Here is a 121,896-nt window from a genome sequence, read left to right on the forward strand (position 1 = left end):
ACGTACATTCTACTCAGACATCTTCGTTCTCCAGTAGGAAATCTAGAATACTGTAACCTACAGTTCAAACTTCGATTAGAAGTTTTCTCTTCCACTAAGTAGATTCCACGTAACATATGTTGGTAATCCTTTAACTCGTCTTCCTCAATGCGTTGCTCTAGGTGAATCTCGAAGTAACCAAAATGATGAACATTTCTTTCATTCACTAACTCACTAACAAGGTCTGACCACTGAAACAATTTCTGACGAATCAGTCCTCTTATACCATTCAGGTACCAGTGGTTAAAGATCTCGTGACGTAACGGATGCAATTGTTCTTTACGTTTGACTTGTATTTTCACCAGCTCTCGGTAAATCCTTTCTCTCAACTCCTCAGGCAAGCCCAAAATGTTCTCTTGTAAAGTATCCATAAGTATATACACTGTTTTTGGAATCCTTGGGTGGTAGCCAATAGCCTCGTTTACCTTTGTGCCTAATGTAATACCCACTCATAATTAGTCTTCTTGTACTTTGGAACAGAGCATAATTTAAAAACGGTTGAATAACTTTGCGTTTGCGTTTCACTCGTATTTTGATCAGTTCTCGGTAAATGCGTTCTCTCAACTCCACAGGCAAAGCACGAATGTTCTCTAGCAAAGTATCCATGAATAGGTCATACTAAATCCTCTTTGGTCTGACACAAGAAATGTACTCTTTGCACAAACATGGTTTTACTTCAGTGTCGAATTTAAATCGTTTAGTCACTAATTTACACATTACAATTCGTTCAGAAGTTTCCTCTTTCACTAAGTTGACATTGTGTTCAAGATGTTGGTAATTCGTTAACTCTTCCTCTGGAATTCGATGCAGTAAGTTTACAATGATGTAGTAGACAGAATCGTCCATAACAAACCAATCCTTTTTAAAACTAGGGGATCGTTGATCAATGTCTGTCCAATGGAACGCTTTCAATTGAATCAGTCCTTGTATAGCCTGAAGGTACCAGTGGTTCAAACACCGGTGACGTAACGGATGCAATTGTTCTTTACGTTTCACTTGTATTTTGACCAGCTCTCGGTAAATGCGTTCTCTCAACTCCACAGGCAAAGCACGAATGTTCTCTTGTAAAGTATCCATGAACAGATTATGGTAAGTTACTTCAATGTCTCGGTCCCACTAAGGGTAAGTAATGACAATTCGGTGACCATCGAGCATGTTCTACGTAGGGCGAATCTTGCGGTTCCCAGTGGTGAAGTGACACACCGCAACTGAAGCGCTTGACTTTATCTCCTTCGCCCAAGTAGAAAAATCAGGCTCTGGCTAATTCTTCGGGGGTCGGGCCTCCCAGATACTTAGGCCATTTTCCTTTGAACGATTGAAGACGATTTTCAAAGTCGCAGTGTTCCGACAAACGCACAGGAAACGAATATTCGTCTTTCACAGGTTCGTTTCGATGAGGGTTGGGTGACATGAACAGGAGTTTGCTCAGGGCTGGATGACATCCGTAGGGGGGTAGACGTGAAGGTGAACATTCCCCTTTAAAACGAAACCCAGTAAAATGTCCAAGAGGACGAGCGGCATCACTTTCGCATCCCTCAGGTTTGACACGCACAGCATCACTTTCCATGATAGGGGTAGTGACACTAAAGTTCCCATGATGCTTTACGGCATCGCTAAGGTCACAACGTACAGCATCGTACCCATCGCAAGGCTCACAATCGCATTCCACTTCCGAAGCCTCACACTTGAATTGTGCCTTTCTAAACAACTTGTTTTGTGTTTCTCTGAAAGTATTCATCTTGTTATCTCGGTCTTGGTAGTTACAATGAACTATCGATCTTGACCATAGCCCCCTTTTTATACTAGTCGCAATGCAGTCTCCAGCTTGTACATCTTTCCTTTTTTATGTTTTTTATGTCTTGTTCTGGAAGGTACCGTCTCTAAGGTACCGTCATAATTGTACCGTAGTGTGATGGGTGGAAAGGCCAGAGAAAGGTAAGGCAAGTGCGGAGACCATCGAGTATGTTCCAGAATAGCTGAATCTTTATAGATACATAGATCCATTCGTAACTTCAGTCCGCAAGCGAAACACTGTACCTCGTATCCCAATCCTGACTCAGGTCCCAAGTAGACAAATCCTGTTCTAGCTAAAACATGCGAAGAAGGTAATCCTTCCCTATCCGTAGGCCATTTCTGAAACGTGTCCAATCGACGGGCACAATCACAATAGTCAGGTAAGAAGACTGGAAAATGGCAGGGTTTGAACTTGGAGTTCTCATCGGGTTTCTCACTCGATTCTTGCTGTGGCGAAGTCATCCTTCTAGCGGGTGAATATCCTCTTACAACCAATGTTTTATACCAACGTGTCCATACGGTAAGGTGAAATGATTGGGAAGTCGAACTCGCTTCTGGTACACGATTTGATAGACTTTTTCCAAGGGTCGACTGACGATGTGGTGAGTGGGTAAACGTACAATCTTGTTCGGTTAATAGGTGGTCACTTTAAAGTGTTAATCCTCTCCCGATTGCAAGGCTTCTTTCAATACCCCAAAGTTCACCACACGACTGGTACGATAATTCAGAGTCAGTCCTTTCACTTTGCACGTCGTGTGAACTTCTCCTTGTTTGTCCCGGTATTCGTAGCCGTAATTTTTGGGACCGCCACTGACGAAACTTAGAATCTTGTCGTCGGGATGCTCGTCTGTCCAGGTTCCTAAACCGTCTCCTTCGATGTCAGGGTGCTGTTGACTCGGGTGATGGATGTAAATGCAACTGTCCGTGTCAAAGTACAGGACGCGTTCCCCTAACAGTTCTAAAGCTTCGTACAATTTTAAACGAGCATGAGCTGTAACGTAAGCCGCAATGATGACATTTCCAAAAGGGTCGTCTTGTACAAAGTCCAGATCTTCTTCGTAATTGACCAAGATCAAATCCTCGCGAACGACGTCCACGTGTTTCATGTATTTCGTTTTGTCGTGAATCATCTGGAAGTAGCGGGAAGGTTCTGTCAAATATTCCGTCTTGGGTAAACACGGTCGTTGTGCCATTTTACCCCACAAGCAATTTAACATCACTTTGGCAAACGATCGCCTGCCTTCGTTTTTCTCGATGTGGTCTAAAGAGATGCCTTCTTGTTCATAGTATTTCTCTTTGAATTGTATTTGGTCTTCGGGAGTGTGACACCAGGAAGGATAGCCGCTGGCTTCTTGTTTCAGTTTCAAAAAGGCATCCACGTAGTCAGCGAAAATGCCTTTCTGACTGGGATCACCCTTGTGGTATTGTTGTGTCTTGGGAAAGTGGCAAATTTCGTACACTTCTAACAGTTGGTATCCCATGACCAGAGCTTTGAACAATTCGACGCTGACCCACGTCCCCGTCAAGGCCCGTTCTTCCTGGGTGTGCTGGCAAGGTTGGTCATGGTTGCACGTTTCGGCACAAGTACGGCACAAGGGAAACATCAGTTTGCCTTGACAATGGTGAGGTAAGACGGGATGGTATAGGTTCGTGGGAGGCAAAACTTTACACTTGATCAAGCCTTCGTATTTTCGAATGTTTTTCAGGTCGATGTGTTCCGTTAACAATTGCGGGTGCCCTACAGGAAAGCGACAATATTTGCACACGTAAGGATACAGCGAACACACGTCCAAGTATTTGATTTCTTCTCCTTTCTCTTCGTCGGCTTGGTACAGCAAACAGGTGGCATTGGTCCTTCCTCCGTACAAACTATCCCTCGGGTTCAGCGGGTCCATGAACTGGTAACTTTCCACGAGGCGTTTAAACTCGAGATCGGTTTTCATACGGTGATCGTACTCGTGTTCCCACATTTCCACCACTTGGTATCCTTCCTGTTCCAACTTTAGCGCCGCTGACAAGTGTCCTGGTACAAGTCTTCCATGGTCCGTTGTAAAAACTGATTTTTAGTGCTACGATCAGGGTAACAGACGGGACATCCGTGAAATAAGCAACCGTTAAACTCGTACACGATCTTTGGGTTTTCTAAGTCCCAGCCATCGACCGAATACGTTCCGATGGTCTTTTCGCCTCCTCCGTTGCGGGCATGCTGAATCCATTTGTCTTCCTTGTCGCACAAGTAATGTAACCAGCGTAGGGCTTTGACCGAGTATTGACGTTTGACAAAGTTGGTCGTTTCAGGGCTGATGACAGCCACGGTGTTTTCAGGTATGAATCGTTGCCGGTACACTAAGGAACACGCTTTGGCAATGGTGCAAGCTTCTTTCAAAGGATTGACCCCTCCGTGTTCCATGAACAGTTCTCGAAATTTTCCACAGCAACGCTGTAAAATGTCCACGTCGGAACGACAATACTTTAGCATTTCTTCCTGAAAGTCGAAAGGGTCCGAGGCGTGAGCCTGGTACCAAGCGTAGAAAACTTCTCGTTGTTCGGTACGCATGTTGTCGGGGTCGTAATAGTGAGCCTCAGGTAAATAGGGTAGAACGGCATGTTGATTGGCTTCCGTATTGAAAAAGTGTGGAAAGTACCCTTTAGCCATTTCTGTCATTCCAAACGTTTTAGGCATTCGACTCAAAGGCATGGCCAAGTAATTCATCGAATCTTTAAACTGCACTTGTCCCACTTGCATGAAAATGATTTTGGCTCCGTTCAAAGTCACTTTAGGACGTTCGGTACCTTGTTCCGTATAGTATCTCAAAAGAAACTGTCCATCGTATCCGGAGAAATTGTGAGCCATCACCGTGGCATGACGATGACAATCTCCGTAACGTTCGATGTCCTCTTGGCTCCACGTCTTGTCGACGGGGTCTAAAACCCATTGGGCAAAATCGGCTAACGTGTTCGGTCCCCGAAAGATTTTTTCACGCCCTCCGGGAATCTTGCTGCAGTGAGGGCAATGACTGAAGATAGGTTCTTGAATGCACTTCTCGCACGCTCGATGAGCCACGCAGAAATTAGGAATGTGAATGCCGGTCTCTTGCATGCATTTGAAATCAAAAAAGATGAAATTGCCTTTCTTCTTGTGACCGTCCTCTTTCTCTGGTGGGGGTTGTATTTTTGCACGTAGCATTGGTGTTCCAAGTCCACGATGTGGTGACAAATGTGACATTTTTTCTTTCCTCGACATACGTGTGCCTTGGCAGCATTGGTACATATGCCTTGTCCACACGTAGGGCAAAATCTCAGGAGTTGACAAGCACATTTCTGCTGTGAACCTTGCGTCTTCAGATGTTGTTGGTAACAGGTAGGGCTGACAAACGTGCGCAGACAAGTTGAACAAGGCACTGGTCCTTCGCTCAGACAGGGTGAAGAGGCCAAACATCCTGAGCATTTCAATCCACAATGCTTGTGTTGCTCTCGATTATTATAACCATGGTCACATTTCTCACAGTAATAACTGTATCCCAGGAATCCGGTGATACTGGTAATGGTATCGAAATGTTCATCGTGATAACAGACATCAATGTATTTTCCGTCCTTAAAGTCTTGGCCTCGAAACAACAGAGGTCCGCGCACTTCTTGAGGGTGCACTTTCAAGGTGTATCGTGGAGCTAGGGCATCTTGCAATTTTTGCATCTCAGGAATGCCACAGGGTGTGTCGTTGGACAGTCCGGCTTGTTGTAACAGGAGTTCTGCTTCGTTTCGCTGTTTGGCTCGATCGGATCGTTGAATAGTTTTCCAGGCTCTTTTCCATTCTGCCGTGTCGTTCTTGTTGGCATAGGTTCGTCCCACCAAGATGGCTCGAGCTAAACACATCTGGTCTTGAGGATTGTGAATTTGGACAAGGCTACGCTTAATGCTGCGAAACTCGTTCACCAATAACATCTTTTTGCGTCCGGTCCCTTGAGGAGGAGAGACGTGGGTCATGTCCAATGTGGCTTTTCCATCGGTGATGTCAAACTGGTCATTAGATTGTTGCACGTGTTGAATCTTGTCCATGACTTTGGAAGCGGTCAATTCTGCAGGGGTGCTAAACTCGATCCAAACAGGGGATTTCAAACCGTCATGTTGTATGGAAAGTCTCAAGCGATCGTCTTCTTTGGGTTAACATTGTCGCTTGAGTGCGGTGAGCAAAGAATCCCACACCCCAGTGATGAGCACTTCTGCTTTCTCTAACGGCACTTCAGCCTTGAAATCTTTAAACTTCACTGTGTATTTGTAAGCCGTGGTTCTAAATTTTCTAGAGGAGCGCTTTTCCGTCTCTCGAATGGAATAGTATTTTTCAGGGTTGACTAAGGGTGACGAACTTGGTTTAGAGGGTTCGGATTCTGGTTCACTCATGTCCTCTTCAAAATCACTGGCATGAATTTGTGCCAAGATTTCAGCCCTGGTACGAGGCGATAGATCACGTTTCTGCCTCTTACTTTCTTCTTCTTTCTTCTCGAATGAATAGGATCGTTTCATCTTGAGTGCAAAACGTCAAATGACTCAAGTTTAAACACCATGGACTAATTTATAGTCATGGCAGACCAGCGTATATAAAAGGGTGTGTGTCTTGTCCTTTCACTATTCATTTCACTCTCAAACCGAGCACAACGATGGAAGAGACTAGCCAAATCGAACGTTTCGTCAGAGCTTTGCGAGGGGTCATTAGAAAATTCTCTTCAGACCAGCCCACGGACTACTCTCCTTCCTTTCGAGATAAAAGTCAAGATACTTGCTATATCTGTCAGAAGAAAGGGCATTGGTCTTCAGAGTGTCCAGACCGTCAAAAAAGAAAAAAAGGGGCTAAAAAAGACAGAAGTCAAGATACCTGTTATTATTGTCAAGAAAAAGGACATTGGTCTCCAGATTGCCCAAAAAAGAAACAAGAGGAGTCAGAAGAAAAGAGGGATTCTTCAGAAGAGAGGGATTCTTCAGAGGAAGAAGAGGAAGAAAGAAGACAATTCTGTTTACAAGAGGCAAAGAAAAAGAAACAGGAGAAGAAAAGAAGAAGGGAAAAAGTGAGGAGGAAGAAGAGGAAAAGACGGTGAAGAAATTTAAAAACAGAGAGAGTAAACAAGGAGACAGAAGAAGTCAATGAACTTTTTTTAAAAGTGTTATGATGTGAATTGTGAATTGGATTGTAACAATGGATAAAAGAATAAATTAATTATATAAGGTAAGTGTCTTTGAGTTTTGATTTTAAAATAAGAAGCTACACTCACGCACTCATATACACGTACTATAGGGGTAAAATGGGTTTTTTTTTGAGTTATTGGCAATTGAAATTGTATTTCTTTTCGAGAGACGTGGGTGGCCCTGAAAAGGGCCTTTTTGGTGTAGGGGGGTGAGTTTAAGCAATCAACTTTAACTGCCTTAAGCCTTTGCCACGGCCAAGGCCTACTTCTGGACTGCGTACTGTTGATGATGATGATTTGGTTGAAATCACTAATGGTGGTACGACAGGCTTAGTCACAGGGTTGACGTGTTTAGCTCGGGAAGGTCGTATTCTCTTCGGTCGTAATAAAGAAGTCTGATACATTTGTTTCAGACTTCTTAACTCCGCTAAAATGTCCAACAGTACCGTGACCGTTTGATTTTCACCCTCTTGTTTCTTTGCTGCTACTTCTTCTTCTTCTTCTTGTTTTTTCTTACCTCTTCTTCTTGCTGCTGTTGCTGTAGGAGAAAAGCTTGTTCCGCTTCCATTTGTCGTTGTATAAATTTCTCCAATTCTTCTTTCTGTCTCTGTCTAAAATTCTCCACTTGCGGTAATGAAGAAGGTAACGAAGGTTCCGGAACAAATTCTTGCGAGGTAAGAAAATCCACAAAATCCCAATTTACCTCTTCTGAAAGTAAGTCCGGGTTCCCTTGGGTGGTCTCCACTGCTGGTGCACCCCAATGAATCGTTTTCTGAGTTTCCGTCATGTTGAATTACTGTCACATAGATTGACTGCACACAGGCGCTAGCGAATCTATATAGACCACGTGACGTCACAAACTGCTCTCTTCGGATTGGATGCGGGCTGACTGAATTTTGTAACCAGTGTTCGGATTGGTGAATGAACTCAATCCGTTTCAATCCTTCCTCTACCTATAAATAAGCGCAGTTCACTGCATTGATTCACCTGTTCTCGTCGCTTCAAGATGTGGACCACAGTCGAATCATCCACCCTTGTGTCTTCAATGATGTTTAGGACGGACATGCTCATGTATGTCCGGTCCAAGTGGACCGTTGTCGACAAGTCAGACACCAGTCTGTGGATACGAAGAGTGTATGTAGAAAGACAAGGTTGCCTCAAGAGGACACTGATTTATGGCCCTCGAGTAAGACGCAGCTTGAGGAGAAGAAGATGCCGCAGATGCCCTTTATGTTAAGGGCATATTAACATAAACCCAAAGGCCCTTTTCAGGGTCACCCATATTTCTCGAAAAGAGAATGACTTTCCATTGCCTACCCATTTTTTTAATTTTTTTATTTTTATTTTTTATTTTATTCTTTTTTTAAAAAAATTAAAAAATCCCATGTTCAATTCCCCTTGTCCCTAGACAGACCCACACTTTATTCCCCCATGTTCAATTCCCCTTGTCGCTAGAGTAACCCACGATTTTTCTCCATGTTCAATTCCCCTTGTCGCTAGAGTTGCCCACGATTTTTCTCCATGTTAAATTTACATTGTCGCTAAAGTTGCCCAGGAGGGGTCTGTAATGCTAATTCCCATTGTCGCTAAAGTGCCCCTATTCACTACTTTGATTTGTCTCAGACTTTTTTCCATCATGTAGGTTAAAAAGTACTTTGGGTTGTTTAAGAAGCCAGCGAGTTTTTTTCAGAAATATAAGACTTTTGGATTTTTGAAAGGTCAATTTTTGTATTGTCAAGCCTGGAAATTATTATAATGCCAAAGTTACGTACTGCAATAGGCATGTTTTGTATTTGGGTTGGAATACAGTCACAAACTATGATTTGAAGGTTTGAGCCTAATTTTAGGGCATATTTTTTAGACAATATTTCTCTTTGATTTAATTTAGATAGCCCATTCACTTCAGCCGAAAGGCTTTCTCATGAGGATATCTTAAATGCTCCCAGAGCGAATCATATTGCTTGGTGGTGAATTGGGTCTAGCATCTTTAAGTACGACTTACTGGCTGAACCATAATCAACACAACCAGTTTAGATTGAATAAATGTTCTATATAGCTTAGAACGACTTTCTTGAGAGTACTACAATGTTGAGAGTGTAGCCTGAGTGAGCTACAATGTTGAGTATGTAGTTTGAGTGTGCTACAACTTTGAGTGCGTAGTCTGAGTGTGCAACAACGTTGAGTGTGTAGTCGCAGTGTGCTACGATGTTGAGTGTGTAGGTGTAGTCTAAGTATGCTACAGCATTGAGTGTTTAGCCTGAGTGTGCTACAACATTGAGTGTGTAGTCTGAGTGTGCTACAACGTTGGGTGTGTAGTCTTAGTGCTACAACGTTGAGTAAACATTGAGTAAACCAAAGAGCATTCAAGTTTATTATATGTGGAATGAAGGTGTGTTTTCTATCAAAGACAATGAATAAAATCTTTGTTTCTTCAACTGGTATAGGTGCAGCTTGAGTTTAGGATCATCACGATGTATTCTTAGCTGACAGAAATATATGCATACTGTTTTGCGTTTAGAGAATTTGAAACCATTGGTATTGGCCCAATTTTGAATCATGTTTATGTTTTGTTGCAGTTATTTTTTCAATTGTAGTATGTGTTTTGATCGATAATATATTAGGAAATCATCAATATTTAAGGAGCAATCCACACCAGGAGCCAAACATTTGCTAATCTATTAATTTTGATGTTAAAGAGCATTGCAGATTAAATACTGCCCTAGGACACATGCCTCTCTTTCTAGCACATATCCTGAGAGGGTGGAGTCCACTCTTACCTTGAATTCTTTGTTTTGAGAGAAAGTTAGATATAAAAGTTGATAGACGGCCTTTTCAACGCAGATCATACAGGTTATTCATTAGTGTGTACTTCAATGTTGTATCATAGGCATTTTCCAGATCGAAGAAAACAATCATTAAATGTTCTTTCTTGATGAAAGTATCATGACTAAACGTTTCAAGTTTAAACAGATGATCATTGGTTCTACAGCCAGATTAGAATCCACTTTGGAAAAGAGATATTAAATTATTAGTTTCCATGTACCAAACAAGAATTGCATTGATCATTCATTCCATTGTTTTACACACACAGTTCATTAGAGCAGTGGGATGGTAATTTGTCAGATTAGTGCTATCCTTACCTGGTTTGGGAACACGTGGCCTCTTTCCATCTTTTTGGTACATTAACAGTGGATCAAGTTAGAAATTTAAAGGTGCCCTTATGATCTTTTGAGGTCGGTGGTTCTTTCCGGGGTTTTCCCGGGTTCTTCTTCTACCATTAATACTGGCCGCCATGTATAGCCTATCGTGTGCTGAAAAATGGCGTTAAACCCAACAACAACAACAACAACGATCTTTTGAGGAATCTAACATCCACTCTTTATGTTTTATTGACAAGGAAGGTTTAACATAACAAGATTTTTATATAATTTGAAGAGAACAAGACTTTGACCTTAAAGTCCTCAAATAACATTCCATTGACTTAATTAGATTTTCACATCATTACATCATCTTTTTATAATTTATTTACATTTTAAAACTTTTTGGACCTTTTTGACAAAATGCATATTAAGTAATTAAGTTGACAATATAATGCAGATAAATGAAACTTAAATGACTTACCTGTATTAACATATAGATACACTAGTTATAATTTCGGGGGCTGTACAACAGTTTTTATTTATTATTTGACATTTGTGTATTTTCAGCATTTTAGCAAAACACCCGAGTTGTTAGCACAATTTATCAACACACACAAATTTTAAATTATATATATATATATATATATATATATATATATATATATATATATATATATATATATATATATATATATATATATATATATATATATATATATATATATATATATACTCATAAATGACCTGATTAGATTTCTATGACATGGCATCAACTTTCATAGTTGTCTACAGTGCTGAATTGGTTATGTCGTGTCATTTTAATTGGATATGTAGTATCATTTTAATTGGCTATGTAGTACCATTTTAACTGGCTGTGTAGTATACTTTTTAATTGGCTATGTAGTATCCTTTTAATTGGATATGTATTTTCATTTTAAGTGGCTATGTATTATCATTTTAAGAGGCTTTATATCACTTCTACAATGACTTTCTTTTGGGCAGTATTAAAGAGATGTGCCATCTCAATGGTGGCTGAACATTGTAGCATTAACATTTTATTTGCATGTTTATTATCATTTCAATAACAGTTTCAAAAATAAATTATCCTCAGCAGAGTCCCTTGATAAATTGGGTCATGTGGAAACTCAAATTTATTTTAGAAACTTATGGCCTTTGCTTGCCTTAGAATATATTTATTATTTTGAGACCTGAACAGCTCATCTCCACTTCTCTCACAATCACTGTCTCATATATTGTGCATGCAGAATTGTCACTTCAGAAAAACACTTGAAACCAACAGTCATGCCATGGAAGATGTGCCTTAAAGACTAAAACAAAAATATAAAAGAAAATTTTGAAAGTAAACATTTTGTGATCGACTTGAGTGAAGTTTTATTGCTAAGTAGTTTGGCAGGTATTACTTCACCCAAAAGTAGAATGCATGAATCAACTATTACTTCATGATTGAATATTTTATACCTTAAAGTATACAGTTTTCAATTCACATGAAATCAGTGAGTCCTTGTATAAACAAGAAGTTATTTATATATCTATTTTCAGTGTTCACACTCAGCTAAAAAGTATAGTACAGTAAATCATAGTAGGACTTCAAAGATAAATCAAGCACTAGATGCAAATATTGTGATAACCTCAAATGCTTGGAAATTCAAGCTTGTGCATGAATAAAAATGTACAGATGTTATCACTTCAGCAAATATTTTAGTTCTGATCTCTTTGGAGGAGGACATATTGTAATAAAATACAATATTTTTTTCCTGTCCCTAAAGTGTGTTGAGTATATGTACAAATATTGTCATGGTGATATTGTTATAGCACTTATTCTCTGCTCTCAAAACAGGAAAAACAAGTCTAGTTTTGTTGTAAAAAGTAGATTTATATTATCTTGTAAAAAATAACTAATGAAAATGTATTTTTCCTGCTTTGTTGTACCCTTATCATATGGGGTGAAGGTCACGGTCACAGTTTTCCTTAAAACAAAATCACCAGGCATTCTTCTTACTGCAATCCTTCACACGTCAGGAACAATCTTTTGGACTGACTGTTTATCACTAATATGCTGATCATGCTTTATTGTTTATAGAAACAAGTTGTACAGGTGTCCTTTAATAGAACAATTTAGCATGAAGAGTAATCAGGGTAGCCTTATTGCTAAGAGTCAAAAAAATTTAAACAGGTAATCATGGTTCAAGATTGTCTAATTGGCTAAATGTGTGCAAAGTGAGAACATCACAATAATTCCAACCTGGCTGTACATATTCTGAGGTTTCTTAGGAAACCTTGGACAAATGTCCCTAGGAAAAACCTCGGAATATTGGTTTCTGAGGTAATAGTCCAAGAACAATTTTTTTATATACCAATGTCCAAGGTTTTTATTTTCAAATGTCCGACGTTGACCTTGTATTTCCAAGGTTTTCTGCAACCATTATTCTGAGGTTTCCTAGGAATGAATCCTTGAACCTCTCCATGGTTTTCAAGCATTCTGGCAATTCCTTGGACATATCACCCGAGGATTCCTTGGATATATTGTCCGAGGATTCATATGACATACTGTCTTAGGATTCCTAGGATATATCATCTGAGGACCCCTCAGCACATCATCCAAGGATTCCACGGACAGCTTCCTGGCATAAAACATCAGACCAAGAATTGAAGCAAATATTATACAATACAAGAATACATTTTATTTTTAATTTGTTCAACAAGTACAAATTAAATTGTGAAAAGGTCCAAATATCAAGAATGCCCATAAGATTCATTCAGTGCCAAATTAATTTTGAAAATCCATCCATCTATATACTGGTTTCTTGCTGGTTTTAGCACCTAACTGATATTTTTGTTCATCATCACCTCTTTGATATTCTGCCTTTTCTTTTGGACCAGTTCTGTAAAACAAAATTATTGGTTGAAAATATAAAATGTGATGAATTAGTAAAACAAATAGTACACATATAACATAATTGTTGTTGGCAGCCTTAAATTTACAAATCATGTTTGGAATCCTTTAGATCTGAAAACCAGAAAATGCTACATTTCTATAATGGACTGTTCTTTGAATTTGGGACCACCATTCTAAATTGTTGATAACAAATAAAATCAAGATTATCTTCTGTTCCTGGTTCAATGACTTACAAGTTCAAACTAATGTATTGATTCAGTTATAAGATCCTGATGCATCCCTTAAAATTATTCAGGATTACTACCTTATTATTTCATTGTACTGTAATCAGCCCTTAAAGATATGACACAATGCTTGTTGCTTATCTTACCTTGGACTTTGTTGGTGTTACCGTCAATGTCTGTTTTGATTTTGCCATCTTGGTGGTCTATTTTGTTGCTCTTGTGTTAGCTGATATGGTGTTGCCATCTTGGTGGTCTATTTTGTTGCTATTTTTGGTGGTTTTGGTAATTGTGGATTCGCATCTTTACTTGTTTCAACTCTAAATTTAAAAAAGTGCAAACTTTTAAAATAATATGCAATATATTCCATGCCATTTACTAGCAATGGGATTTCACTACTTGTGAAAAAATACATATATCCGTGTTTATTGCTGAAAGAAAATGGTTTAGCATGTTGACCTTTAAAAATAAAAATAATAATTCATTTTAATTATGTAAAAGTTAAGAGATCACTGATGCTTGCGTTTTTGCAAATTCGTATGCAACAGGTAAAATAGAGCATGAGATTGGTATCATGGATGCCATAATTCCTTTTCAATTAGACAAACAAAAGAAATCCAATTGAAGTACTATTCAATATCACCAACATATGACATGCATGAGCATTAAGCATTTTAATATGGTGCACAAATTTACACCCAAAATCAAGGACATATGCTCTCTGGGTTTGCAAGGTCAATAAAGTTGTTAAACAGTGGCCATCATGTGATGTCATGAATCACTTGTAACCTCGTATCTCAAAGTAGAATGCAGCAGCAATTTCAGACATACACATGATAATATGTCAGGCTAGTATAGTTATTTAAATTATAAAATATTGCACTTAAAGAAAATGGATAAAGTAATATCGCTTTTCATCAGTATACTAAAGTAGTAATAAATCTGATTGATTGCTTTGTAGGTTTTAATGCTGCGTAGCAACCTAAACACATGGATGGTCTATTCTAGTCTTACATGTCTTTAACACTATTCATAAACCTATTCTTCTGATTTAATGCACTATAATAATTATGTACACAGTTATTCTAAGATCCATTTTTGATTCATTAAATATTTTTCAGATTTTATTGTTCTTTCAACGATTTTAAACATAAGATAATTAAAACCATTAATTATTTTCTTCTAAATTCAATTAATGGTAATGGGCTCGTTTGCTTTACTCTATTCAGAATGGGCATAGTTAAAAAAATGAATCATTAATATATACTTAAGTCTTGTAATTCACTTCCAAAGAAATTCAACTGAATCGTACAAGGGTAAAATTAGATAAACAACAACAATAATAAGAGATTATTATTATCATTTTTATTATTATTATGATTATTATCATAATTATTGTTATGATTATTATAGGATTATTATTAAGATTACTATCACGATTATTATTCTTATCATGTATCTATATTGATTAATCTGATTAAACAATGCATAGAAGCAACAACAGTCCAATTTCCATACCATTGTTTCACAACTAATATTTTTTAATTTTTTTTAAATCCCTATTCGATAACACACACAAACTGTCAGTGAGATAAAGATGAAAACAACAAAAGGTTTACTGAACGTTGTAGGCCTACATGTTTGTCTGAAAACAATACGGCTGATGGCGCAATGCCTAGTGGGTTAATGACTTCATACAGTATTTATAGCTTGCTAAACAACCATATTTGCACCGAAAACAGGTGCAATTGACTGAAAAACTGATGCAGTGTACAGCTGACCATTGAAACAAGAGCCAATAAATGTTCTAATCTGTTTCAAATTTAATGTAATATAATTAAAGAAAAGAAACAAACTTACCTCCAATCATTCCAATAATTTCATCTGTAAACCCAAAATTCAGCAACTTTTCAAACACCAAATCTCCTGACTCTGTAATCTACGATTGCCTTTCTCGGCTGAACAATATTTTTTTTAAAAAATGATCCTACATTTCCTGTAATATGATCATCATGTACTCATGCAAACAAGTTATGGTGATTGATGAGTCCACTCCTTCATAATCCAACTTTTCACGGACCAGTTTGCTTTCAACAAACCACTTTTGAATTTATTATTATGGCACATACAAGATTGATTGATAAATCAGCTGCTGTGATTGGATAATTCCATGCTCTGCAACCAATGTACGAATGCAAAAGAAATATTTCACAGAACTTTCCACAACTTCTCAGTATTTTTTAAATTTAAAAGAGGTAAGTAGATAAGCACCAGTTACCAGCATTATGTAGGAGCCTTCAATTATATAAATTTTGTTCAATAAGATAAAATTATCTCCCAGATTCCGATCATCGCAGGCTGGAAGTACCATACCAGACCAAAAAAATAAAAGTTCCCAATTGACCAACTGTCCCCGTTTAAGCTGCCAACCCTAGAACTTTTTCCTTGCGTTAAAAATAAAAAAGTGAAAATATTAAAGATAAAAATAAAAATTCCTGACAGAACTTGAATTACTTAGTACATTATATATATATATATATATATATATATATATATATATATATATATATATATATATATATATATATATATATATATATATATATATATATAAAAACAAATGCACTATCAACATACCCATTTTAAAACCAATGCAATAGGAAATACACATTGGGTGGGAGGGGGTCTCAAACATTCATACAAAGGAGGCTTTAACAAAACACAGACATAATGAGTGTTTTTAAGACAAGCAAGGTCAAGAAGCAGAATTCATTCACAATTGCATTTGAAGAAAAGAAAAGTCGAGAAGTATCTATTGATGTTCAGAGATACATCTTCCACAGATAAACTTGCCACGTATTTGCAGTTAGGAAATTATTTGTGTCCAGTGGAAATATAAAGGGAAGAGTTCATCTTCAGGTGTTAGAATTTAGGTGTATAAATTAAAATCGTTATCAACTACAAGTACACTAACATAAGCTTGTGTTTTAATTTGATCATTTACCACTCACAATTTAGCTACAATTGAGCTATTGACATACATTTTTGCTTAATCAGTGAAAGGATAGATGTGGCTTTGAAAACTGTTATTGTACATTTAATGAAGAATCAGCTGAACCATATGTTCTAACTAACATTTCTATCATTTCACATGGATAAATACAGTTGCTCCATAAAGAAACACAGTCCTTGTCACAAGAAATATCTCAGGAATGAAATACAGTACATTTATAACTTTACTATAATATATTGGATATATCAAATTACTCCAAAATGTCTAAATATTCTGTAGAATTCATAATGTTCAAAAGCCTGGCTAGAATAAGGCTTGGAGCATTGTCTTTTGTTTCTTGCATCGCTTTTTCAATAATGCAGCTTGTGTTAAAGACTCTATTTGTTGTGCCATGGGCAAACAACAGCCATCCTTTGCAATCATGACAGTTTTAATCTCTTTATAAACTCTGAAATTTCAGAGTATGTCATTCTTCACCCATGCGACAGAGAAATCAACTTGTTTTGCTAACCTTACTTTTCCTGTCTCATTCTAGTCATCTCAGACCAATCGTCTCAGTCAAGGTGTCCACGCGCTCAGAACTACTTTTAAAAAAGTAACCCTTGTTGTCTTCTGCTGTGCCTGACGTAGTTGTACTAAAGTCAAAGAACGACAACAACAGTAACAAATATATAACAAAAACATAGTAACTTAAGTTAAATCCATGTTTGAGAACACACCATACAAAAACATTTCGAGAGAGAGACAAATACAAACGCATATGATGCCGAGCTTTTTGGTATTATGCTTGTTCGTTCCACACTGCATGGTCAATTTTATCCTACATTCAGCCCTAGCTCAGTACAATTTTAAATCAGCATCATTAAATGTAACGAAAGCTACCTAACTAGTTTTAAATACTTCGTGTGAAACAAAGTATATACTGTTAGCTACATTTAATGACGCAGACCTGAACATGACTGTGCTACAGATAAGATAAAATCTCAATGCTGTGTGAAATTTATTATAGAAAACACTGCTCCATGCACACAGAATATAGACCTATACACTTCATAGCCTTCCAACTATTTTAACAACAACGGAAAAATTAGTAACAGCCAGAAAAGTGTTATATAAAACATGTTTTTTCTAATTTTGTTAAGCATCTATATTGTGCCCCAGTTGAATCAAACATATAGCTACAATATTTAAAGACAAATAATGCACTTACCAGCCAGAAGGAATCATTTATCCGCCAATACCTTAATCCATATACAAATTTCACTGTAGCAATTGCCATATTTTCAGGACAGAAAAATAAATGTTCAAAGAATCCGTGAACTTGAAAGTTTAGCACATGGTTATCCGCTAGAATCCGTTTTTGGAGGGTCTATTTATACGCGGTGGTAATTTTATAATCAGTATTAAGGACTACACAAGTATGTCACACGCAGTTTCACCTCCTCCAAAGAAAAGACTAGTTATATACGATAGTGACACAGATCTCTAATTACCCATGAATAATCTAAAGAAAGATGTTTCTCTTCGTTACAGCTTGTACTAAGTATAACTACAGTAGAGCTGAGTAGCCAATATCGGCACAGTTCAAAATTCGAACCGACGAAAATAAAACAGTTTTTTGTAATAAATATTAAATATTTATTGTCGATTTCATATAACATCCATATATTAAATGTGATAATACCTCATTATTATGCGACGTTTTATGCTGTTATTTTTCTTTGCTCACGCGTATAAACTGTGTACTTCGGACGCAACGGTCACACCACAGCCCTCATTAACATATTTATATTAATGCTCCGCGTATAAACATTGGACATGAACACTAGTGCAGAATTCTTTTTGATTTAAAGGAAAATATTGGTTGAAAAAAATAATCTACGTTGAGTTTTGGGCCGAGACAAGATAATCTCAGTCGCGGGTTTATATTATATGTCTCACCACTCGGGCAAGCCTCGTTGGGAGACAAATAATATAAACCCTTGACTGAGATTTCCTTGTCTCGGCCCAAACCCCAACATAGATTCTATATATCCCTGGCATATCGCACAGAACATACATTGTCATCATCTTATTCATTGCTTTCTTCACTGGCTTGATTCCTTTCACAAAACTGTGAAAAAAGTTCTCTTTAACAGTCATCAGAATCATGTTCAACAGGAAGAACATCGTCAAAATTATCTAAGCGCTCAGGGTCGATTTCCAGTCATAATTCATGAGCCAGTCGAGCCATTGGAATATCATCTGCATCATCATCCTCACTGACAGTATCATTGTCTGCATTAACAGGGAAGCTGTCAACTTCAAAACAGTTCTCGATTTTCGTCGCATATGTCAAGTGCTGTTTTAACCACACATGCTCTTGGAGCAGTTTCCAGGTCTTTGTCTCAATTCGATCAGACTACTAAAGCACCTGTTAACTATAATTAATCTGTGCCAGCGTGTCAGGGATTTAGCAGCTAACATATGTTGTCAAATTTCAACTGAGTTCGGTTTTATGGGGTATTTTTAAGTTTAAAATTGAAATTTGGGATCAAAAAATATTCCAGTGTTCATAATTGAGGGGTTCCAGTTTACTGGGGATAAAAATGCTGTTATTGAAGGAGGAAAATTTTGGGAATAAAAATAATAAAATTCAATCTTCAGGGGATTCCGGTATCCTAATGATTTAGGTTTGAGGAGTTTCCCTGTACTTTTATATAGAGAAATGTAGTGTATTAATTTATCCCAAAAACAGCATCCTCCACCACTACAGTGTCTGTAAACATAATTATTGCTTGTCAAACTGAGCAGATTTACAACCTTGAAAACACATAACATAGTGTGACAGTAAAGATCTAAATGAAAAGGTCCTTTAAAAAAAGACAATAGTGAGAAGATTTATATGTTGGTATTTTAATTTCATACTTTGCTTTAGTTTTAATTAGGATGTTAAATTTTTGTTAGAGCTGAGTGTCACTTTTCATGTTGCACATTAATTTGCATTGAAAAATATTTTTTGCAACTTGTTAATCACTATAGTCATCAATGTGTAAACATTAGTTTTGTATGGATGCATATCTGCTTTTACAAACTCCGGGTTGTGGTGTATCCTTAATGACTTAAATTTATTTTTCCTTCCAAAGGTGTCGGATTTGGGATTCTTGGCTGCAATAATAGGGGTTTTCATTTTGGCATATGAAATTTCTTCCTATGCCATCTTGTACCCTAATACAGAACTCACTATTAAAGCGACCATATTGGAATATTTATGGAGAGCTTATGTTGGAAGAAATTGAAGGTATATTTTGTTGCAGTGAGATGGCTTAACATTTTATTATATGTCTGTCTGTCTGTGTATGTATGTATGTATGTATGTATGTATGTATTTTTGTATGTATGTATGTATGTATATGTGTGTGTGTGTGTATGCATGTATGTACTATGAAATATTGCTCCCACAATTATTAGAGGGATGTTGTGACACACACCATCTGTCAGTCCATGAACCTGTCCATAAATCTTCATCAAATTGAACAGATAAATTTCATAACACATACAAATATGGGAATGTAGTTAACTTCCTGCCAGAAGTACATGGATAAAAATGATATTTAACATTGATTACCAAACTTTATGCAGTAAATACTTTGGTTTTCTAAGGTATAGATACGGCAAACCACTTGTAACACTAGTTTTTTATGCAGTTTAATAATTTTCTTTGATACAGATAACTTTGACCCACACATTTGCAGCCACAACAGAGATTGGGTACGAAGAGACAGGCATAGAAAAATAAAGAGAAGATAGCTACTGTATTTTGGAAGATGTTCACTTGGCTGGTACAATTATTTAAGTAATAGAATGGGAGTATGTGCATATGCATGTCTCTATGCACGGGGTTGACAGTACATCAGTACAATAGTACTGATTTTAAGTTCTACAAGTATAAGGGAAAAACAAAAATAAAACATTTAAGGAAGATTAACCACTCCAAATTAAGGTATATTAGTAAGAGGACTGGTTAATTGAATTTGGCTGGCATTATCTAGAGGATGACCTCCATCGATTTTATAGCCCAGCAGGAGTGAAAGAAGAATGGAATTTCAAAAGAGAACTGAGCGAGAATTATGGGAAGATATAAAACAATACAAGCCCCCTTTCGACAAGAAAATACCAAATTAAATCAAAACAAGTTAATGACGGTAATTCCAGTTCAAGTTAGATTATATCAATAGAAATTAACAGGTGTGTCTAATCTGGATCTTTTCATATCATAACGAGAGATGAAAAGAGTGTAATGTCCACTACCGATTTGCATCACCTTCCTGTCTGACCATATATCAACATACCCTAGTTCATCCTTCCTAAGCTGTATGCTTTGCCCCTTCGTGGACTTCCTGGTCCTTTTATTCTGACCTCATCCTTCTTTCCTTCCTCGGACTCCAGTCTCCAGACTGTATTGTCTTTCTCTAAGAAAGCTGTTCCTTAAATGACAAAATTATCCCATAATTATGTATACCCCACTCTCTGGAGGTACATACAATTCACTTACGTTATTCAGAGCATGTTGCTATCCACACACTGCATAAATTTCTGACTTATACGGTAGGACATTGACTTCACTTTCAGCAGCATGTCTTAAAAAACTGTATTATTTTACATATGCTACTACATGATCTCTGTATCATCCTAACAAATAAAGGAAGTTATTTCATATAACCATATGAAATCCTACACATATGAACATTTGGATTGCATGCAGTCAATTCTACCAATGAACTAATAACTGTATAACTAAAAGTAAATTGCATAACAATTCTAGCATCAACACTTTACATGAACTTGAATAAAATAAATTGCATAACAACTCTAGCATGAACACATTTCCATGAATTGAATAAATGATACATAATATGGAAACCTAGTCATAGCAAAGACATTTGCATAAAACAAACAATCAAATAATAGATATTACATGAAACTAAAATTGCGTACCTTATTGCTGTTCACTTTCAGAACTTGTGCATCCTAGCACTAAACATGTCTTTCTTATACAAGACGAACACCAGGTCCCTTTCTTGTTTCACAAGGAAAGCACTAATCTCTTTCTGCTTCCCCGGAGTCGAGACTACGTTTCCTCTTCAGACTAAAGAATTCTGACTAAGGTTGTCACTTGAAAGTCTGATTACTCTAAAGCGTACACCCTAATTTATTCTGCCTATTTGTAGGTAGTGGTCTCTAATTTTTCCCAAAAGAATTAATTCCTTTCATCAGGTTTAGACTGCTCATAATCTGTGAATGACAGTTCGTGACAATTTCCCTTTGAAAAAATGATAAGTGAACATAGGTTCCTACCAAGCGGTTAGGGCTGGTAGTTCAAATGTTTACTTTCTAAGGAATGTTTTAAGATACCCTGGTCAATTTCACTGAGTTGAAATGCTGTCCGTTTGAAGTTTACACTGACATGAGGGAGATGAACGAAGAAAGGTCGAAGTGACCCTTTACAAAGACTTTTCTTGCTTAAATGTGATAAGATCTTAATTCTCAATGCATTAAACTTTAAAGTTTGCTGCAATAAAAAATTTGACACTTCAAATAGGCCCCTCTTTAAGAGTAAATTCAGGGATTTTGCTCTCCGAATTTTGAAGCTGTATTTCCCAGTTATTGTTTACATGTCCTGAAGTGACCCCTTCACCTCAGAATCACTTAGTCTACTCAGACAATCTGCTCCTACATTCGCGCTTCCCTTAATGTAATGCAATTGAACTTCATATTGCTGGAGAAATAATCACCATCTCATTAAATGTCCGTTTGTCAGTTTAGCTTGGGCCAAATAAGCAAGGTTGATGGTCAGTTTCCAGAATAAACTTTCGCCCATACAGATAGTGCTGGAATTTAGAGACTCTAAAGATAATCGCTGGGCATTCCCTTTCGGTAATAGAATAATTATGCTCTGCTGGCAACAACTTCCTCCTACCATGAGCTACCAGAAATAAGTTCCCATCATGTTCCTGCAGTAAAACTGCACCAAGACCCCTGTCAAAAGCGTCAGTGTGTAAGACAAAGTCCATTGTCATGTCCAGTAGTCTCACAACTGCATCTGATGTCTGCCTCGCTTGGCGTTCAGCATTAAGAGGTTAGTGTTAGGACTGGTCGGCCTGGTGTCAGGATAATGTGACTGGGTGGGACATCATGCTACATGTCTGCAGCATGATGCCCCAGTGCTAGACATCACTATAAACTGCCACATTGCAGACATCGTAGCAATATGACTGAAAAATTGTTAAAGCTACGTTAAAAATCAAAATCACATCACATCACATCGCATCTGATGTCAACCTATCCTTCAACATCTGAAATGCTCTCTGTCCAAATAACCTTCATCGGAGCCTTCTTCCATGTCAAATCAGTCAGCGGACTAGCAATAGCGCTGAAGTTTGTGACATACTTACGATAATAACCTGCAAGTCCTAAAAAAGATTGCACTTCTGTCTTCGTAGTCAGACATGTGGCGTTCCGAAGTTGATCTATTTTAGTACTGTCTGATGTTAACGTATCTTCACTGAGTGTGTATCCTAGATACGTCAGTCTCCGAAATCCTAAGTGACATTTTGATAGTCGGGCAGTGAGCCCTGTCTAAGTCGTTCCAGAACTTGTCTCAGTAAGACCACGGGTTCTTCCCAAGTAGGTGTCGCCAATAACAAATTGTCTATGAAATTTGAAACTCCGGTCCCTCTTAAAGGTCTTGCAGTTTCCTCTTTATCCGTGTGTAAAATGCTGGGTGCATTCTGGACCCCAAACGGCATGACTACCCAATGGTGTCCCATCTGGTGTTGCAAAAGCAAGTTTTGGACAGTTTCCCTACAAACTGGAATTTGCCAATATCCCTTGGAAAAGTCTATTTTAGAGAAACATTTGACGTTGGTTACTCCGGCAAATATGGACTCAGGATCCGGTAACATTTCAACCTGAAATTCTGTGATCCTGTTTAATTTCCGATAGTTGACACAAAAGCGGTGATTACCATCCTTCTTCTGGACCAAAACAACCGGTGAACTGTATGCAGATTCGGCTGGTTCAATGACTCCTAAGTCAAGCATATTTCTAATTTTGTCCCTTACAGTTTCTAAGTTCGTATGAGGTGGTGGCTAGGGTTACAGTTTCACAGGCCTTTTGTCCAGCAGCTTCAAACTGAGCTCAGTCCCATCAAGCCTGGTCTTTCTGTCAAGACACTCGAGTAGACGTGGAGTATCTCCTCCACCTCTTCATGTTGTTCTGACATTAATGTTATGTCGAGGACGATGTCGATATAGGTTTCAACCCTCGTCAAAGGACAACTAGGAAGGACTTCTGCCACTCCTCCATTGTCGTCGGGTTCTTCAGTCACAACTCTAACAACCATGAACTCAGTGGGTGTCTCCCTCTCATGATAGCGTTTAAGATGGTTAACGTGGTACAAGTTCTCTTTATCTCCTACCCAGACACGGTAGTTCTGTCCACCCTTCTTTTCCATTACAATGAACGGTCACCTCCAGAATACTTGGAGTTTGTTGTGTTCCAATGGTAGCAACAACAACACCTTGTCACCCACTTCAAACTTTTGTTCCTTTGTCTTCTTTTTGTAGTACTTGGCTTGACATCCCCTTGCATCACAGATATTCTTCTGGGCCAAGTTGCAAACTTCCTCCAGCTTGTTACAGAGATCAACAATATACTGATATGTTGTTCATACTTCCTTGAATGCCTTTTCATCCGTCCACAGCTGTTTCAATACAGCCATGGGTTCTCTCACTGTCCTCCCGTAAACTAGTTCGAAAGGTGAAAATCCTAGACTAGCTTGAGGTACTGAACGGTACGCGAAAAGTATCGCTGGAATTATTGATCCCAGTCTTTGGGTTGACCTTCGCACAACTTCTTCAGAGTTTGTTTAAACGTCCCATTGAAACGCTTTACTAGACCATTGCACTGTGTGTGATACAGGGTAGTAGTCAGGTGCCTAATGGAAAGTAACCGGTTCACTTCTTCCATCACCTGGTTGACAAACTGCGTCCCTTGGTCAGTTAATATCTCTTCAGGTCACACCAACTCTGGACCAAACTCCTAACAAAGCCTCAGCCACCGTAACTGAATCAATGTTCTTTAATGCAACGGCCTCCGGTTATCGGGTAGCGTAACCGATAATCGTTAACACATAACAATTACCACTTTCCGATGCAGGCTTTATCAGACCTATCAAGTCCATCGCCACCCTCAAAAAAGGTTCTTCAATCAGAGGGGTGGTTTCTAGTGGCACTGGGCAATGTGAGGTCATAGGTGCCACCCGCTGACACTTGTCACACGACAGACAAAACCTCCTTACATTCCCCTACACACCTGGTACCTATACACACCTGGTCCCTTTCTTGTTTCACAAGGAAGGCACTAATCTCTTTATGCTTCCCTGGAGTTGAGACTAAGTTTTCTCTTCTAGGAAATTATCAGACTAATGAATTTCGACTAAGGTTGTCACTTTAAAGTCTGATTGCTCTAAAGTGTTTGCCCTAATTTATTCTGCCCAGTTGTAGGCAGCGATCCCTAATTTTTCCCAAACAAATAATTCCTTTCATCAGGTTTAGACAGCTCAGAACCTGTGAACAACAGTGTGTTACAATTTCCCTTTGAAAAAACGATAAGTGGACATAGGTTCCTACCAAGTGGTTAGGGTTGGTAGTTCAAATGTTTACTTTCTAAGGACTGTGTTAAGATACCCAGGTTAATTTCACTAAATCGGAATTATGTCCCTTTGAAGTGTACACCGACATGGGGAAGATTAATGAAGAAAGGACGAAGTGACCCTTCACAAAGACTTTTCTGGCTCAAATGCGACAAAATTTTAATTCTCAATGCATTCAACTTAAAAGTTTGCTGCAATATAAAATTCGACACTTCACAATATATATATATTTATAGTCCTAGAAGGGCAAAAACTTAAAACTGTTAATGCAGATATAAAAGTTGGCAGTTGTTAGAAGGAGATGAACAATTGCCAACTAAAAGCCCATATTTTTTTCAAGATAAGAATGGTAAAAGATGACAAAAATTTGAGAAAGGTTATATGAACTAAAACAAATATGACGAAATGGAAAATTTTTAATGTATACAGGAGCCACAGTAGTTTGGTTGTGTGTTTTATACCCTCCCAGGTCAGTGCAGAAGACTACCATTGTGACTTTTATGTGTAATGGCAACATGCTTTTAAACCAATCAGCCTAGCAAGAATCATAAATGTTCTGTGGGAATTGGAATATTTGCTCAGAGCCAAAGATTAGCACATATTTTATGTTTTAAATGAAACGAGCTATCCCTTTACCATATGCAAGCGTCTTTGGATGCCTCTAATCCATTCGCATGGAAGCACTATTTGACGCCTCTATTCCATTCGCATGGAAGCGCCTTTTGACGCCTGCTGTAAACATCAGCCATTTTAAGCTGGTTTTTGTAGTGCCACCTTCAGGGAAAAACCCCTATTAGATAATACATTCATTTCTGCGAATGACTATTACGTCAGATCACGTGGTCACTGTTTATGCTCTGGTCGATATCTGCTATTTAAAGTAACTAAGTCGTAACCTCCACTCTCCAAAATGGAGGTCGCGGATTTCATTTAGTACTTGCAAAGTTTTCATGATTAGAATCACAGCTATGAAAGATTCAATAACGTAGGTAAAGGCTCTGATATTGATGTAGGCTGCAATTCGTTTTTATAAATTATCAAATTCTGATGACTTAGTGATGTAAACTTGTAAATTTCGAGTATGAGAAATGGCAGCTATGGTTGGTCATGCGGCCTCACTGACATGACAGTGAACGAGTTCTCTCAAGATTTTAAAGCACATAAAAAATTCTTCCTTGAAAAAAAAGTTCCACAGCTATAACAATCGGACTTTACTCTTAAATTTTTCCACATATAATAATGTGTAACGAAAATGTAAAATGGTTAATTGCTGTTAAACATAACATACACTACATTGCTTAACAACTAACAGGCAGGCCTATGCATATGGGGTCGAATAGGTAACAGATGTTCTATTTATAGTGCGCTGCACTTTGTAACTATGCTTTATGAGGTAAAAGGCTATGCATCACATGATAAATAATCACAATAGGTTGACCAAAAACACTGCTCAAGTTAAAGTGATGATTGCCTCCCCCCATTACATCACTTTAGTCAGGTAAGCTTAAGATAAGTTTTGCATAAGAAAGAATCATAAGCAACAATTCAATAGTAGCAGGAAAAGTTAAACTTAAACTCTTGCCAGTTTCATAGATTGGGAGATACTCAGTCCATCTTAAAAAAAGCTTAATACATTTTCAAATTCATGTCTAAATTGGAAGGTTATTAGAAACACATTTGTATTCTTATGATGAAGTGTTTTAAAATTGAAACTTTGTCCTTTTAAACAAGGTGCTGACAACTGTTCAAACAATGAAGCTCTATATGGAAACGGGAAGGCTGGGCAATATGTTGTGCCAGTGATGATGGGCATATACATGTTGATGACTAACATATTGCTTCTTAGCTTGCTGATTGCTACATGCAGGTATTATAAATCAGTTTGCAACACTTACAGTGGATTTGATGAGAATACAAGTTTTTAGAATGTTGTTATGTTGCAAATTTATTTTAACATTGCCTTACTGGCATGCACCAACCCCCATACCATTTCAACCATGCACACATCACCAGACATGCATCATCTTGTGTTATATCCTGTGGACCAGGGTTCGAATCTCTAACCTTTATGATCAATATGATTTATTCAAATTTAAAAATTATGTTAATATTATCAAGTATTCTCTTGTGAGATCTAGGGATATTATTTTCCTTTTGTTTGTTTATATATATATATATATATATATATATATATATATATATATATATATATATATATATATATATATATATACACAAACAAAAGGAAAATAATACCCTTATATATATACAGGGCATTACAAAGAGGACAAATAATAGTGCAGTGTGCTAAACTAAGTAGAGATACTCTAATGAGTTGACACGAAGATTATTTTTTCTTGTTTTAAAAATGATAGGACTTTAGCTTGGCTTCAAAAGCTAATATAGTGCACATGATGGAACCATATTTTGAAAGATATTTGCTTCAAGTAAAATTGTAGTATCAGCTAGTATGGCCACAGGTAGATGCAAAATTTGTGCATCAGTATTTATCTTGATTAGGCACTATTCACATGTAGAATACATCCTTAACATATTGAGTGCATCATATCAAAATATGCAACATATAAAAATTAATATTGGCTGGTTTTATTTGTTGATAAATGTATGTTTTCTTGCTTCTAGCTGCACTGGTCAGAGTGTACCGTTGTTGGGTAGGATGTATATAGCTTGTGAATAGCTGTATATAGCTTGGGAATAGCTGTAACTGAATACTTAACCCAATTAGTAATGCATTAAAAGTCAGTAAAATGTGAAATGTAGGTCATAGTTACTCTCTTTTGTAATGAAAGTCAGTAAAATGTGAAATGTAGGTCATAGTTACTCTCTTTTGTAATGAAAGGCATAGTGCTAATATGTGTAAAATCATCCAGCTTGATTATTCTAGCATGATCTATGCTTGAGAAAAAAATAACCAACATCAATAAGGCATAAAATGTGGGTTGATGTGACCTATTTTGGTGATACGAATTCAGTACCCATCAAAGTGCATGTCCTCATCAAGTTTCTTAAGTCCAAGTGTAGCAATAATTATACATGGTACCAAAAATCTTGAACTAAATGTAAAATCTTAACCAAGAATATACAAAAAATTTACCTGTCTGTACACCGCTACATGTAGATTCATTAGGCCAATTCTATGGAGCATGCTATGAAACATGAAATTTATATGTGCCTGCCTGCTTGCAACATGAAAATAAGAATTCTTAAGATATTGTAATTCTACACATATATGTATGAGTTATATCTTTATAGCGTGCACACCAGCATCAATGTTAATAGGAGCCCCAAGTGGTCTAAAGCGCTCACCGTTATGGATCACTGCCATCTTTCCTCTGTCTGCGTGGGTTTGAGTCTTGGGTTCAGCCTATGTGGGTATGTGAGAAAGCTTGCCAGTAGCTTGTCGTGGGTCGGCAGTTCTTTCCGGAGTTTTCCTGGGCTCTTCCTCCACCATAATACTGGCTGCCATGTATAGCCTATATTGTGCTGAAAAATGGCATTAAACTCCACAACAACAAAAAATAAATCCACATTAATGCTAGAAGGACTGGGTTTATTGCAATAGCTGCTGTCTGCTTTGTAGAAGTGAGATGAAAAGTAATATAAGACATGATTTTATTATGTTTATATGTAATATTTGATCAGTTACAAATCTCCTGTAATTAAAAAGTTTGTTCAATACTTGTGGTCACATCATGTGGAAAAGACTGACACAGTTTCCTAAGATGTCATTTTCACCTTTTTACTGATTTCCAAATGTTGGTACTTTGTGTAAAATATAATTAGCCACAGCTTTATATGTTAAAGTAAAAATAATTTTGACCAAATTTTTAATTCTCGAAGACCCCACTGATGACTTTCCTTCCTAGAAGGTCTGACAGTTCATACAATATGAATGCATAATGAAATAACATTCACGGTTCTTTAGCAATTTTGAAATTATATTTTCTTGTTTTGCAGTTATTCAATCGAGAAGGTAAAACAAGATTTTTATTGTAGCGTTCATCGATACAACCTGATCTGCGAGTACTGCACTAAGCCATGGTTGGCACACTCCTTTGCTTTATGGTTGATCTACTTGAGATTATGCTTTTAATATGTGAAACATGTTACAGCAAATGTGAGAAAAGTAACAGCAAATCTGAAAAATGTCAGAACAAATCTGGGGAATGTCAGAACAAAACGCAATGTGGAAAATGTCAGAGCAAATCTGGGGAATGTCAGAACAAAATACAATGTGGAAAATGTCAGAGCAAATCTGGGGAATGTCAGAGCAAAATGCAATGTTTCAAACACTGTCTTCTAGCAGTTCTCACTCGAAGAGGAAACGCTTTCAGTAAGCAAATGTTATATTGTATGCTTTTATTAAAAAGATATAACTTTAAAAATATTTAATTGTTAGATACATACAGACATGCATGCATGCATACATACATACATACATACATACATACATGTGTTGTGATGTGATGTGATGTGATTTGGATTTTTAACGTAGCTTTAACAATTTTTCAGTTATATCGCTACGATGTCTGCAAAGTGGCAGTTTATAGTGATGTCTAGTACTGGGGCATCATGCCGCAGACATGTAGCATGATGTCCCACCCAGTCACATTATCCTGACACCGGGCCGACCAGTCCTAACACTAACCTCGTAATGCTGAGCGCCAAGCGAGGCAGCTGTTAGTACCATTTTTGTAAGTCTTTGGTATGACTCGGCCGGGGATCGAACCCACGACCGCCCGCATCCGAGGCGGACGCTCTAACCACTAGGCCACCGGAGCGGTTACATACATACATACAGACAGACAGACATACATACACACATACATACATAAATCACTTGTCTGTTTCCTCAAGACCAAAACTTAAGTCACTCCTTCTACAACTAATAATGGCCTCGTGTCTTCTTTTACTAAGATCCGCATCTCATATTATACCATAATGATAATTAACTTAAAGCGTTACTTTTCTGGCATTACAGAGTGGCTGAAGCTGATCATTTTATCACTCACCAATTATAAAAGAACTGCTTTGTTATTGTGCTGGATTTAGCCAGAAAAGTGAGTGAAATTTTCAATAAATTAGTTTTAATTATTTACATTGACAGTGAATGACCTTTTATGTCAGTAGTTTGGACTGAGGGGTCCAGTTAATAACTTTCTCCACATAAAAGTAAAACTGCAGAATATAAATTAAGCCTTGTGGGTTACAAATAGTGCATAATCATATTTACATTTTCCTTTTGAAATATAATAAGCAATGCATTTAAAGAAGAAATGTTTTTAAGTTTAATATTCTTTTGAGAATATTTACTAAAATGATCTTCATAACACATTACAAAAACCAGTCTGCTAAATACATTAAGCCTCACCAGACACTTTTTCTTCAGTTCATACGTATCTGTGTGCGAGGTGTATATAAAAAATGTAAAAGAAAGTTATTAGTGAATCCTCCCAAAGTAACCCATGCACCTCCACACACTTTATTAGTATAATTTTTTAATTATTAAATACCAATTTAGATTAATGTTTTGCTTCACTATTCACACACTTCTACAGAATGGGAGCTTCAAAAATCGTCTGGCTATCAGCAAATCTGTGATAATATAGTGGTGACATTTCTTCATTTTAAAGTGGATTTATACTTTTCTCCTGGTATGAATATGATTTTCCTCAATGCGGTCCATTTTTTATCTATCATCATGTAAAACAAATAGTAGTATGCATTATCAATAGAGACACAAACACAAAAATTTGAATTTAGGTTTACAAAATTGTTAGAAATGGAATGGCTTTCTCACAAAGTCTGTGGGAATGTAGTTGGTAAATGTTTAAGAAAACTGAATGCCAGAGGACTAGTACTAAGTGATCTTTGCCAGAAATATTAATTACTATTGACAGCTGTACAGCACAGTAGGGTCTGATGTGTTAAATAAAAAAGAATTGGACCAGTATGATATCAAAGTTAGGTTATTCCATTCAAACGTTTAAGGAGGGACAACTTATAGATCACTGGTGGGCAAGTGCTGATAATGTTCCCAGAGACCCATGTGTATCAAAGATGAGCATCCCTTCTCTGAATTGTTTTCTTGGTCCACACATAGAATCATTCTTCAGTGTCAAGAATGATATAGTTATTGATTCCAAAGCAGAGAAGATAAACATAGAAATCTACAGTTCGGTACAGAACATCAATTACGGTCTGAACGCATGGGGAAAAAAGTGCAATGCAATGTTTTTAAGAAAGATTTTTATATGGGTGGAAAGAATCAGCCTTGTGTTAGAAATGTGATGGCATGTAGACAAAACAATGTGGAACTCAAAAGAAAAGAAAATAGCTGTTGTTGAGAATGAACTGAAAAGGTTGAATATTAAGCCCACAAAATCAATGGATACAACAGGAAAGCAAAAAAAAATATTTGACAAAGCTGCAAAATAAGAGGGGGTAGCAAATCAGTATCAACAATTTGTGTCCAGTAAAAAACAAGTTAATTTATGTGAATATTTCATATAGTTGATGTATGTAATTAAAACATTCACTGTGAAAGAATGGGGAAAAAAATTTATGAGAAGAGAAAAGTGTGATATACATGTAATATGTGCTGCAGAAATTATCATATCTTTGTGAATAAATTGTTTTGTGATCAATGTCAAACTTATACGTGCAACTGGCTTTGACACTGGGGCCCATGCTTCCTTGTAGAACTTAGTTCCTGGTCATTAATTAGAAACTTGTTATTTCCATCATTATAACTACATATACAGTTACCTGACAGGAAAAGATAAGTCTATAAATGTCATTAACAGGCTTGAGAGAACCCCAACCTTTAACCATACCTTTACTATATGGGCATGAATAGACAAATGTATATATCCAAGCAACATTTGCTGCTGTGGCAGTTCTTAATTCATAGGGCTACAAAAAACTTACCAGACATTAGCATGTAAGTCAAAAAAGGGAGCGGTAAAGGCAATATGTTTTGTGGACATAACAGTCTCGATTACTGTAGTCATCTGCCATCAATCTGTCCAGACATCACTGTCTTAGCTATCAAGCTTGTTATATAGGCTGCTGATGTATGTGTTTCTTTCATTAGTATAGACCTTACCTGGTTGTTCACATGCCAGTGCACCTTAGAATATGATTTATGCTACTAAAATAGAGAAACCTCTAATCTTCTCAAAAACTGCATAGCAGACATTGAATAAATGTTTGGCACATTTGCTTCTCAAACAGTGAAATTTGAAATTCTGGCAAATGGTTGTCTTATAAGTTGTCATGTGATTCAAGTATGCCATCCAATATCATGGGAGTTGTCACTAAAAACAAAAATATAAAGTATTACAGACTTCTTAAAACCACCCATCAGAATTTTATCAAATTTGACAAAACACAGTATAGCATGAAGGCTTTTTAAATTACTAGAAGTTATGTTGGTTTTAATATGGGCATGGTTACCTTTGTGAAAAATAAATAAGGTCTTCTTAAAAATTAATATGCAGACCTTGAAAACATTTGTCAGAAAGAATCTCTGCACAAAGTTCATTCATTTATTTGACAGATAATACTAATCAGTGATCACTGTATATCTGCTAATTTGGGGTAGTGAAGGTTGATTCTATTCTAAAATCACTTTAAAATGGCCTCTACTGAAACAATACTCAGCAAAAATATAAATCATACTGAATGCTTCCTAATACAAATGTATCTCAAGTATACACATACAATACCAATCAACTATAGCATGTAGTAGAGGTTGCTAAAGATAAAATAAGCTTAAAATGGCATTAAAACTGCAGACAGTATACATGTAGTAACTGACATGAAAGCCTTTTCAGAGGCTTTTGGAATGAATTATGCTGTCAGATAAGACAGCTGCTACAAAAAGTAAAGACTGTAAAAGACTAATTCCCAAATACTGCTGGCAGACTTAGACGAAAATTGCAAAGCTGTTACTACATAATAAACAAAAGTATGGTCTGTGATTCAATACAGTATTTTGATGGGCAAAGTAAATTTTGTCTGCAGAGATGAGTCATGCCAGAATTATACATTTTTTTTTACTTTTCAGCTCAAGTATTGTATCACTCAATAATGCGCCATTGTACTATGTTCTGGTAACTGTATGATAATGAGTAAGGTAAAGACTGATGTTTTTAATGAACAGTTAAGAAGTAGAATATATTGTTTGGACCTATGATTATTCTTAGTAACAAATGAAATGTCTTATTATGTATGCATAAACGCTTATAAACTTTAAGGATCCAGTTATACAAACTCACAGGATGGTACAGAAGATACCAATTGCTCAGCTTATAGAAAGCACCATATTTACCGGCCTATAAGATGATACTTTTTGACCAGAAAATCTTAGCTTCGTCTTATACTCCGAATCGACTTATATATGGATTTTGTCGTCCAAATCACTTTATCAGATGTCAAATAATTTTTAGTATGGAAAAAATTATCCAATAAGTATGAAACAAAATTTCATTTTGGGGAAGAGAACATGTATGAAAAAGTATAGGACCCCACATTAATAAGGATTTTAAACAATTACATGAATGTCAGCATTAAAAATTAATGTACATCAGATGTAATTGCACTAAAGCAGCATGCATTAGTAATATAAGTTTGAATTTGATTATACATATGTGTGTGTGTGTGTGTGTGTGTGTGTGTGCGTGTGCATGAATTGACATGTTAAAAGATGAATAACTATGACAAAGACAGATATTTCCTGACATTTTTCTTCTTGCACGTCGTGATCAAATAAAAATCATTCCCTTTATGAGAGAGAGAGACATAGAGAAATGTCTTGTCTTTCACTTACTTGATGACTGATCTTATTGGATGGTATTGGTCCACAAATTCTTAAAATTGCTGCACCAGTAATAACAAAATCATTAAGGATAATGAGTGGTACTTTTCCAGAAACCTTGAAATGTGCAAAGGTTACACCTATCTTTAAGAAAGGAGAAAAGGAGGATCCAGGGAACTGCAGACCATTATCGATTCTACCTGCATTGTCAACATAATTTGAAAAGCAAGTAGCCATTCAGGTCTATACATTTGTGTATTTAACTATTAAAGCTGGTTACCATTACTCCAAAAATTTAAAGAACTTTCCTCTAAGCTTCTCAGCATAATATATCTGAATTGTACTGAAAACATCTCATTAGCCCATATTAGGTGGTCATTAATATGGCAGATATGAGTTATTATAGGTAGGTATTGGGTTGAACCTAAATAGGGTTGTTCAAATTGCATAAGAGGCCTAAATTTCTTCATGATTTCACTCAAAAATATATTTTGTTCTTCTGGAAATGGGGTGAACTGATCTTCTAAGTTTGCCCCTGAATTTCCCTCACAATCGACATTTTGGCTCATGACATTCATGTCATAAACGTTGACCCCATGTTGGCATTACAATAATTGTTGTTTTAAAGTCATGCGTGTGTCTTAACAGTATTTACAGAGAAAACATTTTCCGAAAAGTATTTAGAAAATTTACGCAAGTTTGAAAATGAAATTGTTGACAAATTTCAACGAAGGAGGGAGCAAGATCATACAGAAAGTAAAGCAAACACCTCAGACATGCCGTAGGTCTGCATATTTTTGGCTTTTCTCTCAATCATAATTTGTGTTGTTCAACCTACCATCTTGGTCCTATCCCACACCAAAACTGTCTACCCTTCTGCACATGAGATTTTTACAGGAGCTTTAACTCGGGTTAGTCTCATATGCATTTTAACATGCAAATTACGTAGAACTCATGTGAGCAAATAGATTCTAATAAGAAATCACATATTTATGAATTGTTAACATGTGCAAGATCTTACTAACATGACCTAGTCTGCTCATGTGTGCAAATAAATTCTAATAAGAAATCACATGTGCAGGAATTGTTAACATGAGCAAATTTTTGCCCACGTGAGCAACATCCTGCTCACAAGAACAAAAACAAAAAAACAACAATAGTATTTAGTTTTTATTGAATACATCTGTCTTTTACAAGAATTAAACAGAAGAAAATCATATTTAAATCTATAGTCTGATAATACAAACCCGTTTGTTTTTACCCCCTACCGATTTAAATAAGGAAATCTTTAATGTGATCAATAATGTAGGGAACTTAGTCAATTCATTCATTGATTTATAGCTTCTAACCTGACTCTGAGTAGAGTGGCCCTAACACCGTCATCTTATGCACGTTCAATGCTTAACGGAAGTTTTTAGTGTAATAGACGGACATGCTCGGATCCATTTCCAGTTTCTGGACAAGTCCATTTTCAGCAAAGGGGTGTATCACGACTACAGATGTACATACATAAGTCGTCTGCTTCCAATATTTACAATGTCGAATCAAGCAAAGGAAAATAATGACAACTACAAATTTGCTTTTCATGTGGATTTAACAAGCGGTTTAATTTCTATGTTCATGTGTGCAAAGAGATATAATTCCAAATTCTCAACGTTATGTAATTTACGCAATTATTCAGCAGTTGCCGAACAGGATGAACTTCGTCATTATGTTGTCTGATGGAAATAAATTAGCCGATAGTGTACGCAATATGGCGCCGTGTTAGTATGGAAAGTCCGTTAAGCATGAAATAGTGCAGGGGATGCCAGCATTAGTGCCATTCTGGTCATTGTTAGAAATTATAAATCAATGATTCAATTGACTTAGTTCTGTGCACTTTTTATCACACTAAACGTTCTCGTTTTTGAAATCGTTAGGGGGTTACAAACAAACGGGGATGTGGAGTCCGACTATAGTAAGCATCAGTATATTTTAGTGCAATTATTGATCTTTTAATAAGGTTTCTCACACGAGAAAAATGAAAACTAGTGTATGTATGTATGTATGTATGTATGAATGTATGTATGCATGTATGTATGTATGTATCTGTTATATTTAATACATTACATTCATTCTACAGACTTTAAGGTCATAATGAAAGATACTGCAGGGAATTTGCTTCACATGAAAACTATTCTTCACTGTTCCAGAAATTTCAAAGCAAACAAAATGTGTAATTTAAACAATGACTGCTTCTGAATTTCATATTGTATACACATTATTATGCCAGTCTGCAACAATTTGTTTATTTGGAGATTGTTCTCTTTGAACCGATGCACTTCCTGTTGACCACTGAATTTAAGTTAGCAGGCTCAGCTTTGAACTGCTGAAAAATGAAACCTGAAATGGAAATGAAAAACCTGGTACAAGTTTTGTTCTCATCACAGCGTTTGAGACATTCTATAAGGAGGATTTTTGTGGATTCATTTGACAAGGTAAAGGCAAAATGCATAATTGTTGTTGGATTAGATGGCACTTTTAACACAGTCTATATCTCACACTGTGAAAGTAGGAACCAGCTGTCTTACCAAGGACACACTTAGGCAGCTGACCCAGTCTGAAAATGAATCCTTTGGACTATGAGTCTAATTGATCTTCCAATAGAGCTACCAAAGTTCAATAGCAAACATAAACTGCACTATTGATGAGATACCTGCACGTCACATCACATATTCCAAATTTGACTACTTCTGGATAAAGATGCCAATGGGTATCTGGGTACTCTCCAATTGATAATAACATGGGTAATAAATCGAGCTGGGTACCCATTAAAAAAAAAAAGTTTTTCAAGTTCAGATTGAAACAGAGTAATGATTACAGTTCAAGGATTGTGTCAGATATGCAGTTATTCATCATCACAGTGACTTGTAAGGCTGCTTACAATTTACTTGCCATACATGTACTATATAATAATACAGTAGTACAATCCTTTATCATGCGACCTAATTAAGAATCAACACTATCTTTCACGCTCGACCGTCCTAACCTCGTGCCTGTCCATGGTTCATGTGTCCATTTTCTCATGACTTAAACACTCTTGTTTTGAGATCCTGATGACATTAACTGAGTCAATACCTTTCATCAACAGTGACAGTAAGTACTGATTAAACAATATTTGACAAAATAAAATTTAAATATGTACTACAATTCAAATAAGAAGCACAATATAAATGTACGGTTTAACTAATGACATTTTTGCCTCCAGTTTGTGGCCCAGGAGTGAGTATTAGCTGTTCAAGTCAGGGCCACTGCTCACATGTTTGTTTGCTGGACCCATTTTATTAGTGGGAAACCCAACACATATCTTTTGTCATGGCTAAGGCAACACAAAAACTTTGCTACAATAACATGCACTTCTTATACTATGATAGGAAAAAATGAATGAAATGGACAACTATACAGACTGAAAATTGTCACAGAAATATTTAAATATAAAGAAAAAATACCTTTGTTATTTAATAACATTGAGTAGAAAAAAATGGAATAAAAATGTACATGTGTAAATGTGGTAACTTCTGCGTGAGTTTTAGTTCCAAGAAAACAGGTCTTGAATGTAAAACCACTTGCCCTAGATTCATTCTATTATGATGTTACACACATAGAGATCCAGCCTAAATTGAAAATAAATGGTGCCAGATATCATAAAAAGGAACAAAAGTACAAAAACAAATAAGACAATATGGAATGTATCGATGTAACTGATGGAGATAGATATTATATGACTGAAAAATGTTAGAGAAGAGGGATTTAGTTAACTTAAAAACATTTTGCTCTGGAGCATTGTTATGGGATGAAGCATGGCAAGCCGAGGATAATACAACAATCCTCATTTGTGGACTTTAAGATTATTTGCGAAAGTTACTGTAGTCATGTAGATTAGTCAAAGTGAGTGTTGTGCATAAATAATTTCTCAAATTCTTTTGTCGTCCTTACTACTAGTCCACATGAATTTAGACGATTTGTGACAACAATTTTAACTGCAAATCCAGGTAAGACTCAAAATTATATGAATGTCTTTCATACAGTTTTCTGCAATTATGGCATGTAATATATACTCTTTTTATGCTCAGATTATGCTTTTTTGCCACTTATATTAGTAATAATTATGCTTACACATCTTTTCCAGTCTGACACGTGTGAACCTGCAACAAAGCTGGTCAGGTTCATATTTAATACAATTTCCTTTTGATCATGTACTCTGGCAACTGATCATTGGGACTGAGGGGTGCTAAGCAGAAATTTCCCAAAATTTAAAATCTCTATTTCTGGAACAGTCCAGTCTGGGTCTACTGTCTCTGCGTATCCTTGAGGCAGGCGTTTAGTTCCCATTTACTCGGAATCATTTCGACAAAGTGCCGGAAGAATTTTGTTCTTGTGCATTTATGTAAGAGTTCGTAAGAGTCATTGAGAAGAAAATATAAAGCTAGTATACGTTCGTTGGATATAGCTGAATGGATAATCATTAACCGCAGTCATGTTCGTAACGAAAACATCTTACAATATCCGATTAACATTAGTATATCTACAAAACAATTATTCTCTAGTTTGTGTGGCAAAGGCAAGACATTTGTATCATTTTCTTAAAGCGTTGTCGGCACAGTTCTCAACTTACTTTCCTTACTTTAATGCAAACCAAACAAAACTAAATTTAAGCCACGCACCACCATTAAACAGAGAGAAAAAAAGAATCTAAAAATAGACTGAGACTACACTAATGGGTACTGATACGATAGTAATAACTGTGATCACGGTAAGATATATCTGCGCAGACCTGAAATACTTTCTTGCCAAAATGCATCTTGTCAAAGTTGGTTGCATTCTGTTCCTTATTTTGTGATAAATAATTATTTAATGTTGTTCTGTTGTTTACAGCATCACTTATATTTGATAGTGGATCGGCATCATGTATACAGTTTTTAAACGACTTCATATCCGAACGCCATCTGTTACATTTCATCAAAGTCTGTTGCGTGGGCAATGAGAATAAGTCTTATAAAGGCTTAACGGTGTATCTCGTTTTAGTGACGGCGGACACCTCCGACGGTCGGACTGCATCATGGGAACAAATTTAAGAGCATTCATACCTAAGTTCTTTATGACAAAATGTCGTTAAATATTGTTCACTGGTATTCGAGAAGTAGTTTAAAAGATATATTTTTTCTAATTTATGAACAATATTTTATGGAAGAACTGCATCATTTATACAACTTTAAACACTTTTTAGTCCCATACTATATTGATGATTTCCTAATATGTTGTCAGTGGTTGAGTTCAGACCCACTTGGGCCTCTTCTTTTATCATAGCTTTACCTCAAAAAACGTTATACCAACCAAAGTGGTTTTTTTCTTTCTTATCTTACGTTTAATTGCTCTCTGAACCGTATCAAATGTTTTGATCAAACACGAAATCCAAGGAGCTTTGTGCCCTTGTAGGACTAAAAATAAAACAGAATTCACTAACATTATTATATCGGCTAGAACGTCTACCTCGGATGCAGGAGGCCGCGGTTTTGAACTCCGGCCGAGTTATGCCAAAGACTTATAAAAATAGTACTAAAATCTGCCTCGCCAGGCGCTCAGCATTAGGAGTTTAGTGACAAGATTGGTCGGCCTGGTGTCAGAATAATGAGACATCATTCTACATATCTGCGACACGATGCCCCAGTGCTAGACGTCGCTATAAAACAACTTATTACATGCTCATTCTTTTCTCCGTTAACTTTATATTATCAGAATCGTTCAATATTTTACGATATTGCACACCTTCATATTGCACACACGCGCAGGACACGTGTGCCCAATAGTGTATTAGAAACTACTTTGTAAACAAATCATGTGCTATCGTGTAGCAGACGCTTTACGTTTTGGTTGATTCAATTTGTTTCTGAATGAACTAAAGCAGATGTTTCGTGGACTGCCACATACAAGGTGTTTTGCTACATTCCGCGTGAACTTTTCTGATACAGTGTTCCGGACTTTGGCGATAGACGCCATATTTCATAAAATTGCTTGGTACCTACAAATAACATGCCAGTTATAAAGGCATAACTGTCTCCTTTAGCTGGTAATAGAATGGCAAAAATATACTTACAGTTTTCCATACCATTTGGAGAGACTCTCCTGCCCTATTGTGATAGTGCGTGTCTGCTATGGTTTCTTTTTCAAAATGAAGATATAGTATTTATGTTTTTGTTTGATTCTGTTTGTTTTGTTTTTTTTTGGCTATGTTTTTTTAATAGTATTTTTTATATAATTTTGTTTAAACAATTTCAAATTTTTTATATACAAAAAATTTGTTCACTTTTCCATTCATCAGTTTGCTCTCCTAGACATTCGTCATCTTGCATATAATAGCTTTCCATCATCAGTGCTTTTTCTTCTTCTCTTTGTTTCCTTTTTTCCTTCCTTGTTTTCTTCCTTCTCTCTCTTTCTCTGTCCCTGTCTCTTGCTAGTTTTGTTTCTATACTTTGGTTTCCTGTCATTTGTGATTATACTGTTATGGAAGTTTCCTCTTATTGTTGTTCTGGGTTTTTAGTGTCTAGCCTCATTTTTTCTTGTTGATCCTGAGTTCTTGGCGGTAGTTTGGGACTTTTATTTCCCTGTTTACCTGAGCCATGTCATGAGTTCTCAAGCTGGATACTACATTTCGAAATTGTACTGTAATTTCCACTATATAAGTATATTCCAAGTGCAATTACATCCTCCATACTGTACTGAAAATAATAAAAAAGACATTAAATTCAATAGTGCCTTTTTGATAATTGCAATTGAAACACTTCATATTTTTCCCACATTATGATTTCAAAAAGTCAATGACAGAATAAACACACTTGCAGATGTAAACACGCCTCTCCCGCACTGCTTCCATCGGATTTATTTCATGTACAATTTGCACAGCTGAATCCAGTCCATGATCACGAAATATCGTAGAATCGACACAAATACCAAAATCTATTCATTCCAGATCAAATGGAAAACTTGTTGCAATGCGCAATCATACACAATATTACTACAAAATTCAATTTTAAGTAGACAAAAACGCCATTTTCCTTCGAAACTTATGTCTAGCGCGCGACAAGTTCAAATTTATCTGGGCGGAGTTATGTGTGCAGTAATAATGTTGTTGTTGTGTAATGATGAGTCTGCTCTTGTGTATTTAGTTTGGAATACGGCATACGTTCATTTACTTTGTTTCTTGTAGTGTATTTTGTTTATATAATTAAGCCTTAGGTAGAATAAGAAAATTAGCATATAATAAAAAGGTTACCGCATTTGTATGGGAAGATATGAACTCGTTTTGTCGGATGAATATACCGCACTCCCAAGGTCGTGCAGTATTCCATCCCAAAAAAAAAAAATTCATATTTTCCCGTACAAATGCAGTAACCTATAAACATTGCAGATATCTTAGCGATATGACTGAAAATATGTTAAACCTACGTTAAAAATCCAAAATCACACACGCACACACACACAGTATTACATCTACAAAACAATTATTCTCTATTCTGTGTGGCAAAGGCAAGACATGGGTATCATTTTCTGAAAGCGTTGTCGACGCAGTTCTCAACGTTACACTTTTTCATTTAGCTCAATTATCTGACACTAGTGTGCGTTATATCATGAAACTATATGCATGTCTTATTCTTGGAGGGTGCTTAGTATACATATCATAGTGACCTACATTTTATACTTCAGCGAATACGTTAAATTCTTGCATTTTACCAAGTTTCCTTGACACTGTCGTATTTACACGTGCAAAACTTCAAGGATTTAACCCGTCTTGGAAGACGACACTTATTATATGACAAAGTAGCCAACAGCTTCCAGCATTTCAGATTCCAGTGATTACATTAGGATTGTGCATACAGCTCTCATTCTCTGAATCTATATTTACGTACAATCAAGAAACTTAATGATACATTCACATCTTAGAATATTACTATCGACGAATGTAGGTTGCAGTCTGTGCTCTTTTCCCACTATACAATACAGTACTGAGCTATTTTTTCTTTAAAAAAAAACACAAAAAATAGTTCCCAGCCTAAATACGTTTCAGGTGTTTTTTTCTCTCCTTGGATTAACACTATTCTCACTCTTTTACGTTATATATAGTCTATTGCAATTCAACAGAATTAAGATTTTGTCAATTTGCCACATAATACACACTCCACCTATTATTGCTGTCTTTCTAGCAACTACTTGCATTCCCACTGAGAACCTGACATAATTAGACCTCTCAGATAAACCATCACAACCTATATATTACTATCTGAAGTAGGCCTGTAAACACACGCTCATAATGTTACCCTCCTCGATTCTCGATTGAAATAATTCATAACTTTATTACTTAATGAAATTCACTCCTGGTCCTAACTACGTTACTTTGATTACAAGCGATTCCTTGACATACATTTCCAGACATAGGAAAATCAATTCTCAGTATACATGATGGAATTCATTTAAGACATATAATTTGCATCTCACCAATGATGCACGAATAATTTATCTACATGAGGTTTTTTTGCATGCAAAACAACTAAATCCAAACATAGTCATGTAATATTCGAGATAGATACGTTCAAATCATTACTTTCGAACTTATAGAAGAAAATAATGTAGAACGATAAAATGAATAAATTTAACAAATAATTACAAATTGACATCAAAGAACAATACTATATGCATCTGAGACTAACCTAATGCTTTATTTGAGATTCGCACCTTTCTGTGAAGTCGAATCTATCTCCTTTCCTGGCCCTCGCTTTCCGACTCGCGCCCTCCTTTGACAATCTAACGAAAACTACTTCTTATTCCCCGGAATTAAAATTGTGGCTTGCCATATAACTCAGACTGATTAATTGCGCCAGGGGAACTTTTTAAAGCTTGAATTCCTTACAGGAACACACACCTCAGGGTTCAGCTTAGACAGTCAGGATTATTTTCTGCACCTGCTAAAAATTGTATCATCTCCATAGAATTCAGAATATTTATGTCTAGCCCGCCTTTCTTAATAAATATTCAGGAAAATATCATTTTATGATACCTGTTTCCATTGGTCCAAGTCTTCCCAATAGTTGCCATGGTTTGTTTCAACTGTTGTCATTTTCCGCTACTGACCATTCGTTGCATTGGCATCTTCCATGTCTCTAACCGTTATCCAACAGACCCTAATTAAAATTCAGTTCATGCCACAAACGAAGCAGATTTCAGCCCACACAGTCAGCAATGATGGCGAGTCGAACCTTAAACTTAATATGTCACGCCGACTACGACAGGCGTTACTGTGGAATTATCTCAAAACATGTTTACACCACTACACTCGGCATCGTTGAATAACTTTGAAAGGTTTTTATGCCACAGTTTCTTTCTTTCAAATTTGATCAAATTCTTTGAAAGAAATAATATTTTTGTTTCGTATTTTTGTGTAACAGTAGTCTAATACTACTATTTACTGGTAAAAGTTTGTAAGGGTGGCCCAGTTCAAGTGATCGGACACACAGCTTCGCATGTGGGTATTATGCAGCATGACACTATGTCAATGGTCGGAATTACCTCACTGAGTTTTACCAGCATATCATATAGTAACTATCAACAAAACTAAAATCTGATATTTTAATACATACAAACTTGACGGTGTGTTGGCACATGCAGAAGGTACGTGTACGTAAAAGAGACACACACGTACTTTTTATCCTCTATTTAATATTTTCGTTTGTTTATTTTGCTTGCTTTATCTCTTTCCTTGCATTTATATGTAGCTTAGTTTCAATGTGGCATGTCTAGTTATAAAAAATGGCATGTGCATTTAGCTTTATTAATTACGTATGCTACGTATGCACACATGACAAGAAAATTGTGGCTGTAATTATTTCATTACCTTGTTTCAAGCGATACAGCATGCTACATAATTTATGATTGATACGTTCTTATAGTAGTGCTTGACATTTTTATAAACGATCTACGCAAAATATGAGAAAATCTTTAACTTTAACCGATTTTATGGCTGTAGAAACATAGTTACACCTGTGGCATGCAATTTTACTCTCATTTCCTCTTGTAACTTTTCTAACTTCTCTAAAGTACCACTGTTATTCTGGAGCTTAAACTGCAGTAAGTAACAAACTACTGTTCCGTACACTTTCAGTAAGTTCTAATTGTTTAAATATTTAATCTTAGCCATTATTTATGCAAAGGAAATATTCAAAAGAATCTTTTCTACTTAACTGAGTGATCTTGAAATATGACTTCATCTTCGAATTGTCATTTCCGGCAGATGTCCCGGTTCACACTAAAGTGGACTGGCTTGGTTGATTTGGTTTTGAGACACAACATCACATAAATGTGTTTAAGACCGAGAAGATGTTAGTAACGTTCCATGCCTCTACCCCCACCCCACCCCAAACAAAATCATTACCTGATCCAGGTTGACTCCATGGCTTATAGTTGCGAATCCAGCACACCACCCACTGAGCAAGTGAGGCTACATGAGCTTGAGCTATTCAGTTCAGCCCATGGTCTGCATTTCCAAAACTTGCACACAGACTCTCCGATAGCTGCCCAATGGCAACACTAAATTACATAGCGGCAGCACTCAAAACACGGTTTACAAACTACAAGTGTTCATTTTTGTTGTTGTGGGGGACTCTTGTATCAGACGGGAACATTTTACCTTCCTTTTACGAGCAAGATTATGAACATTAAGCAGTCCAATAGTTTATACGCCCCACTAAAATCTTCCAAAGAAATTTTTGTTTCGAAATATATATTTAGATAGCCAGTAATTTTTCTAATTTCATTAAGACTTTATTGCATTTGGCTTTAAGCCTGATAAATCATTTTGGGCCATTTTTAGCTCATGTTTATATTGGTTGTTTTAGCTCTCTTTAAGGTTTTACGATATAGCCTACAGTGATTCGTAAGACGCAATAACTACGAGTACAGGCTATACACACTATTCCTCCCTACCCCTCGAAAAAGAGAAAAAGAGAAATTTATATCTGATGTGGTTGTATATCAAAAGGTTGTCATTCATACATTTTTGTTCTATATGCTATTGTTTTGTCTTTGTAGCCAGGAAAATAAACAGGAAAACTATACCGAAAAACGTTGGATAATGAATTTTCTTCTTAATGACACCAAATCTTATCTGGTATCGTTTTCTTGCTTTCTTGAAGAAATGTGTTATGAAATGTTTTGCCAGATATAATTATTTTATATTATGGTGCCATCCAGATAATTAAGTTACTGGCCTTTTCTGCATCACAATTAGGTATTTGAAGACCCTTTATTTAAATAGTGGAAATAATGCGTGTCAGTTCGAACAAGAAGATTGACAAATTTATTTTCTTTTTTAGGCTTGAACACAGTGGTCATGGCAACTAATTACAGACCACCTTTCGAAAGAAATATGTGTAATAATAGATTATTAATGGGTTGAGATAACATACGTCTTGGGGGCCGAGTCCGAAGATATTCCACTCACCCAGCCGTAACCCCCCAGAAACACAACAAAAATACAGTCTTCTGTTACCTACTTATCAACTCTTTAATGCATTTATGTCGTGCATATATAGTGTAAAATTTGTATCGTGTTCCCAAACAAATTAAAAAGAAGATATATGTACGGTTTCGTCTGAGGATAACATTCCTATAGAGAAAGTTGAGAAAAACGACCCACGGATTCTGCCCTCAGGATGATCATACTGTATTCTAGCCCATACATTATCTCCTGCATTCAAGTGTATAATTACGTTACATGAAGAGCCAGTGTATATGTCCGGTGTAACGACAGCACGACACAGAACAGATCCATCAAGTACAACTTCGACATCTGGAGATCTGGCACCTTCAGAAGCAACTGTTAACAAGACGAGATACAGCCCAGCAACTGGAGCGCGAAATATTCCGTTGTGTGGATTGTATGCGTTTCCAAGATTTGAATACAAATTGTCAAAAATAACTGTTTGACCGTGAGCAAAAGGAAACTCGGTGTTTGTTTGCCTTACCAGAAATGCGATCTGTGTAGGCACTATCTCACGCACCACACCTGAAAAGAATCAAGGTTAGTAAGTTAAAAATAGTTTCAAATATAAAATGATATAGAACATTTTATCAAGTGAAAGACGTGATCTTATTTTTAATTTGTAATGTCTTGATTTCGATTTACGTATATTCAAATTGCTTACGATGCTTACACAAAGAAATGAGATTAAAGTAGTGCTCACCGAAGAAACAGCACAATATATAGCATATATTACTGAGGCCATGATAATTTCTGCAGACGATAATAACTTTTAACAAGGACTGTCTCCAGAATATTAAAACGGTACATATGTATGTGATGTGTCAATCTTACTTCATGACATAAGTTCCGTTTATTACACGTACGGTTACTGGAAGAATTCTATGATAACGTTACAGCTCATCTTTGAACTTAAGAATTACTTACAGTTTTGTTAGAACATACTTGGAATCTTTATTTTATGTTTTATATTCAAAGGTTTATTTGACGTTGCAATACGTTACTTTTTTAGTTACGCTTTGTGTTCAATTAAAGACATTACATCCTCAGCTATATAACGTGTGTCGATATCATTGGGGCGGCGGGGGAGCGGGTTGCGATGACGGGGAGCAATCTGTATGAAGGAACTTTCTGCCAGCTTAGGAGCACTGTTTTCAAAATGTACTTTACATCAATAGGTGTTTTTTTTCTTCAATTCTAAGTGCACGACTTGGTTATTTTATTGGATAAATAGGTCCATCCTTGGTTGGTCGCATGTAATCTGTAAATCAAGAAAGGGGCAATATTGGAAAAGTTCATATCATCCTTAAAATTGACATGTTTGCAGTTTCCAACCTGTCCTGTTTGTAAAATACTGCAAGCGGAAGGAAGCAATCCACTTGTACATGTGCAGGAATTGAAATTTACCGTATTTCATGATTTGGTAACTTTTGAGACCCTGGGAGAACACTAACCCTTTCTATGACGTTTCCCCCCGCTATCACAAATCCCTCCAGTCACCCACCCATCCGAAACAAGTATTTAGGGCGTTAAATCCATCATTGCAACTTTCCAGTGCATCGGTAAGCCATCTCTGTAGATGCACAAGAACCATTAGGACAACCATTAACGACGTGATAAAGTGCAGTGGTACAGTATAACTTTAGTCTCATACAAATCATTATTAGGGCAGTAATAAATACCAAATACCAATGCAGGTCAACGCAAGCTGACCCAGGTCGCATCTTAACACGGTTAACCATGATTATGTTTCCACCATATTAGATCCAAGGCTAGCATGAGATGACACATCTTGCTTTTGAGACAGCTATTATTTGTACAAGCAAGTAAAATTGATAAAATTACCACCATCCTTGAATGTCGCAACTTTGTTGTTTAATGCAAGCGTTAGAATAATAATATTTCATGTATGATGTTCTTATGACGCTACTTAAAATAACGTATCCTTTCGTGTCTTTTCCAGAAAGAGTGTATTTAACTTCACCATGTGCCTGAAATATATTTTGAATGTATTTTAAAGGTTACATATGTGTACTTTCTATGTATCATATTATCATATTCCATAGATATATCTTGTGTGAATTTCTTTTCTATCCACGTGAGAGACGTAACCTTTTGCGTGAATCAAACATGTTACCATGAATGTTTGCAAGAGGCTTAATATATACATACATAATCCCTGATGTCTGCAACGAAACACCTGTCCCAACTATTCACCAAAGAGACCATTTATTCACTTACGAATTACTGTCAGGCTATTTTTGTCTGGGATATTTTGATAAGTATTTCCTTCCATTGCCACGTTCAAAAGCGTGAAATTACATGTGCAAATAGACAGAGAGACAATCAACTAATGTTTGGACAACCCTTCGCAAACACGACAGTCACGCTGTCAAAGAAAAGCAGAGGTGAAAAGGTTAAAAATAGATCCAAGAGCAAGAACATTTCCTCAGTTCAAATTAACGTCAGTTTGAAAGTCGTCCTAAGAGAGGAAAATAACTATAATTATAATCTAGAAACAAGGGAATCTACATGTTGAACGTTGAAAGTGCGTCATTACCAAGGGCTAATGATAAGGAAACTAAGGAATGGACTACTCATTGTAAATTTTCATAACTAGATATAGGAAGATGAAATAACTATTAAAGTAGACTATTAAAGTAGTTGCTACAGTCTGTTTTTGAAAATTTTAAGCGGCAGCAGAGACCGACAAAACGATTTAAAAAAAGGTCGGGCGAGAAACAGAGAAGCTGAAAATATTTATGACCAAAACTGATTGAGACCCTTTCAGGGTGAAAAAGACAACCACAGAAATATAAAATTCTGGAAATAAATTTCAGCCGCAAGTTATGATTTGGGTTCTCTGATGGGTCTTTGATAGTGTGGTAAGGTGCAGGATTGAACTGGAATATGTTGATGCAAACATAACGTTCTCCAGGATGTTAAAGAAAAGGCGCTGATTAAATTTGAAATGGAAACCATGCTGAATAAGACCAGTACTGACTAAATTCCATAATTTTACAATTAGTATATTTTGATAAGAAATTCACATCAAAAGAAGACGGGTTGAAAGAGAAACATCATGAATCTTAAATGATTCGATGGGTATCTGTATAGTTTTAATTTGAATAAGACCACTAACTAGTAAGCGACATATTACATTTATTTGTGGAAAAATCACATCAAACGAAGAAAGATCGAGAGAGATTCTAATCTAGATAGTACCATTAGGTGTATGGTCGTTCCTAATTTTAAAATGGGTACTTTAGAGTCAGAAATTAAATTCAGAATGTTCCTTTGGATTAGTAGTCTTGAAAAGTGTGTACTTTGTGCCCCTGTAAGAAAGTTTCTTCATGAGAACATTAGATTCATATAAGTTGGAACATTGTATCAAGTCACTTGCTGAACGATTGCATTATCTAGTGCAACAAGGACCTTTGCAAAATTGATAAAAAGTTTTTATTCTCGTACTCATAATCAAAGTGCTATGTTACATGATATGAGATCATTCAGATCTTCAAGGAGATAGTTTTCAAGAATGTGCTAGTAATATGGTTTTCACAGTGCAAACAATGAGCACATGTAGTATAAAACATATGTTTTTCCTTTTTTTGTCCCCTTTGGTGTAATTTCACTCGTCCTCGCCTCAACCCCATAAACATATTGAACCCTTAAATTACCGTTGCACGTTAACTTCATCTGCGGCGCTGCAAGCACCCCACTCCCTCCGCGTGAAGTAAATGATCCACTCATAAGTTTTAGAATCTATTCCTAATGGTGTGAAAAAATGGGGAAAACTAAAATTTCAATCTACTCTGTGACTGTAGAAACAAAATCCTGCAGAGATGCCTATGGTAGAGATCAATATACACACTGCGAGCAAATGTTTTTTTCATCGATCGATAAGCAATCGTCTGTGTGAAAATTATTTACTGATTGTTGTGTTTTCATCAATAGTGTCTACATTCAGACTTGTGTTAACTATATTTATCAAACTTTTCTGTATTCATGTTTTTTAACAACTATAAAGCACGACTTCTGTACTGGCAAAGAGTGAAAATATATTGAGTTGTGAGTATTGTATAAAAGAAATACTTGTGGTATTTTATTCTACGAATGTAAAGCAGTCATGCTATTGATTCCTAATGAATACTAAAGCAATTTATAGAAGTTTGTTGTAATGGCGTAAACTTGGTAAAAGAGTGCAACGTCAACAATATGACGGATAAACTGAGATCGTTGTCTCGTTTGAATGCATCAAACAGATTAATCGAATAGGCACAACAGATGTTGTACACATTCTCCAAAATAAACCTCGAAGACATTGATAAACTGGTAAATCGGGCAGTCACCTTAGAAACAGAACGACCTAAACAGAAACTAAAGAATTATCATGCATGAAATAGTGCACCCTCAAAAGAAACATAACTCGCCCCTGAAGTGACTGATTTTATTGATGAGGTCAGGAACGAATATGTTCAAGAGCAGACAAATTAATGAAGTGCTTCTGGGCCATAAGTATACATAATGGGATCTGAATTAATTTCTCTTCCGTGGATATACGAAAGGTATTGTAAGAATAGCCGCGCAAGCATCGATTACAATTTGTAAAAGCTATTGGTTTAAAGAAATTAAGCAAAAACGACTGAGGAAATTTATTAGCATTCTATAAAGTATGATGTCACTGGATTCCATCGCACAAAGTCTGATTGTATTCGACTTGGCGTAGTACTCACTGACGTGTACCTTGAGCTCCGTGATGAGTCATTTGGGTTCATCTGGGACTGCAACGTAACTCATTTGCGTTTGCAAAGGAGTTTCATGATGACTTTGATAGAAATGGGCTTTTGTGTGTCACCTGATGTGGAGGAAAAACTAATAAAGCGGCGAGGAGCACACCTAAAATGTATCAGTGCTTTCTCCAATTAGATAAGCGCTTGTGGAAAACCTTCTTCGTGTTTATATTAACAAAATCGCATGTGCTATCGCTACTGAAGCGGCTATGTAAGTTCATGCAAAAAGTAAAATTTCGAAAGCGTAGTAGCGAGTCGGTCGGAAAATCACGTGGTGATTATCCCACTCACATAAACGCCAGGCAAAGACACTGGACAACTTATGACAAATATGATTACAGGAATTGAAGTGGTGTTAAAAACCTTTGGCCATGCTGAGTTTAAAGCAACCATTGTTGGTAGTGCGCATCTGGTTTTGCCACATAGTCATAACAATTCAAAACTACCACTCCGTTCATTCACAAAGGTACCCGAGTAATCCTGAACCGCAAAGATAGCAGCACCATCGATGATGAAATTGGCATAGGCATTGAAAAGATTCTCGAAATACACCAATATAGGATCGGGATGGACTATCGAAAAATGTGCGAAAGTCTAGGTCCATCCCTCAGCATATCACCCGTTTCGTAGTTCCACTTACATAACAACACTAAGCTGGATACTACCAAGGTCAGTTATAACTAAAACATTTTGGCCAAAAATGTTTTGCACGGACAATTTTGTTGGTGCTATATCCGGTCAATGAAAATCTAGACATGCCCCGAAAATATCGGCGAATCCAGCATAAACTCAACTTAGGTAGATAACGAGTTTCACGTGCAGATAACCAAAGCCACACTGAAGAAATCTGAAACACTTAACCCAGTTATCTCTGTTACTGTATTCACTCCGGACAAAGGCTTTTATCTGCTTACCTTATCTCCCCATGGCACACACAAACGAATTATGACTGATGTGTTTTTTAATGAATAGAATGAATGAAAGGAAACTGGTATCACACTACATATGGCTAAAAGACCTTGGTCGATTGCTTAACCGACACACCAAGCACATAAGCAAAATATATCCATGCAAACGTTGCATGTATTTACTGTTCGTTTTTGTTTATTTTCCAAATGGTGCATTTTATCCAAATTTATCATGTAATATTTTAATCATTTTTTGTGCCCTTGTCCTCGGTCTCGGAAACGAGATCAAAATCACTTAACATTTCTTCTAGCAAAGGAAAGAAGAGAAAGCACAAAGTGTGGCACGATTTAACAATGCATAGTTGCAACTCTGCCGTCAAAGCCTTTAATACTTCTCATTCGGAGAGGAGGCAGATTAAGAATGATGTTTATAAACCACCGTCAAGAAAGAAAGTTGCTGTTACTGCCCTTTTTGCCAAAGATATAGAATATGCAGACATTTCTCATTAAACATTCAAAGATACATACAAATAAGTCGAAACACTACTACTGTCACTGATGTGTTAATACAGAATTAATTTAAATAGAGACCACATAAACAGTTGTATCAAGATGCACTGTATAAACACCAGGAGTAACACCAAAAATATGGAAACAAGCTGCAATCTTTGGAAGAACTTAGAGCACCATCGAAAATATACAAGTACCATAAGAATCGAGACGCTATGTTAGAAGCTGACTACAACAGAACACTATCTATCTATCTATCTATCTATCTATCTATGTTCAAACAAGAAATATGGGATATGATTGGTATCTATAATGCAGCAAGCAGAGACAGAAAAGAGAATTGTCAATTGCACAAACATCATTTTATCTCATGATATTTCGAATAAATTCTACAAATATACAAACTATGTAGTTCAGAACTATGCGAACACCCGATTAATGGATGTCAAATTTCTGCATTCATTTCAATAGTCTTTTGCGTAAGAAATTGATTGTTCACATCTTTTCAAATTTGTACCTGTTTTTGTTTTCCCTGTTTTTTGTCCGTCGTGTTGGTCATAGTACGTTCTGTAACATTGCCGTGGCTTTGCAGTTTAAAATCTGCCTTCAAATTACTTTCAGAATTTTTCTCCGTTCCGCAAGAGTTCAACAAATTTTCCAACTGCCTTTGTAGACGTATATTTTTCATCTCAAGCTCGTTCACACGGTCAGTAACTTATTTTTGGACCCTTATCATCGTCTTCTGTTCCTCTTTTATTATTTTCAACTCTGAATAAAGCATTCGCACTAACTCCCGATATTCAAGTTCCTGACAGCTCATCTTGTTCAGCCACAGTGATTCCCGTGTTACTCAATCAATTGTTGCCGCGCAAATCGACCAGTACGAGATCACTACCCCGAGTGCAATAATTATTAACACTGCAATTCAGAAGTCTACAGTACAAATTAAGACTGTTCTTCAAAACAGGCTTGCATCCTTTATGTATACTTCTTATCGACAGATTGATTTGTGTCAGCCAAGGGCAATGAGACGTCAGCGGAGAGATAAAGGTTACATGTTTACTTGAAGTTAAAAATATCTCGAATATAAGGCAATACTAGAATATTGTCAAAACGACTGTGATAGTAATGTGTCACTAAACTGCGTTCATTCAAATATTCAGATGCAGATTATATTATATTCTATAGACAGATTAACATTAACAAAACATACATACATATATATATATATATATATATATATATATATATATATATATATATATATATATATATATATATATATATATAGAGAGAGAGAGAGAGAGAGAGAGAGAGAGAGAGAGAGAGAGAGAGAATGGGTGGGGGTGTATGCGGTGTGCATGCATGCATGAACGTATTATCGACCCTGCACACATTTTCGTCACAGTCTATCTTCACTTGATAAGCAAATCTGTGTAGACGTCCTCTTGTAAGCAAACAAGGTCACACTTTTATCGTAGTCTTAGAATAAACTTGGTCAGTGCATCTCATTGACACTAAGTTGAGGATTAGCATGTTCAGTAAGTTCGATTTCGGCAAGCAATTTAAATGGAAAAACACGAAATAGTGGAAACTCTTCACTGTGATCTCCGTAACAAATGGAATATTTTAATTTCTTCCCTTTCACATGGCGAATATCCTGACTTATTCAGCTATTCGTAGATCTCTGGAAAATAAAATGCTGCTTCGAATACTTTAATGTCACACTGATTATTAATTTTTAATGATAAAACTAATACAATAAGTCAAAATAATAAGACAAGGGCAAATAATCTACCGTAAAGGTAGCCATTTTCTAACACGGTTACTCTCAGTTTTGTAAAAGTACAAAGTCTATATACTTGGTTCTTGGCAATAGTTTAGCCACACTTGTCGTATGTTTAACAAGAACTGTTTTTTAACTCAAGCGCATAAATTTAAATTAACATTGCCTGAAAGTCTAATGACGTTATTAGTCCTTTGTTGATTTTAACGGCACTTTAAGCCCATTATTGGTTATATCATGCCAAGGGAGATAATGCCTTTACCAAAGACACAAGGGCAATCAAAAAGGGCTGTCCTGGCCGCTCTACTTTTGACGTTCATTTTCAAGGTAAAGTTCTTCTATTATAAGTATGTTTCAAGGAAATGTTGATGCTATATCATTTTATCACATAGTTGGTACACTTTACATATAGTGTGTGCACTTTAACAACTTTTTCCAAAAAGTCTATTCTTTGTATGAGGTCGTTTGATTTTGTGGATTTTACAGCAAAAGTAATTGCGGGTGAATGACCTAAGATGTTTGCATTGCGGTAAACAGACATCTATAACATTATGATCAAAAAAATTTCAACTCCAGTAGTATCACCTTCTTGATCTAGTGGTAAACATGTCCGTATGTTACTCACGAGCAGCATGTATAGATCCCACAATGTGCGTTTTTTCAACCTTTTAATGTCGTGTTTTTTACCTTAACATAGGAAAAGGATTTCTGTAACTACTGATATTTTCTGTGCGAATACATACGCAATAAACAAGAACAGAAACTGTAAATAACTGACATTATCGCGCGGAATATTATATAAAATATGCTAAACACTTCAATAAAAATGAATATTCGTTTGTTCCGAGTGAATAACGGATATATTTCATCTCGAATATGAAAAAGTAGAGTACAGTACATATTAGTTATGATATATGGGAGGCAACTCTAATAAGGCTATAGGAACTAAGTGAAAAGCATAATAGGTTTAGCATTCATCTGATGCACTAAAATGCCATAGACAACTGGCATCCTGCATCGAAAATAATCCAAATAGAAATTTTAAACCATGAGTAGTTACATAGTTAAAGAATAATCTAAATATTTTAGAAATATTTATCTTTATTTTGATGAACGTATGAATATAATACAAAATATATGTAGCAAATATGTTCATATATGACTGTCATATTCTGTTTAAGTAGGGCATGCCGATAGTTTTTATTCTTACAGAGAAAGAACTTGAATAAAAAGTTTTCATAAAATCAAGAGATATAACCTGTGTTACTTTTGGTGTGTGGACATTAAATGAGGTAGATGTTTGTGTTAGAAATAACTTTAGGGTTAAGAGAGTGCGAACCAAGTAAATGAATTGAAGTATTACCTACTTTGGGGCAACATTTTGCAACCCACGTGCAGATCTATGTCACTAAAAACTAAATTTAAAACATTTAGGTCATTATTACTAATACCACCACCACCACCGTCAACTTCCCCATCATATTTGTTGGACTTGTATATGGAAATAGTTATTTCATTGCGAAACTTATGATGGATGGGGGAAGATTAACATGTTATATTTGGTAACAATATTATCTATTCATTGATCGTGTCATCGTGTTTTGGCAGACATCGTAATCTATACACCATCCCCATCACATACATTTGTCATTCAAATATTTATTTACAGTTTCTTCCACAAACTTGCAAAAAATATATGCATTTTGTTGATTTCATTACGAATCGTTGGGTAGATTTCATCTTAAGACAGTGCTTGCAGATACATAAACCTTGTCCAATACTGTATTGGTAACTAATACACGGTCGGTGGTTTGTCCGGATAGTCTATTTTTTCCAAATCAGGGATCTCGTACAATCACCAAACGTTATGTCCAGGATATACAACTCTGATTGCTAGAACTTAGAGGACAACCGATGTAAAACAAATGTGGACAGGTCGGCCTTTCTGAAAATGCTACATGTTTGTTTACAGAACAAACTAACTTGGGACATTTTCTAATAGTTTCTTTTTTTCAGTAACCAAATGTTACATTGTATGCCTTTAATAAAAAGATATAACTTTTGAAATATTTAACAGACAGACAGACACAGAGAGACAGAGACAGACAGACAGACAGAGACAGACAGACAGAGACAGAGACAGACAGACAGAGACAGACAGAGATAGACAGACAGACAGAGACAGACAGAGACAGAGACAGACAGAGACATACATACATACATACATACACATACACATATTGTATACATACATATACATACATTGTATACATACATATACATACATTCTATACATACATACATATACATTGTATGCATACATACATGCATACACATTGTATACATACATACATACACATTGTATACATACATGCATACATACATACACATTGTATACATACATACATACATACACATTGTATACATACACATTGTATACATACATACATACATACATACACATTGTATACATACATACATACATACATACATACATACATATACATTGTATACATACATACATACACATTGTATACATATATACATACATATACATTGTATACATACATACGTACGTACGTACATACGTACATACATACATATACATTGTATACATACATACATACACACTGTATTCATACATACATACATACATACATACACACTGTATTCATACATACATAGATACATACATACATACATACACACTGTATTCATACATACATACAAACATACGTTCCAACCTACCTACCTACATACCTACATACGTTCCTACCTACATACCTACCTACATACATACATACGTTCCTACCTACATACATACATACCTACCTACCTACCTACATACGTTCCTACCTACCTACATACGTTCCTACCTACCTACCTACATACATACGTTCCTACCTACATAACGTTCCTACCTACATACGTTCCTACCTACCTACCTACATACATACATACCTACATACATACCTACATACATACATACATACATACCTACATACTTACGTTCCTACCTACATACGTTCCTACCTACAAGTTGTTGTTGTTGTTGTATGGTTTAACGCCATTTTTCAGCACAAGATAGGCTATACATGGCGGCCAGTATAATTGGTGGAGGAAGAACCCTGGAAAACCCCGGGACGAACCACGGACTCACGAGAAGCTACTGGCAGGCTTTCTCACATACCCACGTTAGCCGAGCCTGAGACTCTACCTACAAGTAAGGACATACATACATACCCATACACACACACATACACACACACACATACATACATACATACATACATACATACCTACATTCATACCTGCATACCTACGTTCCTACCTACCTACCTACGTTCCTACCTACCTACCTACGTATATATATATATACATATATACATACATATATACATACATACATATATACATACATATACATACATATATACATACATATATACATACATACATATATACATACATACATACATACATACAGACAGACAGACAGGCAGGCAGGCAGGCAGACAGACAGACAGACAGACATACATACATACATACATACATTTTCCATAAATTAGTTATAATTATTTACATTGACAGTGAATGACCTTTTCTGTCAGTAGTTTGGACTGAGGGGTCCAGTTAATAACTTTCTCCACATAAAAGTAAAACTGCAGAATATAAATTAAGCCTTGTGGGTTACAAATAGTGCATAATCATATTTATATTTTCCTTTTGAAATATAATAAGTAATGCATTTAAAGAAGAAATGTTTTTAAGTTTAATATTCTTTTGAAAATATTTACTAAAATGATCTTCATAACACATTACAACAACCAGTCTGCTAAATACATTAAGCCTGACCAGACACTTTATCTTCAGTTCATACTTATCTGTGTGCGAGGTGTATATAAAAAATGTGTGCACTGTAAAAGAAAGTTATTAGTGAATCCTCCCAAGTAACCCATGCATCTCCACACACTTTATTAGTATAATTTTTTAATTATTAAATACCAATTTAGATTAATGTTTTGCTTCACTATTCATACACTTCTACAGAATGGGAGCTTCAGAAATCGTCTGGCTATCAGCAAATCTGTGATAATGTAGTGGTGACATTTCTTCATTTTAAAGTGGATTTATACTTTTCTCCTGGTATGAATATGATTTTCCTCAATGCGGTCCATTTTTATCTATCATCATGCAAAACAAATAGTAGTATGCATTATCAATAGAGACACAAACACAAAAATTTGAATTTAGGTTTACAAAAGTGTTAGAAATGGAATGGCTTTCTCACAAAGTCTGTGGGAATGCAGTTGGTAAATGTTTAAGAAAACTGAGGCCCATGCTTCCTTGTAGAACTTAGTATCTGGCCATTAATTAGAAACTTGTTATTTCCATCATTATAACTACATATACAGTTACCTGACAGGAAAAGATAAGTCTATAAATGTCATTAACAGGCTTGAGAGAACCCCACCCTTTAACCATACCTTTGCTGTCTGGGCATGAATAGACAAATGTATATATCCAAGCAACATTTGCTGCTGTGGAAGTTCTTAATTCATAGGGCTACAAAAAACTTACCAGACATCAGCATGTAAGTCAAAATAGGGAGCGGTAAAGGCAATATGTTTTGTAAACATAACAGTCTCGATTAAAAAACCTAATTTTAAATCAGGGAATTCATCATCTCCAAGACAAAGAGGTGATAATCTCCATCTGCCATCAATCTGTCCAGACATCTCTGTCTTAGCTATCAAGCTTGTTATATAGGCTGCTGATGTATGTGTTTCTTTCATTAGTATAGACCTTACCTGGTTGTTCACATGCCAGTGCACCTTAGAATATGATTTATGCTACTAAAATAGAGAAACCTCTAATCTTCTCAAAAACTGCATAGCAGACATTGAATAAATGTTTGGCACATTTGCTTCTCAAACAGTGAAATTTGAAATTCTGGCAAATGGTTGTCTTATAAGTTGTCATGTGATTCAAGTATGCCATCCAATATCATGGGAGTCGTCACTAAAAACAAAAATATAAAGTATTACAGACTTCTTAAAACCACCCATCAGAATTTTATCAAATTTGACAAAACACAGTATAGCATGAAGGCTTTTTAAATTACTAGAAGTTATGTTGGTTTTAATATGGGCATGGTTACCTTTGTGAAAAATAAATAAGGTCTTCTTAAAAATTAATATGCAGACCTTGAAAACATTTGTCAGAAAGAATCTCTGCACAAAGTTCATTCATTTATTTGACAGATAATACTAATCAGTGATCACTGTATATCTGCTAATTTGGGGTAGTGAAGGTTGATTCTATTCTAAAATCACTTTAAAATGGCCTCTACTGAAACAATACTCAGCAAAAATATAAATCATACTGAATGCTTCCTAATACAAATGTATCTCAAGTATACACATACAATACCAATCAACTATAGCATGTAGTAGAGGTTGCTAAAGATAAAATAAGCTTAAAATGGCATTAAAACTGCAGACAGTATACATGTAGTAACTGACATGAAAGCCTTTTCAGAGGCTTTTGGAATGAATTATGCTGTCAGATAAGACAGCTGCTACAAAAATTAAAGACTGTAAAAGACTAATTCCCAAATACTGCTGGCAGACTTAGACGAAAATTGCAAAGCTGTTACTACATAATAAACAAAAGTATGGTCTGTGATTCAATACAGTATTTTGATGGGCAAAGTAAATTTTGTCTGCAGAGATGAGTCATGCCAGAATTATACATTTTTTTTTTTTACTTTTCAGCTCAAGTATTGCAGCACTCAATAATGCGCCATTGTACTATGTTCTGGTAACTGTATGATAATGAGTAAGGTAAAGACTGATGTTTTTAATGAACAGTTAAGAAGTAGAATATATTGTTTGGACCTATGATTATTCTTAGTAACAAATGAAATGCCTTATTATGTATCCATAAACGCTTATAAACTTTTAAGGATCCAGTTATACAAACTCACAGGATGGTACAGAAGATACCAATTGCTCAGCTTACAGAAAGCACCATATTTGCCGGCCTATAAGATGATACTTTTTGACCAGAAAATCTTAGCTTCGTCTTATACTCCGAATCGACTTATAAATGGATTTTGTCGTCCAAATCACTTTATCAGATGTCAAATAATTTTTAGTATGGAAAAAATTATCCAATAAGTATGAAACAAAATTTCATTTCGGGGAAGAGAACATGTATAAAAAAGTATAGGACCCCACATTAATAAGGATTTTAAACAATTACATGATTGTCAGCATTAAAAATTAATGTACATCAGATGTAATTGCACTAAAGCAGCATGCACTAGTAATATAAGTTTGAATTTGATTGTGTGTGTGTGTGTGTGTGTGTGTGTGTGTGTGTGTGTGCATGAATTGACATGTTAGAAGATGAATAACTATGACAAAGACAGATATTTACTGACATTTTTCTTCTTGACCTCGTGATCAAATAAAAATCATTCCCTTTATGAGAGAGAAAGAGAGAGACATAGAGAAATGTCTTGTCTTTCACTTACTTGATGACTGATCTTATTGGATGGTATTGGTCCACAAATTCTTAAAATTGCTGCACCAGTAATAACAAAATCATTAAGGATAATGAGTGGTACTTTTCCAGAAACCTTGAAATGTGCAAAGGTTACACCTATCTTTAAGAAAGGAGAAAAGGAGGATCCAGGGAATTGCAGACCATTATCGATTCTACCTGCATTGTCAACATAATTTGAAAAGCAAGTAGCCATTCAGGTCTATACATTTGTGTATTTAACTATTAAAGCTGGTTACCATTACTCCAAAAATTTAAAGAACTTTCCTCTAAGCTTCTCAGCATAATATATCTGAATTGTACTGAAAACATCTCATTAGCCCATATTAGGTGGTCATTAATATGGCAGATATGAGTTATTATAGGTAGGTATTGGGTTGAACCTAAATAGGGTTGTTCAAATTGCATAAGAGGCCTAAATTTCTTCATAATTTCACTCAAAAATATATTTTGTTCTTCTGGAAATGGGGTGAACTGATCTTCTAAGTTTGCCCCTGAATTTCCCTCACAATAGACATTTTGGCTCACGACATTCATGTCATAAACGTTGACCCCATATTGGCATTACAATAATTGTTGTTTTAAAGTCATGCGTGTTTCTTAACAGTATTTACAGAGAAAACATTTTCCGAAAAGTATTTAGAAAATTTACGCAAGTTTGAAAATGAAATTGTTGACAAACTTCAACGAAGGAGGGAGCAAGATCATACAGAAAGTAAAGCAAACACCTCAGACATGCCGTAGGTCTGCATATTTTTGGCTTTTCTCTCAATCATAATTTGTGTTGTTCAACCTACCATCTTGGTCCTATCCCACACCAAAACTGTCTACCCTTCTGCACATGAGATTTTTACATGAGCTCTAACTCAGGTTAGTCTCATGTGCATTTTAACATGCAAATTACGTAGAACTCATGTGAGCAAATAGATTCTAATAAGAAATCACATATTTATGAATTGTTAACATGTGCAAGATCTTACTAACATGACCAAGTCTGCTCATGTGAGCAAATAAATTCTAATAAGAAATCACATGTGCAGAAATTGTTAACATGAGCAATTTTTTGCCCACGTGCGCAACATCCTGCTCACAAGAGCAAAAACAAAAAACAACAATAGTATTTAGTTTTTATTGAATACATCTGTCTTTTACAAGAATTAAACAGAAGAAAATCATATTTAAATCTATAGTCTGATAATACAAACCCGTTTGTTTGTACCCCCTACCGATTTAAATAATGGAAATCTTTAATGTGATAAAAAATGTAAGGAACTTAGTCAATTCATTCATTGATTTATAGCTTCTAACCTGACTCTGAGTAGAGTGACCCTAACACCGTCATCTTATGCACGTTTCATGCTTAACGGAAGTTTTCAGTGTAATAGACGGACATGTTCGGATCCATTTCCAGTTTCTGGACAAGTCCATTTTCAGCAAAGGGGTGTATCACAACTACAGATGTACATACATAAGTCGTCTGCTTCCAATATTTACAATGTCGAATCAAGCAAAGGAAAATAATGACAACTACAAATTTGCTTTTCATGTGGATTTAACAAGCGGTTTAATTTCTATGTTATTTTTGTGTGCAAAGGGATATAATTCCAAATTCTCAACGTTATGTAATTTACGCAATTATTCAGCAGTTGACGAACAGGATGAACTTCGTCATTATGTTGTCTGATGGAAATAAATTAGCCGATAGTGTACGCAACATGGCGCCGTGTTAGTATGGAAAGTCCGTTAAGCATGAAATAGTGCAGGGGATGCCAGCATTAGTGCCATTCTGGTCATTGTTAGAAATTATAAATCAATGATTCAATTGACTTAGTTCTGTGCACTTTTTATCACACTAAACGTTCTCGTTTTTGAAATCGTTAGGGGGTTACAAACAAACGAGGATGTAGAGTCCGACTAGAGTAAGCATCAGTATATTTTAGTGCAATTATTGATCTTTTAATAAGGTTTCTCACACGAGAAAAATGAAAACTAGTGTATGTATGTATGTATGAATGTATGTATGTATGTATGTATCTGTTACATTTAATACATCACATTCATTCTACAGACTTTAAGGTCATAATAAAAGATACTGCAGGGAATTTGCTTCACATGAAAACCATTCTTCACTGTTCCAGAAAATTCAAAGCAAACAAAATGTGTATTTTAAACAATTACTGCTTGTGAATTTCATATTGTATGCACATTCATATGCCAGTCTGCAACAATTTGTTTATTTGGAGATTGTTCTCTTTGAACCGATGCACTTCCTGTTGACCAATGAATTTAAGTTAGCAGGCTCAGCTTTGAACTGCTGAAAAATTAAACCTGAAATGGAAATAAAAAACCTGGTACAAGTTTTGTTCTGATCACAGCATTTGAGACATTCTATAAGGAGGATTTTTGTGGATTCATTTGACAAGGTAAAGGCAAAATGCATAATTGTTGTTGGATTAGATGGCACTTTTAACACAGACTATATCTCACACTGTGAAGTAGGAACCAGCTGTCTTACCAAGGACACACTTAGGCAGCTGACCCAGTCTGAAAATGAATCCTTTGGACTATGAGTCTAATTGATCTTCCAATAGAGTTACCAAAGTTCAGTAGCAAACATAAACTGCACTATTGATGAGATACCTGCACGTCACATCACATATTCCAAATTTGACTACTTCTGGATAAAGATGCCAATGGGTATCTTGGTACTCTCCAATTGATAATAACATGGGTAATAAAACGAACTGGGTACCCATTAAAAAAAAAGTTTTTCAAGTTCAGATTGAAACAGAGTAATGATTACAGTTCAAGGATTGTGTCAGATATGCAGTTATCCATCATCACAGTGGCTTGTAAGGCTGCTTACAATTTACTTGCCATACATGTACTATATAATAATACAGTAGTACAATCCTTTATCATGCGACCTAATTAAGAATCAACACTAATCTTTCACGCTCGACCGTCCTAACCTCGTGCCTGTCCATGGTTCATGTGTCCATTTTCTCATGACTTAAACACTCTTGTTTTGAGATCCTGATGACATTAACTGAGTCAATACCTTTCATCAACAGTGACAGTAAGTACTGATTAAACAATATTTGACAAAATAAAATTTAAATATGTACTACTATTCAAATAAGAAGCACAATATAAATGTACGGTTTAAATGACATTTTTGCCTCCAGTTTGTGGCCCAGGAGTGAGTATTAGCTGTTCAAGTCAGGGCCACTGCTCACATGCTTGTTTGCTGGAGCCATTTTATTAGTGGGAAACCCAACACATATCTTTTGTCATGGCTAAGGCAACACAACAACTTTGCTACCGTAACATGCACTTCTTATACTATGATAGGAAACAATGAATGAAATGGACAACTATACAGACTGAAAATTTTCACGGAAATATTTAAATATAAAGGAAAAATACCTTTGTTATGTAATAACATTGAGAAGAAAACAATGGAATAAAAATGTACATGTGTAAATGTGGTAACTTCTGCATGAATTTTACATTAAACAGTTCCAAGAAAACAGGTCCTGAATGTAAAACCACTTGCCCTAGATTCATTCTATTATGATATTACACACATAGCGATCCAGCCTAAATTGAAAATAAATGGTGCCATATATCATAAAAAAAGAACAAAAGTACAAAAACAAATAAGACAATATGGGATGTATCGATGTGACTGATGGATATAGATATTATATGACTGAAAAATGTTAGAGAAGAGGGATTTAGTTAACTTAAAAACATGTTGCACTGGAGCATTGTTATGGGATGAAGCATGGCAGCCGAGGATAATAAAACAATCCTCATTTGTGGATTTTAAGATTATTTGCGAAAGTTACTGTAGACATGTAGACTAGTCAAAGTGAGTGTTGTGCATAAATAATTTCTCAAATTCTTTTGTCGTCCTTACTACTAGTCCACATGAATTTAGACGATTTGTGACAAAAAATTTAACTGCAGATCCAGGTAAGACTCAAAATTATATGAATGTCTTTCATACAGTTTTCTGCAATTATGGCATGTAATATACGTTCGTTGGATATAGCTGAGTGGATAATCATTAACCGCAGTCATGTTCTTAACGATAACATCTTACAATATCCCGATTAACATTAGTATATCTACAAAACAAGTATTCTCTAGTTTGTGTGGCAAAGGCAAGACATTGGTATCATTTTCTTAAAGCGTTGTCGGCACAGTTCTCAACTTACTTTCCTTACTTTAATTACTTTATAATGGCAGTTTTAAAAAATGATGGGAATTCCCCTGATGAGAGAGAGGTATTAATAACATCAGTGAGTGAAGGCAATACTGGATCTAAGCACTCAAGCAACAGTGTTGTTGGAACTGGATCAAGTTCACATGGCTTTGGTGCACTCTTCATCACCAGTGTACGTACTAAATCCTTAGAGACAGGTTCAAATGCTGCTAATGGTTGCCGCTGAAATTCTGTATGCCAGCTGTATGGTGACGACGAGTCAAGTGAAATTGTATTGTCAAGCTTATCTTTAATGGTTTCTACTTTGTCACGGAAGAAGGTTGCAAACAGGTCCGGAAGGTCGACTGGAAAGAAGGTAGTTGGAAGTTGTGTACATTTGTTCCTTGACATCAGCTTGTTAGTAATATCTAAGAGCTCTTTGCAGCTGGAACTTTCCATAATCTTAGTACTGTAGTGGGCTGATTTCGCTGCATGGACTATGTTTGTGAAGTTCATTTTGGCGGCTTCATATATTTGCTTATGTATAGTGAGTCTGGTGGAAAGCCAAAGCCTCTCAGATTTACGGCGGTCTCTTTTAGCAGTACAAAGCTGTTTCCTAACACTGCAATACCATGGAGAACACTTTTGAATTGATAATCTGCACTTGGTGGCTGGGGCATGTTTGTCGAGCACTGAACGCAGGCAGTTATCACGTTGTTCTGCTGTAGGAGGTAAGTAAGTTGTTAGGTTTGCTTGGATGGCACGCATTAGTTTGGTTCTAGTAGCAAATAAATGTGGAGGGTAATGGACTGATACGTCAAGATTACATATAATTCAGAGGTGGTTTGTTGCAAGTTCGTTGGGTACCAGGCAGGACCGTAGAATATTATCATCAGGTCTATGGGTACCACAGGTTACCGTACCAAAGGCCGACAGTGTTCTGATTGTCTCCTTCCGCCGCCAGATTAATTCACGTGAAAGAAAGTAGTTAACAATATAGTTCAAATGGCGACGAAATACATCTGATGTTTCTTTCTCGACTTGACGGAAACGACTGAAGACATTCCAGTTGATAGCATACATTTCTATTCTATAGTTACGGACACAGCAGATAAAGCATATCCACACATTAAGATAGTCTATTCTAACAACAGCGGCTAGCGGGAGGCGAATATTTATAATTAAAGCAGATTATTTATAGACTAAATTTTGATTTTGATAAAAAATATGAATTTTTCTATGAACATTTCAAAGAACTTCTTCAGTGATATAGAAATTAGATTTTGGGCCATTGTCCTCATCTCGCACAGGGCCCGCACAGCCCGAAAACCGCCGCTGAGAATAATAATAATAATAATAATAATCGTTGGTTTCCTAGTCACGTATAAACCATTTTAGAGAAGCTTCCGAATGCATTAAATATTCCATAAATTTACCAGATGATATGTATGATTGACGATACTTTATCTATTTTGCACTGCATGTGTATTTGTACAGATGCATTGGCCGTAAAAACAAGCGCATATTTTTTGCAGCTTCATTTATTTTGTTGAAAAATGAATGGCATTATGATGCTTTTATAACGTGCAAAAGAAATATTAATCCTCGTGTTCCAAGGAATAGTCACGTTGATTCGCAATGCTTTCGATAACAATTACGGTGACTCTAACTCATGTACTTTAATCACAAGTTGCCTAACAACTAATGAATTATATATATCACCGGCTATTGAGGCTGTGAAACAAAATAACAGTCTTGTTTCTTGCACGTGTTGCAGATTTTCAAGCAGTGCAATAATTGTCACTTTGTAACGTAATTACTCATCTTGATGTGGGAGAGGCCATTTTGGTTTGGGAAAAACATGTACGAAGTTACCGGCACAATAAAAAATGGCTTGTTTTCCACTTTATACATTGCACTTTTTCAGAAAGCTGTTATTGACTTTGTTTATCAATAAATGTGTGTGTGTGTGTGTGTGTGGTTTTAATAATACTGATAATAATAATAATAATGGTTTGTAAAGATATACCAGTATATTGCGTATTGCTGTTCTGGCAACACATACCGCAATTCGGTTTTCTGTACCGCGATTTTTCTCTGACTTGCCTTCATCCAACAAGTCTCTGTATAATGCAAAATTTTCCCAGTTTAGTTCTAGAACCATATTTTCTCTTTTTCCCTAGATGCACGCTTAGCGCTAGATTGCACGTGAATTTAAAACGTGATGCACAGTACCATCATTCGGGCAAGGTTTAACGGGGGGATGGGGTGGCAAGTCAAGACAATGAGATATTTTCCAGTTATAAAAAAATAAAACATAAACTTCACTTTGCCTTAGATGTTTATATCACATTTGTAATGACAAAAAAAATGAAAAAGTACTTAACATTCCATACTATTAAATAGATCATTTCCTCTAAAATAGTTTTTATTTTTATCCAGTGCCTGGAATGTGTATGCAACAAAGCATGCAACATATGATGTTATGATTGATAGTTTCGCTTCGAAGAATAAAAAGATAGCAAATTATTGAAACAAATAGCGGCCGCATCTGATGTTTTCTTTGTCTAATACATGGTCTTTCAGATTAAAGAGCTTACGTCACGTTAGTTTCCTTTTCTTGTCTGCAAAGATCAATTAACATGGATTCATTTATAAAGTTAGTCGAAAGTCGTGAAGACCTGGATTTTAATTATAAGAAATCCGGTTATATTTAGCCAATTATTCTCAATGTAATAGAGATTATAATTTCCTACCCACCCTCCATAATTTGTTGCTGAAATTCATTTTCTAAAATGGCTTCTCGTAGAATACCAATAAAGGGAAAGTTAAGAGACAAAAGGTTTAATAGAGTGAATGAAAAACGTTCTGGCGACATCATTGCCAGGTTCACCATTTCTTCCCTTTGGCATCAACGTCTTGGAATGATCGTTTTCGTTTTATCTTCATTTCCCGTGCTCATTATCTTGAGCAGATTTCACAAAATGCATTTGAAAAGGTGTGTGTTTTTCAAGTATTTGTTCTGTCAAGTCAGTCATATTGTTGTGCAGACGAACTTTGTATTTTCTAAGACACTTTTACTTTTTAAACGGCACTAAAAAAGATGAACAATATAGTTTGCAAAATATAATTTACACCTAAATGTGTTATAAAGTAACATAGCACACCTCTTTCAACCTTCGATCTTTTTTTTAAGTCATTGTAATTTCCGATTCACCTAAATTTTTCTTCTAAAATCAAAATTGTTCTTCAAATATAATCTTAATGACCAAATAGCAGATATTACCAGAGTACGATAAATGCAATATTGCTCAATTTGGTAATTTGGTCATAGGTATTACTTGTTTCTGGTTTGGAGGTTATGCCAGAGTCTGCATCGTATCCATTAGCGAGCGTTGCTTGCAGCCACCGACCAGCATCAAAGAACGTTATTCCAAATAAGTTTCTTCATTGAAGACACATGTAGCTTTTTTACAAAGGCAAATTTGTCCACATTTATTTCACGTCCGATGTCCTCAAAGTTAGAGCCAACAATGTTGTATATCCTGGACGTAACGCGTGGTGGTTGTACAGAAAAAAAGATCACATGGACAAAACCAACCGACCTTTTACTCATGACCACTAACAAAGTAATATATAGTATTGGACAAGGTCAATGTGTCTATAAGCACTGTCTCGGGTGAAAATTCACCCACTGTATTATACTGAAATCATCCACATTCATTATTTTATTCTCGTTTATGGGAAGAAACTGTAAATAAAACATTTTGAATGACCAATGTATCTTCTTGTCAGTGAGTAAAAAACAGAAGAAAAAAACGTGAGGGTTCGATTACGGACATGGCAGTTTCATAAAGCATACAATTGGAATGGTGGAGAGATCATGACGTCATTCGAAAAAGCAGTGATCACACGATGGCATGATCAATAAATACATAACATTGCTACCAATGATAACATGCCTGTCTTCCCACATCCATCATAATTTTCACAATGAAATAATTATTCCCATATACAAATCCAAAACACATGATGGGAAAGTGTACGGTGGTAATGCTCGAATTAGAAACCATGACCTAAATTATTTTAGATTAATTCGTACTTTTTGGTGATATAGATGTGAGATGTGCGTGGGTTACAAAACGTTGCCAGAAATTATGCATCAGGTTAGTTCATTTGGATTTTTATATGCATGATGCCAGTTGTCTATGACGCCTTTGTGCATCGGATGAATGCTAAACCTATTCTGATTTCTGGCTTAGATCCATACCTAAAGCCCTATTAGAGTTGCCTCCCATGACAGCATACATATTGACATGTATTATAGACACGGCAGAGAATGCATATACTTAAGTTTTCCGTCCTCGATATTAAATACATCCGTTAATCGGAACAAACGGCCTGATTTTATGCTCAAACGTATTTGCTAACAATATGTATAACAAACTGAAGCGCTTAACAGATTTTATACAATATCCCGTGCGATAATGTCAGCCGTTTGCCATTTTTGTTTTACTGCTTTGTGTATATTTTCTCACAGAAAATATCAATAACAGCACAATTGACTTTCGAGGTAAAAAAACAAATTAAAAGACATCGAAAAAAGTAAATTGTGGTATTTGAACCGGACACTCCTGAATGACAGATGACAATACATACCACTAGGCCAAACAAAGGAAAACATCAGAGATCAAATTTGTTGGCCGTAATCTTATGGATGTCTAATGACCGCAAGGGACAAATATTTTTGATAATCACTCATAATTATTCTTGTTGAAAAGTCCATGAATTCAAACGATCTCGTGGTAATGACAACAGGCGAGACCCAACTATGTAAATAATCGATAAAAACATGGTGGATCATGAACGGACTGTGTTTTTTTCTGCAAATTTACTGACTTTGATGATTGTCAGTGCAGAGCTATTTCTAATCTGACAGCCACTCAAAACTGTTACATTAACTCCAATCCATCTAGCACACATATTTCTGCACAAAACTGACGTTCCACAAGGTTTAGCACAGACGGACATACCGCTCATAAACACCCCCGTCACTATAAACACAAAATAAAAATGTGATGAATTTGCGCAGCAAGAGTTAAACCTGTACAATAAGATAATAAAATTGCTTGAAATTTCAAGATGGCGGATGATATCCCTATCACATGGTACCCATTAACTTTACCCTATTTAAAATATGTCTTTTTCCCCTACACCGAGAACTGGAAATACGACAGATGAAGGTTAAGGAAAATGCCTATTCCAAAGTAGTGTATGGGAACGATTTAGCGACAATAGGACTTTAATTTTAAAATAGTGAGTTTGCCCTTTGGTGACAATGGGAATTTAACATGGGGAAAACTGGCCCGGCCCTTTGGCGACAAGGGAAATTTAACATGGGAGATGGATATAACACAGACAACAGACAACAAACATTTTTTTTATAAAAAGAAATTAGGCAAGAAAGTCAATTTCTTTTCGTGACCTATGAATGGCCCTGAAAAGGGCCTTTGGGTTTATGTTAACCTTATTCCATGTTAACATAGAGGGTAATACTTAGGTCTTCTTCTTTTCCTTAAACTTTGTCTCACTTCTGAGCCGTAAATTAAAACCCTCTTTAAACAACCTTGCCTCTCCACGTAGATTCTTCTTTTCCACACACTTGTATCTGTCATCCTGACAATAGTCCACGATGATTGGACATATATCGGTAAGTCCCACCGGAACAGCATTGAAGAGACTAGAGTAGAAGATTCCACGTTGGTCCACATCTTGTTGACGAGAACAGGTAAAGGAATGCAGTGAACTGCGGTTATTTATAGGGGAAGGGAAGATCGAAACGGATTGAGCTGGTTAACCAATCCAAACACGTGTTACAAAATTCAGTCACCCCACGCACAATCCGAAGAGAGCAGTCTGTGACGTCACATTCCATATATAGAGGCGCTAGCGTCTGTGTGCAGTCAATCTATGCGACAGTTTTCAAACATGGCACAAACTCTGAAGACAATGAATTGGGGTGCACCGGCTATGGAAACGAAAAGCAATGGAATAGCATCGACTACAAAAGTGAACCCAGACTTACTTCCAGAAGAGGTGAATTTAAATTGGGATTTTGTGGATTTTCTTACCTCGTAAGAATTTGTTCCGGAACCAGTACCATCGCCACCTTCTCCTTCTTCACCACACTTGGAGAATTTTAAACAGAGACAGAAAGAAGAATTGGAGAAATTTATACAGCAGCAAATGGAAGCAGAACAAGCTTTTCTCCTACAGCAGCAAGAAGAAGCGGTAAGAAAGAAACAACAAGAAGAAGCAGCAAAGAAACAAGAGGGTGAAAGTCAAACGGTTACGATACTGTTGGACACTTTAGCGGAGTTAAGAAGTCTGAAACAAATGTATCAGACTTCTTTATTACGACCGAAGAGAAAACAACCTTCCCGAGCTAAACAACCCAACCCTGTGACTACACCTACCATTCCACCCTTAGTGATTTCTACCAAATCATCATCGACAGTACGCAGTCCAGAAGTAGGCCTTGGCCATGGCAAAGGCTTAAGGCAGTCAAAGTTGATTGTTTGAACCAACAAATACCCCAAAGGTCCTTTTAAGGGCCACCCATTTCTCTCGAAAAGAGATAGTATTTCAATTGCCAACATCAATTAAAACTCAAAAAGCCCTTTTTTATCCTTATGGAACGTCTGAATGTATGAGTGCGTGAGTGTAGATTTGTATTCTAAAAATCAAAACCAAGAGACATTTACGTTTTATGTCTGGTCTATTCTGCTACTAATTTTTTACAATTCAGTTCACAACATAGCACTTTAAAAAATTAATTAGCTTCCTCTTTGTCTGTCTTCACTCTCTCTGTTTTTTAAATTTCTTCACTTTCACAGCTTTTTCCTCCTCTTCATCTTTAAATTCTTCCCTTCTTTTTTTCTCAGGTTTCTGTTTCTTCACCTGTCTGCTTTCTTCCTCTTCTTCCTCTCCATAATCCCTCTCTTCTTCTTCTTGCTCCTGTTGTTTCTTAGGGCAGTCTGGAGACCAATGTCCTTTTTCTTGACAATGATAATAGGTATCTTGACTTTTGTCTCTTCTAACCCTCTTCTTGCTTTCTTGACGGTCTGGACACTCTGAAGACCAATGTCCTTTCTTCTTACAGATATAGCAAGTATCTTGACTTTTATCTCGAAAGGAGGGTGAGTAGTCCGTCGGCTTGTCTGAAGAAAATTTTCGGATGACCCCTCGCAAAGCTCTGATGAAAAGTTCGATCTGCGTAGTCTCTTCCATTGTTCTGCTCAGTTTGAGAGTTAAATGAATAGTGGAAGGACAAGACACACACCCTTTATATATACGTTGGTCTGTCATGGATATAAAGTGACCTATGGCGTTTCACATGTAGTCATTTCACTTTTTGCAGTCAAGATGAAATGATCGAATCCATTTGAGAAGAAAGAAGAAGAAGGTAAGAGGCAGAAACGTGATCTATCGCCTCGTACCATCGCTGAAGTCTTGGCACAAATTCATGCCAGTGATTTTGAAGATGACATGAGTGAACCAGAATCCAGACCCAGAGAGTCTGCGCCTAGTCAAAGTTCACTAGTCAACCACATTCTAGAGACGGAAAAGCGCTCCTCTAGAAAATTTAGAACCACGGCTTACACTTACAGGGTGAAGTTTAAAGATTTCAAGTCCGACGTACCGTTGGAGAAAGCAGAGGGTTTCGTCACCGGGATTTGGGATTCTTTGCTCACCACACTGAAACGTCAATGTCAAGCCAAAGAAGACGATCGCTTGAGACTATCCATACAACGCGATAGCTTGAAATCCCCTGTTTGGATCGAGTTTAGCAGCGCTGCAGAATTGACCCCATTCAAAGTCATGGACAAGATCCAACACGTGAAACAATCCAATGACACGTTTCACATCACCGATGGAAAAGCCACACTGTTCATGGTCTCTCCTCCCCAAGGGACCGGACAACGCATAAAGGGATTATTGGTGGACGACCTTCGCAGCACCAAAAAGAGTCTCGTCCAAATTAACAACCCTCAAAACCAGATGCGTTTAGCCCGTGCCATTATTGTGGGACGAACCTATGCCAACAAGAACGACACGGTAGAATGGAAAAGAGTCTGGAAAACTATTCAAAACTCGGACCGAGACAAGCAACGAAATGAAGCAGAACTCCTGTTACAAAAGGCCGGCCTGTCACAAGACACACCTTGTGGCATTCCTGAGATGCAAACTGTGCAAGATGCCCTAGCTCCACGATACACCTTGAAAGTGCACCCTCAAGAAGTGCGCGGACCTCTGTTGTTTCGAGGCCAAGACTTTAAGAATGGAGAATACATTCAGGTCTATCATCACAATGAACATTTCGATACCATTACCAGTATCACCGCATTCTTGGGATACGGTTATTACTGTGAGAAATGTGACTATGGCTATAACAATCGAGAGCAACACAAACATTGTGGATCGAAATGCTCAGGATGTTTGGCCTCTCAACCCTGTCTGGAAAAAGGACAAGAACAAGTGCATTGTCCTGCTTGTCTGCGCACGTTTGTCAGCCCTGTCTGTTACCAACAACATCTGAAGACGCAAGGTTCACAGCAGAAAAGTGCTTGTCAACTCCTGAGATTGTTCCCTACCTGTGGACAAGGCATACGTAACAATAGTGCCAAGTTTTACGTATGTCGAGGAAAGAAAAAATGTCACATTTGTCACCAAATCGTGGACTTGGAACACGAATGCTACATGCAAAAATACCAACCCCAACAAGAAGAATATGATGACCACAAGAAGACGAAAGGGAATTTCATCTTTTTCGATTTTGAATGCATGCAAGAGACCGGCATTCACATTCCTAATTTCGGCGTAGCTCATCCAGCGTGCGAGAAGTGCATTCAAGAACCTATCTTCAGTCATTGCCCTCACTGCAGCAAGATTCCTGGAGGACGTGAAAAAATCTTTCGGGGACCGAACACGTTAGCCGATTTCGCTCAATGGATCTTAGACCCCATCGACGAAACGTGAAGCCAAGAGGACATCGAACGTTATGGAGATTGTCATCACCATGTCACGGTGATGGCTCACAATTTCTCCGAAAGAGAAATACTGGGCACAAGAAGGCATAACTTTAGACCACATCGAGAAAAACGAAGGCAGGCGATCGTTTGCCAAAGTGAAGTTAAATTGCTTGTGGGGCAAAATGGCACAACGACCGTGGTTACCCAAGACGGAATATTTGACAGAACATTCTGGCTACTTCCAGATGATTCACGACAAAACCAAATACATGAATCACGTGGACGTCGTTCGCGAGGATTTGATTTTAGTCAATTACGAAGAAGATCTGGACTCTGTAGAAGCCGACGAATTTGGAAATGTTATCATTGCAGCTTACGTAAAGCTCATGCTCGCTTAAAATTGTACGAAGCTTTAGAACTGTTAGGGGAACGCGTCCTGTACTTTAACACGGACAGTTGTATTTACATCGAGCGCCCGGTTCAACGTCACCCTGACATCGAAGGAGACCGTATAGGTGCCTGGACAGACGAGCACCCCAACGAGAAGATTCTAGGTTTCGCGAGTGGCGGTCCCAAAAATTACTTCTACGAATACCGGGACAAACAAGGAGAAGTGCACACGGGGTTAAAGTGAAAGGTTTGACTCTGAATTATCGCACCAGTCGACTTTGGGGTATTGAAAGAAGCCTTGCAGTGTGGAGAAGATGAAAACTTTAAAGTGACCACCTGTGAACCGCATAAGATTGTACGTTTATCCACTCACCAAACCGTCAGTCGACCCTTGGAAAAAGTCTATCAAATTGTGTACCAGAAGCGAGTGCGACTTCCCAATCACTTCACTTTGCCGTATGGACATGTCGGTATTGGTCTGTATATAAAAAGGGACAACGTCAAAGATCAAAAGTTCACTGTGACTACCAAGACCAAGCGAACAAGATGAATCCTTTGAAAGAGACATCATTCAAGTTCGGGGATTATAAAAAAAAAAACTTTACCTTCCCATAGTTTGACTAATATTGGATGGATAAGACCCATGCATTGCAACGGAAAATATCCGGAAGGAAACTGCAAGTGTCCATGCGGTTACCATTGTAATTGCTTAGCGGACTACGATCCTGTGTCTTGTGATGAGAGCGATGCTGTACGCTGTGATCTCAGTGATGCAGTAAAGCATCATGGGAACTTTAGTATCACTAGCCCTACCATAGAAAGTGATGATGTGCGTGTCAAACCTGAGGGATGCGAAAGTGATGCTGCTCCTTATCGTGGACACTTTACTGGGTTTCATGGAAAATGTGGATGTCAACCTTCACGTCTACCACCCTATGGATGTCATTCATCCCTGTGCAAACTCCAATCGATGTCACCTTACCCTTATCGAGAACCTGTGAAAGACGAATATTCGTCCCCTATGCGTTTGCCTGAATACTGTAACTTTGAAAATCGTCTTCAATCGTTCAAAGGAAAATGGCCTAAGTATATGGGAGGACCAACCCCCAAGGAATTAGCCAGATCCGAATTTTTCTACTTGGGCGAATGGGATAAAGTGAAGTGCTTCAGTTGCGGTGTGTCACTACATCACTGGGAACCACAAGATGTGGCCTACCTGGAACATGCTCGATGGTCCCTGAATTGTCATTACTTGCCCTTAGTGGGACCGAGTCAATGAAGTAATCTACCACCATGTCGTTGAAGAAACCAGATTGGCTAGGAGTCAAACGTTGGACATCACCGAGACCAGTATTTAAACCCCATTTCAAAAATGATATTGAATCATTACCTAAAGAACTGCAAGAGAAGATCTACAAGGAAGTTTGGCAGGGACTTGCCAGAGTGAAACTCAATGAGTAACTGTAGAACTTTCGTGTCGAGAAATTCACAAGAGGAAAGTGAAAAAAGTTAACCAATGTGTTAGATGTTTTGGATCAAGGTTGCATTCATCCTATTATACCGCTTTAGCCTGTTCACATCAAAAGATTACAGTGACATTCTTGGACGTTACCTTGAATGGCAGTGGCCAGAAATTACTCTCTATGTGGATTACGTTTGCTCTAGGAGAAGATTGTAGATACAATCATACTGACTGACTTAATCATGGATACTTTACAAGAGAACATTCGTGGCTTGCCTGTGTAATTGAGATAACGCATTTACCGAGAACTGGTCAAAATACAAGTAAAACGTAAAGAACGATTGCATCCATTACGTCACCGCTGTTTGAACCACTGGTACCTGAATGGTATAAGAGTACTGATTCGTAAGAAAGTGTTCCAGTGGTCAGACCTTTTGAAATACTTCCAGGTCGCGAATGATTGATATGTTCATGATTTTGGTTACTTCGAGATTCACCTATGGCAAGGAATTGAGGAAGAAGAGTTGAAGGATTACCAACATCTTTTACGCAACATCTGCTTAGTGGAAAAGGAAACGTCTGAACGAACTCTGAACTGTAATTTACAGTTTGGAACATTTAGATTCCCAACTGGAGAACTCTAAGTACAAAGTACATTTATTGCTTCCGAAAACAAGAGAGTATAAAAACAGGCTGCCATGCCAAGGCTTTTATCCACAGTGATTCAACAGATTCTGTGGAAGGAACTCAATGACCATATTCAAACCGTAGATGATTACCATCACTTAGTACGACCACTGTATCCACTGAATTTGGGTCGACGCGTGGTGTGTGTCTTAGTGACTTGTTTTCTGGGATTTCGTTTACCAGCCAATTCCTTGTGGACTCTTTACGAACAGTACTTACTACCCAATTAAACATGAAAGTGGTGCCTTTAAATGGTCACGAGAGGCTCATTTTGCTCAAAGCCTTGCGTTTTCATTTGGATACTTCTCAACCTCTACGGGGAAAAAAGATTCGTCAACCTTTAGCTACCCAAGACGTGTATGACGATGTGTGTGTAGCTTATGACTTACACCCCCATTGGACAGGTGTACGTGACTGAAAAAAAATGGGGTTTTGAGGCTTGGACCCAAGAAGTGGCCCAGTATGCTTGAGAGTTCTGATCCTTACTTTCAACGTCCAAAGAAAAAAGTCACTTTTCAACCATTATTAGTGACCGTACCAGAAGAATCCGTCACCAAGGACAGGACTGTCATGAACATGCGTGAAAGACCCTTTCGGGAGGACACTTGTGTGACATTACCCCCTGTAGAACTTGTCAGAACATTACCCAAAACATGTTGTACAGAAACTTGTTTCTATTCCACTTTGATCGTTTTCACGTGCATTTTATCGTTGTACTTAAGCCTTTGGCTTTTATGTATTTTGTCTTGTCTTTCATGTTCATTTTTAATGCATCAATAAACGTGTCCTGAACAAGTATAAAAACTCTTGTCTTGTCTGTTTTCGTGTCACTAGTGACATTCCTGACACTATGGCTACCTCTGCTGTATCTACTCCCTCTTTCTCCACTTTCAAGGTCATCAACGAACACTTAAGATCGTGCCAGTTGGGAGGCTTTGTATCTTCGTCATCCCCTTAACATGCTCATTGCTGGACCTAGCGGTTCAGGAAAAACCGAATTTGTCAAACGTTTGATCGAACGTAAACATCATTTGATCGATCGTCCACCTCAACGAATCGTGTGGTGTTACAAAGAGTGGCAATAGGCGTACAGCCTCTTGCGAGAAAGTCAAGGCGATTCCATCGTGTTTGTGGAAGGCATTCCTAACGAAGACGACGGAATCGTGTCTGACTCCCGTCAAACCCATTTGGTCATTTTCGACGACATGTTAGGAGAAGACGAAGAAGAAATTAAACTGTGGTTTTCGCGCAAAGGGCATCATCGTCATGCCAGTGTCATTTACATCACTCAAAAATTGTTTCAACAAAGTAAAACCCATCGCACCATCAGTCTCAATGCTCATTACGTGGTCTTGTTTAAAAGCCCTAGAGATAAAGCAAGTGCAAGTCTTAGCCAAACAGTTAGGAACGCCTTGGCTCACTCAGGTGTACGACGATGCCACTCAAACTCCACACGCCTATTTACTCGTCGATTTGAAACCTACCATCTCCGATTATTTGCGATTTCGTACCCATTTGTTTCACCACTAGTGTCAAGACGAAGGACCTGTCCTGTACACGTCTCCGTCCTCGACTTAAGCCCATAAAAATACATCTATAAAAACCTCGGACACCTTTCGTCTGTCTCACACAGTGTCAACATGACGTCCCTTCAGTCTCATCTTCCCGTCAAATTGATTCGTGCCTTGTATGGCATCAGTCGCGAAGAAAATCCACAAATCCGTGCTAGTGTCTTAGAAGTCAGTCTCAAAGAAGTCATACGATGATTTATGGTGACAGCACGTCAATTACTGCAAGGCATCATTCAGATTCCTCATCAAATCAAACACTTTTTTCATAGGAACAAAGTAACTTTGACCCAACTGGCCGATCCCCGTATTGACACTCAGACCAAAAAACAAATCATTTTGAAACCTGGAGGGAGCGGTACTCAGTAAGGTGTCATCATTCGCTCCCTCTTAAGATGGGATCCTAATGCTCCCAAAGTCCTCCTCAACAAAAAAGCCAAACGAAGCCATAAGAAGAAAAAGAGTAACGGTGTCAACACCAGGTCACCAACCCGGAAAAACAAAACTCTCCAGAAAAAGAAATACCCACAGAAAACTAGTCGCAAGAGAGGCACTTCAGCCAGGATGCAACCTTACACTCGCAAACCACGACCTGCAACGACGGTGACCGCGTCTCCGGTAGCCCCAGGTTCATCCACTTCTCCGTTGAGGCCTGTGTCTCTAAGATCTTCTCCAGTGGTGGGACCCTCCTCCTTAGTGGAAGTAGCAGCTGCTCACAAAGTACCTGCTCACAAAATCAAAGTTCACGAGAGATCGGGCATGTTACAGAGTTTACTGGATTTGTCCAAGCAAGAACTGGCTAAATTTACTCCGTTGCGTACCCCTGCACGACGGGTGTTGACTGTCCTCAAGTTGATACGACGTAAAGACAATCAGTGGCGACGCGTTCCAGTATAAAAAGGACCTGCGACAAAGTAGGGGTATCAGTGAACTCCCAAAAGATGTCACCTCAAAGAAGTGCACCGCGTCACTATCGTCATTCTCCTGTCCAAAAAAGAAAGAGGCAAAGGCAGTCTCGTCATCCAACAAAGCCCTTAGCCAAGAATCAACGTTACCCTAAGAAAAGACACAGTCATTCAAAGAAAAAGAGGAGTCAACAAAGGGGAGGATTCCTTGGCGATTTTGGAAAACACATTGTCACCTTTATGACGAAGCGATAGTGCAAAAAATGATAAAACGGCGTGTGCAAAGTCGTCGACTTTGGTGTATTTTTGGTGAATGTCGCGGAACCACAAGCAAAGATGTCACCCTTCAAAAAACATTCGTCTTCAAGACCCCAAGGAAAGAAAAGGAAAGGACTGCCTCCGCATTTAGTCAAACATGGGGACATGTTATCTGTCCTGTCCAAAGCTTCTCCACCCTTGCGAAAAAAAACTGATTCAAACAGCCTCCAAAGATGTCATTGATACCGTGTGCGAATGTTGTTTGAACGTTTTGAAAGGCACGATCCCTTTGTCCAAACACCAGAAACAATGCTTAGGCAAACATCGTCACGTTTTTCGACAAATGGTTCAAAAGAAAATAACCATTCGTGAAAAGAAGAAGATGTTGGTCCAACGTGGAGGAATATTGCAACTCTTGTTAGGCCCATTGCTGAAAGGAGTCTTGGAAACCATGTTGGGAGGACTTGTGGGAGCAAGATAAAAAGGACCTCTGAAGTCCCAAGATCTCAGAATTGACCCTTGACATCCAACGGAACGACGGGAACTAGCTATAGTGTCTAACAAACGATGGATGGAATAACATCGTTGGCAAGAACAAAAAAAAAAAACGCCTTTGCCTCCCAATCCCAATTTGAGAGAGATGTCTCAGTTACAACACGAATTGCAGTCATTGATAGTTCGCCACGAGTTGTCCGAAACAGAAAAATCGCACAAAAGTACGGTCAACTCTTGCAACGACTGCAACTCTTTCACCAGAAAGCTTTAGACGAAACAGCTCTACCCTCTCTGAAAGATTTTAATACCTTGATGAAACGTCCATCCTCCACACCTCCACCACCACCACCACTACCATCCCCATAGATCACGAGAGACGCTACCCCACGAAAGCCTGAGGAAGAAGAGATACGAGACGTTTTTCCAACACCGTCAGCAGCTCCCATTTCTAGTAAGATTGCAACATCCTTGTTGACCCCCTCCCTAACACCCCAACGAGAAGAAATGAAACCTTGGGTTAAAAAGATGATGTCCACTCCTCCTTCGACAGAAGTGAAAAAGAAACAAAGGAAATTATAAGTGAATAAAGAAAAGAAGACCAAACCATTCCATTGCCATCTACACCACTAGGTTTGACTTCTACTCCCGTGGTCCATCGGACACGTAAATCCGTTTCGAAACCATGCTTTCGCCCCATCCAAAGTAACATCAGCGAAGAGTGGGTCACCTATTAACAAACAAACAAAATGGAAAAAGTGTTAGCTAGCATTTACTACGACCCATGCCATCCTGCAGGCTACGGAGGAGTTCAAAAATTGTATCGTGCTGCCAAAACTCTACTGAAAAGTCTCCGTTTAACTCAAGTGCAACGATGGTTACAAGAACAAGCTACCTACACTTTACACAAACCCATTCGACGAACGTTTTCCAGAAGTCTCACCCAAGTGGAAGGCACGATCATCAATGGCAAGCCGATTTAGCCGATGTCTCTCATTTGGCAAGCTACAATCGTGGCTACAAATATTTGTTTTCTGTCATCGGCGTCTTTTCCAAATTTGTCTGGGTCGTGCCATTGACTTCCAAATCGAGCAACGAGTTAGTGCGAGCCCTGCAACTGGTGTTGAAACAATGTGGTCGTCACCCTATTCGATGGCAAACGGACAAAGGTACCGAATTTCTGAACCAAGCTTTCCAAAAAGAATTAAAGAAACGTGACATTCATTCTTTTACCAACGAGAATCCTGAAACCAAAGCCAGCATAGTCGAACGTTTTCAACGCACTTTGAAAAAAAGCATGTGGACATATTTTACGCATCACCACACTCTGAAGTACATCGACATCTTACCGCACCTGGTGCAAGTGTACAACCAATCTTACCATCGAAGCATTGGACGTGCCCCGCAAGAGGTGACTCCCGACAACGAAGTGCTGGTTTCTGATCGCCTGTTTGGTAAGTCCCCGACGGTGGCTGTCCCCAAGAAAGGTGGAGTGTTGGCCGTAGGAGATTGGGTGCGCAATGGTAAAACCAAACTCATTTTCGACAAAGGTTATTAATCCTAACTGGACCACCGAATTGTTTCGTGTCACTGGACGAGTGCATGGTCGTCATCCTACCGTCTATAAATTGGAAGACATGAAAGGAGAAGTGTTAAAAGGGACGTTTTACTTGCCTAAGTTACAACGTGTCACCAAAAAAGAAGACGACGTGTACGACATCGAAAGCATTCTCGAATGCAGAACCCGTAAAGTGGGCAAACGACGTGTCAAAGACGTAAAAAGTATGTTGGAAAGGATATCCACTTAGTTTTGATTCTTGGATCGACGCTTCGCAAGTCATCGACTATAAAAAGAAGTGACCATCATGCGCTTTCACACACACGCAGCTACTGCTACCACTTCTTCACCCAGTTCTTCTCTGCAAGATTTACAGAAACAACCCTTGTGGGTGTGGTGTGGAGAACGTGTGCCTAAAACGCAAATCGTCTTTTTCTGCCAAATATTTGTGGTGTATTGTGTCACTGGTGCAGCCATTGCCAATTTAAGTTCGCAATAAGGAGACAAACAATTGTGGACCATTTTATTGAACAGTTGCATCGGTTACCTGCTTCCCAATCCCTCCCTGAAATTCACCTCGAACGGGAACAACGGGAACCTTGTGTCCAGTGCCAATGCAAATCACCACTCCAACAACAACAACCCCATTTTGGGCGTAGACACTCCTTTGAATACCAGTAACCCCTCGGACAGCCACAGAACTCTGGAATTATGACCCACCATAACCAATTTTACTTAACCTTACCCAGTGACAGTTCCATGGAAGTGATTCCCAACAACACTTTGTGCTGTTACACGGCCAAATTACCGCAGACCATCCAATTAGATTACGAAGCCCATTGGGAAGTGGCTTTAGTGGAAATCATTCACCCGACCCAAGTCATCAATGTCCTTCCCAATCAAAATTCTTTTACGGTGGAAGTTCATGACGAACAATTGCAACAGTACTTGGAGACCCATGTAAAATATGATAAGAAAACACCTAGCACAAAAACTCAAAAGTCGACCACCTATCACTTATTCTTTCCTCCAGGCTATTCTCTTAGTGGTCAAAATTTAGTGAGCACCATTGCATCCAGGTTTAATGTCGTGTTTCTTAAACCTTTGAGAGTGTCAAAACAAGTGTTACCCTGGAGTACCACAAAATAGCTCGTCGCATCCTGGTGAAATTTCCTGAGGGGAGCAAAGTCTTGTCCTTTTTATTTTGTCCTGAATTGTTTGATATGTTGGGGGGGACATGGAGATGAGGATGACTATGATCAAGAAAAAAGAATTACCAGTCATTTCCGACAACGTTTCTTTTGTCAAGTTATTTCGTTGTTCCAGAGAACTGAACCAAGGACTGAATTTGATTTTTGTGTACTCCGATGTGGTGGAGTATAACGTGGTGGGACACACCTCCGTACCGTTACTGCGTGTCATTCCTTTCAAAGTAGACTCTGCCACGAACGCTGACGAGGAAGGTGGAAACACTTATCAAGTTCACTGCGAATTTGTACATCCTCACTATTTGCCTGTCAGCAAGTCGTATTTTGACACTCTCAACATTGCAAAATAAGGAGATCTGGGACAAAATATTTCATTCACCAAAGGGAAAGTCAAGGTGAAACTCCATTTTCGAAAACGGTTCTCTAACGACTCGTAAGTCATGTATCCAGTGTACTGAAGCGTTGCTCGACAGCGAGGACACGGTTTAGTAGATATGTTAAAGTCAGCCTTTCAATCAGTGGTCCCCGTGTTGAAACAGATGGTGACACGAGGATTGCACGCCTTGAAAGATGCGGCATTGACACAAGGCAAAGAATTTCTCCAAAATGTCATCATCGACAAACAAAACCCTAAAGAAGCATTCTTGAGAGCAGCAAAAATGTCTTGATGCAAACGGGCAAAGACATTTTAGGCCGACGAGAAACACCTATAAATGTCCTGCACGCTGCTGAGTCAGTCATTCCTACTTCCCTGAAACCACAGCAAGGACAAGGCAGAAAAAGACGACGAAGAAAACACCCCGTCACAAGACTTAACACTTCTAAAGCTAGAAAGACAAAGAAAAGAAGAACCGTTCGAGACTTAGACGTTTTTGATTATTAAATTATTGAGAAACAGGAAAATGATGCACCGAGAGTCATGCGCCTGTTCCAAGTTGGAAATGGATCTGTTTGCCATGCCCCCACCATGATGACGATGCAAGAATCCCAATGGGTGGAATTTCACCCCGTCTCGTCATTGACGGATTCAGCTCCCATTGAGTTTGATATCAAAGGTCAGCCCAAAGATTACATTGATCTGAATAGCAGTTACCTGTACCTGAAAGTCAAAGTGATCAAAACGGACAACACTAATCCAGGAGCCGATGAAAGAATATCTCCTGTCAACAATTTCATGCATTCCTTGTTCAGCGAAGTGGATTTGTACTTGAATAACAAACTGGTCAGCAGTAGCATGGATACTTACCCTTACCGAGCGTACCTGGAAAATCTCTCGACGTACGGAAAAGAAGCCAAGAATACTCATATGGATGCTTGCGTGGTATGGAAACCTGACACAGCGGGTGAGAACACGTTTAACGACACAATCCTGACAGAAGAAAGTTGTTAGGTTTGCTTGAATGTCATGCATTAGTTTGGTTCTATTTATCATACGGAGGTTTCTCTTAGTAGCAGATAAAGGTGGTTTTGAATTGATAGGTCAATATGGCATATAATGCAGAGTTGATCTGATGAAAGTTCGTGGGATACCAGGGAGAAACGTAGAATATCATCATCAGGTCTTTGAAGAATCCAGTCTAAAATGTGACCATGTTTATGAGTGGGTTGGTTAACTGACTGTTTGAGATTGAAAACATCAATGGAATCTATAAGTTTTGTTGTGTTTGGGTTTCCGGGACAGTCAAAGTGAAGGTTGAAATCTCCAAGAATAATCAGGTTGTCACCTATCGAATTTCCATACTCCAGGAGATTCTGAAACTGATTCAAAAAGAAAGATTATGCAATAAAACACTCGTAAATAAATGTGTGTGCAAGACCTATTTTCATTTTTTCACTGCCGGAGATTATGATACCGATCATCATGTAACCCATGTTACTGACAAATCCAATTGGATTTTTGCGACCACTGTCTCTGATGACACCGCCTCTATTGGCTTCGTAACTAATATATATTGAATGATATCTAAATTCATCAAGATCAATTTCTTTTTCACCTTGATCTATTTATATGTAAAACAAATTCTCTAACAGAACATTATTTTTCAGCAGGGAAATATCTCTCTATATAAGTTTTTGCGTCTTTTATTCTGATGTCATCAAACGCGTTTTGCATCTCGTAATATCGTTTAAGCGCACGATATTTTCGTCAGCCGCAGGATACACATACTTGTGTTTTCCCCTTGACCCCAATTCCGCATTTCAAACATGGTTTCGGTCCAGCTCTGCCATAGCTAACACTGGCCAAGTGATAGATGCATTACTCACCATAACAGCTGTTTTTTCACAATGTGTGACTGATTCGATCTTGAGCCAGCGACAACTATTTTTTGTTTGATGCATATTATATTATCTGGATAAAGTTTAATTGAAGAAATTACTTTTCTTATATACAAGAATGACTAATTCTACTTTGCAAAGCAGCTGCGATAACAGTATTTTAGTATAGCAGGGATAAAACCACATTTTCCAAGGTCCAAAATTGCACAAAAGTTACGAAATGAAATAAATGAATAAGAGAACTACAAGACTGAGCCACAGCACACCCCACTAAATCTGACTTTGACAGATTTACTAAACAAATACGTCTACCATTTGAGCTGCAAATACACTAATTTATCAAAATGGCCAAAAAATGACTTTGCGCAAGATGTCACTGTCCATGTCTGGTCAACGTTCAAGGTAGACGTCGATGTTACTTTCGTTGATTCCACCATGAACGACAAACGATCAGCGACTATTATTAATAACCATGGGGATGATAGCATCTACGTATTTAGAATAAAATGTATTGTGTAACATGTCATCCAAGATGGTCCAACCTGGATTATTCGTGATAAACTCGACCCTGTTAATGAATCACGGCGACATAACAATGTCGTCACAATAAATAACAACTCCAAACCAGGCATTTTTACCGAAAGAGACAAACCATACTACAATAACGCGTATCCAGTGTCTGCAGTTGTTTATGCACAATACCGTTTAAATGATCCTGATATTATTGCTTTTGCTCCGATGTGTGGTGCAAACATCAATTCCACGGCCACAGGATCATTAACGTATGGCTCAACGTATCATTGAACATTTGGCAAACTCAAGTCGTAGAAACAGATTGACTGAATCGAGAATAAAAAATATAAATAATTGGGAAAATGATATACATGACACCACCGAGTTAGAATTTTTTTAAATTTTTCCCATAGTTGTCAATACAATAACGAATGATGTTTTATATAACTCAAACAAATATAGAACGGGGGAGAGGGACCAATCACGATAATAGCTCATAACGCTCATGCGTGGACTGATGGTCTGAGTCAGTAATAAAATTTCCATGAGTAAAAACAGTAAGATTTTACAACAGTGATAAGTTTGAAGAAATCTACAACATCAGTAAAAACGATGCCGTGTTTAGTTGTTTCAGAGTGGCCTAGATTCACAGTTTGATAAGTTTTTGTTACAGTCTGGCGTTCTCTAATGAAAAGAATCGCTCCAGCACCAAATGAAACAAACTGCGCTAAAATATAACACCAACATAGATGAATTACTCATTGTTATACGGTGTCATCGGTTGTTGCTCACATTGAACAACAAAACGTCGATGGTGTCCAACACCAAAAGAGTTTCTTGACGATATATCACGGTCCTGTATCGAGTTTGGACATGTTGGTCTCTGGAACACAAAATACAATTCCGCCGATATAATGTCGGTTGATAATGTCGCTACTTATCCGGCTGCTTTTCTTGGCCTTGGTGAGTTTATAACCCGTATTTTGAACGACTCGACCGTCCGACACATGAAACGACAAGAGTTGCAATAAATGGACCACTGTACAAAACTGATCTTACTGGATTTGCGGAGATTGAGTCGTTTGATTTTGCTTCAAATGCTCATCCGGTTATACCAATTTGTTTGGTCGACACTTTGAGAAGCCTGATACAAAAATTAATCTAAGTAATTGTTGTGCAAAAAATTAACGTGGTTGGGCTCCGATAGTGTTATTAGGATATTTGTTAGATATATTTTTAACATCGCTGACTGTAACATCACCGATAATTTTTGTACAACCCGTACAACTCTATCTGAGGACCTCGTGAAGTACATGGACTACGTGCATGATAACTGAATCACTACCAGCGTTTGGGACGTGACATCGTTGAGTGTTTACGGTCGAAGTATCCGAACCACCAATGATGTTGAGGGGTGGCGCCTCCATATTCACAGGCGCGCCAAGAAAGGCAACTTGCCTTTCTACTTGCTGGTACTGCTTTTGTACAAGGAAGCCACCCTTCTTCTATGCAAGTTAAGATGGTATATGAGGGTAAACAAAGGAGATACCAACGTAAGCAGACTATCAAATGCCTGGGACGGTTGATGGTACTGTGGAAGTCCTATGCAGAGAAATGTATCTCCACCAGTCAGCTACTGAAACAATGTACCATCATTTATGTACCATATTAGTTCTCCATGGCCATATTATGTAAATAAAAATAATTTAAAAAATAATACGATTCTTCGTATCTTTGCGCATGTACAGTATATGGTATACACTTTCAATAGTAATGTTCATACAGTTAAGTGATTCATAATAAATGCAGCTAATGAAAATCACTTATTGTGCTCGTTGTGTTAGTAAATATGATTTCTTTAGGATACAGAAATATTCCACGCATATTTGAACTGCTCAACGTACCTGGGAAATAACGAAAAATATCGTGTCTTAAACAAATGTAAGTGTCACATTTAAATCTCAGACGAAACTTATTGATATTTCACATGGTCCGAATCAGCCAAAAATCTGGTCCGAATCAGCCCGTAATTTGGACTGAATAAGCCTGGTCATTATCAGCCTGTTGCAATTACAAAGAACTCCGTGATCAAACTTCTTAACCACACCACACCATTCAATTTCGACCACACATAACTTGAACCAGTCAAAACCACATTCACACTGGAGCAAAGGTCAGTCCATTTCTTCTGCCTATACCGCCCTCCTCCTAGTACAAGCTGACTGACTCTTTCTTTCTGGAGCAGTTTCCGAATCTCCTGGTGTATGGAAATTCAATAGGTGGCAACCTGATTATTTTTGGAGATTTCAGCTTTCACTGTCCCGGAAACCCCAAACACATCAAAACTCCGACGGGCGCCGACTGTACTCGTCAGTTGTCTGACCAACAATAAGAGCGCTCCCCTATTTATAACCTTCCCCCAGACACCACATGACACAATTCAACCAATCGATGCATGCACGGCAACCCATGCAACCAATCAGTGTCTTGTATGGTGTGCCGTGTATGGCACTGTAAACAATACAGTTTTGCATGGTATACGATATCAACAGTACAAGTACATAAATTACATAACAAAAAGTATTTCAATACTGTATGACTTCTCTATGAAATGAATAAGAACATTTTATGAGATCAAGTTTATGTGAAATTAAACTTTATGATAATAACTTAAGTCTTGAATAATTGAATCGATTCATGAAGACGCGGGTTCTGCACTTGATGCAGACGACCGGTACTGTCACATCAAAACATGAAATGCATACATCAGTACAACTGTATTGCAATGAGGTTATCACTAAAACATACAAATTACCTTCTTACAGTACCCTACTATCATTAGAGAGAATAATTGCTAATGCGAAAGTATAGAATCTCTAAATACGAAACACTCTTGCTAATCCAAAATGGCGGACATCGTGATACAAGGATATACATGGACTTTTCTAGTCATGATTTTGCAGATATTTTACATAGATTACAAATAGTAATAGCATAAGAGCATACTATTTGTAGCAGATAAGCTAAACAGTACACTCTGAAAACTTTATGACAGACCTTCAAAGACGTTTTACCAAAAGAACCTCTACCTCGAAAATAGGTTACACATGTTAAGATTGGTTGCCAGGATTGGCTGCTAGTTTGACAGTGGATAGACATTAGAGATAAATATAATTGCTATGCTTTGTAAGTGAACATTCTAATTCATATTCATATTCACCATATTTATAGAAACAAACTTTATAGAAGCAAAGACTGAAAATATTATCCAAGTCATTGTGACTCTAGCCATGGTCATTACAATATACACTCAGCCGCTCTCAGGTGTCATAGATCATCATCCAGTGTCTCACCAATTGTACGCTGATGACACCCAAATATACAAATCTAGCCACCCAACTGAAATTGCTGCTACCATCCAAGGTGTAGAGAGGTGCATCTCTGATGTGAAATCATGGATGACATGTAACAAGCTGCAGATGAATGATGATAAAATTGAGGCCATTCTGATCACAAAACAAAGACTTTCTCAGTCACATCCTTTACCTCAAAGAATAAATATCAGTAACACCAACATTAAATTCACACAATCAGTATGAAACCTAGGTGCCACTCTGGACAGTATTCTCACATTGCACCTACATGTCATGAACATATGCAAGGCTGCATATCTTGAGCTGAGATGCATCAGCTCCATTCACAAATATCTTTCAGTTGATGCCACTAAAACACTTGTGTGTTCATTAGTACTCTCAAAACTGGACTAGTGTAACTCAATTCTGTCTGGTTCATCTCAATATCTACTCCAAAATCTTCAAAAAGTACCAAAAAAAAGCAGCTGCTCGTATCATACTTAGAGTACCACGATCAGAGCACACCTCCCCGCTCCTCTGTACCCTACACTGGCTATCCATTCGATCCAGAATCAAACACAAAATTTGTTCTCTGTGCTACGCGTCACTGACGGACTCTAGTCCAACATTTCTATCTGACCTCACCCATGTTTATACACCAGCAAGAAACTTATGCTCCTCTCCTGACAATCGAATACTCATTATTCCCACTATGAAAATAAAGTCATATGGACATCGTTCTTTTGCATACCATGACCCAGCAACGTGCAATGAATTGCCCACTTAATGTAGACACAAAGACACAGTGATCACATTCAATAGTGCTCTCAAAAACTATTTCGACTGCAAGAACAAACTTAAAGACATAATAATGTTTCCTACCTTAAATATTCTCAGCATGTTTTTTTATGTTTTCTAATTTCATGGTGTTCGTGTTTGTAATCATTATATATGTTTTTTATGTTATAGGTGTTGTCTAATGTTGTAAAGCGCTATGAGCTTCTAAAGATTAGGCGCTATACAAAGTCCTCATTATTATTATTATTATACAACTTGCAAGCAGATGAGTTTTGATGCTAAAATGGCATGAAATATTTCAAGTGTATGTTGTATATTGTACATGATTCTGCCAAAAATTACTGTATATTGTGGCTTATACTGCCAGAAATTACTGTATAATGTGGATTATTCTGCCAGAAATTACAGTATATTGTGGATGATTCTGCCAGAAATTACTGTATATTGTGGATGATTCTGCTAGAAATTACTGTATATTGTGGTTTATACTGCCAGAAATTACCATATATTGTGGATTATTCTGCCAGAAATTACTGTATATTGTGGATGATTCTGCTAGAAATTACTGTATGTGGATTATTTTCTGCCAGAAATTACTGTATATTGTGGATTATACTGCCAGAAATTACCGTATATTGTTGTTGATTCTGCCAGAAATTATTGTATATTGTGGATGATTAAGCCAGAAATCACTGTATATTGTGGATTATTCTACCAGAAATTACTGTATATTGTGGATTATTCTGCCAGAAATTACTGTTTATTGTGGATTATTCTGCCAGAAATTTACTACTCCTGCTAAATCTTCACCAGACCTTCCTACAAAACATTGTCCGACACATATCTACAATTATTTCTTAAATATCACAGTCATAATTCAGAAGAATAAATCTTGCTTTATAAAACCACCAAGGTCACTTTGAACAAAATCTGTGTCTCCATGATTCTGATATTTAAAGATGGAATAGTTAATCATAATAGGGATTTTGATGACCATGGCATTATAGTGGTGGTTTGACAAGCTTATATGTCTAGTTTAGTCCGAGTTACTTCTGACTTTCCCCACCTCAGTTTAGCTATTCCTACACTGAGTTGTGGTCAGAGTTGATTGCCTATCAAAAAGTTGGTATTTGCCAAAACCGCATAGTGTCACCATAGGATAGATGCAACTGCACAGTGTCACCACATGGTAAATGCTTATTACCAGTCCTAGCAAACTTTCACAACTCTACATTGAACCATACCCTAAGAAATTGATAGGAAGATGATTTATCTTCTCAGAAATTGCAAGAGTAACATTTGTTGTTTCTTTAATTTGCTTTCAAATTCATCTGGCAGAGAGCATATGCCAATGGTGGTTTTTGTTTCTTAGGTAACTACTGCATTGACCTGCACTCACTACATGAGGAATCTGTTTTTTCCAGGTAACTACTGCATTGACCTGCATTCACTACATGAGGAATCTGTTTTTTTCCAGGTAACTACTGCATTGACCTGCACTCACTACACGAGGAATCTGTTTTTTTCCAGGTAACTACTGCATTGAACTGCACTCACTACACGAGGAATCTGTTTTTTTCCAGGTAACTACTGCATTGACCTGCACTCACTACATGAGGAATCTGTGTTTTTTTTTCAGGTAACTGCTGCATTGACCTGCACCCACTACATGAGGAATCTGTTTTTTCCAGGTAACTACTGCATTGACCTGCATTCACTACATGAGGAATCTGGGTTTTTTTCCAGGTTGCTGCAACAGTGATGGGTTTCTGTTGGTTGTTTTCAGAATAAATATGTTGGAAGTTATTTATGTTTTTGCTTTTCTGAAAAACATTACATGACTTTCATTTAATATTTTCAAACTTTTTGTACAAAAGCACTGAAGTGAGGTTCGTTGGTACGGCATAACTATGGAACCTCTTATGTCATGGATATGTGACTAGCAATTAAAATAAGATAATATAAGATTAAATAAGATTTATTTAATGTGGCATGGTTTATAACAACAATTCAACATAAGCTGTAATGAGCTTTTCACCGACCTTATCTAAAACAAAGAAGTCATTATAACAAGCATGATTAGCAAGACATCCAACACATGATTAAACATAAGTATGGAGTTGGACAAAACACAACACTTGATTTAAGACATGAGTAAACAATGAATTTTAAAGTATGTGAATAAATGTGAGCTTAATATCTAGGATAAATTGAAGATCAAAATTATTAGAATATAGATTTAAAATAAATGCAGAAGTACCAGATTAGGACTAAAAAAGCATGTTTCAATACAGCTTATGCTTTTCTTAAAAAGAAAGTAACAAACAGAAGGGCACTTGATTTGTATATAAGACAAGGGCAGATAAAGAAACAAAATGTTAACACAAACATTAGCTGTCATCATGGGAGGGGTGAGTATTATTTACAGATATTACATTTACAGTCTTTACCATTCCAGAATAGAATTCAAGATCTAAATAAAATAAAGCTTGATTGCTCTCTAAAGTGGTTTGGTAGCTCTGACATTCCGTAGAGTGGAAACTTCATATCTAAACAATTTTTTGCCAAATGTTGAGATTTTAATTCTTGCAACATCTAAAATATTTGAATATCTAAAATGATATTTATTACATTTAAAACATTAAATCAGCCAAATAACTGGGAGCATGCTTATTCAGTATTTTGAAAGTCTCTACAGCCATAACTCTTGCACCTTGAGAGTTGTCATTTTTGCCATAAGTAAATTTTGATGATAGCTGCTTGTAAAATCATCATACACAAAAAGTAGTGTTCATGTCACTGCAGAAATGCCAGGCTAAGGGACAGAAATTGAAATTGAAGAGGATAAATGTATACACCATTGTTAGTTTGTTGAGTCTAGTTAGCTTATGACCAATACGTTTCAAGACAGTTGTCTGGAAGCTTTCCTACAGAAGTTTATTTACATGTAAATCGAATTGCAGTTGATAATGTCAATTCCAAGTAGTTTATCAATTTCTTCACAATTATGACATCAGTGCGTCATACTGAATGTCTTTATACCCACAGCAATTACTTGAAACTTTTCTGTGTTGGCTTGCATTTGTTAACAGTGAACCAGTCAATCAGAATATTTTACTATGCTTCAAGTGTGTTAATCAGAGTGTTAAAATCCAGTGAGGAAAATGACAAAGCGCTATCGTCAGAATAGTCATATATAAAGAGCCATATCTAATGAAAAAGAAGATATCATTGTTAAAAACTTTAAAAGGTAATGGAAAGAACCAGGTCATATTTTTTCAGTGCAGTAGTTACGTTCCATCTGTCAATGAATTACAGACATAACAAATGTTATATTTGCAATTTCTGAGAAAAATCATCTCCCTATTAATTTCATGAAGGTAGGATTTTAGGTAAGGTCACTTAAATAGCTAGACCCATCAGTAAGTGGCTATTGAGGTAATGTCACTTAAATAGCTAGACCCATCAGTAAGTGGCTATTGAGGTAAGGTCACTTAAATAGCTAGACCATCAGTAAGTGGCTATTGAGGTAAGGTCACTTAAATAGCTAGACCCATCAGTAAGTGGCTATTGAGGTAAGGTCACTTAAATAGCTAGTCCCATCAGTAAGTGGCTATTGAGGTAAGGTCACTTAAATAGCTAGACCCATCAGTAAGTGGCTATTGAAGTAAGGTCACTTAAATAGCTAGACCCATCAGTAAGTGGCTACTGTATACTAACGTGTCAATGTCAGCACATTCCACCTTCTTCAAAGGCAAAATGCAGACTTCACACTCCAGTACCATTATAAATGTCAAAATATCTTGAGTGGTGTAGGAAATGTTAGAGGAAACTTGAACTTAGTCTTTGATATACAGCTTTATATAAATATAACAAAACCAGTGAAGATTTATACAGCCTCATTTTCAAACACAATTTGTCAAATCCCCATTTGTTCTCTGTAGAGCAGTGGTCCCCAAAGTGGGTGGTACTGCCCTCTTTGGAGATGCGGGATTACCGAGGGGGGGTGGCGTTAATGCTGAATAATGCTTGTTAAGGGGTAAGGTAGTGGTGTGCTGAGGATAACTGGGGGCGGTGGCCCGAAAAAGTTTGGGTACCACTGTTCTAGAGGAGCAACTGAATCTTGGGATCTATGTGGCTAGCTCTGAGACAACTTGGACATTGTCCAATCATTCAGATTTTCAAAAAGTACATATGACTGCATACAATTAAGCTGACTGGCGACAACTGAAACATTATTAGACATTGGACTATTACAATTATGAAAACTACTAGTCGAAATTTACTAGCTTTGGACTAGCAGACTGCTGCTAATTTCAAGCCCTGTTAAATTACTTTGACTAAACTCTTCAAGATCAACTAGTTTTAAGACATACTTAAGTCTGAGCTCAAACAGTCAGTGCATTCTGTTGAGTTTAATTATAACATTTTAGTCAAATATTATATAAAGCATGCAAATGATAGAATGCAGATTACCTTGTATCTTCATGTTATTTATAAATCCTACCGGTATATATTGTTAATCAACAAATTCTGTTGTACAGTTAGACACACAGTACAATGATATGGAAAAATGGGAACCAGCCTGAACATAAAATAGAGTAAATATTTGTTAGGCTGACCAGGTTTGGTTAATAATGTAAGTTATGTTTTAGGAAAAAGAAACTTTTGAGAGCTTATCCTAGTTGTAAGTGAAAAATATAGATACGTTTAATTGATGGAATTTCAGTCCTTTAACGGTCTTGAGTTTGGAACATTCATTAGTAAAATTAGCACCTGACTCTTTGGTGCGGAATTGAAAGCACATGTTTCAATACATGCAGGTCTGGAAATTGCTGCAGCTCATATCTCTCCCGCTACACAGAAGCTGACATCCAGGTTTCCTCTGTACTAATAAATATAACTTTGATCATAAGCACTCACAAATTTTAAGTTATGAATTTTTAATATCATGGTGTTTGCATAGATTTGCTATGGGAACTGAATTAGTACCATGAGTCATGTATGCACATTGTAATAAGGGAAATAACTCTTGTGAATAAGTGTCTTGTTATGAAAGGGGAAATAAATCAAACTAATCTTCTTGGCAAAATATCTGTTAAAAATGATGATTTCTTGCAAAATGCAAAGAATTCTTTTTATTGTTAGTATTCTGGACAACCTAAAAACAATAGCCAAGGACAAAGAAACACAAATAAGCTTTTTTGCAGAATGAATTGTCCGTCATAATCATTTATACCAAGTGTTATGAGAATTTTTTAAGTGATTCATGAAAGGTATGCTAATTAAAACTTTAACCTAAGTTTAACTGTTGAAGACACCAGTGCTAGAAAAGTGGCTGCTGTGTCTTATTTCACACTAATATGGGGCTCAGTATTGGTGGCACCCACTGTATGTAAAGTTGGTATTATCAGAAAAATAAAATCAAAAAGGTTTTGATGCAGAGTTGCATTCTTTATAATACAAAATTCAGGGAAGAAGAGAAAAAAATCAACTCTTTTCCAGGTTGAAAATTTTATTTCACTAAACAGCACCATTTGCTTAAAGACACTTCAAGATCTATTCATATAAAGCATAAAACTAAACATCTGTATTAATTATAAATATACATAACATAAAAAAACAGAGATGGCACAAGAATAATTTCATAATGTGGAGAAAAAACATCCAGTCATACATCATGTTTAAACCTATTCAGCAGGAAATCCATAATTCCAGATATGCATATTCCCATACATCCATATTCCCAGACATATCATATCCCCAGATGTCCTTATTTCCAGACATTCATAATCCCAAACATCCATATTTCCAGACAACCATAATCCCAGATATTCATATTTCCAGACAACCATAATTCCAGATATCCATATTTCCAAAACAAAACAACAATACTCGTCACAAAACCAGTAATTTGTTACGGGCTGTTCCATTAAAAAATACATGGAACCCAGGGAAGGCACTTTTAAAGTGGAGTACCCACCCAGATAGATGTAATTTAAAATTTATTCTCATTTTAATATGAACAATGTGAAATCAAATTACCCTGGCATATATTTTTTTAAACTGCTTTCCCTGGGTACCATGTATGTTTAACTGGAACAGCCCTAATGAAAAACAAAATGCCCCATCGTGTATGTTAAAATGGAACAGCCCTAATGGAGAAAAAAAATGCCCTTCCACTGTGACAGAAAGAAATTAAACACAGACAAGGATAATAACATATGCCCAATGACAATCATAGTGGAGCATATAATTAAAAAGGCAGATGGTGTTAGTAGGTAAAAGACACAATAAAACTGTCTTAAATATGTGATGCAATCTGTTTGTAAAGAAAAAAGCATTTATAAGACATTTTTTTTATACTTATCAATACCTTTTTTGTGTTTGTAGCAACAAAACAAAATCCATGATAATGGGTATTGCTAAAGTGAATTTACACTGGTTTACCAGCTAGGGACTCTTGCTAAAAATCTCATACAAGACTATCAGGATTTCATATCCAAAGATGTAATTATATAGTGCAATGCACAGAAAGCAGCAGAGGGGGCGAATCCGACATTTTGTCCAATCGTTATTTTGCTTAATTATTACTTTCTGCACTCAACGATCTAGTGTCGTCAGCGCCTGGTAAAAAAAAAACGACGACGTCGTTGGGGGGTCGACGCGTCGTCATTTGGTTTAATTAACACCTTCTGCGCGCCGATCCTCAGCGTCGTCAGCGTCCGGTAAGCACAGCGACGACCGCGTCGATGTCATTGCCCCCTCTGCTGCTAAGTGGTTATTTACAATGATCTTACAAACAGAGTGATCACTAACTCCTCCTCTTGCAGATCGATTAGGTTATTTGACTGATCGGTGAGTTTAAAATTAATTCTCGTTAAAAACCGATCATGGCATCGCATATAGACCGGATTAATCGGACTCTCAACGATTAAAAATCCGGGAGGGGCTGTTGGTGAAAACGAATAAAGGATATATCCCTGTTGAGCCTGATTTGATTGCTTGGTATCCACCTGGTAACTCCCTTCGATAACATCACACACTAGATTGATTGCTATCACTGATGCGATATTTACGTTGTACGGGGCAATATGCCTACCACCATCTCCGTTATCGTGTTTGAGGATAGTTGATGGACCGAGAAAATCATTAAGAGAATTTCTTAGTTCTGGCGCGTTGTATCCTGGAAACTTGAAATCGGGTAAATCGGCTTCTGTGATATTATACTCGGTTAGGAATTTTTGTTTATTATCATCGCTGTTAGAGAATATTATCCCGACGATTCGTTTATTGATATATTCCATGTCTGATATAAGTTGATTTAACATCTCAACGTGTTTTCGTTCTTTTGTTTCCCGTAGCTGTTCTAGTTGTGATTGGTAAATACGATTAATCTCGGCAAACATATCAGTGATATCATTTAAATTAACTGTTAATACGACGATCGATTCAGGGGTTTTGTCATGCTGAAAATACCACTGCATGGCGTCCCTGTCTTGAAATATAAACCTGCTGGGTAATGACGTGTTTTTCATAATAGACAAATTACCAAGATAAATGGGAAAAATTTTATAATACGATTGCACATTCGTGTGCAAGTCCGCGGGTTTTTCCTTAGGCCATCCTAGTATGGTTCTTATTGAACTGTTATAAATATCAACCATATACCCCGGTGTGCTTATTTCGATCGTCGATGATAACGTCGGTTCATGAACCGTAATAGCGATTTTTGATTCCTTTCCTGTGATCGATTTTATCCTGCGTTGAAATTCTTTATTGATTTGTTCTATTTGGTATGACCCAGTTGGTATTGTAACCTCATTCCAGTCTGGGGTCCCATCGGGCTTATTTGTCCATGCAAAAACCAGCGAGTTATTAGGTTGTTGTCCGTTAAATGCGTCTGCTCGAATATTAGGCCAACTGTGATATACTCGCAATTTTGCCAGCGCTATTTCCTTTACTGGAACCGGCGATGGGAAGTTTACACTGAATTCGGGTTTCGTTGATGTTATCGATATCATATTTGTTTGTACCGGAGTGGTGTTCTCCACGATCCGCTGAAGTAATTGAGACCCTTCGGGGTTCAGCGACATTATTATTATTCGTTGTCTTTAGTGTCTAATTTCAACAACCAGGTGGTTCCGGCTTCCAGTTGAAAATCCTCGATTTTTGACATCGCGGAGCTATACAACTGGACCATCGTGGAGAATTCAACATCGGATACGAACAAATTATCAATCGATAACGAGATCAACCCGGATAATTTCGAGTACGCGTCGGATACTATTTGATGTTTTACTGTATACTCGTTGAGTTTTTTCTGAAAACACGATGATATCTTCCTAGTGATTGCGTTGGCGACTCCAGCAATTGTTGTCATCGCGGAGATAGCGATTGGAACAGCGATCGGGGTTATCGTGGTCACCGTGGATAAAATAACACCGGCGCCAGCTACTATACCCGATACCGAGTACACGACCGCGTCGATGGCGGTTATTTTTCTGCGGTATTTTTTTATTTTTGCACGGTATTGTTCGGAAAGCGTTTTCAAATTCGCGGAAAATTCTTTTGCGGTATCGAATCGATATTGATGTGACGTCGGTGATACCTCTGATTCAATTTCCTTGGTGGTCATTTTTATTTTAAAAGAGCTAGTGTTTTTAATTACTTAGATTCGCTACAAATTCCACATACCATGTAATGTCTGCCCTAAATATATTGCTATCAACGGTCTTAATCACAAACCGTTCAGTTGCGTCCTTGTCTATAATTGTTGATATTGTATTGTTAAACCCGGATGAACTCGACGATGATATACTAAACTTCGTATTTGAAATCAATGTCAATCGATAAATACCCTTAACAGTTGCGGTGATATATACTGTATTCTGTGTAGGAGTCCAATCGAATGATCCATGCTGAATTGTGTATACTGTGTTGATGATATTCTCATGAGAGATTTTTATTCTTTCGGATTGATCTGTTTTCAATAGTGATTGTCTAAACGCTTCAGCAATAATTTTGATTTTTTCTATTTCCTGTCCATACGCAGTGATATCATTTATAGTTATTGTGATTTCATCCGGTTTGATATTTTTTTTACCAAAGAATTTATCAACGGCGCTATCAATCTTGTTAACATTTTTTCGTAACGAGGATAAATTGGCCGACAGTATCGTAAACTCCAAAATAGTATTCTTTATTGTTGTAATATTTGGTTCGGTTACCGGCGGGGTCCCGAAAAAACTAGCGGTAGTGAGCTGTATATCGGTGATAGATTTTTTCACCTGCGCGTCAAGTTCGGTCACCGATTTATCCAACCTTGTAAAACCGTCTCGGATTAATGTTATCGTCGATAGATGTTCACCCGGTTTGAGTCGTCCGTCGCTGGTATACAGCGCGATAGTGTCCTCGGCGGCATCACGCTGTCGTATTAAAACGTCATTCAGTGACACATTACTGGATTTCAATTTACCCTGGCGGTCTTGAAATACAACTATTTCGCCCGGGTCAACACTGGTTAAATTCAACGTATCAGCGATTTCATCCTCAATTAGTTTTTTTATGTCATCGGTGGCGGGCGTTTCCGTGGGTTTTTTCAGCGCCGAAACCGGTCGTCCCCAAATATCAATCATTATTATTGTAAATGTTATTCTCTAAAATCCGTTGAGCTTCTACGACCCCACTAGTATATTCGTTTACAACCATATGAGGTGGTTTTCGCGATGATGAAATCGCCGCAAGTACGTTCAATACCTCACGGCCACATATCGGTGGGTCGCTTAATCGCTGTGTTGGCAGCGTGGAATAAAAAACCCGGGCTGAACACGCCCGGGCTGAACACGCCCGGGCTGAACACGCCCCGACATACCGCATGAACTCTTTCGGCGGGGCTAACCCGTATGAATCAAAATAGACGATCGCACGCGGATCAATCGCGTATGCAACCCAATGAGTTCCCGCTCCGGAGGACCCATCGAGGTTAATTATGCCGGTTTCAATATTCCTTGGTGCCGCCGGTAATTGATCCCTCATAAAAACACCTCTGAAGTTTTTTATCGCTAGCGCGTTTGCGGCGTCTATTAAATCAAAATTAGACATGGGAGTCATTAAACGGTTCCCGGTAGTCTTAGACCCTTTCCCGAATACCATGAATACGGGGTTCCCGGTAGTCTTAGACCCTTTCCGGCCACGGGTCGTTTTTTTTTGTAGCCTTTCGCGGTTGCCTTCTTCAATGCCATTCCCGCCGCGGTACCAACGGCTCCTAACGCCGCCGCCTTAGCCACTGCTGGTGCGGCCGCGGCAATTAATGCCGGAATCGCGGCTAACAGCGGAAATATCCCACCGGTCTTTTCCATGTTTTTAATTGCTGCGGCTGAAAAATCTATTTGAACACCCTTTTTATTCTTCATCGCATCATTGAAATGTTTTATTTGACGCGCCGTCAACGATATCTTATGATTACCACCTGCCATCTGTGACGGCTTCAGCGTTATTGTGGTTCCGCATTGTTTAGCCGACTTTGATCGTAATTTCTTGACTTGACCATCAGTCAACTCTACACTGACGACACTATACGACATTTTATTGTAAACGCGTTTATGCTTTCAATTACATGTTTTCCACTGGCGCATCAACGATTCTCATTCGTCCACCAACACCTTCTAGCAGCATTGATTTATCGCTGAGAATGACAGCAACCGCTCTATAATTGGCACCAGCCGGGGCTATACGAGCTCGGAAGTGTATATCAACGACGGATTGTCTCGTTAAATCAAGATGTTCCAGCGAAAAATAATAAATCGGATACAGGTTTTTAAAATCAAGTTGTGATATTTGCAAACCAGTGTCGACGTTTTGATCACGACCCATATACGACAGCAATCGATGGTACACACGTGCGATATGGTTGTCGCCGTAATTAAGCTGTATATCCTCGGATGGTTCCTGTTGTCCGTTTATTCTCAGCGAAACCTCCATGACTCCTAATCGATCAAATATCATATGGCTGCGTTCTTGACTGCCCAATCGTTCCCTATTCTGTAGCGCTATGAATATATGACGCGGGGCTGAAACACCCTGTTTTGATGCTAGGTGCCATGTAAACGTATCGGCGACGTTATCCTCTTTAGCATCAGTTGTTACCGTTAGCCAACTCAACAGCGATTTCCCTCCCTGTTCCATAAATGCTAACAATCGTGCTTCCGTGGTAACTGATGGAGTCAGCACCGGCATCCACAATGCCATTTTAGTTAAAATGACTTTACCGGCAGCGACGCCAGCAGCATGCCATATTGCATTGTTATCATCGCCCCTTCGCGTCAGCGCGATTGTATGCTTAGCCCCATAGACAACTTTTCTAACATTTCTGCAGAATCCAAATATGTGATGGAGTGGAATCGCGCATGAAAACTGTCGGCGTGGTCCTTGTAACATTCCTACTCGTGCTGCGAATCCTAGATTGTAATCATTGTTGGTGCTTTTTATAATATTGAAATTAGCGCCTGGTCTTGCTCTGCGGTCTGGATTGGCTGCTTCAGCCTGTGGGTCAACTGCGGTATCTCTTTCCACCAGCACGTTAATGTACTGAATATGATCAGCGTTATCGGTGGAGTCCTTTGCGAACATTATAGATGGGCCCGCCGATCTTGTATAATCATCCGAGTATCTCGCCAACCCAATTATCGTCGTTGCAACATCAACCTCGCGTTCTATTGATTCAATTTCTCGCCCGTCAATAAGATATCTAGCGCTCTCAAATAACGCCATGATACCGTTGTTGACGAAGCCAACTCGAACACGATGGTCATCTGCGTATGGTGCATTATCGGCGGCATTTGTCACGAGTTCTCCCTCAATTTCGATAAACGCTTCACACGGCAGAAAGTATTTACTGGTATCTTGGACCTGAAGTTCAATTCGCGATCGTAGGTCGGGTTGCGCTGCATAATAAGAATAATATTGATAATCACGGACAGAATCATCCCTGCGCACTGGGGCATCCATATCAAACGCGGGATCAGCGGTACGCGCAAACATTCTATTATTTATCATGTTGATGTTTTCAATTGCGATTTTTTCGTCGTAAATTCTTTGAATTTAAACCACTCCCCGCTATCGCGTTCATGAGCGCGTTGGTTGCCGCATCGGCGGATGGCGAAGTCGTCGCCAACGACTGAGTCGTCGCCAACGACTCTAATTTTTCTTCCACGGCGTTATTTATTACTTTACTGACATTTGCAGGCATCACTGTCGTTGATGGCATTACCGGTGGTTTCTGTTTTTTTCTCCTGAATTTCACCAATGACATTAGTTTGTCCCGCGCGGCTGAAAACGCCCTTCCGGCAACATCTCCAATAGCACTAATACCTTTATCACGAATAACATCAATAGCCTTCATTCCTAATTGTTTGGCTAACGGCGCTACTTTTGGAGCCATTCTTGTAAATAACCCCGCAATGGTGCTACCGAGACCATCTCCATAGTACGCACGGTAAACAGGCAATCGCGAGTTTACCACGTAGACGAGTACTGGTTTATCGTGGTTGTAGTGTATGATCATCCTTATTAAAAACACCAGTTTTCCAATTAATCATCCACGAGTTCGTCTATGAGCGTTCGATATGCATTAATGTCCATAATACCGCCTGCAAATAACCGCTTGCAAATATCAGCGGCCTCATTGATTATTTCCGGAGAGTTATTTCCGGCTCGTTTTCCTCCGATTAGTACTTCCAGCCGTGATATATCACTGAGAACACTATTAGGACAGGTAACGCCGTAGGATTCTTTACCAACAGAGTATCCTTTTCCTTTTTTTGGTGTTATACTCTTAACTTCCTTGTGGAATGCGTCGTAATCGGATTTACTACGATGTGGTAATGCATCTTTATGTTTACTCGCTAAATACACTATTCTTGCCCAGTCCTTTAACGACTTTATATTTTTCTCGTAACCGCTATTGATATGCTTCTTATCTCGTATGCTCTTAGCAAAATTGTTGGCAGCAAAATTAATTAATTCTTCCCTGTTGCTGAAGCCTCTAATTTCATCTATTGTGCTCTTCTTGAGTACAATACGGGGTATATTCCCCTCTTTTTCTTCCGGTATTTCTTCTTCTGGTGTTTCTTCGGGTATTTCTTCTTCTGGTTCTTTCGCAGTAGCACCTAATTCTTCCTCGTCGGCCATTGTAACATAAGGTTCTTGTGGTTCGGTTATAGCGAGTGGTGGTGGCCTCCGTGTTGTAGCAGCCGCTATTTTTGCAGGGAGTGTTTCTAAAGACCTTTTTGTTTGTTCGGTCTGAGCCGCTATCTTTTCAAGCGCACCAAGAACGGGTACAGTTGCCGCCGTAACATCCTTAGTCGCTTTAGTTACCGGGGCAAATAACTGTTCGCTTCCAACAGTAAAATCAGTTTGCATTTGTTGTCGCGTTTGAAGTTTCTCTCTCACCCTGTCTCGTAACGGTATAAACTTTCTAAGCGCTGCTAGCCGCTCTCTGGCTAGCCGAGTAGTAAGTGATTCACCTACCATTATTGTAAATTGATCCGCAATTTTCTAATTTTCCGCCGAGTGTACCATCGGGGGCTCCACGGAGTTTTCGTCTATAATCCTTCTAATGTTTTTGATCTTACTAGAAATCTCCCGGCGTCGTTCATAAACACGTCCGAGTTTTTTTCGTATTATTTCAACGGCAGTAAATAGTCCAATGAATGCATTTGCGTCATTGTGGTACAGGTTCTCATTAATCGTATGTTGTAATCGTTTTATAAAAAAATACTCGCGGGCCAGGGTAAAACGCCCCCGTTTCGACTGTTCGTTAATAATCTCATAATCGGATAATATTTTTTCACTGTCGAGACCATCAGATAATTCAATTCCTTGATTTTTTAATTTTGAAATCTCAGTTAATATATTATTGATGTCTTCGATATTCATTATTCTTATAAAACATCTTATTTCTAATATCAAAAATTTTAATAAAATTTAAGTTAAAATTTAATAAAATTTAAGTTAAAATTTAATAAAATTATTGGGGCCATTTTTGACCCCGTTTTTTGTATGGACAGTACAATGCCGTAGATCTCCACTCGAGTGTTGTGGCAGATTGCAGGCATACATGGACAGTACAATGCCGTAGATCTCCACTCGAGTGTTGTGGCAGATTACAGGCATATACATATACTTAATTAAGGACATTCACATCTTGGAACCCCAAAGCATACATCTCCGGGAGGGAGGCCTAGGGTGACAAACGTCATCGTAGACCGCCCAGAAGATATGCTTGGGGGACATCACTACATGTACTTAATTAAGGATGAATATATTTACAATGAAATGATTGATGGATGATGGGACGGCACAAGACAGCACAAACATAAAACGGCGGGGCGGAACTCTACGGCCAATTCAACCAATCAAAAGCAACCCAATTAAATTAACCCGGTTGCATGATTGTGAACAAAAGACAACCACACGCCCGGGTCAAGAGCGTGGGTTAGTTTTGATTAGTTGAATTGGCTTTCGAAAGCCCCAGGCTTATAACGAGTCATCTTGTATATAAAGTGACTAATACAGCGGCGTCAGTCACAAGGTGTGTGTTAATTTGAATTCCCTTGAATCGTTTGAATCCTTAAATACTTATTAATGGTGTTTCACGGCATTTAAATGAAACCAAATACTCAAATAAAACATTAAAAAAAAGAATACAGCTGTTAGATAATAGCGTGTATTTCATTAGTTTTCATCGTAAAATGATTAATTAATCGCAACATTAATTGGACTTCAAGGGACGTAACTCTTGTCATGCGACGCTATCACAAAACGAGTTATCTCCCTTTGATGTTATATATGAAAATCGAATTCTGTGACCCGTCTTTTTTGAGATCGCTGTTTTAGTTATATTCTCCGCAACATCTAAAACTGATTTACTACAAATATCGAAGTATTTACCAGCCGCATTCATAGAGCGAAATATTTTTTCCTCGTGCGTTATTGTATCAAATGACTTTACGGGTTTTGCCTTTCTCATCCCTCCTGTTTTTCCAAATTTGGAATTTTGACTCGGTGTAACAGCTCTTAGATTACACAGTCTGTTATTTTGAGGACATCCATCAATGTGATCAATAACGAGACCGTCGTTGATCAGTCCGTTAAACGCTTCATACACCATCCTGTGAATAAGACAGATTTTTTTCCCAGCATTAAATCGCAAGTATCCGTGATTATTTACGGTACCAACCGGCTTCTTCAGTCTGCGGTTTCTAACAATACCGTCGCGAGATGCCTCGTAATTAACAAACACAGGGTGAGGTCTGAACTCTTGGTCCATTTGTATAATAATACTACTTGTCTAATTTATTATTTGGTTTAATTATGAATCTTTCAACGTAGTCTTGGGGGGTTTTGATGACGAAGTCGGCGGTGGGGTTGATGACGGCGTTTTTAATTCGCTTGTCATAATAGCGTTTTAGTTCCCTGTATCGCTTTCCGCCACAATTGATACACAACTGTGATTTTCCTCTTACACCGACGTGGCAAACCAAGCACGGGAGGGGGCCAAGAGAACCATTACGAACGCTTTGTAAATGATACCCGCAGAATTCACCTCTACATGATTTATTGCACGGGGTTGTCGACCCAATCATCAACCATTTGCAGTGATTCATTATACTATATTCTTTCATTTAAATACTTGTTTTAATTATATGGATGAGTTCGAGAGATTGGCAGCAATTAAACCCCGGAAAAATATTAGGTTTAATCTCGATAGAGTCCTCAAGGACACACCAAAAGCGTTAATAAACGATAAAACCCTGTTGAGTAAAATACGCGATTGTATCAATGAATTCAAGCGTGATGGCGCATCTCACAGTTGGTCAACATTTCGAATTGATGGCATTGTTGATGCTACCATGAACGACAACCGCGCAGCAATGATAATATCACAACTTGACGGTAAAAGGTATTTCTTCAGAGTAAAATTCATTGTCCGGGTGGAATCAGGCGATTGGATCATGCGTGATAAATTTGAACCAGTTCTCAGCGACAAGAAAACAGTCACTGTCAGCCGCGACTCCAAGCCGGGGTTGTTAACCGGAATTGACAAACCATACTATGAACGAGCGTATCCTGAAACAGCAGTTGTTTATGGAATATACCCGTTAAATAAGAAACCTGATATCGGAAAACTGAAACCGATGAAACAGTCAACTGGGATAAATTGTGTAGCAGAACGAATAATAGAGCATTTTACAAATGCGTGTCGAGGAAACAAATTGACTGATTTACGTCGTAGCAAAATCAACCAGTGGGAACTAACCGTAAAAGAGCGTGGAGCGACCATCAGCGACATAGCGAGATTAGAAACATCGCTGAGATTTCCAATAACCGTTACAACGATAACCGGTGAAGTATTATACGAATCGAAGTATAAATCGAATGGAGCCCCAATCAAAATTATTGATCATAACGAACACGCATGGACGCCCGTGATCACAATATTTCCACGGGATAGAACAGTAAAGTATATACCCGAAGAATTCCTGGGAGAACAATTCTCCAAGGACGGTTTTCTCGCGGAGAGGAAACTATTTGATGCTATTGCCTACTTGTGTAAAAACGACCCTGTATCAGTGTGGTTACTTCGCAGCGCTGAAAACGATGCGGATACCTTTGATCAGTTTGTAAGACCAAACGGTGAATTATATCGCACTGAAGCATTTCACAACAGGATGAAAAAAACCGCCATGGAATTTGAAGAGCATGATGAACAACTGCTAACAAATTGTTTTACGATTCCATCGGTTGTAGCTCATGTTGCAGCAAGGAAAAATGCGTGGAGACCAACGCGCAAGGAATTTCTACCGGATGTACAATCCAGTTGTTTGGAATACTATCACGGTGGACTATGGAACACTGAATACAACCGCGACGCTATGATCTCGGTTGATATGGTTGCCTGTTATCCAGCGAGTTTTCTCGGGTATGGATCCGCCGCTGAGTACTTTAGACGATTTGGACACCCCAGTCATGAAATGACTCGTGTTGCTATTAATGGACCACTGCCTGATTTTGATTTAACCGGATTCGCTCGCATAGTATCATTTGAATTCGCGGCAGGACTCCATCGCTGTTGCTATATTTGGATCGGTAGACACATGGCTGAAAAGAGATGGCTGCCAATAGCGCTGCTACGGTATATGATTGATTGTAGCATGCTAGTTTCGTTGATTGTCAGTGACGCGATTATATCATACCGGGCACAGACTGAAGTCTGGTTACCAGAACCGGAGCGTCTAGATAGCATAATTGACGAGTCCAGAAAAAACATTGATGCCGACGAGGAATATATCATCGAATGGTCCAGGAGGATATTTAACCAACGAAACCGCGAGGCAAAAGATCTCGGTAGAAGAATAATTGGTAAGTTCACACAAGGTGGAAAAAACCACGACTACAAACGATATTGCTCACGGCTGATTATAGATGACGCAGAATATGATTTCGTAATCAAGGACACAGTGGCAAAAAATAGATACGTGAACTGCAAAACAGCTTTCTTGTCCAATGGAACGAGGTTGGGTACAGTTGTTACCTACAGCGATGGAGACAGCCCGGCGTATCCACATTTGAGGGCGTCTATGCTGGGATATGCCGCTATCAATTTATTCTCGATGATAAATAGATTTCCCGATACCGCGGTTAGAGTAGCCGTTGATTCGTTTTATGTTGACGTAGCGTATAAGGAAAACGTAGCCGAGTTTACTAGTCCGGACGAGAGTTGGGGTACATGGAGAATTAAAAATGAAATACGACGCGATTATTCCCCGTCAGCAGATGTCACCGTTGAGAACAACTATTTACGCGGTGATAAATTGTCAGAATGGTCTAATGCACCATCGTGTTCTGATCCAATTTGTAGACACAAGACGGTTTATTTAAGCGGCTGTGGCGGGTCAGGAAAGACGACTCGGGCAATTGAATTATTTCGAACGCGGGCAAGTATAATCGTGCTTACACCGACCCATAGACTAGCGCGAGAGATAAAACAACGAAATGTTGACGCCGTTACTTATCACAGCTTTTTTCGATACAGCGGCGGTGAGTGGACTCCTGATCGAATGGGTGAAAAATTTATTCCCGACATTATCATCTGGGATGAGATATGTACTGTTTCGTTAGATACTTTACAAATGTTTCTTGAGTGGTTGCTGCGCGCGAATACAGCGGTAATTATGTGTGGGGACCATGGCCAACCACCACCATTTGTCGGCGAGGGTCCACATGATTGGTTAAGGGGTTTTGTGGACTATTATGAAGAAACCGATACTGATTACCGAGCACTTGATGAACAACTGCGCGAGGTTAAGAAATTAATCAGATTACAGCCGGATAGAATTCAATGTGAAATAATTCGCGAGGTGATTCCGGAAACGCCGTTAAATGAATTCTGGGAAACATGGAGACCAAACGATTTGATTGTAGCGAGTAGAAAGATAGTCAGAGACACACTTCAGCGGAAGTTGTTTACGTTGCATAAGGAAAAGTTTCCAACGCGTCCAGTGCCGTTATGTTATAGACCCGCGGACACACGGCGGCAGAACATTGAAGTTGAAATTCCAGGCCGGACAGAAAAACAAATTCTCGTGCTGAATGATATCGTGCTCGTTGATATCAGCGTCGTCGAGGACGCGCTACGTGCTGATAAATCCCCGTGGACGCTAGGATACGCAACAACAATACATTCCTCGCAGGGACTAACCATCACGGACACAATTGTTTGGATAGTTGATAATCGCATCGAATGGTCGAATCTAGTCTATCTTGCAGTGTCCAGAGTACGAAGGATAAATCAGCTTCGAAGAATTGTTATTGACGAAGCCACCGACGAAGCCGGCGACAAAGTCACCATCGATGCAAGCGTCATTGATAGAAAACTCTCGGGTTACCGCCAACAGGATAAAAAAAAACAGCGGTGTTTTGATATTGATGCCGAATTAATAATCTCGCTACGACAACAACAGAATAATCACTGCGCGAGTTGCAATTGTATAATGAGTTGGCGTTATTCGGATAAAGACACTCGCCAATTTACCGTGGATAGGATCGATAACAGTCTCGGTCATGTCAAAAACAATGTGAGGTTGACCTGTCTTGAGTGTAATAGACGCAACGGCGCTAGTTAAGACCACGCGGGGGTAATTGAGTATCGTTAGGTATCACTTGTAGTTGCTCGCGTGTAAATCCGCGCTGAGGAGCAGTTGAATCCAGTCTATAGATCGGTGGTCTACCAGTTGATCGTGTTATCGTTGATATGTTATGTGTGGTAACACTCCAAATAGGATCGGTAGCCCTTTTTTTACCGCCTTCAAGCTCTCCTGGTTCATATAGATATCTAACAGTGACATCGCCAAGAATCGGCTTAGAAACGCTATTTATTTTTAATTTTCCGGGTATATACTCGTATTTAATCGCGTCGCTGGGCTTCATGTTGATTACTCGGGTAATCTCGTTATTTAACGCTGAAATTACACCTGGCAACCTTTTAACCCATTCACGAGATCGTTTTTCTTGGATGAATTCCTTCGCGTATTGATATCCAAATAACCGTTCAGCGAGAGTCCGATTGAATCGTTCAACAATTGCCTGATCACGATGTAGCGCAGTATGACCTCGTCGTATCGCGACGCTATGATGTTTCAGCGTTGATAAAACAGCGCCGCGAAATTCACTACCAGGATCAACTTGTAATAGATTTGGCCAGCGCAGAGGACCTCTTCGATAAATCCGCTCAAACGCATCGGCTACTTCAGTTGCTGACTTTGTTTTCAACGGTTCCGCTTGTTTGTATCGACTCGCAACATCAACTACGGTTAGCGCGTATTTGTAACCGTTGTCATGCGGCAGAAATAGTATATCAGCCTGATGAACTTCATTAGGTACGCTGACATCAAAGCGCGAGAAGTTGATTTGTTTAGGCGGTGGTAGATAAATTTGCCATATAGCCTGTTTGGATAACCAATTAGCCGCAGTGGTCTTTGTTACCTTTGCAGCGCTTGCAAGCTTACCAATTGCGGCCTTCCCCTTCCAGTATCCTCTCGGAGAATAATAGATGGAATCCATTGTTTTTCTTGGATGATTGTTATTAATTACCAGCACCAATCATTAATTTACCTTTCATAGCCGATTTTACCAACCATGAGGCCAATTTTTCTTTGACGGATTTATCAGGAATAGCATTTAGCGCGTGAATTAATTTTACATCCGCGATATGACGCTGTTGCAGATCGCTACTTTTGTAAGCAACATCATGAGCATGACACGCCTTATCGATAGCGTTTATTGGATACTCACCGGGTTTGGGCTGATTTTGATCATCGAGTCTAATATCTAATCGTGTTCCGGGGCCACAGTAGTTATATCCTGGGAGGTGTTTTTCTCCTGGATACTTTGCCCACGGTGTTCCGGGGAGTTTTGCCAATTTGGCTGCGATGTCACCTCCTCGCTTTTTTTTAAAACATCTCCGGGTCTAATAGAAATAAATCTAAATTTCTTTGTACCGCATTGTACACACTTGCCAGTAAGGGCCGATCTGTTATTTCTTGTCGTAACGGTTGTCATATCGTTTGTGCCAGTACGTACTCTACACTTCACACAATATAGATCCATAATTTATGTATAGAGATATGAATATAATTGATTTTTCGGCGACTAAAACAAGAGAACCAGTTAAGCATGTTGCAGCGTTACCAAACTCGATCCGGATGATTATCATCGGACCATCTGGATCCGGCAAGACGCAATTGTTACTCAATTTAATAATGAGATGGATGAAGTGGGATAAGTTGTATTTGGTTGCTCCTAGCGTAGATGATCAACGATGCTACGAGGTGTTGAAAGATTTCAACGAGAATGCATCAGCGATCGCTAAAAAAAATGTTATTGAGTTTATTACGGATATCAATGATGCACCAGGTATTGATGATATTGATGGCGACGTTAACAATCTAGTCGTGTACGATGATGTTATGTTAGACAATCAAAAAAACCCAGCTAGGATATTTTCCAGAGGCAGGCATAAAAACACTGACGTGATATATGTCACTCAACGATACACTCAGATTCCAAAAGTAATCAGAGATAACTGCAATATTCTTGCTGTATTCAACGGCGTTGATACACACACGCTACGAAATATTTGGCAGACATGGTGCGGCGGTGACATGGACTTTAATGTTTTTCGAAACTTTTTTAGTCATGCTCAGTCGACCCCACATGGATTCATAACGATAAATTTACATGATCCTCGGACACGATATCGTATCGGACTTGACCAAATATTCGGTTAGTTGTAAATAATTTTCATTGTAAATAACCTCTTAGCAGCAGAGGGGGCAATGACATCGACGCGGTCGTCGCTGTGCTTACCGGACGCTGACGACGCTGAGGATCGGCGCGCAGAAGGTGTTAATTAAACCAAATGACGACGCGTCGACCCCCCAACGACGTCGTCGTTTTTTTTTTACCAGGCGCTGACGACACTAGATCGTTGAGTGCAGAAAGTAATAATTAAGCAAAATAACGATTGGACAAAATGTCGGATTCGCCCCCTCTGCTGCTCAGAATGCTACTAATATGAGGTGTCTTTGATCAGTCAGGCAGAAATCCTAAGGTACATGACTGTCATATTCAATACAAACTACCATGAATAACAGACTGCAGCAATGACAAAGAAGGGATGAGCATTCTAAAGTCAATCAGGTAAAACTAAGGTACATGATTGTAATATTTAATAGGAAAATATCAGAAATAATAGACTAGCAGTGACGAAGGAATAAGTGTTCTTTAGTAAATCTGGCAAAACTCAAAGATACATGACTGTAATATTTACCATAGTATAAAATACCAAGATGCAAACATTTGTTTGCAGTGAAAGTATTTTCATGAAAAAAATTGATGACAAAAATGATGGAAGCAAGTTTCCCATAAGGCACATATTGTCTTACTGGCATTATACAATACCAGTAAACACTGCTCCTCTAATGCTGTTTTGTAACACTACCAGGATACTTTCTGAAAAAACTGGTTTTGTTGTTATAAATAATAAATATTGATAAATGCTGACAGTTGTGGTAGATTGGAGCAACAAAAATACTCTTGAAGTAATTATTAAGAATAAATATATTAATGTTAAAAGCCTGGAGAGAATAACAGATCTATAAGACAAACTAGAAAAAAACAGGTAATTATAGATAACCAGTAACATATATTGTATTTAAGCTATATCAAACGAATGGGCAATTATTTAAAGACTTGTACAGTTTACCTATCTAAGCATTACTTTGGTCCATCACTCCATATAGCTATTATACTGGTACCTTGCTCCATATAGATATTATATTGGTCCCTCATCCTATATTTACATTACATTGGTCCATCACTCCATATAGGCATTTCACTGGTCCCTCCCTCTGTATAGATATTACATTGGCCCTCAACCCATACTGATATTATACTGGTCCCTATTCACAGACATTGCATTGGTCCCTCAACCTAAAGTGACATTACACTGATCCATCACTCTGTGTCAATGTTACATTGGTCCATCACTCTATATAGGTATTTCATTGGTCCCTCCCTCTGTATAGATATTACATTGGCCCTCAACCCATACTGATATTATACTGGTCCCTATGCACAGACATTACATTGGTCCATCACTCCATATAGCTATTATACTGGTACCTCCCTCCATATAGATATTATATTGGTCCCTCAACCTACATTTACATTACATTGGTCCATCACTCCATACGGCTATTCTACTGGTACCTCCCTCCATATAGATATTATATTGGTCCCTCAACCTACATTTACATTACAATGGTCCATCACTCCATATAGGCATTTCATTGGTCCCTCCCTCTGTATAGATATTACATTAGCCCTCAACCCATGCTGATATTATCCTGGTCCCTATGCACAGACGTTACATTGGTCCCTGAACCTAAAGCGACATTACACTGATCCATCACTCTGTATCAATGTTACATTGGTCCATTACTCTATATAGACATTACATTGGTCCATTACTTCATATAGGCATTACATTGGTCCATCACTCCATACAGACATTTCAATGGTCCCTCTCTCTTTATAGACATTACATTGGTCTCTCAACAAATACAGGTATTATATTGGTACATCACTCTATACAGACAATACATTAGTCCATCACTTCATTTAGTCATTAAATTCTCTCAACCCATACATGATTCAGACCACTAATTATTTTCTATAGATAACAATGTTTACATTTTAAAAAATAAAAGTATTTTGTGCACTAAATGACCCAGTACACAAAATATAATTCATGAAATTTTTTCTGAACAAACAAAATATGTGGAGCAGCATTTTCTTGAGAAAAATGTCCTTAAAACAGCATACCAGTAAATGCTCTTTAAGTCATCCGTTTGGTAAAAAAAATATCAAAATCATGTACGTGTGCCAACAGAATTTATATAGAAGTTGAAAACACTGACAAAAGTCTCAGAAAATTAAAACAAGGAAAATTTCATGCTGATATTACAGCCAATGGCCCCAGCTCTGAGTATTAAGTACAGTATTCAATGCTGTGCCACTTTGAGACTGGTACCCTGCCTGATTAATAATTAATGATCTGATTCCTATATTGGATTCTCACTCCATATAGATTTGACATTGTTATCTTACTCCTTGTAGGTTTTATACTGGTCCCTTCACTCCATGTAGGTTTTACACTGGTCCCTCACTCCTTATAGGTTTTACATTTTTGCCTCACACCCGTATAGTTTTTACATTGATCTCCTCACTCCAGGTAGGTTTTATGTTGATCCCTCACTCTATGTAGGTTTACATTGGCACCTCACTCCATGTAGGTTTGACTCCAGTCCCTCATTCCTTTTAGGTTTTACTTTGGTCCCTCACCATAAAACCTTTTTATACTGCTGCAGACTGAAGGGATAACAGGTGTCTTTCTGTAGTAGTGTCTGGACTAATCAAATAATGTAATAAACAAGCACAAGATAGGCTATACATGGTGGTCAGTATTAATGGTGGCCACGATAACAGATGTCTTTCTGTAGTAGTGTCTGGACTAATCAAATAATGTAACAACCCCTAATCATTCAACATGTCAAGTAAAATATATGCCAAGTTTTGTTTTGGGGGGAATGGGCTTATCAAAAATTAATTAAATAAATAACAACATATACTATACACTACAATCAGGACATTAATACATTCTTGATCTAAAGCTTAATTACTTCATGAAACAATGCTTCATCCATATTTTTTAATATCAAATAATAATAATAATAATAATTATAATGTTAATAATAATAATAGAAAAATAGCTGGAGTTATCATGCAGAAATGAAATGTGTATATCTGGAAATAAAAGAGCATAACTCTAAATCTGGTTGAGTCTGGTTAGACTGGATACTTATTTCTTTTATAGTATAGAAGCATTTTAGTGTGGGTAGATAATAGGTTGTAGAATAGTTGTATTTTTAGAGATATAGTGTGGGGATAGAAGCAGTAGTATTTGTGTTTATGTATGCGTAGTTGTTTGTTGTCAAAGATAGTGCAGTCTTACAAGGACTTCTATTTTACAGAAAAAATTCTGTCTTATTATGGTGATATTAAAAAATAAAAAATAAAAAATCATAGATTTTTTTTTAATTAAAAATCATAGATTTTTAAAAAAATATTTTTTTATGAACAGTTTCAATGTATTTATATCTTATTCATTTTGGATTATATTTTAGAAATGAGAATTATGATTCAAAATCTTCCCTTCTTATTTTCATAATAGTGTTAATATACCCTATTAGGTCATTGTATATATTCTTTTCCTCAATATTATTTGTAAATAATAACTGCATAGCATTAAAAGTTCCATATTTATTGATAATTTTGTTTTTTATGATTTGTCTCTCTGTATCCTTCTTTGGGCAACATTATATTAGATGCTTTTTTGAGTCAGTATGGTTCTTACATAGCCTGCATCGTGGAATTGTGTTAATTATATGTCTATTAAAAGCCGCCTCACCGGTCATCCAGCTTCCATGTAGATATAGAAATATTCTACCTTGTATAGTTGGTGATTTAATTTCTGCAAAGTTTTTCCATATTAATGGCCAGTTTAGGTTCAGATGTTTGAATTCTATTGGATGCTTATCTTGACTTGCTGTCTCATTTAATATATTATATATCTTCTTATTTTTGTCCCATATTTCTTTGTTATCTCTATATTTATATGATAATTCACTTATTCTTTTACACCTCCCAGGGGTTTTTAATAGTTTAGTTGGTAGATTGTTTTGATATATTGTATTATTAAAACGGCATAGGTATCCATATATATATATATATATACGTGTGTGTGTGTGTGTGTGTGTGTGTGTGTGTGTGTGTAAATAGCTTCCCATGGTAATTGTGGAGAGTTATTTAGATATTTAAATGTGTTCAAAATATTGGATTTTTGTATTTGACTCAGGTTAGGTAGGGCTAATCCTCCTTCCTCCTTTGGTCTGCATATAGTGTTTCTTTAGATGGTGGATTTTCAATGTGTTTGGAATTTTTGTCTCTAAAAGTACTGAGTTATGGTCTGAGATCTTTTCTTTTAAAATTTCACAAGTTATTAATGCATTGGTTTTACTTTCAGAGATATATATCAATCCTACTTTCATTAATTGAGTTTGCGCCATGTTTATGCTGTGTCGCATGGATTGACTGCGCACAAACGCTAGTGCCTCTATATAGGGAATGTAATGTCACGGACTGCTCTTTTCCGATTGGACAAATGGTGACTAAATTTTGTAATGCGTGTTAGGATTGGTCAATCAACTCAATCCATTTCGATCCTCCCTCTCTCTATAAATAATCGCAGTTTGCTGCATTCCTTCGCCTGTTCTCGTCACCAAGATGTGGACCGACGTGGAATCCTCTACTCTTGTCTCTTCAATGATGTTTAGAACGGACTTACCCATGTATGTACGATCTACGTGGACTATTGTCAAGATGAGGGATACATGTGTGTGGAAAAGAAGAATATACATAGAAAGACAAGGTTGTTTAAAGAGGGTTTTGATTTACGGACCAGAATTAAGACAGAGTTTAAGGAAAAGGAGACCTAAGCGGTGCCCTCTATGTTAAGAATATGGTATGTTAACATAAAACCAAAAGCCCTTTTTAGGGCCACTCCAATGCCTCGAAAAGACATTCACTTTCATGCCTACATTTCTTTTTTTCTTTTTTAAATGTTCCATTTCCCTTGATGCTATACAGTCCCACCATGTTAAATTTCCCTTGACACTAATACAGTTTCACCATGTTAAATTTCCCTTGACCCTCAACAGTCCCATTCTCCCATGTTAAATTCCCCTTGACCCTATATTCCATATCCTGTGCTCCCATGTTAAATTTACATAGACCCTATAGTGCAAAGACACTATTTTAACATTATAGACCCTAGACCCGCTATCGTCCCTACTTACTACTGGTGTGTTCTTGGACCTGTTCTCTTCATTCTGTACACTAAGCTGCTCTCAGGTGTCATAGATCAACATCCAGTGTCTCACCAATTGTACGCTGACGACACCCAAACATAAATTCTAGCCTCCTGACTGAAGTTGATGCTACCATCCAAGGTGTATAGAAGTGCATTTCTGATGTGAAATCATGGATGACATGTAACAAGCTGCAGATGAATGATGATAAAACAGAGGCCATTCTGATCACAAAACAAAGACTTTCTCATTCAACTCCTTTAACTCAAACAATAAATATTGGTAACACCAACATTAAATTCACACAATCAGTACGAAACCTAGGTGTCACTCTGGACAGTACTCTCACGTTGCACGAACATGTCATGAATATATGCAAGACTGCATATCTTGAGCTGAGACGCATCAGATCCATTTGCAGATGTCTTTCAGTTGATGCCACTAAAACACTTGTATGTTCTTTAGTACTTTCAAGACTGGACTAGTGTAACTCAATTCTGTCTGGTTCATCTCAATATATACTTCAGAAACTTCAAAAAGCTCAAAACACAGCTGCTCGTATCATACTGAGAGTACCACGATCAGAGCACACCTCCCCGCTGCTCTGTACCTTACACTGGCTATCCATTCGATACAGAATCAAACACACAATTTGTTCTCTGTGCTACGTTTCACTGACGGACTCCAGTCCAACATACCTATCCGACCTTAGCCATTTGTATACACCAGCAAGATACTTAAAGCTCCTCTTCTGACAGTCGTATACTCATTATTACCACTATGAAAACGAAGTCATATGGACAACGTTCTTTTGCATACCAGGTCACAGCAACATGGAACTAATTGCCCACTGAACTTAGACACAAAGACACAGTGATCCGATTCAACAGTGCTCTTAAAACTCACTTATATCGACTGCAAGAACAAACTTAAAGACCTAATAATGTTACCTACCTTAAATATTGTCAGCATGTTTTTTATGTCTTTTTAATTACATGGTGTTTTTTGTGGTAATATTATCATTATATATGTCTTTTTTATGTTATAGGTGTTGTCTAATGTTGTAAAGCGCTTAGAGCTTATATAGCTTAGGTGCTGTACAAAATCCTCATTATTATTATTATTATTATTATTGTTGTTGTTATTGCTGTCACGGAATTGTGTATGAGTTATATCAATATGTATATGTTGTTAAAAATGCACTCGGGTTTCGTTGCCGCATACAACGTCACCCGAGGATGGTATATTTTTTCGGCTCTAGTTATTTCGAAATACTGAGCGAAACTCAGACTATGCTGCACGACCAAATTGCCTGTAGCGTTAAAACCTAAGTAACTAGCTGCGCATATCTGTCACAGCTAGTGTACATACAGAACAAATTCTCTATAACCAAATTGCATTACGAGTCTTGTCAGAAAGCTTACCCCTTTACGGGAGCAAATCTCCAGCTGTAGAGGTAATGAAATTTATGTATTCTTTATTACTATTCGTTGTATATGACAGAATTGTTTCGTACTTTAGATATTTTAGAATTTATTCTAAATTCTACAGAGAGTCAATACCTAGGTTATACAACGCCATATTAGAAATACTATAGTCTGATTCGAGTTAGCTATTTGTTGTAATTGAACAAATTGAATTTAATTATACGCTCCGTGCATTAAACGATTACTGTAATGGGTAACGAATTCATGTGCGCGCATGCGCAACATATATCACTGCAGAAGTACTTAACATTGTCATATGTGCTACAAGGTTTGGTTGTTATAATTTTAGCTGCCATATAATGGTTTGATGTTGAGTCACAGAACTCTTGTGTGGTTTCATGTGACGTATACGCTGTGTCTGGTGACGTTGGTTTGGAAAGGTGTACTGTTTTCTCGATGCGAGGGTCCGGGGCTTTGCGGCCATAGGGGCTGTGATTGATGTGAGGGTTCTCGAGGGATCCTTCAACAGACTGAGAGGGACGGACCGTGAGTGGGCGCTTCTCTTGCCATTGACTAGAGCGAGTGGAACGGAATTTCCATCTTGGACGTCAAATGTGCGCCACGATATATATATATATATATATATATATATATATATATATATATATATATATATATATATACATATATATATAGTGTGTGTGTGTGTGTGTTCCACGTTATTTTCACTATTGCTATCTGCGCAAATTTACATGAATTTCAGTATCGTTATATGAACGATACATTCAAATTAGCATGCAATTCAATATGGTTATATGAAAGATACATTCAAATTTACATGCTTTTCAATGTCGTTATATGAACGATACATTAAAGAATGTTTATATTGGGGTGTAGATCATATAGTTTTTTTTTTGTTGATCTGTGATAGGACTTAATTCACGTTTGTTTGAAATTCCATTTGTTAACATCATGTTTGTTAAATTCATGTTCGAATTTTTTTTCTCGTTGAGTTAATTCTTGTTGATAGTTCCATGTTTGGAACTTTATAATTTTCCTTATCTTTTTGTTTATAATTGTGTCAGATTTGTTAATATTTAATTTGCGTTTATAAATAAACATCTTATAAACGCAGTTGCTTTTGGTGTCTTCCCTAATCCAATCCCAACCCGGTTTCATCTTGACAATTATAATCAATGATGATCTTGTCATTGACCACACTGATTCTGATAAACAAAATAATATGAAAGCTCTTCAAGCAATCACACAGAAAATACAACACGTAGAAAGACCGCTATAAAAAAAAAACACACCACAACGAATTAAATTAACTAATCTTGATACAGGTTGAGATAAAGGATTTTATTTCTATGTCAGCTGCAGGAAAATATTTTCCTACTAATCCCAATTCAGTGTAACGTGCCACAAATAGTATTTCTATTCAGTGTAACGTGCCGCAAATAGTATTTCTAAATCAGCTGTCAAAAGTTTTACGAAAAAATAAAATTTAACTATCCAGTAACGTAATGTATTTTTTTTTTCAGCTACTACGAATATCAGAGGGTGGCCGAGTGGTCTAAAGCACTCTCCATTACAGATCACTGCCATCTCACCTATCTGCGTAGGTTTGAGTCTCACATTCAGTCAATGTGGGTATGTGGGAACACTTGCCAGTAGCTTCTCGATGGTCGGCGGTTCTTTTTGCTGTTTTCCCAGGTTCTTCCTCCACCATTAATACTGGCCACCATGTATAGCATATCGTGTGCTGAAAAATGGCATTAAACCCAACAACAACAACAACGAATATCAGGAATTCACAATTTATACATTGCCCCGGCAATGTGTCAATCTTGGACATGTACACAATTTTAAGCGAGCGTATACTGATAGACTGGCTGTTTAAAAATCACGCAATGTACTGCCTAGTAATTTTCCATTGAGGTCAGCATGGATCAGAGTGTGGGGAAAATCACGCAGTATACACGTGATAGTAATTTTCCGGTGCCAGTAGTTTTCCACTGAGGTCAGAATGTACGAGGGTATGAGAAAATCAAGCAGTGTACATGTGATAGTAATTTTTGAGTAAACAGTAACCAGTGCCAGTACTTTTACACTGAGGTCAGCGTGAAATAGTAACCGGTGCTCCAACCAGACTTGCATACAGGCCTCGGATTGGCCCTCGGATAGTTAATGAGTCAACATTGCTGAGCTAAAAACAGCATTTGTTTGCTCCCATTTTGCAAAACGAGCCTTGTATATTTTTCTCAGGAAAAACTCCCCCTCTGCCACCACATGCCTTTGTTCACACACCACCACCCCCACCACCCTTCCGCTGCTACTGGGGTTCAGACTGCATTATTAAGATCTGCTGTTTGTTTCTGGCAACCGATGGAAAAGGTCATGGTTGTTAAGACTGTGCATATCTTTATACAAACAGGAAAAGGTACCGCAAGGAGATAAATATCTGTCCAACCCATCAAAGATCACATAGACACCATGCAAGAAGTTAAATACCACAGTCCAACAAATCACTGTTTCACATAGACACCAGGCAAGGTGTTAAATACCTCAGTCCTACCATTTATTACATCACACAGAGATCAACCAAGGAGTAACATATCTCAGACCCACTACTATATCACATAGACATCAACCAAAGAGTTACATATTTAAATCAGACTAACTACTATATCACATAAACATCAACCAAGGAGTTACATATCTCAGTCAGACCCACTACTATAGACCATTCTCAGAATGTATTCATGTATTCATGTGACCGTGGGTCAACAAATCCAAAACGAGGCTAAGATAGGCACCAGCTTCATTTTACCTTGCATCCATGGCTGCTACAGTTGATACCGGCAACGTAAAATATCGTGGCAATTATTGTTGTGTTCTGTTGTGCAATGGGAATGCTAGAATTCACATAGATTTAAGCTTCCACCATATTCCATCAGTGAAGAAGATGGAGCTCGTAGAAAATGGATTGCAATACGTCATGATGAGGGGCCGAATTTTTAGGTAAGAAACTGGATGATTGTTGGTGTGTTTATATTTTCTTGCAACTGAATGATGTAAGAAAGAGAAATCCAAATGCAAAATAAATTCTGTCGATGAAGTAAATGATTGTATGTATGTGTGTTTTATAATGACAGGTTTCTAAAAATGTTACCCCTAGTCCCATTCCACATAACGGGGTCATCGAAAACTGGGCGTACCTCCACGCAGCGCATTTATATAAGAAATTATGAATTTACGTAGGAGTAGTAAGTACAGAAAAAGTGAACTTTATTACCTCATTTAAAAAAAATAGAAAGTAGAATGTAAATGACCACGATAGAGAACGAGACAGCACCAGTACAATGAAAATGATGAGAGTACAAGTTGAATGAAATTACGAGAGAGAGAGAGAGAGGATAAGAATTAACGAAACTGTTGATAAAACATATTGATATGTGTAAACGTAAGGGAAAATGCACACTTAAATCACAGGCCATTGAAATTCTATCATTGTAGTAAGGTAATGTCAGAGAATACCCCTCCAAAGGGAAGCATATATATATATATATATATATATATATATATATATATATATATATATATATATATGTGTGTGTGTGTGTGTGTGTGTGTGTGTGTGTGTGTGTGTGATTTTTTCCCTCCCTTTTGTCTTCATATTCTGGCATTTTTATTTACTAGTGATAAAATTTCAACGGCCTGTGCTGAAATAACTGGGTTTTATTTACAACTCATTATTGCAATTAACTCATGGTTTATTTTTTCTTTTGTTAGATTGTCACAAATACAATTGTCTGTTCTAGACACTTTAAGGAACAGGACTATAGATTGACACCCAACAGACGTTGCTTAAAACGAGATGCTATTCCATCAATTTTAAATTGGACAACTGAAGGGAAAGCAAGAAAACCACCTGCAGTGAGACAACCAATTGCACAGAAGGTGGATAACAACATTTTGGAAGAATTTGAGATTCCATGTGTTGACTGAACTGCTGGAGACACCCGTGATGAAATTCTCAACGAATGTACAAGAAATATCTGGCAAACAGCTCAGATCGTTACTCGATGTACAGTAGGACGCCATATTTTTTTCTCATTCTGCCTGTCTTAGCCTCCTTTTCGCGATACATTAATATTCATAAGGATCTCATTAAGAATGGTCAATATCACATAGATATCAACCAAGGAGTTACATATATCAGTGGGACACACTACTTTATCATATAGACATCAACCAAGGAGTTACACAGCTCAGTCAGACCCACTACTATATCACATAGTTTTGTAACTGTTAGCTGGTGTCTAAGTGCTAATATATGATGCACTGGGTAGCTTTCAGTCACGATTCATATGATGACAAAAGGAGATTCTAAAAAGGCAGTGGCTAATAAACCATGACCTATTGAAGTGAGGATTATTACGAGTATGGGTCTTACACTAAGTAACAGAAAGGAGCGAAAATCAACAAATTTTGTAAAATTTAACAATTTATTTTCCTTAAATAAAACATGGAAATTTAAAAAAGTTTTACACTATTGCAAATTAAATCTCAAATAATCTAAAAATAATGTACTAATTCAATTCCGGTGGAGTTCCAAATTAGATTGATTGCTGAATGGGTTCATGCGCCTGTAGTGTCCTATAATCTGAAAACGTGCCTGCAGTCTTTTAATGAATCTCAATAAAAATAATCCAAGCTGTCCTTTTCTGAATTTACTGTAATTCCAAGTTAATATTTCTATCCAAGAATATTACTAAAGAGCGCTTTTTATTTCCAGAAATAAATAATTTGAATAAATGATTTCACCCAAATAAAATACCGAACAGATCAATAAGATTGATTTTGCATGAGATGTAAAAACGAGAATAGTTTTTAAAGTAACCATGATTATATATTTTTTTAACAATAAGGCACAAAATAAGAGCCAGGATGTGGGACAAACGCTCATTTCTCGAACAACCAAAGTTGTAAACAAATAAGGTCCGTTACTAAAATTATAAAAAGGAATGTGGTAAATATTAGGTAGGCTACGTATTTTTATGGAGAATGCCAATGTTCTTGCCTTAGATCCACATAAATATATTCATCTTTATTCATAATGATCTTAGTATTTAGCTCAAACTGATAGGGAGTATAAACTATGTATTATTTGCTGAAATATTGATGGGCTTTAATTAGGTACACAATGAACCTGACTTTGGACATGGT

General features: G+C 37.5%; 2 protein-coding genes across 5 annotated transcripts; one reads left to right on the forward strand and one right to left on the reverse strand.

Annotated features, from left to right (window-relative positions):
- Positions 1–45,422: 45,422 nt before the first annotated feature.
- Positions 45,423–93,265, reverse strand: LOC149776262 (complement C1q-like protein 2). 2 transcript variants are annotated; one of them, XM_089942673.1, is made up of 2 exons: positions 93,162–93,265; positions 45,423–45,929 (listed from the first exon to the last, which is right to left on the reverse strand). In XM_089942673.1, the coding sequence occupies exons 1-2, from the start codon at positions 93,172–93,174 to the stop codon at positions 45,487–45,489; spliced, it is 456 nt and encodes a 151-aa protein (XP_089798799.1). In that variant the 5' UTR covers positions 93,175–93,265; the 3' UTR covers positions 45,423–45,486. The 2 variants fall into 2 exon arrangements, 1 of the variants encoding a protein (XP_089798799.1); XR_016416267.1 differs by lacking the exon at positions 93,162–93,265 and adding an exon at positions 52,133–52,315 and having other exon boundaries at positions 45,795–45,929.
- Positions 90,298–121,338, forward strand: LOC149776263 (uncharacterized). 3 transcript variants are annotated; one of them, XR_016416268.1, is made up of 4 exons: positions 90,298–90,376; positions 117,014–117,278; positions 118,209–119,688; positions 120,460–121,338. XR_016416268.1 is itself a non-coding variant. In XM_089942674.1 (4 exons), exons 3-4 carry the CDS (start codon positions 119,507–119,509, stop codon positions 120,673–120,675), a joined length of 369 nt encoding a protein of 122 aa, XP_089798800.1. In that variant the 5' UTR covers positions 90,298–90,376; positions 117,014–117,278; positions 118,209–119,506; the 3' UTR covers positions 120,676–121,338. The 3 variants fall into 3 exon arrangements, 2 of the variants coding, with proteins under 2 accessions (XP_089798800.1, XP_089798801.1); XM_089942674.1 differs by having other exon boundaries at positions 120,489–121,338; XM_089942675.1 differs by lacking the exon at positions 117,014–117,278 and having other exon boundaries at positions 90,323–90,376; positions 120,489–121,338.
- Positions 121,339–121,896: the final 558 nt, after the last annotated feature.

Source organism: Sinohyriopsis cumingii, chromosome 18, assembly GCF_028554795.1.
Source record: "Sinohyriopsis cumingii isolate HCF-2022 chromosome 18, ASM2855479v2, whole genome shotgun sequence".
Classification (NCBI taxonomy): domain Eukaryota; kingdom Metazoa; phylum Mollusca; class Bivalvia; order Unionida; family Unionidae; genus Sinohyriopsis; species Sinohyriopsis cumingii.

Coding starts and splice junctions, on each gene's coding strand:
- LOC149776263 (XM_089942674.1), top strand. CDS start 119,507: ATGGCTGCTACAGTTGATACCGGCAACGTAAAATATCGTGGCAATTAT. Junction 119,689..120,488: donor ATGAGGGGCCGAATTTTTAG/GTAAGAAACTGG, acceptor TGTCTGTTCTAG/ACACTTTAAGGAACAGGACT.